This window comes from Pelobates fuscus, chromosome 10 (assembly GCF_036172605.1).
Source record: "Pelobates fuscus isolate aPelFus1 chromosome 10, aPelFus1.pri, whole genome shotgun sequence".
Taxonomy (NCBI): Eukaryota; Metazoa; Chordata; class Amphibia; order Anura; family Pelobatidae; genus Pelobates; species Pelobates fuscus.
In genome coordinates, this window is record NC_086326.1 from 72090021 (window position 1) to 72234199 (window position 144179).

At 41.7% G+C, this 144179-nt stretch overlaps 2 protein-coding genes across 8 annotated transcripts in view; one reads left to right on the forward strand and one right to left on the reverse strand.

The window, feature by feature from the left end:
- Positions 1 to 1128, forward strand: part of DNAJC12 (DnaJ heat shock protein family (Hsp40) member C12) — a 10905-nt gene extending 9777 nt beyond the window's left edge. The window contains exon 5 of the mRNA XM_063435381.1: positions 429 to 1128. Within this exon, the coding sequence (XP_063291451.1) occupies positions 429 to 523 (95 nt within the window). The 3' untranslated portion in view covers positions 524 to 1128. The remainder of the gene's footprint in view (positions 1 to 428) is intronic.
- Positions 1129 to 10773: 9645 nt separating this feature from the next.
- On the reverse strand, positions 10774 to 110143 carry HERC4 (HECT and RLD domain containing E3 ubiquitin protein ligase 4). Of its 7 annotated transcripts, none has more exons than XM_063435071.1 (26): positions 109977 to 110140; positions 106901 to 106984; positions 102864 to 103151; positions 66501 to 66660; positions 62997 to 63073; positions 58792 to 59013; positions 56733 to 56824; positions 55362 to 55492; positions 53194 to 53354; positions 52252 to 52328; positions 50894 to 51018; positions 47466 to 47525; positions 45697 to 45808; positions 44376 to 44565; positions 41879 to 42051; positions 40959 to 41078; positions 38426 to 38449; positions 29370 to 29468; positions 28757 to 28924; positions 28516 to 28659; positions 26253 to 26419; positions 25218 to 25284; positions 24306 to 24388; positions 17478 to 17661; positions 16613 to 16715; positions 10774 to 11332 (listed from the first exon to the last, which is right to left on the reverse strand). In XM_063435071.1, exons 3-26 carry the CDS (start codon positions 103087 to 103089, stop codon positions 11124 to 11126), a joined length of 3174 nt encoding a protein of 1057 aa, XP_063291141.1. In that variant the 5' UTR covers positions 103090 to 103151; positions 106901 to 106984; positions 109977 to 110140; the 3' UTR covers positions 10774 to 11123. The 7 variants fall into 7 exon arrangements, with proteins under 7 accessions (XP_063291141.1, XP_063291142.1, XP_063291138.1 ...); XM_063435072.1 differs by having other exon boundaries at positions 102864 to 103148; positions 106901 to 107014; XM_063435068.1 differs by having other exon boundaries at positions 106901 to 107014.
- Between the last annotated feature and the right edge of the window lie 34036 nt (positions 110144 to 144179).

Genomic DNA, 144179 nt, shown 5'->3' on the forward strand with positions numbered 1-144179 from the left:
AATAGAGGCGTGGCAAGTGGTGTCTGAAGCTGGATTCCAGATGAGTAATAACGTTATCTATTCAATATGGCAGCTTTCAAGGTTGAAGAGGGAGTAGGGTTAAGTGGACTGTAGGCAAACTCAACTAGTCTATCAATATGATGATATTGATGATTGTAATCAAACAAGTCTCTTGTGACTTTTCTAACTTGGCTTCCAGTAGTTCTCAAATCATTCCCTGATGCACACCAATGATTCACTTTTTGTCAGTATCCTCACTGGGAATGCCTAAGCCCTTGGTTTTTGATGCCTTGAGAACTTGGGTTAGAAACCACTCAAGTAGACGTCACTGTAGAAGTCCAGCAGGGGTACTACTGAAATCATAAATTCTATACCGGTCTTATTGCGTGCCTATTCAATAAAAGGTTGATATTTTTCATTATTTACAGGAAGTAAAGACATGGCTAATGGCCTCTTGCGTTTCCGTTGGTCTGCTGAAGCCCCTTCCGATCTTCTTCGTAAATTCCGAAATTATGAAATCTAAGTACTATACATTTCGACTGTGTTCTCTTCTCTATTCTTCCTTTTTTTATTTAAATCAATGATCTTGTGAATAGCACATGGTTTGTGTAAAATAATACTATCCTATGTATTTTATTGTTTGTGTATATGTGTGTGCAACTATAGGATAATATAAGCTAATTTGCTGGGCATATAAATATAACTTCACTCTGATACAGTGAAAAGATATGTTCATTTCATTTACTTCTGTGTGTAATCATGATATACCTCTAAAATGTGTATTGATCAATTAATATGTAGTAGAGCATATTGTGCTTTAAGAGAAAATGTATTCTTTATAGATTTACATGTTCAATTTAAATGTAGTGCAATGATCTGTGTAAGAATTAAATTTCATATCTTGCAAATGATGTTTATTAGCTCTAACTGGAGAAGACGATGAAGATGAAATGCGGTTTACCAAGACCCATAATGGTAGAAATTTCAAAAAACAGATGCCTATGCGACGTTGTCTAGTGAAAGTGCCAAAGAGCTGCTTAACATTTGGAAATTGCAAAAAAAAAAAAATTTCACTCTATTTAATATTTAATAATACAATTGTTTGCTTTATAAATAGCTGTTTTGAATAAATGTTTATGCCAAACATGGAAAACCAAAGATTGTCATGCAGTTTTTATACATAATGTGGGGTTGCATAGGACATGCAAAAATGAGACTTTTCTATCTCACAAAACCAAATGGAAAAGGAAAAACCTGAAAAAACCATGTGGTGGCGAGGAGAGGTTATATGAAATCCTAAAGGAACACTACAGTCACCAGAACCACTACAGCTTAATGTAGTGGTTCTGGTGTCTATAGTCAGCCCCTGCAGGCAGAGTACTTAAAATGTTTACATTGGTGCCTTGTAACTGCTCGTGACAGTCAGTCAGATGGCCACTAGAGGTGTTTCCTATCTCAAGCTGCACAGTTAAGTTAAACTCCATTTATTCACATATACGATTCCAGCACCAATGTCCTTCTGCACTGGGTCACAGTCCCCCCTTCTCTGACGTGATCAGTTGGGGGGACTTAATGCGCATGCACCGTGAGTGCTTTAGGTCTTCCTCATTGGAAAGAAGTGAGTCATGCTTTCCCATGGGGTTTTCACTGACATTGGTTGTCCTTATGCAGAGCGTTAGGATGTCCAGTGTCGTTTAATGTAGTCAAACTCCATTACAATCTAGGAAGCGCGCTACATGTAGTCAGGGGCGTACCTAGAGCATATGGCACCCGGGGCGGGTCCTAGTTTTGGCACCCCCCCCCCCCCCCCCCCCCCGCACTTTAAAATGTACAAAACACCCACAATTTTTTTAATGTATGTAGCATTGAGCAGTGCTTCCATGTTTCAATGTAAGCATGCTTTTGTATGGAGTAAGTGTGAGTGAATGGATGGGTCTGTTTGTATGTAGTGTTGGCATTTTAATGCAGGCATGCTTTTGTGTGTAGTGTTGGCGAGATGCAGTGGTGTGGTTATATATAATGGTGATGTTTTAATACAGAGGTGTGTTTGTATGTAGTGTTTGCACTGGAATGCAGGGATGTGTTTGTGTGTAGTGTCGGCAAGATGCTGAGATGTGGGATTGCCATATTTAAGGACACCAAATAAGGGAGCTATCTGCTAAACAGCACCCTAATTTGGTATCTTTACATATGGAATCTCACATAAGGGCACCAATTTAGGGAATTCTCTACTAAATAGCTAAAAGATCAAAATTTTAAAAGCCTTTTTCTTAATTTTAATATTTAGGTTGTTTAGTAGATAACTCACTTATTTGTTATCCTTATGTGGGATTGCCATATTTAAGGACACCAAATTAGGGAGCTATCTGCTAAACAGCACCCTAATTTGGTATCTTTACATATGGAATCTCACATAAGGGCACCAATTTAGGGAATTCTCTACTAAATAGCTAAAAGATCAAAATTTTAAAAGCCTTTTTCTTAATTTTAATATTTAGGTTGTTTAGTAGATAACTCACTTATTTGTTATCCTTATGTGGGATTGACATATTTAAGGACACCAAATTAGGGAGCTATCTACTAAACATATACACAACCACAGATATACAAACGCATTTAGTTGTTAAGAGGTCCAACCAACCTCCCTACCTTACTCTGGGAGTGACAAGCGGTTGCTGCTGGGCTGGGATCTCTGTGCTCTTCCTTCACAGCTCACTTGCACAACCAGTAGTGATGCCGATGCCAGGATGACGTCATACCCCGGCTGCCGGCTTACTGCAGGGCGTACACAAACTCCTATATGGTCCATAAAAATGTTTAATCTCACTGCCTTCCAGTATATATCTGTCCTATCTGTCTGGGGGAATGTGACAACGTGGATGTATATGTAAGTGGGTGAGTATTACTATCAGGAGAAAGGTATATGGCAGGGTGGGACAGTGTGGTGGATACTATGACAGTGTGTGCCATTGCACACATTGGATTGAAGGAGGTGACTGCAGGTGAGGTGGTGAGTATATGGTGTTTTATGTCACGGGTGGGAACAATGGGATTGGGTGTTATATGGAAGAGAGGATATTATGTCAAGGCAGGGCCAGGGTGTATGGCAGGCTGTGTATTATGATACGGTGGAGGTATATAGCAGGGAGGGGATTATGGCAGTGTGGGTATTATATGACATGTTAAAGGGGTATATGCCAGGGTGGGAATTATGACCAGGTAGTGGGTTTATAGCAGGGAGGATATTATGACAAGGCAGGGGTGTATATGGCGGTGGTGTATATGGCAGAGAGGGCAGGGGTGTTGAAAGAGGGTGTGACAGGGTGACTGAGGGAGGGGGTGACTGGTGACAGGGGGGGTGACTGGGGGGGTGACTGGTGACAGAGTGACGGGGTGACAGGGTGACTGAGGGAGGGGGTGACTGGTGACAGGGTGACTGGGGAGGGGGGGACTGGTGACAGGGTGACTGAGTGGCTGAGGGGGGATGACAGGGTGACTGAGGGAGGGGGTGACAGGGTGACTGGTGACAGAGTGACTGGGGGGGTGACAGAGTGACTGAGGGGTGCTGACAGGGTGACTGAGGAGGGGTGACAGGGTGACTGGTGACAGGGTGACTGAGGGGGGTGACTGGTGACAGGATGACTGAGGGGGGTGACAGGGTGACTGGGGGGGTGACAGGGTGACTGAGGGGGTGACAGGGTGACTGAGGGGGGTGACAGGGTGACTGAGGGAGGGGGTGAGAGGGTGACTGAGGGAGGGGGTGACAGGGTGACTGAGGGGGGGGGGTGACAGGGTGACTGAGGGAGGGGGTGAGTTTATAAATGAAAAAGTAACACTTATTTTACTTTATTAATTTTAGGACCTCCCTTAACTTGGCAAAAATACAAGGCCATAACTAAAGGGTGTACACGTCATGGAAATTTTCCTGGCTTAGTTCAAGATGGCATCTTAAAGTCTGAACATCTTTATCTACTTAGGGTTACCACAGTATATTATGTACTGAAAGAGTCATAGCATAGCCTTGAAGCTTTTTTATGCATTATTGTTGTATTTCGTCTGGGACAAAATGGCATAAACATAATATGCACTGAAGGTAAGAGCTTCAAGAGACATGTATGAAAAACAATATGTTCCATTTCTAACACCATGTCAGTTTGCAATATCTCTTAAAGACAAAGTACACAGTTTAAGAAATACAACATTTAATTCTAAAACGTGTAATATTTGCATTTGCCCATAACACATTGAACCCAGATCACTTCATTGAGATGACGTGGTCTTGGTGCCAATAGTGTCCCTTTAAGGACAGAGGCAATTGTTCAAATTCGGAATTTAAAAACACAAATAAAAAAAAACCTTATAGTTGAGCTACAGTTTTTTTTCCACTGTCATTTTGTGTGTGTTTTTTTAGGACACAAAGGGCTTTCATTTAACGTCCTAGATATATACCTAACGCAACATTACATGTGGATGAAATGTTTAAAAATGGGAAAAACATTTAAGAAGACAAAGAAAAAAGAAATCTTTCCACATTTTTGCTCATAATTTAAACATCCAATGCAACTAATTAAAAAGAACTCAAAATAGATTAATGTATCAGTCCTTACTGTTAACCCCTTAAGGACACATGACGTGAGTGGCACGTCATGATTCCCTTTTATTCCAGAAGTTTGGTCCTTAAGGGGTTAAAGGATCACTATAGAGTCAGGAACACAAACATGTATTCCTGACCCCATAGTGCTAAACCCACCATTTAGGTGGCTTCCCCCCCTTAGCTCCCCTATAAAAGTTTAAAACTCACCTTATTTCCAACGCCGCTCTGGTCCACCGGCGCTGGCTCCGCCCACTTTGTCACATCATCAAAATGGCAGAAAATCGGCACGGGGCAGGGACAATGCAGTTTTGGCCAATAAGGACCTCCTCATATAGTTGCATTGAATCAATGCATGTCTATGAGGAAAATTCTGCGTCTCCATGCAGAGCGTGGGGACGGTGAACGGCAGGGCTGCTTACTGTGCCCTGAGCCAGGAAGCCCCTCCAGTGGCCATCTGAGGAGTGGCCACTTGGAGGTGTCCCTAGGGGCAATGTAAAAGTCAGTGTTTATATGAAAATGCCTAAAGGGAGCTATTATACTCACCAGAACAATTACATTAAGCTGTAGTTGTTCTGGTGACTATAGTGTGACTATAGTGTGCCTAGTTTAATTTGACTATATGTCTGTTTAACCGTAATTCACCTCTTTCATATTAAGTGCACACACACTTATTATATATCATTTTATTCGGGAGAAATAGGGCTTTCATTTAACATCAAATATTTAGCTATGAAACATAATATAACGTAAATAAAATATAAAACAATGTGAGAAATTAAGACCTTTTATTTTTCATTTGTGTTTTTTGTTTTTTAGTACTGCATGACATTTTAACTGTCAATGTCATAATACTGCTTGATTTTACTGCAATAAAATACACATATTTGTATTCAGCGATGTCTCACATGTAAAACAATACCCCCTTTGTACAGGTTTTATGTTGTTTTGGGAGAAGTTACAGGGTCAAATATAGCATGTTACATTTTTTTCACATTGAAATTCGCCAGATTGGTTACTTTGCCTTTGAGACTGTATAGTAGCCCAGGAATGAGAATTACCTCCATGATAGCATACCATTTGCAATAGTAGACAACCCAAGGTATTGCAAATGGGGTCTGTCTTTTTTAGTAGCCACTTGGTCACAAACACTGGCCAAAGTTTGTGTTAATATTTGTTTGTGTGTGAAAAAAACTAAAAACTAATTTGAACACTAATTTTGGCTAGTGTTTGTAACTAAGTGGCTACTAAAAAAAGACTGAACATACCCCATTGGCAATACCTTGGGTGGTCTACTTTTGCAAATGGTATGCTGTACAAGGTAACCAGGTTAATTTATAAACGTGTCAAGTTCTATTAAAATCTGCACTGTCTTAAAAGGACAAAAAGAACACACCCTTTTAAAAAAAAAAAAAGCATTTCCGCAAGTTAAAGTGCAGTAGGGGGGTGGAGTGTCACTTTAATCTACAGTACTTTTTATATTGATTTAAAAAAAATAAAAATAAATTTAAACCTAGCCCAGCATACCGTGAGAAATCCAAGAGTATGAACATTTTGAGGACTTTCTGGTTATCCAGCCAGAGTCTGATATGATATGAATAATATTCATATTATCTAGTATGATAATTAAAAAATATTCAAGAATGTTCTGAAATTATTCTCTACCCATAGACCCAATTGGTCCGGATGACTACTAAACATGACGTGTTTAATCTGAAGTACGTTATTATCGAATTTTTATAAAAGAGAGATATGGAACGTTATAGTTCAAAGACTAGATATGGTGATCTGGTCTTGACCTTTCTGAGGTATTGGGGAGAAGAATCTCTGAACAGCACATTTTGTACAACCGCAACAGTATAGTGACAGCTCTGCCAAACACCATTTATATACTGCATTTCATTTCCGAAGTGATACAGATTCTACAGGCTGATAAATTTAAGGCCGGAAAAACAAAATGAGAAAATGTACAAAAAATAACCATTAAAGCCTATTTCAGAAAGAAAAAAAAAAAAAAAAAAGATCTATATCTACTTATGATACAATCTTCTCAATTTTGCCTTTAGTTCAATCTAACTGCTTTCTACAGCATGTGGGAAAAATATATTACATTTGAAGAAAATAAGTGCTGTGGCCTTGAGTCAGAAATGTTATGTCAGTATTAGATTTTCAGTGTTTTGACCTTCAAAAATAATTTCATGATATATATTTACTTTAACCTTAGAAGATGGCGTTTGAGAGGTGTAAATAATAAAATCACCTGTATTTTGCAACTGTACAGCCATGTATTAGCTTCCCGTCAATCATTGTAATAAGCTTTGCACCCAACATTCAGCACAGAGAGAGCATACAGAGAAAAAGGAAAAATGAAACAAGGTTTCGATTTTTCTGCTTCTTTACAATGTATTCCCCAACCATGCCTACTGAACTGACTTGTGATGTAATTTGCTACATTTAAAAAAATAAATCGGAGGACAAAAGAACAAAACCATTGATAACATAGTCACACCGGGCCATGCTCTATCACTTTTTTCCCTGTATGCCACTTTTAATACAATTGGATTTTTCCCTCCACATATTCTACCACAGACATCTTTAAAACTTATCTTGAAGTGAGTGGTTAGAACTACAGAGAATTAAATTCCCAACATGTCCCTGGAGCCCGTCTAAGCTGGTAATGAGGGGGGCAAATAATGTAATTTCTGGCCCAGAAGAATGTGAAGTTACTACTTAAAGGACCACTCTAGGCACCCAGACCACTTCAGCTTAATGAAGTGGTCTGGGTGCCAGGTCCAGCTAGCTTTTACCCTTTTTTTTTTATAAACATAGCAGTTTCAGAGAAACTGCTATGTTTATACTGAGGGTTAAGCCAGCCTCCAGAGCCTCTAGTGGCTGTCTCATTGACAGCCGCTAGAGGTGCTTGCGTGCTTCTCACTGTGAAAATCACAGTGAGAGCACGCAAGCGTCCATAGGAAAGCATTATGAATGCTTTCCTATGCGACCGGCTGAATGCGAGCGCGGCTCCTGCCGCACATGCGCATTCAGCCGATGACGTCGCAAGGAAGAAGAGGAGGAAAGCTCCCCGCCCGGCGCTGGAGAAAGAGGTAAGTTTAACCCCTTCCTCCCCCCAGAGCCCGGCGGGAGTGGGTCCCTGAGGGTGGGGGCACCCTCAGGGCACTCTAGTGCCAGGAAAACGAGTATGTTTTCCTGGCACTAGAGTGGTCCTTTAAGTTACTGACCAACAACAAAAGCAACTTGCTTCAGCATATAGAGCGCACACACACACGTACCTCTTGTGCAGCAATGGCAACTGCAAGCAGTAACCTTGATAGCTTGATTACAGAGAAGGCCAAGCTGGCACATGCTATGTAACGGAATGGTTTCTTTATATTCAGAAACCAACTTGGTTAAATGTTACCACAGACCTACAATACATACTTTACTTTAGGAGAACCTCTAGAAAGTGGGTCTCAGGCCAATGCATTTGGTCAGGGAAATTGAAACTTGCTATACAAACATTTTTAAGAACCTGACAAATAGGATCACATGTCCTTTTCACTTAGACTAACATTCCTAAACTTATACCTAATGAGAGTAAGGGGCTCTTGTCCAACCAGGAAGAAAGAAGTCCTGCCATTTTGGTGCTACCTAAGGCAAAGACACTGGGTCCGGATGGAGTTCAGAGAATTACAGGTTGTTATACTCCGGACCTTAAAGTACTGTATGATAACTTACTAAATGGGGAACTCTCTCTACCCCTTCCCCACATGCAAGAATTTAATACTGCCTAGAATAATCTTGCTTTAAAAACCTGGAAGAGATCCAAAACTTACTTTTTCTAGAGCAATTTCTCTCCTGAATACAGACATTAAAAATCATTTAAAATACTGGCTAATCATTTAGCACAAGTGATAGGGCCAGCACAGACTCTCAAGGCAGGTACTCCAGGGTTACACCAGTCACTTTCTATGAGAAGTGATCCTATGATCACAAAACGCGTAAGGCAGCATCCTACACAGATTCCCGAGTGATAGCAGACTGGAATGCATCCAGAGCCGCAGTGGAATGCACGCGGCTGACAGCCAGTGTTGATTCAGCACGAGGAGGTCCACACTCACTTTTATCCGGCCGGTGAGATAGAGTTACAAACAGTATTGGACCCTCAGTCTACATACCTGGTACTTTTTGCTTTTTTCACTTGGGACGTTTTGATGAGTCTTTTATATATATATATATATATATATATATATATATATATATATATATAAATAAATAAATGTGTGTGTATTGTACTGACAGTATTAATGTGCCAATAAAAACGTTTATAATAAGCACTCAGTCTGCTACACTATATAATTGACAATATTTTATGGACTTTTAACTCCTTGTGGGAGTAAGAGTCATTTATCCATTTTCTGATTTATTTTTGTAATTTGTATAGGTTCTCTCACATTGGTGTTTTAGAACCAATACTATATTATTTTTCAGCGATTTTCGGTTTCCCCTAATCTTGTATATGGGAGGCATTGATCCGATTAGCGGATACATTTATATTTTATAATTCATTAAGATATCTTTATCCTCAAAGTTCCATTTCCACTAAGTCCTGTTAATACTATTGATTTACTCAATAGACACATACACCTTACTTTCTACGAGAAGCCTGTGATGACGTAGAAAGATCATCAGCGGCAAGACCTTGGCTCCGCTCTGGGTTAGTTGGTTAACCTTTTCCCCCCCACTGTGTAGAGGGTGGCTAGATATGGCCAATATGACATTAGGTTAATAAAAATTAAAAATAATAATAAGAGTTTGAGTAACCCTTAAATGTACATAAGCTCTTGTCAGTTGTTGCAATAGCTCACTATAGCAAAACAAAATATACAATCACTACTAGCTGTGATGTGATGCCGCAAAGGACTTGATTTTGTGGGAATATGGCTTTTATCAAATATAAATAAAAACGTCTTTGGGAGGGAGGTTTTTTTTTTGCGGTTATATTCTTACCCATTGGGTGACCGTGAATGACCTTAATTCCTCCACCTTCTCACTAGAGTGGGGAACTACACAAGGAAGTCCCCTTGTTTTCTAGTATGGCTTTAAAACATTTGATACAGCTCTTTGAGACATAGAAGACATTGGCTTAGATTGGATCTTCGTGTGGCTCCTTTTGTGAATGACTTATTATTCCATTCAAGCAATCAACACCACATTTGATTAGCCTTTTTAAAGGCCTCTGGTTTTAAGATTATTCTTGGTATAACAGTGTTGCCAATATTTGCAACATTAAAAGAGAACCGGGCGCTTCTTCTCTATTTTCACGCCATATGGTAAATATTTAGGGATATTTATCCCATCCTCTCTCCGTGACTTATATGCACTAACTATAACTACTCTCTTTCGTGCAACCCAGAATACATTAGAAACCTGGGAGAAAGTGCCTCCGTTGTTTTGGGTTGATGTGAGCCTATTAAAACGACATTATTTACACATAATTTTTACCCTATTCAGATGCTATACCTATTTTCAGATGATAGGGTTTGATGTTTAAGAGGTTACTTCAGCAGCTGGTGACCGAAAAGCTATTTTTGCCTGCTGGAATAAGGAGGATCCATCCCCTATTTTCTTTCAGTCTTATATCCTATATTAACTCTTTTCATAATGACTGTGTAAATGAGCAACATTAAGGAGAGGAAGGTCAAACAAATTTGCCAAGTAGTCTCCTTTCAACCCACATGTCCATGAGGGGGTCCGGGAAGTATCACTCGTGTTTTAGATTTACCCATAGGTATCTGGAGGCTCAAATTACGGGCATAGGCCCTATATTGAGGGGTGTGTTCTTTTCTACTTTAAGGAATTTACTAGTTCGTATTAGACTCTGATTTAGATTTGTAGTCTTTTTTTTTGTTTGTATTTTAATGATGGTCTGAGTATTTTATGCCTCTGTTTTGCAGTTATATGTTATAGGTAATTTTTTTCCCCATTGTGAAATTTCCTTGGTCAATTGTTGTCTACAGGAGAAGTTAATATGTCACAGGCCCATTTCTTTGCTTGGTCAACCAGAACTGAATCATGACACGTTGCTTACCCATTAACAAGTGAATTCCAAAATAAAAAACAAAACCATATAATATATTTATTAACTATATGCCTATTAAACCAATAACAATATGAAATTAAAATAATGTAAAAACACTTTATTGTAGCACTGCAGGAGAAAGATGACAAGGTGTGGGTGGAGAAAAGAATACAGAGTGATAGAACCCATTAATGAGAGTATTTAAATATGTGTAAGCAGAGTACAACTAATTTATTTAAAGATGGAAACAAGACAGAGTTATGTACAATAAATGTGTGCCGTGCCTGAAAAGCACAGCCTGTACAATTTATTTTTAATCACAAAGATGGCTTTATAAACCTGATTTATAAACCTGAAAAAAAAAAAATCTTGTGTTAGACTTCCCCAGTTGTTACAAATAATAAATCAAGAGACACACAACTAGTTACATAGAGATTCCAGAGTCATTTAATTTTATACGAGACTGAAACCTTCGTAATGATCTATGGCTTGAATTAATTTAGATTTAAGAGTTTCTTTATCTGTGTATTTGGGAAGATCCAGCAGATTAAAGCATGTGTGAGCAACAGGCAGAAAATCATCTCCTCCTCCTGTTGGCTGGATGACAAGTTTTAAACTTTTCATTCCAAGAATAGGGATTCGATCGCTGCCAGTTAGGAATACTGCAAAATAATAAATTAAAATAAATAAATAAACCATTGAATTAAAACTGTTAATGCAGAGAAGTCACATACAAGTTTAGGAAGGGTCACTGGCTACCCAGCTAAACATCTTCATTCTGGATGAGTAATTAGGCCGACTATTGGGCAATACAATTCATGAACCGCCACAGTGACAACTTTAGACATCTGGTTGTAACCAAATCATGCTTAACAAAAAACAAACAAAAACAAAAAAACATGCAACCACCAATATAATAAATCACTACTATTCTGGCAAGACAGACTCCACGTTAGAAACTGCATAGGAAAATTAACTAGGATGTGTTTTGTAGTTTACTTTCTACACAGTCAGCGATGTATTTAGAACTCTCAGAAACCCCTGCAGTGTCTGGAAACACTACTGCACAGATATGTATGGGATAGATTCAGCACTACCTCAGAATGTAAATACAAGTACCGTATATACTCGAGTATAAGCCGACCCGAATATAAGCCGAGGCCCCTAATTTTATCCCAAAAAACTGGGAAAACTTATTGACTCGAGTATAAGACTAGGGTGGGAAATGCAGCAGCTACTGGTAAATTTCTAAATAAAATTAGATCCTAAAAAAATATATTAATTGAATATTTATTTACAGTGTGTGTATAATGAATGCAGTGTGTGCGTATGTGTGTGTGTATGAGTGCAGCGTGTGTGTATGAGTGCAGTGTGTGTGTGCATGAATGCAGTGTGTGTGTGCATGAATGCAGTGTGTGTGTGTATGCAGTGTGTGAATGCAGTGTGTGCAGGGCCGGTGCAAGGATATTTGCCGCCGTAGGCAAAAAACATTTTGCCGCCCCCTCCCCCCCATATGTCCTGACTTCCCCTCCTCCTCCCTCAGTGGTCCTTACCTCCCCACCCCCGTGTTCCTTCACCCCCCCCCCCCCCAGTGGTCCTGACTCACCACTCCCCTAGTGGTCCTTACCCTCCCCTCCCCTCCCCTAGTGGTCCTTATCCCACCCCCTCCCTCTCATAGTGGTCCTTATCCCCCTTCTCCCTCCCATAGTGTTCCTTATCCCCCCCCATCCCTCCCATAGTGGTCCATATACCCCCCCCCCCTCCCTCCCATAGTGGTCCTTATACCCCCCTCCCTCCCATAGTGGTCCTTATCCCACCCCCTCCCATAGTGGTCCTTATACCCCCCTCCCTCCCATAGTGGTCCTTATACCCCCTCCCATAGTGGTCCTTATCCCCCCCCTCCCTCCCATAGTGGTCCTTATACCCCCCCATCCCTCCCATAGTGGTCCATATACCCCCCCCCCTCCCTCCCATAGTGGTCCTTATACCCCCCTCCCTCCCATAGTGGTCCTTATCCCACCCCCTCCCATAGTGGTCCTTATCCCCCCCCTCCCTCCCATAGTGGTCCTTATACCCCCCTCCCTCCCATAGTGGTCCTTATACCCCCCCTCCCATAGTGGTCCTTATCCCCCCCCTCCCTCCCATAGTGTTCCTTATCCCCCCCATCCCTCCCATAGTGGTCCATATACCCCCCCCCTCCCTCCCATAGTGGTCCTTATACCCCCCTCCCTCCCATAGTGGTCCTTATCCCACCCCCTCCCATAGTGGTCCTTATCCCCCCCCTCCCTCCCATAGTGGTCCTTATACCCCCCTCCCTCCCATAGTGGTCCTTATCCCACCCCCTCCCATAGTGGTCCTTATCCCCCCCCTCCCTCCCATAGTGGTCCTTATACCCCCCCCCCCTCCCATAGTGGTCCTTATACCACACCCCCCCTCCCATAGTGGTCCTTATACCCCCCTCCCTCCCATAGTGGTCCTTAACCCACCCCCCCTCCCATAGTGGTCCTTAACCCACCCCCCCCCTCCCATAGTGGTCCTTATACCCCCCTCCCTCCCATAGTGGTCCTTAACCCACCCCCCCCCCCTCCCATAGTGGTCCTTATACCCCTTTTTTTTTGTTGTTATTAATTTTTATTTTATTATTATTCTTTTTTGATTATTATTTCTTATTTTATTTATATTTTTAGTCCCCCCTCCCTGCTTGATACATGGCAGGGAGGGGGGCTCTCCTTCCCTGGTGGTCCAGTGGCAGTTCAGTGGGGGGGAGAGGGGGGCTGGCAGAGCTGTACTTACCTCTCCTGCAGCTCCTGTCAGCTCTCTCCTCCTCCGCGCCGTCCGTGCAGCTCCTTCTATCAGCTCACACTGTAAGTCTCGCGAGAGCCGCGGCTCTCGCGAGACTTACACTGGGAGCTGACCGAGGTGCTGACCGGACGGCGCGGAGGAGGAGAGAGCTGACAGGAGCTGCAGGAGAGGTAAGTACAGCTCTGCCAGCCCCCCTCTCCCCCGGTCTGTATTATGGCAATGCAAATTGCCATAATACAGACAGTGACTCGAGTATAAGCCGAGTTGGGGTTTTTCAGCCCAAAAAATGGGCTGAAAAACTCGGCTTATACTCGAGTATATACGGTAATATGTTAATATGTTCTTGTTTATAGCTCTAAAGTTGACAAATGAAAATGTAGGTCACTTTATATACACTGATCAGCCACATGGGGCATGCACTCCACATGACCTCTGAATGTGTCATGTGATATCTGGCACCAAGACATTAGCAGCAGATCCTTTAAGTCCTGCAAGATCCTTTAAGTTGCGAAGTGGGGTCTCCATGGATCAAATTTGTTGTTTCGGTACATTCCACAGATGCTCAATTGGATTAAGATCTGGGAAATTTGTAGGCCAAGGCAACATCTTGAACTATTTTTCATGTTCCTCCAACCATTCCTGAACAATGTTTGCAGTGTGGCATGGTGCATTATCCTGATAAAAGAAGTCACTGCCATCAGGGAACACCATTGCCATAAATGGGTATACATGCAACAATCTATAGGTAGGTAGTACGTGTCAAAGTAACACCCACATGAATACAAAGACTCAATGTTTCCCAGAAGAACAGTGCCAAAAGCAGAACACTGCCTCCGCCTTCCTTCTTCCCATTGTACATCCATCTCTTCTCCAGGTAAACAACGCACACGCACTCAGATCCACCTGATCTAAATGAAAACATGATTCATCAAACCAGGCAACTGTCTTCCATTGCTTCATGTTCCAGCTCTGACGCTCACATCCACATTAAAGGCACTATTAGCAGAAGAGATTAGTCACCACAAGCACTCTGGCTGGTCTTCAAATCCCCTTAAGCAGCAAACTGCAGTGCACTATGTGACCTTAAGTTTTTCAGCAATTTGCCTTCACTCCCCACGTGAGCCTCAATGAGCCTCGGGCACCCATGACCCTGTCGGTTCACTGGTTGTCCTTCCTAGCATCATTTTTGGAAGGTACCAACCACTGCATACCGGAAACAGCCCCCAAGACTTGCCGTTTTGGAAATGCTCTGACCAAGTCATCCAGCCATCACTATTTGGCCCTTGTCAAACTCACTTTTTACCTGCTTTAAACACATGACATTCATGAAACAATGAAACGGTTCCCTTATTCCCTGATATATCCCACCTCTTGACGGTTGCCATTGTAATGATATAATCTGTGTTATTCACTTCACTTGTCTGTGGTTTTACTGTGATGGCTGATTAGTGTGTATGTACACTGTGTGCAGAATTATTAGGCAAATGAGTATTTTGACCACATCATCCTCTTTATGCATGTTGTCTTACTCCAAGTTGTATAGGCTGGAAAGCCTACTACCAATTAAGCATATTAGGTGATGTGCATCTCTGTAATGAGAAGGGGTGTGGTCTAATGACATCAACACCCTATATCAGGTGTGCATAATTATTAGGCAACTTCCTTTCCTTTGGCAAAATGGGTCAAAAGAAGAACTTGACAGGCTAAGAAAAGTCAAAAATAGTGAGATATCTTGCAGAGGGATGCAGCACTCTTAAAATTGCAAAGCTTCTGAAGCTTGATCATCGAACAATCAAGCGTTTCATTCAAAATAGTCAACAGGGTCGCAAGAAGCGTGTGGAGAAACCAAGGCGCAAAATAACTGCCCATGAACTGAGACAAGTCAAGCGTGCAGCTGCCAAGATGCCACTTGCCACCAGTTTGGCCATATTTCAGAGCTGCAACATCACTGGAGTGCCTGAAAGCACAAGGTGTGCAATACTCAGAGACATGGCCAAGGTAAGAAAGGCTGAAAGACGACCACCACTGAACAAGACACACAAGCTGAAACGTCAAGACTGGGCCAAGAAATATCTCAAGACTGATTTTTCTAAGGTTTTATAGACTGATGAAATGAGAGTGAGTCTTGATGGGCCAGATGGATGGATTGGTAAAGGGCAGAGAGCTCCAGTCCGACTCAGACGCCAGCAAGGTGGAGGTGGAGTACTGGTTTGGGCTGGTATCATCAAAGATGAGCTTGTGGGGCCTTTTCGGGTTGAGGATGGAGTCAAGCTCAACTCCCAGTTTCTGGAAGACACCTTCTTCAAGCAGTGGTACAGGAAGAAGTCTGCATCCTTCAAGAAAAACATGATTTTCATGCAGGACAATGCTCCATCACACGCGTCCAAGTACTCCACAGCGTGGCTGGCAAGAAAGGGTATAAAAGAAGAAAATCTAATGACATGGCCTCCTTGTTCACCTGATCTGAACCCCATTGAGAACCTGTGGTCCATCATCAAATGTGAGATTTACAAGGAGGGAAAACAGTACACCTCTCTGAACAGTGTCTGGGAGGCTGTGGTTGCTGCTGCACGCAATGTTGATGGTGAACAGATCAAAACACTGACAGAATCCATGGATGGCAGGCTTTTGAGTGTCCTTGCAAAGAAAGGTGGCTATATCGGTCACTGATTTGTTTTTGTTATGTTTTTGAATGTCAGAAATGTATATTTGTGAATGTTGAGATGTTATATTGGTTTCACTGGTAAAAATAAATAATTGAAATGGGTATATATTTGTTTTTTGTTAAGTTGCCTAATAATTATGCACAGTAATAGTCACCTGCACACACAGATATCCCCCTAAAATAGCTATAACTAAAAACAAACTAAAAACTACTTCCAAAAATATTCAGCTTTGATATTAATGAGTTTTTTGGGTTCATTGAGAACATGGTTGTTGTTCAATAATAAAATTAATCCTCCAAAATACAACTTGCCTAATAATTCTGCACTCCCTGTATGTGTGTATAAACATATGTATATATTTTTTATTTAACTTTAAGAGATATATATCCATAAAACCAACTAACAAAACAACTAATGTATGCACCTATAAGGGTAAAGGAAGCACCCTATTCTCACTAGGAGTAGGATACTTACACAAGAACTGCTTTTTCTTTTCGAGAGGCAATTCATGAAATACATTCCAGAAAATCTTAATTGTAGGATGATCTGCCCAGTATTCTCCTTTGTACTCTGTATTCTAATTGGAATGAAAGAGTAGAGTCGCTTGTCACATAATTACAATATACACATTTCTCAACGTGTGCAGTGAGTTTCAATATAAAAACCTTGCACTACTTGTGATTCATAAACTAAATATCAGAATGTTCTACTGCATGAACAAAGACAATTTTGATTGTAGCCCTTCTAAATGAGGCATTTTACATGTCTATAAGAACTCACAAGATCTATGAATGGTATACTGTTTTTTTCTTTAGTATTCTTTCTTTCTATTGTATATAGTGCACAAACCAGATTTAACACTATACTCCAAACTGTAGCAAATTACAATCCAATTGGCAAAGCTGAGGCAAAAATGATTAACCCCTTAAGGACACATGACATGTGTGACATGTCATGATTCCCTTTTATTCCAGAAGTTTGGTCCTTAAGGGGTTAATCAGGAAACAATTTTCGACTCGGCAATAAAAAAAGCTTGGCTATTTGTGAATACATTTTTCCACTGAGAGTATAATTTGCGACAATCAAGCGTTTGGTGAATAACTCTGAAAACAGTTTTCGTTATTTTCTTTTATATATCTGCCACCTACAAGCAAAAATGCAAAATACCTTAAACATTCTACAAGGTCATTCGACTTTATACAAATGTTTGTTGGAGTTTTAGACTTTCAGCCAGCTTAGTATCTATACAATTTACATGTTCTATATGCCTTCATGCATTTTACTGTTCATTTATTTTTATGTCTCGATTGCAGTTTTATTTTAAAATAGTAATACCTACTTTTTCTAGATCTTTCCAGTCATAGTTTGTGTTGCCAATCACCATTGCCTGCAACTCATTCGGTTGGAAGAGCTCAAGAACTTTACCTCCGCACACTTTATGGAAGCCTAGAGAAAAGGCATTAAATAAGGAGGCCACTGAGTGATTGAAGATGTAGTCCACGTAGGCATCTACAAACTCTTGTCTGTGAATTCAAACAAAAATAGAGGGCTTCGTTATGATGAATAAGGGAGAACAGATGTTCCTTCAAGGTCAATAACCAGTGTTTGGTGAAGTACAAAAATCAAAGATTACAACATGCGCAGCTCGTTTTATTGCTCCATCACTACTTTAACAGAACTATAGTGAGGTTCTATTTTGTGGCTAACTTAAAATTGTACATTAAATATAAAAAATAAATATTATACAGCAAATTACAGTTTAGGAGGGCTAAATCTATAAAATTAAATGATTACTATAGAAATTAAAGACATTAAGACATACATAATAACCAAATCAAGCAAATTGTTTCCAAACACATTAATATGGCAGGTTTACAAAAAAAAAAAACAACAAAATTTCCTTTGCCCGGAGCATTATAAGAATACAGGCAAAACAGTTCTGATACAAAAAATAATCAAGAGATGAGAGAATGTGATATTTGCAATTTCTCAGAGACAAAAGAATATAATTTTGACCTTCTGAAATACATACTGCCTTTAACAAACACTTGCCAAAGCACACCAAGGTATTCAGTATTATGATAACGCCAACTTGAGCACAAAGGATATGCCACAGAATTAAACAAGAGCTTCCATTTAATAGTATCCCCATCTGCAGCATTAATAAAAACAATATTTTACTGTATCTGACAGATTCATGGCTTTATCTTTATAGCATCCAACAGTTCAGTTTAATTACAGGACACAACTGTAATACTAGCGCCAGCTCATAGATGCGTCAGATCTAGATCATTTTCCTAATAACTATTCAGAACACATACGCAATAGTCCAATACCATAAATTTTAAATCAGCCTGTTTTCAATTAGCAAGGGCAACTGTATAACAAATGATTCCATATTTAAAGAGAACCCTCATACTTTCTGTACAAGCTTGCCACCATTTTTAAAACAATCGGTAATGTAAAAGTCAGAGTAATTGTCCGTCTGCTTTAAAGGGCATTACTTGAATCATTTTGTAATTGTACATTTACCATCACAACTGTTTAATGATCAATAATAAGACTGTTTAAAGAGTAAAATAGAAATATCCCATCGCTATGTTAAACATCAGATATGGCAGAGCTTATAAAACCGATGGACAGGGAATCAATGTGGTGGCACTCAGTTTAAGGATAGACTTAATTACATGTATTTTTACTTTCCATATTTAAAATTTCAGAACTCGCATACAAATGTTATTAAATATAGGTAAGCAAATATTAGGGAAATGTGACCATTCTTTAATAACCTGCACTACATGTAGTTCCCACACAGGTCACAAACAGGTTTTAATTCACTTGAACAATGCAAAGCAGTCTATATATATTATGTCATGTCCAGGTGGCAGCCTATATATTATGTCATGTCCAGGTGGCAGCCTATATATTATGTCATGTCCAGGTAGCAGCCTATATATTATGTCATGTCCAGGTGATACCACAGGGCAGACCTAAAGCAAAATGCCTGGCAGGCCCCTTCTATATCAATATGTCAACCCGTTTTTAAGTGTCTAATGGCGTAAGCAATCTTCTACCTATTTTCAAACAGTATTGTATGTATAAAAACACTTAGATGGCTTTTTAACATGTCGTAATATCTACACATTGGATTCTCCCCAACATGCAATCCAATATAGAGCAGAAATGTAGTGTGCCAATCAGAAAAACAAATAAAGTCTTATTCTATGCGTTGTGCCCATACGTCTGCATCATTTGTGAGTGTATTTTTATCCATTTTTTTTTTTTTACAAATAAATTAAAGAGAGCACTAAGTCTCTGTCATTTCTATTTTAGACCCATCTGACTTTGGATATATCCTCCACACAGCCTGTATTTTTCTGATGATTATTCAAGAACTCATGCTTCATATGTATATTTACTAACCGTAATTCTTCGTGGGATATAATTATATACTATATTACTTCAGCTAACCCATTAATCTCCTGGCTTACATCATAGCAGGAGTGTCCTTGTAACTTAGTACAGAGCTGATACATTATGGACTTCTTTGAACTATCATATTTTACAATTTGACATTTGATACATAGAAATATGAACTTTATGATACCACTGTTGCTGCTGAGTTTTTAGTTACTGTATCTATTTTATTCAACCAACTGTTTAGTGGATGAACCACTATATATCTACTCCTGGCTTTAGGTTTTAGAATTGATTTTCTTTTTCCTTTATATTTTATGCAATCCAACATGTCTTGCCGGACTGAATGTTTAAGTTATTTTCCGCAAGCCAGTGATTAATACAACACCTCTTTTAAAAGCTATTCATCCATTAATGAGTCATCAGATGGGGTCATCTGAAAACTGAAAATGCAAGTGAAATGAAAAGTGAGATGCAATCGAAATGTGTTGAGTGATGGTCAATTTTACACTTAATCACAAGATGAACTTAATTAAGAATAATATGACCGTGAGAACACTGGAATTTATATAAAATGATTGAAAAAAAAAAAAAAAAAAACAACAATCCAGCAACATGTACTTTAATGATGCAAAACCACTGTATTATAAAACTACTTAAAGCTTTGTGATTTTTTTTTGTGACTACTAGACTTTCTGAACAAACCAATCTTCTCCATCAGATTAAAAAATGTTAAGTCCTGCCTTCTGCTCCACAATTTGCGCAACTACAGTGTTCCATTGCCTTTTCTTTGGTGATCAGTCTTGCCACCGTTCTTCTACAAACACAGCCTTCATTAACTGGGGGGGGGGGGGGAGGGGGGGAAGCAGTTAGAAGGATTGGATGCTCTAATGACCAATTCAGCGATTGAAGTCAGCATGCTGCTTGTAGTCTGCATGTGAAGATTTTTACTATGAAACACGGCACATACAGAGTTTAACCCTTCTGAATCCACTTCCAGCAGAGTAACTGTAGTGTCATTATTAGCTAATGTCAGTTGGGTGCATTTGGAAATCTCTCAGCATGCACAACATGGTTGGCGGCAGGTGCCCAATAGTGTCACCCCCCCCCCCCCCTCCTCAAAGACGGTTTTCTCTCTACATACATTCCGCAGCAGAGAAGGGATTAGCGTCGGTGGAGGAGGATCAGGCTGCAGTACAGGAAGTACAGATTTGCACCCCAGAACTTCATTGTTCCCTCTCTCTATATTCTCAGATTGCCTGTCCAAAACTGCTGCAATAAATTATTCTGTCTGTTTCTCTCCTCTCTTTCCTGTGCTAATAATACACAGAGCCCGCCCCTTCTCCCTCTTTCCCCTTGCAGACATTGCTTTCCCTTAGCCCCGAAAGGATTCTAGTGCCTGGTGGTGTTAAGACTGTTCTATTCTACTGATGTGGACTTACAAGAATACCACTGCACCAGGGCCGGATTAACATAGGGGCTGATGGAGCTACAGCTCCAGGCCCAGGCCCATTTTTTTTTTTTAGACTACTCTTCGGTTTAACACCTGACTGGTATTTTAAGGCACAGCTGGTATTGGAGGCTGCCTAGCCATGACGGTACTGCAGTAATACCAGCAATACAAATGCAAATATTTTTCTCCGTATAAACGGAGATTACTCTGCAATACCAGCACCGGCCAGTAGGGGTCACTGTGTGTGGAGAGAGGCAGCGATAGGAAGTTACAGCATCTCCCTGCCTCTCTCTACTCACTGATCCGCGGGGGAGCAGCTACACAGCACAGAGAGTCCAGACAGCAGCTCCCAGCCTGCAGAGACAAGACTACAGCTCAGGTATGTGTAGGATGGGGGGAAAGGCAGCAGGGAGACATGGGGACACGTCTCTCAGTGTCCCCATGTCTCCCAGCCAGTGTCTCAGTGTCCCCATGTCTCCCAGTGTCCCTATGTCTCCCAGCCAGTGTCTGTGTCCCCATGCCTCCCAGCCAGTGTCCCTAGTGTCTGTGTCCCTATGTCTTTCAGTGTCCCTAGTGTCTTAGTTTCCCCAAATGTCTGTCACCATGGCTCCCAGTGTCCCCTAGTCTCCCAATATCTGTGTCCCCATGTCTCTGTGTCCCTATGTCTCCCAGCCAGTGCCCCTAGTGTCTCAGTGTCCCCATGTATCTATGTCCTTAGTGTCCCCATGTCTCCCAGTGTCCCCAAATGTCTGTGTCCCCATGTCTCTCTGTGTCTCTATGTTTCCCAGCCAGTGTCCCTAGTGTCTGTGTCATTAGTGTCCCCATGTCTCTGTGTCCCCAAATGTCTCAGTGTCCCCATGACTCGCAGTGTCCCCATGTCTATGTCCACAAGTGCCCCATGTCTCCCAGTGTCCCCAAGTGTGTGTCCCCATGCCTCCCAGCCAGTGTCCCTAGTGTCTCAGTGTCCCCATGTATCTATGTCCTTAGTGTCCCCATGTCTCCCAGTGTCCCCAAATGTCTGTGTCCCCATGTCTCTGTGTCTCTATGTTTCCCAGCCAGTGTCCCTAGTGTCTGTGTCATTAGTGTCCCCATGTCTCTGTGTCCCCAAATGTCTCAGTGTCCCCATGACTCGCAGTGTCCCCATGTCTATGTCCACAAGTGCCCCATGTCTCCCAGTGTCCCCAAGTGTGTGTCCCCATGCCTCCCAGCCAGTGTCCCTAGTGTCTGTGTCCCTAGTGTCTGTCTCCTCATGTCTCCCAGTGTCCCCAAATGTCTGTGTCCTCATGTCTCCCAGTGTCCCCATGTCTGTATTCACAAGTGCCCCCATGTCTCTGTGTCCCCGGGTCTCTCAGTGTCCCCTAGTGACACGGGACACACTGAGACATGGGGACACTGGGAGAAATGGGGACACAGACACTGGGAGACTAGGGGACTGGGCGACATGGGGACATTGACACTGTGATACATAGGGACACTGATGCCAGGCTGGCCTTCCAATTCTTTGGACAGACATGCCCCCTTTTTGGGCATGTTCGCCCCTTTAGGCAGTTTTGGTCACGTGATTCGTGTCAGTGGTGCACCCTTTTACCCCGCCCATGGACACTGCTGTTTACTTGAAAGATGAAAGCATTAATTAGATAAAGAGATTAGCATAGAGTGTGTGTTTTCTTATAGCTGCATCCTTTGAGTTTCCCTCCAACACCAACTCCATCAAATACATGACTCTTGAGAGGTATGACTGTTTTAGTGTTTTTGGTCGATAAGTTTCTGTAATTAGGCCCCATCATAATTGTCAGCACCAGGCACACTGGGCTCTTAATCTGGCCCTGCACTGCACTACTGCTATACCTGGGGAATCAGCCTATTTGAGGCAACAGCGCTTATGCACATATTGAATGTTTTCAATTGTGCCACTAACTTTTGTGAGTGTTCTATTTTATTTGTTTTAATACTTGAAATTAAGGTTTGCACTATGATGTTTTCTTCTTCTTTTTCTTAATTTCCATGTGAGTGCTCAATGCTAATCTACATTACGGTAATTATACCTACCACTAAGCTTGTGATAGTGGCGCCCTATTTTGTATTTTAACTTTGTTATTATACAGTTTTTTCTTGTACGTTGCTTTCCCTAAGACTGAATCGAAGCAGGAGAGATACCCAAAGGAGGCTTTCCCTGACAACTAAAACGCAGAGCACAGCCTTCTTATCTCTGTGCTCATTGGCACAGGTACTGCACAGACTGAAAGGAAGGGGAAAGGGCTGTTTTTTTAATCTCTTAGTTTTAGAGACATATAGACATTTGCTAGCAATTCTGCTAGCACAATGTAGAGATGAAATTGGATTCTCTATCATTTAGGATTAAACTGTATTTGTCATGACAGGTACCTTTATGATAGATGCATTTGTTATTGTATTCTAAAACCTCATTATACCTTTTGTTCAGTATACTTGTGGAATATATTATTTGATAAAGTTAAGGATCTTCTCTGCTCAATTCTAAACCTTAAAATACTGATGACGGATCTCCCTTCAACCACTGTGAGCATCAAAGCCATTTTGGCTCTCAGACTTGTTAATTAACAAACAAAAGGTTACTTGCTCACACTGGCATTTACAAATCTGTCACCAGCCATTCCTATCACAAACCTCAAACATTCGCCTTAGTGTCTGTGTCTATATTTATCGAGCAGTCATAAGCTTTCAGCATGGCTGACATTTCTGCCAACTATGACCTCTTTACAGATGACAAGTACCTTTCATATTGTAAATGTAACATCACATTTCAACTGGAGCCCTGACTCCAACCTGACACTCCGAGAAACCAGCATTCCTGGAGTTCATTAATCACACAGAGTTCCAATAAAGATTAACGAGACGCAACAGTGAAATGGGCTATCAGATCAGACCATTAGTTTGTGGTTACTTAGAATATTTAAGCAATAAAATAATACTACTCTGCGTTTAACCAAGTGTTCTATGTTTATATTTGTTGGTATATGACAAAGGGTAGCATAATAATATTAACTGACAAAGTGAAATGATTAAAACCATACAGATCCTACGGAAACATTTACAATACACTACATTATGTGTTTAGACATAAAATTTTAACATGAGTGTAGAAAAGCCCATACAGAGAATATGTTAACATGGAAAGTTAAAGTGCTTATGACTATAAAAAGGACACACAAGCTCTAAAAACCTATGGATTTGAATATCTCTCTCAGAGTAGCAGGAAGCAACAATATACTGTTTTACAATTTGTTGTTCACCATCTGGTGTCAGGTAGACACATACTTATTTTTATTGTTCACTGGGGTTTCTGCACCATTCGGAATTAGTTCTTTAACTTCTGTTGATCCATAGTTTTCAACTGTAATCTGTTAAGTAAAAATGACATAAAAATATGTTTTGATGGAAACTGCAACAAATCCATAAGTACACCTCAACCTACATAGCTGCAGAGTATATACACTGAACAAAATTATAAAACGCAACACTTTCGTTTTTCCCCCCATTCTTCATGAACTCAAAGATCTAAGACTTTTTCTATGTACACAAAAGGCCTATTTCTCTCAAATATTGTTCACAAATCTGTCTAAATCTGTGTTAGTGAGCACTTCTCCTTTGCCGAGATAATCCATCCACCTCACAGGTGTGGCATATCAAGATGCTGATTAGACACCATGATTATTGCACAAGTGTGTCTTAGGCTGGCCACAATAAAATTATAATTTTGTTCAGTGTATCTCACCAACATAAATAGGTAGTTTATTGAGGGGTGGGTCCAGGGCAAGTGCTCACAGTCCCATCCCTATCCCATGGCTCTCAGACAGGGACAAATGTATTAATTGGTATTTGTGTTAATAATCTAAAGATTGGTAGCTCTGACTAAAAATGGTGTGATGTGCATTTCGCTTGACCATGGGTTTTTGCACAATGTCCCTTTTATGCAGGTAAATAAGAAAAAAAATTAAAATTGAAAGGATTAATATTCTTGCTCTGTACTTGCTTTGGATTGAAAGGAAAAGTCACTCTTACTAGTAGACTTTAGTGATCTAGTCACATAATAGATTTGTCACTGGTAAAACCTGAAGCTCAAAACAGAGAAGTGAACAAGAGGATCCTTTGTGACGGGAATCCCTGGCTCCGTTAGTTCTTGGAAGCAGCTAAATTGCACATCAATGACATTTCAAGGAGAAGACGTACTGTAAAGTTCAGACACAATGTATCTTCAATGTCATCTTCTGAATAATCCAACAACTGCTGCATGCTCCTGTGCAAATAATGTTATATAAATGAAAGATCCTACAGTACACAGAGTAAACATTTTAGTCCACGCACAGTTTTCTACAAGGATGTACTGCCTGTTTATACGTTTTGTGTTTATGAAAATTAGAACTGCATCAAATTCCTCTACTGTCAAAGTGATTATTTTATTAATCCTATATAGATAATTGTGTGTTGTAGGGTAAAATTCTTAAGAGGAGCTCTGTCAGTTGATCGCTCTCAGCCAGTAAGCTAAATCCTGCAATGCATGGACTCTCTCAGTAGAGCTATTGGAAATTCCTGCTTAGCAACTTACAGCTGTCTGGTGTTAGTAGCACATTTGGGGAATAGCGGCCCTGACGAACCCGGTGAGAATTCCAAAGAATTCAAAAACAGTTTGGCGATTTACATTGGGGCTCCAGGGCACTCCTGGCACCACAACCACTACAGAGAATTGATGTGGTTATAGTGCTTGGGGTGTCCCAATGATAACACTAATAAAATACTTGTATACCACACAATGGCAGTGGTTTTGACACAGTCTAATGTCAAATATGTGGCTGACAATGTTCACAAGTGTACACAAAAATAGCAAATATTTAGAATACAGGATTTCTGAGGCTTCAATACGATTCTGTGCTAGTGTTGCACATATATCTGCACAACACCATTGCCATATTTACATTTATGCCACAGCATAAGCACAAAATAAATAAATGTATATATATATATATATATATATATATATATAAATATATATAATGTGTATTACCAAATTTGTATTCTCTATTAACAGTTGCATAAACATACATGTAAGTACCTACTTGTAAAAAGAGTTATTTATTGTGTTATTTTTAAGGGTCTTTGAGGGATTCCCTTATAGAGTTGCTGCCTACCATGTTATCTCGCGCTTACTCACTGTTCTATAAGTACCTACTTGTGTAGGAGCATGCACGGTCTTTCATTTCTACCTACCTTCCAACATCAGGCATCAGTTCTTTTAAATCATCCAAGCTCGGTTTCTTTTTCAGAAGCTTTTTGTATAAAGCCAACGGAAAGTGGAGGTCAACTATTGTAAAATTATAAATAGCTAAACCACAAATGACACCAATTAGATGGAATAAGTCGCTGTCTTCAAAAGTCTAAAAAGAAAAAAGAAAACAAAATAGAACAAAAACAAATGTTGTTAATCAGTTACTGCAGGCATATTACAAGTCAGTTTGTTTACAGAAGGAATATATGGTTTGCATTCATAATAGCATGAAACCGGATTTGATTAAATTCAAAGCAAAATGATTGAAATCCCTAGACTATGAGTCATGACTTTCTACATAAAGATTTGTTCTTGTGGTTTGTTATGATCTTAATAACTACAACCACACAAAGGTTTCATTTTTAGAATTATAACTGTTAACAGGCCTTGTGTTTCTTTGGATTGGATAATGTGAATGTATCCAATGGACATATTAGCTGGAATTAAGAATACAGGAAGAAGGTGCTGCATCACATTGTCTGTCTATTTTTCATATTGGCCAGGACAATAAATAAAGCACTGTCCAGCTGTTAACCTTGATTGTGTCACAAGTAGCGTTCTAAAAAGAATGGCAATATGCTTGCAAAGTCCTTATGTTTAAACATTATTAAAAAATAAATAAATTAATACAAAACAAAAAATTTGTATTTTAGTATTAGAGAAAACAATGAAGAAAGAAAACCCATGGTAAGTATTTTAAAGCAAATGTGTCACTTGAGGCTTATGCTTTAAAGGATCACTGTAGGATCAGGAATACAAACATAGTGAACCACCCCCCCCCCCCCCATAGCACTCTCAGAATGGGTTAAAACTCACCTTATTTCCAGCTCTCCACGGGTCCGCCGGCGCTGGCTCTGCCCACTTGGTGACATAAAATTTGCAGATTTTTAGCCATTCCAATGCTTTCCCATGGGGAAAACATTGGGTTGGCTAAAATTGGCTAAGGGGGCAGGGCCAATCAGCACCTCCTCATAGAGATGCATTGAATCAATGCATCTCTATGAAGAAAATTCAGCGTCCCCACGCTCTGAACGGCAGGGCTGCTTACTGCCAGCCCTGAGCCAGGAAGCCCCTCAGTGGGGCAATGTGTGTGCAAGAGTGGCCACTTGGAGGTGTCCCTAAGGGCAATGTAAACACTGCCTTTTCTCTGAAGTGTTTGCATAAAAATGCCTGAAGGGAGCTATTATACTCACCAGAACAAATACATTAAGCTGTAGTTGTTCTGGTGACTATAGTGTCCCTTTAATTAAGAGCACACAAATAAATTAAAAAAATAGAAAAATGAAATGAACAAATGTCTACCCTTGTCCCTTTTGTTTTAAACATACATGATTCAAATAAGAATTGGCAATACAAGTAACTTTGCAAGTCGAAAACATTTTATATGCGAAGATCTAAATAAGTATCACTACTAACAAAGAAAATAAAATGCTGGTGCTAAAAGCTACAGTAATGGCTGTGCTTTTGGGTTAATAACTGTACACGGTTATTTACTTATCTCAGGTGCAGTTAAAGGGACACTATAGTACACAACTTAATGTAGTGGTTCTGGAAGAAAAAAGTCTATCGCTGTGGCTTAGCAGTGTAAGTGCTGCCTTTCCTGAAAAAAAAAAAAGACAGTGTTTACATTGCTCCTTAATGCCATCTCTAGTGGCCGCCAATTGGACAGTCACTAGAGGGACGTCCTGGATTTAGTCATGCAAAGTTTGCAGGAACAATGTTTTTTTTATTCATCTGGGGAGGGCTTGAATAAGTGGAACACTTAAGCTTTAGGTATACAACTTTCCTAATGTTATAGTATTTATGTAACCCACAATAATTTAGTGCACCTGTAGTATGCAGTCACAGTATATTGTACAATAGGCATGTGCAATCGAATCAAATGCTATTTACTCTATGACCAAACTATCTGATCCATTAAAGATTTGCCTGTGGAGTCGAAGGGACCCGTTCATTCAGGGGTAGCTTAAAAAGAATTTGTTCGTACCAGTCTATTATAGTACTAACTTCTTAATGGAAAAAAGTGCTTCTCATCTTGGAAAAACATATTTTTAACAACCTAGTTTCATGCATGTCTTCTCGAAAGTATGTTTTAATTAAACTACAGGAAATAATAAAAAAATTAATAATTCCCTGACATGCAACACCAATTTTGGACAAATTCTCAACTGGCTTATTGTTTTGCAATTGTGTTATACACTTTACCTGATCAGAGAACCAGATGAGTCTGGATTCCTCGTAAAACCGAAACATGCCATATTTTGGATCCAGCAGTTCTCTCATTATGAGCAAGAAAAACTCTTTCCGAACCCCGCCTGCATCAACAGCCTCTTCTCCCACAAATATGACCTGCAAAAATCAAGCATGTCAGCATTTTTTTTTTTAAACAAACACACTAGAAGCAGAACATTTAAGACAAACGAAGGAAGAAAGAATACTATTTTACCTTCAGTGGCTTCTTATAATCAATGTTTTTGGTTTTTCTCAGAACCTCCATTGCATCACCTACAATATTGTCTCTGCGTACAATCAAAATAAGGCAAGGATCCACTGACTCCATCACTGGGAGAAACAGGGAGGAAAAGTTCTGCCTGTGGGCTTGGTCCACTGCCATCTGAGGAAACACAAAGGCTGAAATTTTGTTTGGTTTTAGGTGTGTCCTACCACAATCCCCTCTTTCAGTGGTGCTGGGAAGGTGCAGACAGATAATACTGCTCAGGCACACACTTGTGCATACAGTGTTCTAGTACATTGGGTACCAGCGTGACAGCATTACATATACGGACACTGCAGTTAATTTGCACATTAGTATTTTAGAATGAAGGTTAGAAAAGGGCATGGGAGTCAATATAATTATAAATAAATACAGAGCATAGCGGATGTTGCAAAAAATTACCCATTTTCTATTTAGGTATCACAATGTATACAAACAACACAATACTGTTCAGGAAACATTATCCCTTCAAAACGGGTTTTCAAAATAATTATATTCATCCTTTAAATTTGGTTTAGTTTTGACATGAAAAAAATGGCGTTTTCAAATACCCTCAAAAATATACCTGCATCTGTATAACAGCATCTGTCTGCAAAAGAGTTGTCTTAGCTTGTGCGTCAAAAACGAAGGGATATGTGCAAATTGTCACTGGAACGTCCGACCCCTGTAGATATATAAGAAATAAAAAAGTTTCACAAAAAGGGAAGAAGTTTTGAAACATATCCCAGAGTAATACATAAGGGACAAACAAACAGGGAAACATGTATAAGAACATAAAACCATTAAAAATGCTACTCAACTTAAAAATAAAATAAAATAAAATAAAAAAAGCGTATTTTCTAGAAGAAAATAGTTTTTTTTACAATGCAACTATAAGTTTGAAAAAAAGTGACAAAAAGAGGACCAATACCAGTGAATCCAATGAAACAGTACCACGGGGTGCTACAGAAAGCTATAGGCGGTTTGGGGAGATTACAAGATAAGGACTTCCTCTGGTCTAGGGAGATATAAACCACGCTCATAATCTCAGTTATGCCAGTGCGTGTCTTTATGCTGGCCAATGAGGTGACTATTCAGCTGAGTCAGGCTGCAAGTGAGTAGGCAATAAAGGCAGAAGGCACTGACAGATCCTTAAAATCAATCTGAAGGGATGAAGAAAAACAGACAGTGCAGAAAGAGGTTAAAAGAACAAAAATGCAATACTGGGTAGGAAAAACCATTGAAGAGATTGAACAATCAATTTAAATGCAATGCATAAAAAGTGTGCGGTGAGATACTTGGCAAGAGAAAGGATGAAAAGATAGAGGGAAGGGATATAATAAGGAAAAAAAAAGACATGGATAGCAAAACAAGAACAATAAAACACTAGTTGTGGTGGCGGCAAGAATACAGAAATGTGTATATGTTGTAAGATAGGTGGATAAAGCTGGGGAGAGTCAACGATAGTTATTCCCCACATAAATGAATAAACAGAGAGAGAGGGAGAAAGAGTGTGCAGGGCAAGGATCAGAAAACAGAAGGTGGGGAATGAGAAGGAATAGGACAATGGGATAAAGAAAAATGACAAATGAACCTATTGTGAAGAGAATTGGTAAAAACTAGAAGCTGATAAACTGAGGGGGTAAATATTTGTGTAGAGAATAATGTGGAAAGGTTTAGCAAAGAGAGAGAACAGAAATGAATGAATGAGACGAGAAATACATGAAAGAGCAGTAAAACCCGTAATTCCCTAAGGCATTAGAGGATCCTGAAGTGATCCTACATAGAATTTCCATTCCTGACTGCACTCCATCTGCTTCAAGCTGAAAGTCGGGCAGGAGATGTGGTATTGCTGTCAGTCACTGGATGCTCCTAGACTGGGAGAAAACCTGCCATACTAATATTCTGTAACAGAGATCTTAAGAATAAGGTAATATAATCAATTTTAATTTAATAATAATAAAAACTCCTAAACCGTGACAGCTTAACTGAAGTTCAAAATTGACTTGTTTCTATAAATTAAGCAAAGTTTTTGGGTACTACAGATTTAGATTTACAAAAAATATGAGTTAACAGCAGTGAATGATAAAAAAAAAAAGAAAAAAAAGAAAAGAAAAGAAAATACATGGCTTAACCCCTTAAGGACACATGACATGTGTGACATGTCATGATTCCCTTTGATTGCAGAAGTTTGGTCCTTAAGGGGTTTTAAATAAGGTCTGAGCATTTATGGTACACATGAAAAAAAGAGATGGTGGTTTCACTTTGAATAAAGAGAACAGGATGATAAAATAGAGCAATGCTATTAAACCGAATGTTCTTGTCAAGATACGCTACAAGAAAAAAAATATGAGTGCAGAATGTGTATTGGTAGGAGACGTGTATGTGAGTCATTTTCAAGGTTGTGGAAATTAATTTCTGGGTTCTGCGAATTATGCAAAAACAAAACAAAAAACAAACAAATCAAAGCAGGTATAAGAGAAAATAATATTTTTAGTGCAAGGGTAAAAATGGAAATGAAAGGTAATCATGTTTTATCAGAGGGTTCCAATCAAAAGGCTGTGTGGGGTGTATAACATTGAGAATGCAGCAGTTTCCATGCAGTGGTTAGAATAAATGAGATTGTGAAATCAAATAGAAGACTGACTACTTATAGCAAATATCACTATTCTGGGTCGGGTGCAAGTATTAACACGTAATACATATTATATGAGGTAGAAAATATATATATTTTTTTAAATTAAACAAAAAAACTAAATGTCATCAGAGTTAAAACCAGACACCCATAAATACTACTAAAATATACCAAAATAATAATTAAACTTGAATCATGAAAAATGACTCTGTAAGTCAGACTCTAAAAGTCACTTAAATATAATTTGAGATCTAAAGAAGCATCTCACTGCAGGAGATAGTTGGGAAGCCACTTGAAACAAATGTACATTGCAAGAAAGCACAGATGGGAAGTCACCTCACAAGATGGCTTCTGAGTGGAAGCACAGCTGACTCAGGTTAAGCACAATGTGAAGTCTGCTAGTATAATGGCTCGTCACTGGCAGCACAGTTGGGAGGTCACAAAAAACAAAACAAAAAAACACCTCACTGAACAGTCTGCTTCACCAGACATACAGCTAGGGCACCCCCTAAAACTCTCACCTCAATGAAACTTTGTTGGAAAATCACCTAACATGACAGCAGCACAATGGAGTACACACCAAGGATGCCAAAAAACACAACACAAACATTCTAGAGCAGTGGTTCCCAAACCAGTCCTCATGGACCACCAACAATGCAGGATTTATGTACTTCCCTTTTTTATTTCAATAGAGATCCTGCCAAAACCTGCACTGTTCGTCAGTCTAGAGCAGCGGTTCCCAACTGGGGGTACGCGTAAAAAACCCCGGTAATGGCGGCGGTGCAACCGCCCGGCATGGGCTGGGGACACAATCAGGGCCACACGATGGACATGTATGCGCAAAGAGGGGCCCTGGTTGTGTGCTGCAGCACTTTAATAGCGCAAACGGGCCCCTTCTAACCTGACAGGAGAGCTGGAACGCTGTAACAAAACCTTGCGGAAGGAAGCCGCGAAGGGGACTAGACCAAGACCTCAACTCACAACAGCCTCAGTCACAGAAACCATCCAAAAGGTATGTCTCGTGTATGTGTGTGTCTGTGTCTGTGTATCTGTATGTCTGAGTATCTGTGTGTGTGTCACTGTATCTATATGTCTGTGTGTCAGTTTATTTGTATGTAACTGACATCTGTGTGTGTGTCAGTGTATTTGTATGTAACTGACCATCTGTGTGTGTGTCAGTGTATTTGTATGTCTGAGCATCTGTGTGTGTGTCAGTGTATTTGTATGTCTGAGCATCTGTGTGTGTGTCAGTGTATTTGTATGTCTGAGCATCTGTGTGTGTGTCAGTGTATTTGTATGTCTGAGCATCTGTGTGTGTGTGTGTGTCAGTGTATTTGTATGTCTGAGCATCTGTGTGTGTGTGTGTCAGTGTATTTGTATGTCTGAGCATCTGTGTGTGTGTGTGTCAGTGTATTTGTATGTCTGAGCATCTGTGTGTGTTTGTGTGTCAGTGTATTTGTATGTCTGAGCATCTGTGTGTGCGTGTCAGTGTATTTGTATGTCTGAGCATCTGTGTGTGTGTGTGTGTCAGTGTATTTGTATGTCTGAGCATCTGTGTGTGTGTGTCAGTGTATTTGTATGTCTGAGCATCTGTGTGTGTGTGTCAGTGTATTTGTATGTCTGAGCATCTGTGTGTGTGTGTGTCAGTGTATTTGTATGTCTGAGCATCTGTGTGTGTGTGTGTGTCAGTGTATTTGTATGTCTGAGCATCTGTGTGTGTGTCAGTGTATTTGTATGTCTGAGCATCTGTGTGTGTGTCAGTGTATTTGTATGTCTGAGCATCTGTGTGTGTGTCAGTGTATTTGTATGTCTGAGCATCTGTGTGTGTGTCAGTGTATTTGTATGTCTGAACATCTGTGTGTGTGTCAGTGTATTTGTATGTCTGAGCATCTGTGTGTGTGTCAGTGTATTTGTATGTCTGAGCATCCATGTGTGTGTCAGTGTATTTGTATGTCTGAGCATCTGTGTGTGTGTCAGTGTATATGTATGTCTGAGTATCTGTGTGTGTGTCAGTGTATCAGCATATCTGTGTATGTCGGAGTACCTGTGTGTGTGTGTGTGTGTGTGTATCTGTATGTCTGAGTATCTGTGTGTGTGTCAATGTATCTATATGTCTGTGTGTGTGTCAGTGTATCAGTATATCTGTGTGTGTGTCAGTGTATCATTATGTCGGAGTACCTCTGTGTGTGTTAGTGTATCTGTATGTCTGTGTATCTGGGTGTGCAGGGCCGTCTTTAACGCGGGGCAAACGGGGCAGCTGCCCCGGCCCAGTTACTCTTGGGGGGCCCCCTGCTCCCCTCATATTTGTTCCCCCCAAACAGGCGGCCCGCACAGTAGGGAGGTCCACACTAAGGGCCACCCAGTGGGAATTTGTAAGCAAGGCCCGGTCGCACGCTGTGGCCCTTTAATAGTGCGACCGGGCCACCTTGCTTTTCAGCAGCACTGGGAGGAAGTGACTGCCGTGAGTCACTTTCTCCCACTAAAGTGAGGAGCTGCACAGGAGAAACGGAGGAGGCAGGGAGGAGGGCGGCTGGGCCGGGATAGGCAGACCCCAAGGTCAGTACATTTTACAGGAGAATAATCAAGAAAAGAGGGACAGAGAAGGGAATTCTGAGAAATGGAATGATGACTGAAGTATATGTGTGTACTAATAGCAATAATGTCTATATACAAAGGAGAGGAAAATGAGGCATATTGAAATAAGTACAATGGAAGGAGATGAGTGAGGAGATATGGAATGGGAAGGGTGGGGGAGATGACAAGGATTTCCCTGGCGCCCTCCAGTCTGGACACCAGAGACACCATGGTTCAAGGTAGAAAACTGGAGGGTGGGTTTACAAGTGTAAATTTGTTTCAGTATGCGTCTGTGTCAGCATGTCTGACCGTATATGTATCTGTGTGTATTTGTATGTTGTCAGAATGTGTATCTGCGTATATGTATGTTGTCAGTATGTGTATCAGTTTGTCTGTATGTGTACTGGTGTGTCTGTATCTGCGTCAGTCTGTATGTCTGTATCTCTGCATGCGTGTCAGCGTGTATATCACAGTGTGTGTGGCAGTGTATGTGTGCATACATCGCAACATTCAAACACCAACACTACACACAAACAGACCCCTGCATTCAAACATCAACACGACATATAAACACACTCCTGCATTCAAACGTCAACACTACATACAAACACACTTCTGTGTTTTACACCAAAATTAGTATCAATACAACCCTGCATTTGAAAATCAACACTACACATAAATGCATACATATTACATTCAAACACCACATGAAACACACCCCTACATTCACACAAACATACTCCATACAAAAACATGCTTACATTCAAACACACAAACACTACTCAGTGCTAAACATAAGCCTGCAAGCATGGGGAAAACGGTATAGCCCCAGATGTCAAAGCATTGTTGGAGTTGCACGACAGATAAGGATCTACCTTTAGGCCACCCTTGTGGTAGGAGGGCCCAAAAACAAATTGCACCGTGGCCGTTTCTACTTTAGTTCTTTCACAGTGTTGGGATGGATGGCGTGATTCCATGCCAGGGAGTGGGAGGGGGCAGGGTCCAGGGGGACAAAACAAAAGGTTACTTAGTGTCCGGTTAATAGTAAAGATGACCCTGTGTGTGTGTGTGTGTGTGTGTGTGTGTGTGTGTCAGCATATCTGTATGTCTGTGAATGTGTGTGTGTGTGTGTGTGTATCTGTATGTGCGCGTCTGTCAGTGTGCGCGTCTGTGGGTCAGTGTGTGTATGTGTCGTCTATGTATCTGTAGGTCAGTATCGTTGTGTGTATCTGTATGTCTGTGTATCAGTATGTCTGTATCTATGTTTGTCTGTGGTGTGTATCTGTGTTTGTGTCAATCAGTGTGTATATCTGTATGTCTGTATCTGTGTGTCAGTTTGCATATCTGTATGTTTGTGTATCTGTGTTTGTTAGTGTGCTTATTTGTATGTTGGTATCTGTGTGTGGGTCAGTGTGCGTATCTGTTTGTCAGTCAGCATCTGTGCGTGAGTGTATCTATTTGTGTATTTCTATGTCTGTATCTGTGGTGTGTGTCAGTGTAACTGTATGTCAGTGTGTGGGTCAATGTGTGCATGTGTCAGTCTATGTATCTAGATGTCTGCATCTGTATGTCTGTATCTGTGTGTCAGTCTGCATCTGTATGTCTGTATCTGTGTGTGAGTATCTATGTGTTTCAGTGTGTGCATCTGTAGGTCTGTGTATATGTGCCTGTGTTCAGTGTGTGCATCTGTATGTCTGTGTATCTGTGTGTGTGTATCTGTCAGGGCTGGCCCGTCCTTAAGTCCCAGTGGGGCCATGGCTCCAGGCGGCAATTTGACAGGGGCAGCATTATGCCTGGAAAGCCCAGTCTTCACCGATCAGCTCGACTCCCGGAGAGGGCTGGGAGGCCACTCAAAACTAAAAATCATAGGAGTCTGGAGATGGAGGCTGGCCGGGTCCTCAGGGTTATGACATGTTTTCCACTGAAATTCTAGCACTCAGATTACTAGCTGTGCGTGCTGGAACTTCAATGGGAACTTAACTTACAGCAATTTGCTGCAGGCAGGGCTGTTGCTCTGGGCTGGCCCCCAGGAGTGTCAGAATTCCCCTGTCAGTCTGGCTATGTGTGATGTAACGGCCACATAGCTAGCATAGGTGGCGGGACATGCAGGAGTTGGACTGAGCCAGCAACGGTGTAGACAAGAGGAACAGAGCTGCAAGGAGTCAATTCAGACTCCACTTCAGCTAGGATCCACCGCACCATGGATACAAAAAGGGTAAATAATTATTAGCTTTAATGTACACAGTGTGCTGGACATAGGAATTCGAACAGACAGTTACATCTCCAGCAAACACCACATTCCCAGCACACATGCACACACACTACATCCCCAGTACACACACACAGACAACCTACATCCCCTGCACACACACGGACACACTACATCCCCTGCACACACACACAAACACACTACACCCCCAGTACACACACAGACACACTATATCCCCAACACAAACACACTACATCCTCTGCACAGACACATATACACACTACATCCCTAGCGCACACATAGACAAACTACATCCCTAGTGCACACAAACACTACATCCCCAGCACACACACAGAGACAGACTACATTCCCAGCACACAAACAGAAACACTACATCCTCAGGACACACACATGTCGACACATTACATCTTCAGCACACACACTACTACATCTCCAGACTAATGGCATACATCCCACATGACAAATTAACTTACTCCTTTTTAGTTTGATACTGTTAGTGATTGACATATGTGACGGACCGCCTTGCACCCCGACCGAGTACCTCCGTCAATCGCTGCTTCATAGTACTTGCGAGTACCATAAGCACTGCACTGGGACACCATAACCACCGCAGAACCAACGAACCGCCACAGCTTGGTTGGGGTCTCGCCGTCCTCCGCCCACCATGGACCAAAGACCAGGATCCTTTTAACGTGCATTAGGCAAGGTATATTGCAGGGCCCATAGTCCTGAGGCAATAGGCTGGCCAGCAGGCCCCTCCAAGAACCCTTGACAAGGTTCAGTTTGTCACAGGGCCATAATCACAGGGTAGGAGGCTGACAAACAGGCCCCTCCAAAAGCCAGTGACGAGGTTACCTTCGTCACAACATATATTTACTTAGCTAATATTTTATAACCACTGCAGAAGCATATGTTGTGATGTTTAATTTAGTGTGCATTTATCTAAATATGTTACTGGAATGTATTTATCTAATCATGATATATTTCATTTTGGTTTTAATTATCATAATACAACATAATGAATGTGGGCGTGTTTTGGGGGACCCAGGCAGAAAAATGTCTTGGGCCGGCCCTGGTATCGGTGTGTATCATTGTATCTGTATGCATGTGAGTGTGTGTATCTATGTGTCTGTATCTGTATGTGTGTGTGTGTGTGTGTGTCTGTATATTTGTGTGTGTGTCCATTTATATGCATGTGTGTCAGTAAGGGTGTCTGTGTATCTGTGTCAATGATTGTATCTGTGTGCCTATATATCTGCATGTGTGGCAGTGTGTTTATCAGCATGTCTGTTCAACTGTATGTATATCAGTGTTACAATCTGTTTATCTGCATGTGTGGCAATGTTTGTACCTGTGTGTCTGTACATTTGTATATGTGTGTATAAATATGTCCCTGCAACTATATGTATGTCGGTGTGTGTATCTGCATGTATGCAAGTATGTGTATCAATGTGTCTGTGCAACTGTATGTGGGTCAGTGTTTGCACCTGTGTGTCTGTGCAACTGTATGTGTGGAAGTGTTTGTGCCTGTCTGTACATCTGTGTGTGTCAGTCTGTGTGTATCTGTATGTGTCAGTGTTTTCTCTGTGTGTCTCTTAATTTGCATGTGTATTTCAGTGCTTGTATCTGTGTCTATGTATCTGTATGAGTGTGTCATTGTTTGTATCTGTGTATTTGTAGGATTGTGTCATTGTTTGTATCTGTATGTATGTCGGTGTTTTATCTGTATCAGAATTTGTGTCTGTGCATGTGTGTCTGCACTGTGGGGAGCCTGGAACAGAAAAGGGGAGGAGATGGGACAGAGAAAAGCAAACATTTGAAATAACAGCAATTATAATAATTACAAATATTTTGCCAATATAAGGGGTACAATTTATGGAAATGGGCTGCCAAGAGGTACTCAAGAGAAAAAAAGGTTCGTAACCACTGGTCTAGAGTATGATGGGAAAGCAGGTTTAACAGTATTCTACGGCAAAGCAGTGACAACTTCCATGCCTATGAGACCTTCTGGACGCAAAATGAGTTGTATAATTAAGTGTATGGATGAAGTTCACATATTATTTTCACAAATTACCAATCATAATGGATTTTAAATTAATTAAATGAGAAAAATTCTATTTTGTCAATGAGAATAACCAAAGCACAACATTTACAAAAAGGCAATGACATGTTAAGCTGAATTATAATGTAAACCAAGTCTTACCTCTGCTAATCCGTGATTTACATCCTGAGACAATGCAATAGGAAGAAAGCAAAAACAACACTTTTACTCCCAAGAGCATTCCTCTGTCATATCACTTTACGAACATTGAGGCTTTACTAATTTACAGATTTAAAATGCAACAAAGAAAATAGACAATCACTCATATACATTGTAATTCTATTATTTAGCAGTTGTGATCTGTTTTCAAGAAAATGCATGCCAAATATGCCTTCAAATCTGTACTTTCATGCAAATCAAATAAGTACCATATTTTGCACTTAAAACTAAACTAAAAACGTTATTCCCTCATCCCTTTAGATTGCAAGTTAATTTGGGCAGTGCCCTCTACACCTACTGTTCCGTATGGCAAACATTTTTGTTAGAAATAAATATTTATTAGGGATCGACCGATATTGATTTTTTAGAGCCGATACCGATAATCTGTGAACTTTCAGGCAGATAGCCGATAACTTGCCGATATTCTGTACATTTACCATTTTGAAAAAAATAAACTAATTCTAAAGGTAAATGCACAAAATATACATGCCACATGAATTTAGACAGGGGAGCTGTGTGTTTGTGTAGTGTGTATATAACACAGTGTGTGTAGTGTGTATATAACACAGTGTGTGTAGTGTGTATATAACACAGTGTGTGTAGTGTGTATATAACACAGTGTGTGTAGTGTGTATATAACACAGTGTGTGTAGTGTGTATATAACAGTGTGTGTAGTGTGTATATAACAGTGTGTGTAGTGTGTATATAACAGTGTGTGTAGTGTGTATATAACACAGTGTGTGTAGTGTGTATATAACACAGTGTGTGTAGTGTGTATATAACACAGTGTGTGTAGTGTGTATATAACAGTGTGTGTAGTGTGTATATAACAGTGTGTGTAGTGTGTATATAACAGTGTGTGTAGTGTGTATATAACACAGTGTGTGTAGTGTGTATATAACACAGTGTGTGTAGTGTGTATATAACACAGTGTGTGTAGTGTGTATATAACACAGTGTGTGTAGTGTGTATATAACACAGTGTGTATATAACACAGTGTGTATATCATGCAGTGTGTGTGTAGTGTGTATATCATGCAGTGTGTGTGTAGTGTGTATATATTAAGCAGTGTGTGTAGTGTGTATATAATGCAGTGTGTGTAGTGTGTATATAATGCAGTGTGTGTAGTGTGTATATAATGCAGTGTGTGTAGTGTGTATATAATGCAGTGTGTGTAGTGTGTATATAATGCAGTGTGTGTAGTGTGTATATAATGCAGTGTGTGTAGTGTGTATATAATGCAGTGTGTGTAGTGTGTATATAATGTAGTGTATGTAGTGTGTGTATATAATGCAGTATGTGTGCAGTGTGTATATAATGCAGTATGTGTGCAGTGTGTATATAATGCAGTATGTGTGCAGTGTGTATATAATGCAGTATGTGTGTAGTGTGTATATAATGCAGTGTGTGTGTGTAGTGTGTGTGTATATAATGCAGTGTGTGTGTTGTGTAGTGTGTGTGTGTATGTAATGCAGTGTGTGGGTAGTGTGTGTGTGTTTGTGTAGTGTGTGTATATATATAATGCAGTGTGTGTGTAGTGTGTGTAGTGTGTGTGTATGTCATGCAGTGTGTGTATGTGTGTGTTTGTGTAGTGATGTAGTTTATGTAAAATGGGGGGGGCATTTTTATTTATATCTAAATGTTTTTTTTGTTTGTTTCTTTAGTCCCCCTTCCCTGCTTCTTTCCAGGGAGGGGGGAATATAGTAATCTCTGGTGGTCCGGTGGCTTGTTAAGTACTAGGGGGCCGGCAGCAAGCTGTTTCTTACCTTTCTTGCAGCTTCTCCAGCTCCTCAGTGTAAATCTCAGTGCTGCGCGGAGCGTTGCCATGGTAACCCGTGGCAACGCTCTGCGGCCGCACGTCTCGCGAGATTTGCACTGGGGAGCTAGAGGAACTGCAAGAAAGGTAAGAAACAGCTTGCTGCCGGCCCCCCAAGGACTGCCGGGCTTGTAATTAGCCTGGCGGTCCTAGGAGGTATTATTGGCATCTATATTGGCCGATACCGATATTGCTGAAAATACTTAATATCGGCCGATTATATCGGTAAAACCGATTATCGGTCGATCCCCAATACCGATTGTACAGTCTTGTTACCGATTGTACAGTGCTGTTAATGTTAGCCCTATATAAATAATCGGAATTTAATTAAAACTTGAAGACTCAATAGTTTCTTAATGGCATAGGTGTCATGAATGGTTATGAATACAATGAGGAAATGAGGAGGCGTTGGTCATACATGGGGGGGGGGAAATAGAAGGGATATATCTCATTACATACTAAAATTATTTGGAAGCCTACTGTAAAAGTCACTTTAGGCATCCACTTTACTTCCTGTATGTAGAAATTCCTTTTTTTTTGTATCAAGTTGTTGTTTAATAGAAACAGAATATAAATCCCAGCATTAAAAGAAAGTTTCTCCAAAAATATTACAATAACGAAGAATGAGAGCAAACAAAAGTCAAATGCATGAAACGTACCATTCTGAATGCCTGATGCTGAATCCAATTGATGTAGTCATTTCGAATATCTATGAAGTCTTGGATTTCATGAATGTAGAACTTGTCATAAGGAATAATCTGCCCTGCCTTCTCGTTAACCTGTGTCAAACAGTGTAATGTTTAGCTATCATACAATATCATAATTTCCCATATTTTGCATCTCCATCTTGAAATAATAAACTAGTTTATATTGAGAAACTATGAAATATGACTTAAAGGACCACTATAGAGCCAGGAAAACAAACTCTTTTTCCTGGCACTATGTAGTCCTTAGGTCCCCCTACCCTCATGGTTCCCCTCCAGCCACTTACCTTAATCCAGTGCCGGTGACCACTCCTTCCTCTCCGATGTTGGCTCCCGAGTGGAGCCGAACGCGCATGTGCGGCCAGAGCCGTGCGCATTAACAACGCCCATAGGAAACCATTACTCAATGCTTTCCTATGGACGTCAGCGTCTTCTCACTGTGATTTTCACAGTGAGAATTGTGGAAGCGGCCTCTAGTGGCTGTCAGTGAGACAGCCACTAGAGGCTGGATTAACGCTGCAGTGTAAACATAGCAGTTTCTCTGCTATGTTTTCAGATGCAGGGTTAAAACTAGTGGGACCTGGCACCCAGACCACTTAATTGAGCCAAAGTCTCCTTTACCGTGTTCAATTGATCTAGTAGTTAAGAATTCAAGGTTACATTTCTGTTACACATGTTAAGGTCAATATGACAAAAACAGTGCAAATGTAACAATTATTGAGAAGCTGACATGACAAGGTATTTGAACAACTAAGAAAACAGCAAGCAGAAGACACTGATTTTTTTCTTTTAACAGCAATGACGTTTTTGTAGGTTATGTTACAATGTGTTCATCACCACATACACAGATGATCATGTAGAATATAAAGTCATACCCTGTGCAGTATCTCCAGGACCTTCAGAGCCACATTAATAAAGGCGTTGAATATCCTCCTTTCTGTGATAGGAATTCCAATTTTTGTGAGTTTCAGTAGATGTAAAACAACATCTTTGAAAAGCTGGACTATTCTCATGAACAATGGGTTTTCAAGTGTCGACCACCAATTTTCTGTCGATAAAATACACAGTGGTATCAATAGAACTATTTATAGTGAACAAGTTTCCTTATTAGCATTAGTAGTGGAGTTAGGAATAACAACCAGCAGACCCCAAGTAAGAAGTCAAACTGTTCAAAAACGGTTTGGCTATTTAGCAAGGGGTGAGGGCACAACAGGATACATCTGGCACCATATGTACTACAGCATGCTGTAGTAGTTATGGTACTTGGAGTGTTCTTTAATATCCACCCCCCACCCTACATAATGTCTTACTTATAAAAGCTGAAGAGTCTTACTTTCTGAAATCACCTGCTCTTTGTAATATATAACAATAAATATATTGTATATTGCATATATAACAATGAACCTTAATTTTACCTAGTTTGGGCAAGTGACTTATAGTGCTGGTATTAGAGATATTATTTGGAAAAGAGGCTCCTGAATAAGGAGGCATACTGGATTCACAAATTAAACACGAGATTATTGAATGAGACTTTATCCTTTCACTCTTTCTTGTAATAGTATAGTTCCTTATAGCTTGCATTTGTTTTTAATTTTCTTGAAATAGCCTCTATAACTGTAGACTATATAACATATATATTGATATATTTCAGGGCTATTAAGAATAATGCATCTGGGTTCATTGGCCCACTCTTATAATATTGAGAAATTTATGTATACAGTGGGACCTCAGTTTACAAACGCCTCGGTTAACATAATTTTCGGTTTACAAATGAAAATCCATTGAAAATAATGCCTCGGTTTACAATTTTTTTTCGCAATACAAAGCAGGTTTCCTCAGGATGCATTGCACCTGGGAGGTTTATAGCACCGCCCCCTGCATGCTGGAGCCTGTGGGTAGCACGTGGCGTCAAGTGTGGAATTGTGTTAGAGGTGGTGGAGCAGCTTTTGCATTGCATTTTGGAGCCATTCTGGAAATAAATATTTTTCACTTGTTTTGGGACTTTTTGGTGCATTTCTCAAGTTGTGGAAAGGTAGGGAGCTGAGTTTTGTCGTTTGCATGCCTTTTATTGTGTGTTCTGCATTGTGGGTTGGTTTTCATGCCAGCTCATTTTGACTTTTTCTGACCTCCAGAACGGATTAATTGGTTTTCAATGCATTCCTATGGGAAACCGCGTTTCGGTTTACAAATTTTTCGCAATAAGAAACGTCCCGGAGAAAGCATTAAATTCGTAAACCGAGGTCCCACTGTATATGTTAATATGTTCATGGATCTGTACATGTGCATATTGACTACCATTTAAATATGGGGATAATGCAATTTATATACATGATGCTTTTTAATATTTTTTTGAAATATCGTTGTCAAGATTTAGCATAATTGGTGCATCACCTCTTTGTTAGCTTGTTCTTATAGAAGCACTGCACTTTAACTTCAACTATGTCCAAAGTGGCACTGACACTTTATTGGCACTTATATCCACTTCAAAACATAATCTACATCACCACTGATCAGGGCCGGTGCAAGGATTTCTGCCGTCCTAGGCAAAAAAAATCAATTTTGCCGCCCCCTCATGTCACTCTCTCACTGACATACATACACTCACTGACAGACACACACACACACAAACACGGACACAGATTCAGACATCCAGCCTCCTTACCTCCCTGGAGTCCAATGTGGGACAGCTCCTCACTCCTCCAGCGCGCTGTTTAGTATGCCGGGGCCGGAAGGACGTCATATTCCGGGTCCCGGCATCACAGAGGGAGCATGAGGGAGGAGGTTGTATACACGTCTCCATAGCAATTTCTCACAAGCCGCGCTGCCATAGCAACGACGGCAGCGTCATCACGCCATTACATCACAATTGGGGGTGGAGCTAGCTCACGCATGCGCACGGGATCCGGCAAGACGCCGGTCTCAACACTCTGCACCTGGGGTAAGCTAAAAATCTTATCTATTTCTCTTATATATATATACCCGCAATGTATGTTGCTTGTATAACTATGATCCTGAAGAAAGTCCCTAATTGGAAATGAAACGTTGATCTTGCTTTTAACAATTATGGAATAAAAGTTACATTTTATTTAAGACCGTGAGTGCAGCAGTCTTCATACAGCATTTGGATACAGGAGCCCTGATATTGCACCCAGCCACTTAACCTACTTACAAGCCTGAGTACAAGGATCTACAGATAGATATATATATATATATATATATATATATATATATATATATATATGTGTGTGTGTGTGTGTGTGTGATTTTAGCTACCAAAAGTGCAAATAGACACAAAACCAAAGAATCTCTATTTGATACAGTAATGCAACTGACAGATTGAAAATTCCTATAAAAAAAAACAAAAAAACTCACCAAGGACCTTTAAGGGTGCTTTGTCTAATTTAACAATTGCAGTCCCAAATGGAATTGCCAATGATGAAAAGTTGTTTGCGTCAGTCATTAGTGGGCACTCTGGGAGAGTGAGATAGAGTCGCAAGCACTCAATATCAGGGGGTGAACTTGTTAGCTTTGGTATGAGTTTTTTTTCCAAACTGGCAGCCACCTGAAAATAAACCAGTTGGTGGGTAAATATGCAACTCAAATATTTGTATGAAAACAGGTTCAAACTAAAATGTTGCATTGATACAGAACGCACGTTTAGAATATTATCTCAAAAAGAATCAACCTTCTCACAGAACACATTCTTATGCAGTGCACAGAACCATTTTTTTTTTTTTGTGAAAAATGTACTCAGTAATTACATAACACTAGTTGGTTGAAAACCGAACTGTGAAATGTAGGCAAATATAGCGGATTTGTTATCAATACAATTTGGCTAGATACAGCATCATTTTATTTTATTTATATTATTTTAATGCAATATCTATAGGATGCATTAAAGGGATACTAAGCACCAAAACATCTTTATTTTAATAAAGCAGTGTTGGTGTATAGATTATACCCCTGCGGTCTCACTGCTCAGTTCTCTGATATTTAGGAGCTGAATCACTTTTATTTTCTGTTTATGCAGCCCATGACCACACCTCCCCTGGCTGTGACTTACACAGCCTGCATGGAAAAAAAGTTTCATTTTCAATCAGATGTGAAAGCACAGTGTGTTTACTTTAGAAGTTGTTCTTTCCTGCTCTGTTAATTGATCTTTAATCAAACACAAAATGTTGTTACAGGCTCTAGCAGGATTTTAACAGAGCAAATGATAAGAAACACTACACTTATAGCACTGTGCAATTAGTGAAGCTAAAAAAAAAAAAGAAGATTATTTTTCAGAAGTGTTGGGAGGCTGTGGAGTTTCATACAGGGACTGTGTGGCTAGGGACAAGTGATTTAGCTCCTAAATGGCAGAGAATTCAGTAGTGCGACTGCAGGGGCCTGATGAGCACATCACTCCACAAAGCTAAAGTTGTTTTGATGCTTAGAGTGTTACTTTAAAAACATGGGTCAGCCCGATCTTGGAGTGCCCCTTTATGTAATAAAATAAATAAACTCCATGCAACATGTAAGAAAACAAGAATAAGGGGGCACTGAAGAGATACCAACCTAAAGAATGGGTGAATGATAAATTCTAATAAAAAAGGTATTACAAGATACTGTATTTTTTTTTATCTACGCACACGTACACACACCGTTGTTGGTGTCTGAAGCACCTTGATCTTTTTCTTTTATAAAAACTAACCTGCTGGGCAATCTGTGGGTGTGCTGGGTTTATTAATTTGTGGAAAAGTAGTCTTGCAACATTCATATCTATCCCTGAGAATTTGCTGCTGGTTCTATGGTGATCGACATTACTGTAAAAAAAAAAGAATTAAAATATTACTAATACACCAAGTTTTAAATATACATACACACATACACACATATAAGCACAGTCATGTTCTGCAATGCTATAAAATATCTTAATGGAAACAAAGAGACAAGAAGTGACGGCAACATTTAGTCTAGCGTTAAAGAACAGGTAATTCGGTGTTATATTAGGTCATATCAACAGAAGGCATAATTAGATTTATATGAAAACCTAAATATAGAGGGGATTGGAGCGATTAAAAGTAACTCTTATTTTACATTTTAAATGTAAAAGATGTGAGTCAGACTTAGAATTATGCAGAGCCCCAGGCACAAACATCTAGCTTTGACAATATGATTATCTTTGACTGTCTTAGATGCTCATCAGTTTATTCCAGTTGTATCATGATTCACAGCCCAGTGAAAGAAAGAAATCAGAAAATGCTAACAAAATAACAAGATCATACAACTTTGGCCTTTTACCTCAACACTGGGTAAGTAAAGAAGGCCAAGCAAGTAAAGAAGAGTCAAGCAAATGATTGAATGTTAGTTATAGTAATCTATGTTAACTTATTTTTAAAAGTCAAGTTAACTCCTTTTAATATTAAAGAGAACCTGCCATGGTACACAGCTTTATGAAAAGACATTTGCTTACAATTTCATCTATACATGATGTAAGCAAAATTGCTTTCAATATGCTTTAGATATGGTCCTTTCCTCCCCGTCTACACAAAGTCAGCAAAGACCTCTATGCCAAATACTGAGCGACAGGGGGGAGCTGGAGAATTCTCCTAGAGGCAGTTTGCCTGCTGTGCCTATCCTTGCAAACATGTTTTATTCACATGGAGGCTTTATTTATCTGTAGTATGTATATACTCTATACATGACTATACAGTATACAGTACACTGCTTACTCTATTTTTCATTTTGATGTTATTCCATTGCCAGTATGTACATGCTTTTATAAACACAGTGTTTAAAATAAGTTAAGAAGTCAATCTAAGCACCAAAACCACTTTAGCTTAATTAAGTAGTTTTAATGCATAGTTTATGTCACTGCAGTCTCACTGGTCAACTGTCACTTCGTTTAGGAGTTAAAGATTGAGAGTTGATAAAGACCAAATGGCATGGTCGAAACTTCATTTTCATGTACTCTGATTTCTATTAAAGACTGCAATTTCCCTCTTGGATCCATACGATTCACATTGATCACAAGAGGGACTTGGCCACCCTGGTTCCCTGACTGCACTATCTGGAGTCTTGTTTAATATGAAGTGTGCTGTCGTTATTATAAAAAGCTCTTCATTTAGGAGTAAACCACTGTATTTCTCTATCTGTAGCCACATTTCCCTCTCTGTGATTTACGCAATCTCCCTACGCACATTATGAAGGATGCTAGTGCTGGGGGGAAAAGAGAGTCGCCTTAGCAGCACAAATTGCAGTAGAGGTAGGATTTTATTTTTGACTCATAATATTCTACAATTAATAAAAGCATTTTTTATGTGAACTGACTTGTACATTAAACATGGGTCTTTTGTAACCTAGAGATTCACTTAAGGGTTAATACTGTTCCCAATTGTGATTTGCACATTTGCAGACCACTGGATGTTACAAAGTGGCACGAGAGAGAAAAATGTGTATTATATAAATATAGATGTTTACCTGGTTGCAAGAAAGCTTCCATTCAGACAGGCAGCTGTTGAAAAGACCTTGTCTATTTCACTAAAATTTAAGAAATGTAGAGTGTCATAAATACCATTTGTATGCAGTATATTTTTGACATGGATCAATATATCTCATTGTGTTACCACACTAGCACATTTGAAATGATCCTGACATCAAGAGCAGAATAACCTTAGAACACTTTTATGCCTCTGGATAAATATCCACTGATGGCATTGGTTTATATGTTTTTTTTAAATGGGAATAAATCTACAATATTTGTGTATGAATAGACAAAAAGCATTTGCTGCAAACACCGCATTGTGTTTTACCATTGATTTAGTTTTAGGTGCTGAATTTAAACACGTTTTCTAGTGGAGATGTGCATGACTAGGATAAAATAAACAAATTAAAAGAAGCACACTCCAAGATTCTCTATATTTTGCATGAAGATACCCAGAGGTTCTTTTTAGCTAAAGTGAGATTTCAAACTGGATTTCAAATTTAAGCCCAAATAAAGGAAACAAAGCATAGCTGACTTAGACAATGCTTCAAGTTTGGCCTTAAAGTTGAAATTCACTTTGACTTTACTAAATAACTCTTACAAAGTCCATGAAACATCCCGATACGAATAATTACCATCATTTTGAAAACTATATTTCAGTAATAGAATGCAGACACCAGTTGGGATAACTCTGCAGTTACAACCAGGCCTTGGGACCAGAGGCCCAACAATAGTGCGGTTCATGCAAACCCATCTTTGGTCTAGGGGTATGATCACGAGATGCCTGCCCCAGTGGCACCTATATTTGTTTTCCTCTCCCTTTATTCCATCTTGTACAGAAAGGAAGAACACAGACAATAAAAATAAAAAAAATTATATTATATCTATCTGCTGCTCACTGAGCAGAGTTTAGTGGGTGCAGGTAGTGGATTGGGAGGAGATGAGACAGATGGAGAACAGCTGGGTAACAAGTGGGGCGAGGAAGCAGAGGGGGAGGGAAGAGGAAAGGTTTAGCTAGTCCTGATCTAGTGCAGCCTAACAGATTTGCCCGTTTGAGTGAAGATGTTGGGTGCATCAGCTCAGGAGTAGCTGTACTGCAGGAAGCTGTTCCTTCTAACAGCCGTGGGAACAGCCCCTCTAGTACGGGTGGGGTTGAGAGGGTAAGGAAGTCTAGACAGGTTGTGGTGGTAGGGGACTCTATTATTAAGAGAGTAGATAGGGTAATCTGCCACTCTGATCGACTCAACCGGACAGTTTGCTGTCTCCCAGGTGCTTGGGTCCGGCATGTTGCCGACAGAGTGGAGGGATTATTGGGAGGGGCTGGGGATGACCCAGCTGTCATGGTCCATATTGGTACCAATGACAAAGTCAGAGGAAAATGGAAGGTCCTAAAGAGTGAGTTCGGGGATCTAGGAAGTAAGCTAAAGAAAAGGACCTCCAAGGTAATATTTTCAGAAATATTACCTGTGCCGCGCGCCACAGCAGAAAGGCAGCGGGAGATTAGAGAGGTCAATGCATGGCTGAAGTCTTGGTGCAGGAAAGAGGGTTTGGGGTTTTTAGAGCACTTGGGATGATTTTGCGCTTGGGTACAACCTGTATAGTCGTGATGGATTGCACCTAAACGGAAGAGGGTCTGCTGTGCTGGGGGATAGGATGGCTAGAAGGTTGGAGGAGATTTTAAACTAGTCGTAGGGGGGGAGGCTCAAAGCAATCTATAAAATGGAGATGGCATAGAAATGAGATGGGACTTAGCTCAGAACAATGGGGGGAGGGGGAAGCTCAGAACAGAGGAGGTATGTAATATAGATTCACAAAAAGTACAAATGACTCATGGTAATATTAAATGTATGCTTACTAATGCAAGGAGCCTATATAACATAATGGGGGAACTAGAGGCAATAGCATACACTAAACAATACGATATAATAGGCATAACAGAAACATGGTGGGATGAGACACATGACTGGGCAGTTAACTTAAATGGGTACACATTATTTAGGAGGGATAGGAAAAACAAGAAGGGTGGTGGGGTATGTTTGTATGTCAGCCATGAGTTCAAGTCAAATTACATGAAAGCCATGTATCAGTGTTTGCAGATGACACAAAACTTTGTAAAGTAATAAAATGTGAGCAGGATATTGCCTTGCTGCAGAGGGATTTGGATAGATTGGGGGACTGGGCACTAAAATGGCAGATGAAATTTAACGTAGAAAAATGCAAAGTTATGCACTTCGGGGTTAAGAATGCACAAGCAATTTACACCCTAAATGGTAGTGAACTAGGGATAACCACACACGAGAAGGATTTGGGAATTGTTATAGACAACAAATTAGGTAGCAATATGCAATGTAAATCTGCCGTTGCTAAGGCCAGTAAGGTTTTGTCATGTATAAATAGGGGCATAAATTCTCGAGATGAAAATATAATTTTGCCTCTTTATAAATCGCTGGTAAGACCGTTGGCAGGCGGGCATTCCCTCCAATGGCCATTGGAGCAACTAAATTACCTCCATTTGTCTAAATATACATAGGGATTAAGGAGAAAGCGCAAGTAACATTTTCTTTTCTTTGGCTTTTACTATATATTGGGGCTGATGTGTATTGTAGTCGTTGCTGCTGGCCCAGTAGTAATGGGACTAAGCGCAGGACTTCTCTTTTTGTATTTGTACACACCTTGAATATGCTGTGCAATTTTGGGCACCTGTTCTAAAGAAGGATATAATGGCACTAGAAAAAGTGCAGAGACGAGCTACAAAATTGATAAAAGGAATGGAGCATTTTAGTTATGAAGAAAGGTTAAACAATTTAAATCTCTTCAGTTTGGAAAAACGGCGCCTTAGAGGGGATATGATAACATTATACAAATATATTCGGGGCCAGTACAAACCATTATCTGGAAATCTATTCATAAACAGGGCTATACATAGGACACGAGGTCACACATTTAGGCTTGAAGAAAGGAGATTTCATCTAAGGCAAAGAAAAGGTTTTTTACAGTAAGAGCAATAAGGATATGGAATTCATTGCCGGAAGAGGTGGTTTTGTCAGTCTATACAGATGTTTAAATTGCAATTGGATAAATACCTGCAAAAACATAACATACAGGGATACAATTTCTAATCAGTGGGCTAATAGCTGCTTGATCCAAGGAGACATCTGACTGCTATTTTGGGGTCAAGAAGGAATTTTTTCCTAGTTTGTTGCAAAATTGGAAGCGCTTCAGACTGGGTTTTTTGCCTTCTTTTGGATCAACAGCAAAAGCATATATGTGGAAGGCTGAACTTGGACGCAAGTCTCTTTTCAGCTATGTAACTATGTAACTATATATATATATATATATATATATATATATATATATATCATCACATAAAGGAAAGATTCATTAACATTAATGTGATAAGGAGATCAAACTTTAGCAATCTTACTTAATTATGTCTAACGGAAGTCTGGTAGATGAGAACTGTAGCCATCTTTTAATCATCTCTTCATTTATTGTCCATATTTGTCTAGAGCAAGTACATTTTCTGAAGTCATCTGGAGGCAAACAATTCTAGAAAATATATATATACATTTCATTACAAAAGTTACGTGTGTATATCATTGAGGTTAAGCAACTTTATCAAGCAAAATACATCAATGTTAATCAAACGTTTATTATGACAATATAAGAGATAACCATTTATCAGCAGCTTAGTACAAAGAACTGGATTCAGGCAGATACCATTACATTTAAAACAGAAGAAGAGCTACACATAACCCATGTTTAGTGCTACCGTATATTTTCTTTTCCCTAGGGACAGCAGGTAATGCATATTGCAGAGCAGCAGTAAAACCAGTTAAGTTAATTGAACTTTAATCACCCACACACAATAGGCCCTAAGAGGAACTTAATAGAGCAGGAGATAAGAACTTTTAAATTAAACACACTGTGCAGGGAATGTGTGTAAGGGAAGCAAAAAAAACAAAAAAAAATAGTAAACTTTCTAGGGAGGCTGTGTGGGAGTCATAGCCAGGGTAAGTGTGGCTATAGCTGCATAAACCAAGTGATTGAACTCTAAAATGGCAAAGAAAAAAAGCAGTAAGACTGCAGAGGCCCGACCGTTACACCAAAGGACTTCATTATGCTAAAGTTGTTTTGGTGCTTAGCATGTCTTTAAATAACATAACCACTACTGGCCTAGCAGACCGCAAATGTCATCCTCCGGTACTGTGTCAAACTGGATGAAAGGTTTAATATTAGCAATGCCCACTGCCCAGCCCCTCATAGTGTAGCTACTGTAGGATTTACATTAAGGCATTAGCAATGTAAATTTCACCCATATAGATTGGCCCCAGTAGTCTATTAGCATCACAACCAGTATAAATGGTGCATGATGCAGTGGTTATACTGCTTGAAGTGCAAGCACAATTTATACCCAAAGAGGCCAGAATAAAAAAAGGTTTAGGTTGTGGCAGTGATTTGTAAGGAGGTAAATGTGATGCTGCCTTTTGTATTGTTAAGCAATTAAGATAATGTAATCAGAGCCATGACGCTATTTAATGGACATCCAATCACTATAATCACTACAGCACACTATAGTGGTTATGGTGCCAGAGGTGAGACCCTAATGTAAGTAGTGAAATTGTTTGTGGATGGTCTGACAGTTTGACTGGGAGGTTTCCAGACGCCTGCTAACTCCTCCATGAAGCAGTGAAGTGTTTAGCTCACTGGCTGAGAACAAAATGCTAGCACCAAGCAGACCACAGGCAAGTTGTTAAACCGTTAATAAATATTACATGTTACCTGTGTGTGGAAGTAATGTGCAAAACTTTGGTCCCCACCAGAGAAAATTTCCTTCACACAGTAATACCCATCAGCATCTAAAATAATAAATAAAGAACAGAGTTATGCAAAGTGATACATACTACTCTTGGGAAAGCATTTAGAATATATTATTTATTTGAGAACTTTGCAAAATACACACATGTATTTTTAACATTGTAAAATATTTATATATTATAGATCAAATCCAAGTGTTTTAATCTGGCAAAGCTCATCAATAATACATTTTACATGAGCAAACAGTAATTTAATGAGCAAAAATAATGCACTTTAAAAATAGCCTGTGTGGACATATTAGCTGTCAGTTTGGCACCTAATTTCTTACTCTCTCGTATGTGTTTCCCAGATGTGCATTAGGGTAAAGGGTCTATCACTAAAAAGCCAACATTCTACCTCCATGGAATGTCAAGAGTGATAACTGACTCCATAGATTACTGCGAATTATGACACAAAGGCTAGGTGTGGGTCCTAGTAACAACGGTCATTGTGTTCCCAACATTTTTAACCAGTGAAACTTTAGTGTCGATTTAAATAAAAATTCCCTTTGAAATCCTGCATTGTGTATTCATGGAACTTCACAAACGGGTTTCCAAAAGGAACAAGCCAATGTAGTGTATGACAAGCAATGCTGTTTCCTTTTTTACTGTCTAAGTTATTACCTCCAAGTCAAATACTACAGTTATACTCCATTTCCACAAGGGTGTTTTACAAACCCTGCTTTAAAGAAAAGTTGTAGGGAAGATTTTATTACACACAGGATTTCCTTAACTGGCTGCCTGCCGCAAAATATATTGTTGAGGGTCTTTCAGATAAAGGCCAACCTAATTTTGAAGGATTTTCTGCCCTTGTTTTAGGTTCCTACTACAGCTCAAACAAGTTATATATATTTAAATGAACACTTACTGTTTGCACGTTGGGTGTAGTCACTGTAAGATACCCAGTTTCCTTTTACGGTAAATGGGCTTTTTCTATTGCATGTTGACCCAGTTCCCAGTTGCCCATTACCACCAAGACCAAATGAATAGATCCTTCCTGATGAAGGAACAAACGCCAATGTATGTTGCCTGGAATAATAAATACAACATAGTAAAGAACAAATAAAACAAGAAACATATATATCTCAAATTAAGTTCACATAATCACAATATTCCTGCATTAATAAAACCCAGGAGATACCATACAGTCAGACAGAATCTAAACATGTGAAATTCTAACTGTTGCCCAAGCATGCAAATGGAGCCAAATTAAACTTAAAAAAGTTATAATATTCTGATTCACTTTTTATTTTTTTGTAAAGTATTATTATTGGCTAACAAACCACTAAAGAAACCGCAACAAAAGCAAAGGTTACAAGGATGATCTGGTAATAAAGGGCCAGAGAGCACACAGTAGCATCCTACTGGGAGTAATGACTATATATGAAAATGTATACATTTTTAATTCATCCCAGTCTAGTATTTCAGCAAGGCATACCCTGTTAATCTAGCAGTTTGCACCTCTGTCCAGATAAAGTCAAAGGAGTTGGTCATTACATTTTAGAATTGGATCCTTAAAGAAGAGATTGTTATGGCAGCATAAACCATTGCTGGTTCTTAAAGGGTTAATAGAAAACGTTACATTATTTCATTTATACAGGGTTAGGGAAATATATTTTCAGTAGAGTCTTTCACATAGAACAGCAGTAATGATTTGGCCTGTGTCAAGTAATATTCAGTATTACGTGGAATGTGAATTAATTTTAGCTACATGTAGGCAACAATAAGTAACCCTGTGGATGCACTTTTCATTTAATGCGGCACACGGTCAACCTGCCCCCAAAAATGAGTATTTCAAAATCTTTATGAATTAATCATTTTGATATAGTGTTCAATTGGAGTGAAATTCCAAACCAGTTAAAGGGACACTCCAGGCACCCAGACTACTTCTGCCCATTGGAGTGGTCTGGGTGCCAACTCCCACTACTCTTAACCCTGCAAGTGTAATTATTGCAGTTTTTTATAAACTGCAATAATTACCTTGCAAGGTTAACTCCACCTCTAGTGGCTGTCTACTAGACAGCCACTAGAGGGCACTTACTGGTTCCTAGCACAGGAAACCTGTGCTAGAGCGTCGCTGGACGTCCTCACGCTGTGTGAGGACCTCCAGCGTCGCTATTTCCCCATAGGAAAGCATTGAAATGCATTGGGAGCACTAAAGCGCATGTGCGGCATTGCCGCGCATGCACATTAGGTCTCCTCGGCCGGTGGGTGGGATCAGTCGCGCCCACCGGCCGACAGAGTACGAAGGAGGAATGGCGCAGGGGAGGAAGCAGCGACGAGGGACATCGTCGCTGCCTCAGGTAAGTTACTGAAGGGGTTTTCACAACTTCAGCAACTGGGGATTGGGGGTGGGAGGGAGTGGGGTCCTGCAGTGCATGGAAAACGGATTTTTTTCCTGGCACTGGAGTTTCCCTTTAAGAGATATAGAAAGACAAACTAGGGACTACTTTGTCTCTATATTTCTCCTTCGCCTGACTTTAATAGACTCAGGGCGCAGTCTAAGAGTTAATTTTGACAGCCATCATCAGTGACGGCTGAAGGGAATTTGCTCTGTCTACGGAGGATCGTGCAGTGCTCCTTTGACACACAATTTATACCCAAAGAGGCCAGAATAAAAAGTTTATGTTGTGGCAGTGAGTTGTAATCACTGCAGGAGGAAGAACATTTGGTGCTGCCTTTGTATTGTTAAGGAATAAGGATAATGTAATCAGAGTTCTGACACTGTTTGGCAGTCTCACGGGATCCTCAGCAGACTTAAATGCTGCGCTAGAGTACAGCAGTGACGTTGGCTCTGAAAGAGGGCTTGCCGGATAAAGTTGGCTACGCCCCTGAGGGGCAGGTTCAGGTAAGTAAATTCCTACCTTTACCTGCACCACCGGACCACCAGTGGCGATGTCACCGTCGGGAGACTTTGCAAATTCAGCAAATTCCCCAAAAGGTGACCGTACCGTTTTAACATGGATGCACTTACATTTGATAAACAAGCTATAGCAAATCATGTAGTTTTTATCATTGTTTCTTTAAATTACTTACCTCCCACATGCAATCTGTGTGACAACACTGCCCATGAGCTCAAAGACTTTTCTGGGGTTGATTTCATGGTTGGTAGAGTTGTGTCCAAGCTGTCCATAACCTCCAGCTCCAAATGTAAACACTCCACCCTCCTAAACAGGTAGCATGATTCAAAGTGTTTGTTAAACAGTAACTCCATGATGTCAAAACTTTTTTGATTTCTTCCCCCTTAAAGTTCCTTATTGAAATTAATAGGTTTAAACACCAAGTCCTGGACTATTGGGAGCTTCCCAAGGACTGGGTAGGAAACTAGTGACATACAGATAAAAATGCGAACAGGCCACTCGGTTTAGTAAAGTTAAGAGAGTTGGAGTCCAAAGGCACCCTCTTACAGTACATTATTTACAGTTACTTATTATAAACACATGGAACCTGCTACTGCATTGCTCAGCCATCTTGCTACTAGCAGGCATTTTATGTAACTTAACCCATGGAATGCAAACATTTTTTTTGTTTTTTTTCTGCTAAGACAAAGTGTGTAAGCTGATGCTCTAAGCCAAACCATGGATACCCAGATAATGGTTCCCTTTTCTCACAGCTGCTGAGGACAGGAGAGAGAAGGCAGTGTGACTGGCACCCAGGGAACAACTTTGTTGTTAAACCGCTTGCAAACTGTTAAACATCGTATTGTACTATGGGGAAGCCGAGGACACCAGCCCCCTTAACTTCATTGAAATCAGGTTGCTACAGGGAGAAACTGAGTTGGAAGGTGATTTTAAGAAATAGAAATAAATAAGGAAATTAGATATTCTATTATATTATGTTAGGACCCTTATCGTATCTCAAAATCAAGCATGCAACTTAACTTTAGGCAATACAACATGGTAAAAGTTGCGAGCAACACTTGTTAAAAGACTTGGAGGCCCTGAGGCCATGCAGAGCTCACCGAAACCTGTCACAAACTTAACCCATCCAAGCCCAATTGAAGGACAAATAAACTGATGCAGTTCAAGAGTTTAAGTACAATTCATTATACTAATTTAAGTTCATTATAGTGGTTATGATGCAGATATTCATTGGATGCAGTCTTCCAGTTTGTGTTACACCAGGTTCTAAAATGCATCACTGAGAGTGCTCGGTGCATGCGAGCCAAGCACTCTCAGCCTATCACTGCTCTCCAAAGCTGAATAGCTAATACTGCAGTTATTTCTAAATCAGCAAAACCTAAGAGGTCCTCGGAATTCAGTGCCAAGAATGTCTCAGAGCATCAAAATGTGACACTCACTGTGAAAATGGTGCCTGAAGGAATTTTTGAGCTATAACAACTATAATGAACAGACTTGTTTTTGCATGCCCACTTATTTAACATAAAATGTAGGCTATGGTATGTACCTTTGTTAAAGCAGCAGTATGATCTTCCCCACCACATATATGAACAATTTTCTGAGAGCGAAGGGACTTGAGAAGTGCTGGAACATACCTATCTATAGTTATCAAAAAAAGCCGTGAGAGAGAAGGAAGATAGAAAAAGGAGGGTTTCATTACAAGTTTCCGCACTATTTCATTAAGAAAATAATACAAATGACTATAGTGATAGCGGGCAGTGTTTCTAATTGATAGGAAATGAAGGAGGGTATTTAACCAGTTTCACTGAGACATGCCACCAGACTTTGCGAAAGCAGACAGAGGCGAAATCCGCAGGTCACGTGGTGTGCGTGGTTGGGGGAGATCGAAGGTGGACAATCAGAGCTCCAGTGAATGGCTAGCTTTTATTGTGACACCTTCTAATAGTAAGCTAGCATTTTTTAACATTTGTTTTAAATAAAGAATTGATGCAGCAGCTGATATAGAGCAATGTATTCACTACAATACTGTTATACTGTGGGCCAAGTTGGAAGCCCCTAACCCTGGTTAAAGTTGTGCACTCAGGGTGGGGGCTTTGGCCACAGTTGAATCAATATAGTGCACAATCGGAGCTTGTTTGGATCAGAGTACAGGAATACTGGACAAAACTATCAGTATGGGGAGGGGGGGCATCCATATGTGCCCCAAAAGAAGGTGAGAGCACATTTATGTGGGTGCTATTTGGTGCAAGCTGAAGTGCAGACTATATTACACTATTGGAAGCACTATCTCTGTAGATTTCAACTTGAGAGTGTTAACCCCATCATTGCTGGAAAGATCTTCAAAAAATAATAGACTTGCACCATATGGAATACAAGACTGTGGTAAAGAAGTAGATTCACTAAATAGTGAATCTTTTAAAATCTTTTTTTTCCCCCTTCAACTATACAACTCCTTGTAATAATGTTATGTTTATAGTATACTTGTTTGGTGTGCCAACTCATTTCGGTTATTTAGGTTTGGAATTTAAGTGTGTGAGAGAACTAGAGGATAGTGGCATTTATTTGAATTAATAAATTAAGGGGATGTTTTTTTTTTTTCTTTTTAAGCAGTGACAAATTATTTTTAAAAATTCTTAAAAGGAGAGCGTCTCGCATTGATATACAATATATATATATATCCTAAATGTTAAGTGCAGAAGGTGGAGCGCACACAAGGAATTTACAGCGGCAAACATGGTATTTAAATCCCCCACTCATCTGGAATATACAAAGAATCAAGATTTTAAGTTGTATTAGTGCTGATCCTATATACTGGATTTTAGCCTAATACTAAAATAATTCAGCGTATTTAGTAAGTTCCTGGACTTTTTTTTTTTTTTTACCATAGTAGGGGTTACTTCACTACACTTTCATTAAGCTGATACATTGTTAAATACCAGGACGATAACAAATTGACTACCTCACGAAAAACTGCTTAGTGGGGGACTTTGGACTGAGAAAACTGCTAAATATTATACCCTTTTCCTTTATTCTTTTATCATCTAGTCTTGTTTAATATTTGATACAACATGTTTGCATATTAAATATTCAATTGTTTAGTAAATATACCCCTTTTTCTTTTTGTTTAGCCTTTACTAAATGGATGTATTCCTTTAATACCATGTATCTCCAATTCCTGGTTCAAGCAGTGAAACAACCTCTTGCTATTTATCATATTTTGTCTTGTTTCTATGTTACCGAGTGCTTTCCATGCCAACAATAGACTAGATGAGAGGCTCAGATTCCAGAGGTTAATTATCGCTACTCCTGCACAAAGTCATTTCCGGGGTATACAATGTGACACAAAGTTTTTAATTTTAATTTTATGTTCTGAATGGAGTTATGTACCCTGTAAGTGTAAAGATAAGTTGTATTATTATAGCGCAACAATATAAGTTGTATATTATATATCAACAATAAAAGTATGTTTTGGATAGCAAGCTAAGCAGTGTTTAGGATAGAAGAAAAAAAAAAGAAAAAAGAAAGTTAAAATCAGTACCCTGTTTATAATTAAAAAGAAATGTGAACAAAAAGTAAAGATACAATTTGCAATAGATATGTCTTACCAGATTCGTCATTAAGCCCAAGTTGCCCAAATTTATTTCGTCCCCAACCGAATATTGCCCCTGATAGTGTAAGTGCAAAACTGTGAGCGCCTCCAGTGGCAATCTGTAAAAATGGGATTCCTAATAAGGATTTAATTAGTCTTGGTGCCGTTTCATTCTTCTGTTCATAGCCCAGGCCAAGCTGTCCATAACGGTTTTGCCCCCAAGAATAAATTTCACTTTCTGGGTAATAAAATAAAAAGGAATGTTAAGTTATAAAGGCACATCCCTAACAATGCTTTTATGATATATCTGAAAAATGTTGATACTCGTGTTTTTTTTTTTTTTTTTTAATAGATCAAATTCCCTCTCAAGCTGACTATTGCATGTTTTAACATTACAAACTCCACAGTTATACTTAAACCAGTGATTCCTTTACTTACATTTACAATTTAAGTAACATAACAAACAGCTAACTGTAGTGGTTTTGATAAGCCAAAATTTGAATGGGTAAGGAGGAAATTAATTTACTCATTATCATGGCGGCTATGTTAGTGGCCCCTGCCACTACAAAAAAACAAAAACAAACCTAAAAGAACTATACCCAACATACTACTTGGAATATAACCTCTATAAGAAGCACTAGTCACAAGCATTTTATATAAAAGGTTACAAACACAGTTCATGAGTATAATTTTGCAACACGCTCATATAAAGAACTGTTTATTGGGCATATTCTGGCTTAATCTTATCCTGTAGTTTTGAACATATTTAAGTCTGTTTTGGTCAAAGCAGATAACAAGAAGGATGATGAATTCTGAGGTTATATGAAAGTTTCAAAAATACGCTTTGAGCACTTTTCAAAATTTTAAACTGCACATTACCCTTGGTTTGTTATGTAGTACCTCTGACTGTACAGAACTTATAGGAGAACTGTAAGTTCTCTGAAAATTATACTACAGTCTAAAGCATGGGTGTCCAACCTTTTGGCTTCCCTGGGCCATATTGAGCACAGAGGAATTGTCTTGGGTCACACATAAAACCTATAATATAATTGATTTATATAATAAAATGTAAAAACCCCTTTTATTAATTTAGTTTAGTAGATAACTCCCTTGTTTGTTATCCTTATGTGGAATTGACACATGTAAGGATACCAAATTAGGGAGCTATCTACTAAATACAGACATGTATTTGCATATGCACACACAATCACATACACACAATCACAAACCTATACACACATAATCACAGACACACACATACAATCACAGACCTTAACACAGTCACATACGCACACAATCACAGATGTACACAGTCACATACGCACACAATCACAGATGTACACACACACACACACACACAATTACAGACCCACACTCACACAAATACAAATATACACACACAATCAAGGACCTGTAAACACAGTCACATGGACATGACAGCAAGTAGAGGTACTTTTGCTGCACTGACCACGTCAAATTCACATGACACTGCAGCTCATAGAAAAGCATTAGATTCAACACTTTCCTATGAGAAGCACTAAATGCATGCACATACATCTATCTTGTCTTAAACCGGAAAGGGACAGGTAAACAAACCTTTATTTTGAATATTTTTATGCCAAGGGGAAGGGGACACCAACAATACAGTTATGTATTTCTAATGCTATAACAATTGATAGGACAATCCACCTCAGCCCTGGCATATATTGCATTGAAGAAAGAGAAGCAGAAACATTGTGTTCTGTTTTTGCTCCTGCCTTTATGATGTTTGATAAAAGTTGTGGGGCGGTTTCTAAGCAGACAAGTAGTTCTATTTAATGAGCGAAAAGGGCAGAGCTTATAACAATGGCTGAAATGGACACAAGTTTAAGGCATGCAGTTCAAGGATTGAGCTGAATACAGTAGCTTAAATTTCTATATTGAATTTTATTTTATTTTATAATCATATACTAAATCAAGGGGATATGTAAACATAATTTTAAAAATCCTGGGAAGCGACAATTTCTCTCTAGAGATGGTGAACGCTACAGAGTAAGGGGAAAATAAATGCACTCAAAATAGGTATTAACTTTTAATAACTAAGAGCTGTATTAAAATGTAATCCTTCCCTTTCAGTAATAACAAAAAAAGTATAGTTCTCCTATAACATATGTACAACCAACATTTTTTTCTATAGTTGATAGCATACATTTTCTCATTTTGCTTGCAACCAAAATCGCAGTAGAAGATTAGTAAATCAACAGCAGAAAAAAAAAAAAAAGCTTTAAAAAAAAATAAAAATAAAATTGGAACATGCATTCCATTTGTGAAATGATACCTCCAATATGTACCCAAATAAGTGGTCTACATTGTCCATCAATAACCCTAGCCTGTTCCCTCTTCAACTCATTCAGTGACATGATTTCCATATCAGGATGGTTTATTTTGTTTCTTTTATATTTTTTTATCCTTATAACACACATGGAGTATCTAGTGGTTATATTTTATTACTTGGAAAAGTGCTTATTGCCATTTTTTCCTAATGTTTACTGTCTATTTCTGCAATAAAATAAAACTGTCATGAAAAAAATACAAAAAAAAATGTTTTTATAAAGAGGTAATTGAACCATTTTCTTCGCAAACAGTCTGGCATTATATTTTGATATGTCACAAGAAAAACGGGGACAACATATTTTTCTGACTAACTGTAAACACTGTAATATTTAACAAAAGGCATGTGATATTCATGCAGGATCTTGCACAAAAAACAAACAGACCCAGGGACAAATATATATGAGATCTATTATCTAAAACGACCAATTTTATAATTTTAGGAACACCTTTAAATTGCTATAAAAAAAAAAATACTGTGGCAAAATATCTATTTTTGGTGGGTCCTAACCTTTAAGGGGAACAAAAATGGAAATCTTAGCTATATACTGTTAAACTGAGTCATATTCATGTATTGCTACATAAATTCTCTCATATACATATACCGTATATTGAATTTTGACAAAAAGCATTAGCCATTTGCCCCCTCCCTTTTTTTCTTTATGTATTCTTGCCTGAATTTTTCATGTATCACATTTGATTTTACTACTGTCGTTTGATTGGAGCACCTTGTGTGGCTTAGGACCTAGCGACCCTTTCTCTCTGTTTTCTGCATCCTTCTTTGGTTGAGAAGCCTAAGCCACTATTCTTTAAATCCTTTTCTTTAAATCCATCTCCAAGTGATACATTGTCAAGTGATTTTGAGTAGCAGACTGGGTGCTGTCAAGCCCAAATCTGAGCAGTACTTTAAATACAAAAAACAACTTCTCTGAAGCACACCATGGACATGTATGAGGCATTTAACACAGTTTCTCAAAATTGATAGCTTGTAAGGGTAGGACGTTCAGGTGTCCCTGGGCCTGTTTATTAAGTTTAGTCTCTTGGGTCCCTAACACAGATTTTACGGTCACAGAATATGAAATAATTTAAATGGCAAAACTACCAAATGCACACCAATTCAGAAGAATCAAATTCACTTAATGATCTTGCATTGAGCATTGAAATTAGCATGCCAGAGTTTGCAGGTGACACAAAAGTTGATAAGGTAATAAAGCTCAAGCAGGATATTGCTGCAAAAGCATTTGGGTAAATTAAGTGGCAGATGAGACTCAACATGGAATGAGCAAGGTTATGCAATTTTAGGACACATAATAAACATGCAACTTAGAATATAAATGTACTTGAGTTAGGGATATTAAACAAGAAGGATTTATGCATAGTAATTAAAAAACAAACATGGCAACAATGCAAAGTCAGGCAGTGAGGATCAGTATGGAATTGCGGTTTAGAATATGGGATATTTGATCGCCTGTTGAAAAAAAACACACATTGTGTTGTTTATGCTTTGCAGTTTTGGCTACCAAAAAAAGATAATATGAATTAAAAAGTACAGAAGCAGGCAGCAACATTAACAAGGTGAACATAAAATTTTAGTTAAAAAAAAAAAGGCTAGAAAAATCTGCACTGGGGACATTTTGCATTGGTGATATAAGAGAATGAACTGGACAAAGTTTTTTCTTACAATCCATATGACAAAAATACAGACACTGGATATTCTTGGGTGTTATGTTATTTAATTAATGTGGAAACAAACACATATGTGTACGAATTTAATCTACACAGTGTACTACACATATTGGCTAATTTATAGGGCTGGAATATACCATAAAAAATAGAAAAAGTAGTCCTTACGTTTAGAGAGCGCCAATGAATGATGATGTCCACAGGCCACTTGTACAATCTGTACCTCGGAAAGGCTCTTAATATTTCTAGGTAGAACACATAGAATATATATTAACTTGTACCAAACACTAATACAATATCAAAAATTCATGCAGAATTTGCAACAAGGATAAAGAAAAATAATCCTGAAACTTCAAATTTGATAAATTCTATTACCTGCATGTATCATTCAATTATAGAATACAAAAATACAACAGATCAATTATTCTAAACGCAATGTTTTAGCATCTTTAATGTTCTAGAACAGATAAAGGTCTAGCTGACTGCCTCAATGCATATTTTTGTTCGGTATTTACAGATGAAAATGAAGGAGAGGGACCTCAGTTAAGAAAAAGGATAAATGAGTTATTTATTACATGTGAGTTTACAGAGGAAGAGGTTCTATTTCAACTGCCAAAAGTAAAGACAAATAAGTCAATGGGACCTGATGGAATACACCCAAAGCTATTAAAAGAGCTTAGTGGTGTACTAGCAAAACCATTAACAGATTTATTTAACCAATCATTGATAACAGGAGTAGTCCCAGAAGATTGGAAGTTGGCGAATGTTGTGCCCATTCACAAGAAAGGTAATAGGGAGGAGTCGGGCAACTATAGGCCAGTAAGCCTTACTTCAGTAGTGGGGAAAGTGATGGAAACCATGTTAAAGGATAGGATTGTTGAACATCTAAAAACACATGGATTTCAAGATCAGAGACAACATGGGTTTACTTCAGGGAGATCATGCCAAACTAATCTTATTGATTTTTTGGATTGGGTAACTAAAATTATAGATCAGGGTGGTGCAGTAGACATTGCTTACCTAGATTCCAGTAAGGCTTTTGACACTGTTGCACATAGAAGGCTTATCAATAAACTGCAATCTTTAAGTTTGGATTCCAATATTGTTGAATGAGTGAGGCAGTGGCTGAGTGACAGGCAACAGAGGGTTGTAGTCAATGGAGTATATTCAAAGTGTGGGCTTGTCACCAGTGGGGTACCTCAGGAATCTGTACTTGGACCCATTCTCTTTAATATTTTTATTAGTGATATTGCAGAAGGTCTTGATGGTAAGGTATGTCTTTTTGCTGATGATACTAATATATGTAACAGGGTTGATGTTCCAGGAGGGATAAGCCAAATGGCTAATGATTTAGGTAAACTAGAAAAATGGTCAGAGTTGTGGCAACTGACATTTAATGTGGATAAGTGCAAGATAATGCATCTTGGACGTAAAAACCCAAAGGCAGAGTACAGAGTACAGAATATTTGAGTCCTAATCTCAACATCTGAGGAAAGGGATTTAGGGGTGATTATTTCTGATGACTTAAAGGTAGGCAGATAATGTAATAGAGCAGCAGGAAATGCTAGCAGAATGCTTGGTTGTATAGGTATTAGCAGTAGAAAGAGGGAAGTGCTCATGCCATTGTACACAACACTGGTGAGACCTCACTTGGAGTATTGTACGCAGTACTGGAGACCGTATCTTCAGAAGGATATTGATACTTTAGAGAGGGTTCAGAGAAGGGCTACTAAACTGGTTCATGGATTGCAGGATAAAACTTACCAGGAAAGGTTAAAGGATCTTAACATGTATAGCTTGGAGGAAAGACGAGACAGGGGGGATATGATAGAAACATTTAAATACATAAAGGGAATCAACACAGTAAAGGAGGAGACTATATTTAAAAGAAGAAAAACTACCACAACAATTCTATGTCTTAAATTAGAGGGACAAAGGTTTAAAAATATTATCAGGAAGTATAACTTTACTGAGAGGGTAGTGGATGCATGGAATAGCCTTCCAGCTGAAGTGGTAGAGGTTAACACAGTAAAGGAGTTTAAGCATGCATGGGATAGGCATAAGGCTATCCTAACTATAAGATAAGGCCAGGGACTAATGAAAGTATTTAGAAAATTGAGCAGACTAGATGGGCCGAATGGTTCTTATCTGCCGTCACATTCTATGTTTCTATGACTTATTATAGTCGGGCTGTTATCTGCGTGCCTACCTGCAATGGCATATTTTCTAAGGTTCCTCAAATCGCAAAAAGCAAAACAGGCAAATTACTTATACAAGCAAAGGTGGACTTTAGGGTGTTACTAATATAACAAAGTTTAAGTCACAAAGGCACAAATTATCAAAAAAATAAAAGCACCCGTGTTTTAATTAAATCATAACTTTTCCTACACTATTGTATTTAATCAGCATTTCCAATTTTGCTGACCAAAACAGATTAGAATACATTACACGGACCAATAAGAAAAATCTAATATTTGAGTGGATGTAGAATGTGAAATGGATATGACTGAATGTTATCACAATCAAAATAATCCTCAGCAATATAGTTTCATGGTGGTTTATTGTGCCATCAAACGTGAACAAGGCAACGTTTCCTCATTAACATGTCTTTCTCAAGCCTAGGTCGAAAAAGACGCATTAGTGTCAAAACATTGCCCCTTGAATTTTCTCCTCAATGTAAGTAGTCAGACTGTTTACTAAAAGTTTGACTTTTTATCTGGGGTCCATTTGACACCAAGTCCTGCCTCTCCTCTTCTGCTATGGAGAGCTCAAGGCTCCTGCCAGGAGCTTCTGTTAGCACTACTGATTTAAGCCATGCTCATTGGCTGAGAGCATGAGCTGAACACTCAGTCAAGGAGCTAAGCCCTGCACAGCCAGGGTTAGCTTTGGAAGTGCCAGAGATATAGGTTTTTGTTTGTTTTATAGCACAACAAGAGCATATGATGTAAATTACTTTAACGCTAATAATGCAATATTATTATAATAATAATAATAATAAACATGGAAGTGCTGTGTAGGTAATTGTATTATATAACATTTTTATATTTCCAACCTTATCAAGTGCTTTATGTGCACTTACTATTGTGAGGCAATGAAGATTTGAAGTGTTTAAGCACAACAATGTAATTGAGTGCTCCAATATCACTGGATCATAATCTATGCAGCTTAAATATTTATTTCCCTTGTTGAAAAATAGAGTAGGAACCACCAACATTGGGGTACTTTGACAATAGAACCACTAATAAAGCAACACCCAAGCACCATACTCACTATTGTAATTAGTCAAACTGTTTGCTAATAGTAGGACTTCAGGGGTCAGCCAATGGTAGCTCAATAGACAAAAACATACGTCACGTAATTCACACCCAAATTAATAAGTCTGTCTGGGATTTACCTGTAAAGTCTACCTTATGGAGTTAACTGCTCACTTCCCCCACTGGCTGAGAGTGCACTGCATAGCTAAGGTCAATGTAGGGAGCTGCCAACTCTCATAGAGGAGGTGACCTGTGCCCAGATTTGAAGTTGTGAAACCGTTACAAAAAGGTTTAAAACTGGGAGAGGCACCAGGGCACTTTTGGCATAATAATCACTGCAGCACGCGGTCATTCTTTCTTTTTTTAATTAGAGTCCAGATCACACTTCTTAGTTTCATTGGGTATGTAGAATCTTTACCTTGGAACTCGGACATAGTCTTCTACTACAGGAATTCCAATTTGTCCGTCTGTAGCCAGACCCCAAGAAAACACTTGGCCTTTGTCATTAAGTGCCAATGTGTGAGCTTCTCCACATGAAACGGCAACAATGATCTGGGCATCCAGGGCTCCAACCTGTTCTAGAAAACCAAAAAATAAAAGTAGAAGAGTAAACTTGGAAAACTAGTAAGAACCACCAGAGTGAGCAACTGGTGCATTTATGTAATATAAAACATTGCTGCCATCTGTTGTTATCAGTTGCATTGTCATTGACTTCAGTGATGAAAAGGTGGCACACAAATCCTAGTCCCTCACTCAACTCTTCCCCCAGTTTCTGTGTTTTTTTTTTGTTTTTTTATTGGAGGTTTTGGTTTAGAAGACTGCCCCCCTATCCTTTAAAACAAACACCACATTAACAGCCATCACAACGTTAGAACGTTCCATGCCGTCCTCCAAAGAGTGGGCTTTAGGATGGCATGGAATGTTCTAAAATGTTGTGGTGAGCAGGTTTATATCCCTGCACAAACAACAACAAAAAAAATCAATCAATACCTGGGGCTCCCCTCTGTCAGCTGGGTCATTTATAATGACCTCAGACTGACAGATGAGCTGTATTAGGCACTCAAAGTGACCACTGGATGCAGCCCTTTAAATGGGTATTTAACGTCCCATTGGCTGCAATGTGGTGTGACCAGGGTTAAATCCCTCCTTACACCAGGAGATGACTCAATGAATACCTGGGGATCCTCTCTGTCAGCTGAGGCCTTTTTTAGTGCTGACAGATGGGCTGTGTGTTGCGCTCCAAGTGTGACCGGCTTACAACCTTTTCAATAGGCATTTAAATGCTATTACAACAAAATGGTGTGAGCACAGTTAATGCTAAAAAAAGATGCTAGATCCTGAGAATGCATAACAAGACAGATAAAATTATAAAATGGAACAAGATAATTCCCCTAGGGGTCTCCCAGTCGGTAAATCGAGGCAATTAGAGATACCGTGTTAGCCTAGACAAGTAGGAATATATGCCCCCAAATTAAGGAATACCATATGTTGGCATGCTCGGAGCCCAGTACAGCTCAATCCCAAAGCCCTCAATGGGAAGAGCACAGTCTATTATCATGGGAGGAAACATTTTAAATGTGTATATATAATAATTATACAACCCTGCATTTTTAACAATGTAAACCGCTGTTCGTACAGTATAACTATTTTATGGGAGGTAAAAATAAGAAAATAAGAGTTGATCCAGGGGCCCCGAAAAAAGCTGATATGGGGCTGGTGTATTGGCTCCAAAAAATGCCCACTGTCACTCTCACTGAGGATGGGGGATAACCTACAGGTAGTATGAAAGGAATAATAGCAGACCAGAGGTCCTAAAGGAAGAATAACAATGAAAAAGGAAAGGATGCCCTACCTTTAATAATTCTAAGGATGAAAGAATAACTGGTAAATAAAATTAGTGTAAAGGGAGAAATACATTTATACAGCTGGTGTGATATGTATACAAGCGAACTAAGGTCCAACTAGACAGGTGCTCAACGTGTCTAAAAATCCAAATAATGTCGCAACCCCTAGCTCCACACAATCCTCCATGTGGACTTATCGGTAAACCGAGACACCCTCTGATACTCACGGATTGGACAGTGAGTTCCGCCGAGTAAGAATAGGCACACCGACTGTCACTCACATCATCATGTGTCTATATTTATATTTTTATTTAATAAAATATCTAAAAGACAAAATGTTATTGCTTCCAAGACAATTCTTATTTTATATTGTATTCTCAATTATTTATAGTTTTTAAAATAGAGGACCTCTTACTAACTATATAAAATTATGGCCAAGATATCTGTATGGTTAGCCCTGCTAGTATTTAGAAAATTGGGCAGACTAGATGGGCCGAATGGTTCTTATCTGCCGTCACATTCTATGTTTTGTCACATTCTATGTTTCTATGCGAAGTTCTATGCTTTAAGACGTTATAGTGGTAAATACGGGAACCAGCTACGGTTACAACTGGCACACAACGTGGGGATGGTAGGAAGCTTTAACTGTCAAATAATAAATACCTAGGTAACCTCTTATACATAAGAGAACACACAATACTTTGTCATGGAACAAGTCTTGAAATATCAAGAATCTAATGAGCTTTTTGTAGCCCAGACTCAAAGAGAGATCATCATTAAAAAAGATGATTTTAATGTGAACTTGTACAAAGCACTTAGAGTCCAGGTGCCAGGTACAATGAAATTAGCATACAATGCAGAAATTGTGGATCTTAATTAATATCATAAGAGAACAAATATACATATTTGGTAAACCTAATATGCCTAATACACCAGCACAGCATGGTTATTAGTTCCAGGACAGTGGGTTGTAGGCAGGGGGCCATGTTCTCTCTGTAGCTGCATAAGTTTGCATGCACAGAAGAAAAAAGATTAATGCAAGATGCGACACTTGCTATTATATTACTAATAGATTTCAAAGTCTAATTCCAAGAATGCAAAAAAAATTGCATTATGGCTTAATGAAAACATTCATGCCACAGACGCAACAGACAGACGGGATTTTTAATTATTGCATTACTGGATTGTATTATCCACTATATATGAAAAGTTTTACAAAGCAGTGATAATTTCCATACTGTCAGTTACACTTGCTGTTGATTAAAAATCAGGAAATTATAACAGTGTACTATGTCTGGGATTTCCAGCCAAGGTCGCAGAGTTACAGACACAGATAAACAATTCCAAGGAATTGAGAAGTCTTTTTTGTTTATTCCAAATGATTAAAAACGTTATTACATACAGCCATATAGAGAAAGACATGGCTTTTAAAAACATTAATTGCAGTACACTGCAGCATATAACTAATGGCTTGAAATTCATCCAGAGTGCTCTGTGTCATTTTACAGAGGGTGGGAAAATTCCAAAGAACTTTCCCACGCTGTGTAAAATGATTAGCACTCTGATTGGTTGAATTCCAAGTCAACCTATCAGAGTGTTCTGAGCCTAATTGCAGGGCGGGGCAAGGCTGTATACGCCTTTCTCCGCCCTGCGGAGCTCAGTCTGCGCCGTGCCCTCGCCGGGTGAAGATGGATAAATTTTTAGCATCTGTTTTTTTCTTTTTCGTCAGATTTTTTTGCGCTCTGTTTTTTTTTTTTTTTTTACTAGTTCGACGGGTATTATGGTTTTTATTTGGCCTTTTTTGGGGCTGAAAAATTAAGATTTTAGAAAACAAGAAGACATCAAATGGTAAGTATTATTTTTTACAGGTAGTTAGTTTTTATTTTATTCCTCCCTCACTATTTTTAGGGTGAGGGGGTTAGGTAGGGGATTCTTTTTTATTTGGGTGGGGGGGTGACTAGGGGCTTGGGGACCCCTAGTCACCTTGGAAGGGGGGGCATTTTAATTTGGGCCCCCATCCGCCACTCAGGGGTGGGGGACGGGGGACAATAGGTTCCCCCCCTCACTATCATTTATGGCCCCCACCCACCACTCAGGGGTGGGGGCCACGGGGGAGGACATTAGGTCCCCCCATTGTCTTTGATGGCCCCCATCCGCCGCTCAGGGGTGGGGCCGGGGACGACGACAATAGGTCCCCCCACTCATTATCCTTTAGGGCCCCCACCCGCTGCTCAGGGGTGGGGGCTGGGGTACTAAGGTTTGTTTTTTTGTTTTTTTAACAGTGAGCAGCCACTGTTTACTAGACATGCCCCTACTCACGGTATAGCGAGTAGGGGCAGAATTTACAAATACGGAGTAATTTTTTTTTAGTATTAGTAAATTTGGCTGAAAGACCAATTTAGGTCTTGCAGCCTTTTGGTAGATAACTCCCTAATTTTATTAAAGGACACGGAGGCTCATATTATGCTCATCTCTTTCTTTATTATACCTCAGCAGCAAAGAGAAGGTATAAGATATTCATAGAAAAAAAAAAAAAAACCTCAATAAGAACAGGTTCTCAAAGGGTTAACATAACATTCTACCCTTAACCAATAGGAACAGTCCTCTTGTCCATAACCTCCCATGTGACCTTTCCTCTCTCTCTTTCTTTGCAGCTGCCTCAGCTAAGTACCACCTAATTTTCTTCTCTCTAGTCAGAGGAATTTATTGCTTAATTTGCTTGACTTTATGTACTGTTTATGTATTTTTCCACACAGTTTTTCTTCCTTAGGTATACCCCTTTAAGCCAGCGTGTCAACACGCTTCGGGGTTTTTCTCCACTCAGCGGTTTACCGCCTCAGGCGGTAAACCCACCCCCTCCCTCACCGCTCCGGGTAGTTTATTACCCGTTCCATATCCCATCCTTCCCCCCTGAGCGCTCACCGCGACCGTTTTCTTCGGCGCGAGCGTTTCGCGGCTGGTAAACGCTCGCGCATGCGCATTGGCAGCCGCACAGAGCGGCAGCCATTACCATTAACGGCTGACCGGATTTTTCCCGCCTTTTTCCCGACGCCCTCCTGTGATCTGAGGGGCGGGCGGGAGTGCGCGGATTGGCTGCTGGCTGGGGCTTGCAGCTTACCAGTGCTCCCTTGCGGCCATTCCGGAGGGAACACTCGGTAAGCTGACAGTCTTTTGCTTGTGCCTTGTCCTATCACTCCTAGCCAGCCACATTAATCGGAATTTCTTGTACCAGGAAACTCTGTAAATAATTCTGTGTATATATACAGTTTAAGTGTACAGTCATATAGTTACACATACACTCTGTGGTTATTCAGTTGCTTGTGCAAACGGAATATTACACAATTTCTCTCACTCCCTTCAGCCTATATATCTAGCATGCTGAACCCCAGAGCCCAGGAGACTGACACTCCTACTACTGCCAGCAAGAACACCAAGCTCCAGGTGTCTCCTGCCACGCGCCCACTCTCACCACAGAGAGAGGACGCGGCTTCCATGGAGCAGCTGAACTCAGAGGAGTTCCATACGCTCCTGGACGCGACCATGGCCAAATCGGTCACACAGGCCATATACACGGCTATGGGGGCAATGTCAGACAACCTGACACAGTCCATTAGTAACGCCATCCTGGCGTCTAATCACAACCCTAGCGGCCTCCACCCCAAGGCCCAAGATGACAAGCCTGCTTCCCTCACCGGTCGCAAGGCCACTGAAAAGACCCACCACGTGGGCAGACGAACCTCCAAAACACATATGACGGACAGGTTGCGCCCTGTCACTAATGAGGACGTGGGGCCCCCACGTAAACGAGCCTCCCACCGGGCAAAAACGGTGAGGAAATGGAAACGGGCGAAAGCCCAAACTGAGACATCCGACTCTGATTCGGAACTGGAGGAGGTACTGAACGAGTCTGAAGAAATAGACTCTTTTGAATCGGAGAACTCCTCTCCGGAGCGCAGCCTGGCAGCAAACCCTACCAACACGGGTAAGGCGGCTAAGGATGACTCCATCATCCTGGACCCTCAGGGCGAGCCCCTCTTTAACCCGGACAACCTACAACATCCTAGGTCTACCGAATGGTTTCCGGCTGACCATGTGGCCCAGTATATTGCGGCCAGGATTAGGAAACCCCTGGATAAAAATACCAGGAACAAGCTAAGGGCGGAATGTCCACGCCCGACGGTCCCTGATATGGCCTGTGCCACACCAGAAGTGGACCCAAAAATTGCCCAATTCCTGGGCAAAGCTGGCTGGAAGGCCAAAAAGGGTTTGGACTATTCGCTGCGCCACTGCCAGGACAAGGTGCTTGACTCCTTGGGCCCCAGCGCAAAAATCTTCGATATGGTCGAAGCGGCACTTTCAGGTGACACACCTGTAGACCTCCTGGCTATTCGAGAATGGGCACAGCGCTCTATTTGCCTCATCGGCAATTCCAACGCTGCGCTAAGCACAGAGAGGCGAAAGGCGATCCTCATGAAGATCGACCCGAAACTGGTCAACATGGCCATATCTGAGCCTGGTACACAGGCAAAAGGCCTCCTTTTTGGAGACAATTTTGTGAAAGAGTTGGGTACCTATGTGAGCACATTTACAGCCCTGGACAAGGCGCAAACAAATCTCAAACGAGTGTTCTCACCAAAGGTTTTTGGGGGGGCTGGCAGACATCGGGGCCATCTGTCCAGCCGCTCATCACGGGGCTCCTATCGGGGCTACCGAGGCCCCACTACATCCAGGTTCCCACAGACAGAAGCCAGGAATCCTACACCCTTCTTTCCTGTCAGGGGCAGATCATGGCAGTCCAGAGGACACAGAGGTGCCACATACGGCCGACGGCCTTATGGTAAGTTCTCTTCCCCTACCTTATTCTGGTATAACACATGTGGGAGGCAGACTATCCCAATTTTTCGGGGCATGGCAGAGACTCACGTCCGATGCCTGGATCCTCAACACAGTGCTAGGGTACCACATAGAGTTTGTGCAAAACCCGATACAATACACTATACCAAGGCGGATGGTGTTTGCCCCCCAAGACAGGGAACTAGTGTCGAGGGAAATTGGAACACTGATGGAGAAAGGCGCGATCTACCAGGTCGCGCCTCACTCCCCAGGCTTCCTGAGCAACCTGTTCTTGGTTCCCAAAAAGGGCGGCGGCGTGAGGCCGGTGATCAACCTACGCCCTCTCAATACATTCGTACGATATCACCACTTCAAAATGGAAGGGATCCATTGCCTACGAGACCTTCTCCGGCTGGGGGATTGGATGGTCAAACTGGACCTCCAAGATGCCTATCTCACCATCCCCATCGCAGAGGAGTGTCACAACCTCCACGAGTTTCAATGGAACCAACAGACATGGAGGTTCCGGTGCCTACCATTTGGCCTCTCATCAGCACCATGGTGCTTTACAAAACTGCTAAAACCGGTAGTGGCACTGCTGCGCAGCAGAGGGGTGCGCATGATCATATATTTGGACGATATGCTGATCATGGCACAGGATGCCCTTCTACTTCAACAACATCTATCCTGGGCACTATCCCTCCTTCACAATCTGGGATTCCTAATCAACTGGGAGAAAATCGGTTCTAATCCCCTCCCAGTCCATGGAATTCCTAGGATTCACTATAGAGGCAGTCCAAGGGACCCTAAGCCTACCACCTTCAAAGATCAAGACTATCAAGAAGGAGATTCGCAGAACGCTGGCTCGTCCAACGCTCACCGTGAGACAACTAGCCAGAATAATCGGACTCCTCTCAGCCTCCATACAGGCAATCTTCCCGGGCCCCCTACATTACAGAGCCCTGCAGAGACTGAAAACAGCACAACTACAATCGGGTCACTCCTATTCAGACTCCGTGCCACTCGATCACACAGCCAAAGAGGAGCTCAGGTGGTGGCTCCAGCACATGGAAGCATGGAATGGCAGAGCAATCTTCGGCACCGCCCCAGATTGCATAATAGAATCCGATGCCAGCACGCGGGGCTGGGGAGCGCGTTGTGGTCCTATCTCCACGGGAGGAAGATGGTCCCAACCGGAAAAGGCACTACACATCAACAGCCTGGAACTTATGGCAGGCTCTTTCGCGCTGAAGAGCCTCTTGGGTCACAAAACGCACTGCTCCATCATTTTGCGGATGGACAACATATCAGCAGTCCAATACATCAACCGCCTCGGCGGCACCAGATCCAAAATCCTGGCAGACTTAGCCACGGACTTCTGGCAGTTTTGCTTGGAACGCAACATATCAGTTCAAGCCGAATACATTCCGGGACTCTCGAACACCGTAGCAGACTGGAATTCCAGATACCTACGGGATGCCAGCGATTGGCACCTGAACCGCGCAACGTTCTTAAAACTTCAGACATTATGGGGCCCGATGTACATGGACCTGTTTGCGTCGAGATTGAATACTCAACTTCCGAAATTCTTCAGTTGGAGACCGGACCCAGAAGCAGTAGCTACGGATGCATTCCTCCATCCATGGCCGGTCAGAAGACTATACGCTTTCCCTCCATTCGCTCTACTGGCACGAACATTGGTACACCTCGACCGCTCGCGGTCGTCCATGGTCCTCATAACACCATTCTGGACAACACAGCCTTGGTTCCCTTCACTCATGGAGATGTCCATAGATGTTCCCAGATTGCTACCAGAGCACCCACACCTCCTTTCGGATCCCGAAGGGAATCCACATCCACTGGTGATGCAGGGTCAACTCAAATTGCTAGCGTGGCTCCTCTCAGGGGACCCTGGGTCATACCAGATGTTCCACAGACAACTCTCGAACTATTGGCGGGAGCCTGGGCTCCAGGAACACGGAGATCCTACAGTAGGGCCTGGAACGCCTGGAGTGGTTGGTGCATGGAACAACAAGTGGATCCCGTATGTGCCTCTGTGAATTATATGTTACGTTTCCTCACACTCCTATACGACCAAGGCCTGGCGTATCGGACGATCAACGTTTACAGATCAGCGATCTCCGCTGGACACAAAGGCTGGGAAGGATCCCCAGCGGGCAAACACCTACTGGTGTGCAGACTCCTACGTGGGGTTCGATTTGCCAGACCCCCACAACCCCGATACACATCAGTGTGGGACGTGAATCTAGTCTTAAACTTATTAGAAAGATGGCCACAGAATTCTTCTCTCACACTGAAGCAACTATCAGCGAAACTGGCCATGCTCTTCTGTCTGATCTCATGCAAACGAGTTTCGGACGTTCGGGCACTAGACGTTGATGCACGCTCGTTCACCCCAACGGGAGTAACATTCAACATCTCCAGACGTACCAAAACAACGATTTCATCAATATCATACCCATCATTCCCCCATAACGTAAACCTATGTCCAATAGCCTGCCTGAAGGAATATGAAAAACGGACACAGGCATTTAGAAACCCGAGACACCACGAACTGTTTTTGGCCATCAACACGCCACACCAACCAGTATCCTCGGTAACAATAGCCCGATGGGTGAAGTGGATAATGACCACCGCTAATATAGACACGTCCATATATGGCGCACACTCCACCAGGGGAGCTATGGCGTCCAAAGCGTTCACTTTGGGATGCAGGTTGGAAGACCTATTGCGGACGGCGGATTGGTCCAGTGAGTCCACCTTTAAGGATTACTATTTTCACCCTACAGATCACATATCATCGACAGTCATTGCACAGCTTTGAACTAGCATAATATGAGCCTCCGTGTCCTTTAATAAAATTACCAGATTTTACTAATTACATGACGTAAAGTCATGATTTTATAAAGGACACGGAGGCTAATATTCGCCCACCCGGTAAGTATGTCATTTCAAAACAGTTGTAAGACAGAATTGTATGCCCACCCGATATAGCCTGACATGCAGGTAAGGTTGAGTTGGTCTAGATACGAGTCGATTATGTACCATAAGTTATACTACATACCATAGCACATACAACAGGCATGTTAATCTGTACAGATAACGAATACATAGAGTTAAACAACACCAATGTGGCAAACAGTTGCGAGACCATATTTTACCACTTCTTTTCTCTATCCCATTTCAGCTTGAAGAGCAAATATCGAAACCTTCAAATGACCAGTTGTCAGCACAGTTCATACGGATAACTTCTACAGTTCAGTTGCATAGAAGAGTTTGTTACAAGGGATAAAGTCTCCAAATTGTTCTTCTCAAGTTATGATGATCCAGCTTCGGCATGACCAAAGAAAGAGGGAGAGGAAAGGTCACATGGGAGGTTATGGACAAGAGGACTGTTCCTATTGGTTAAGGGTAGAATGTTATGTTAACCCTTTGAGAACCTGTTCTTATTGAGTTTTTTTTTTTTTCTATGAATATCTTATACCTTCTCTTTGCTGCTGAGGTATAATAAAGAAAGAGATAAGCATAATATGAGCCTCCGTGTCCTTTATAAAATCATGACTTTACGTCATGTAATTAGTAAAATCTGGTAATTCCCACGGTATTAGGAAGCTATCTACTGAGTGGCTGCAAGATGCAGCGGCATGAATCAGATCGAAGTTTCATTCATTCGAATGAAATTCCGATCTGTATAAAGTCCCGAATTGCGTTCTACCACGAATGGAGAAACTGTTCTCACTATGTTAGGACGCAATTCGGCAGTTTTGCCGGTGTTCTGTCTAAATGACAGGACATTCGGGAATACTGAAAGGATGCATCGCGAGAACAGGGAGGAAAGCTAAGAATTGTGGGGAAAGTTCTCTGACCACCAGAAATGAAGCACACTTTGCTCCTCCGCTGGTCAGAGATGGTCAGGCATAGGAAACCTCCATAAGACAAGTAGTCCCTACTTAGTCTTATGTTTTAAAGAAAACTAGAGCAGACAGGAAGAAATTAAGAACAGATCCTGACAAAGGGAGAGAAGAGGAATCGATTAAAGAAAGGCAAGTTCAGAATGACAGTGCCGCTTTAAGACAGCAGATTGCAATAGACACCATTACAGTGTTGCTTTGCCGATTGAGGTCAGAACTTTAAAGAATATATATACTATAGCTCACTTGACATCTGCCTTTTAATGAACAGTTGGCACAACACTTATAACATTGTTTGTTATACTGCACATTATAGCTGTGACAAAATGTTATACAGGGTAAAATGCTATTTCACAGTTTAACCCCTTAAGGACACATGACGGAGACATTCCGTCATGATTACCCTTTAATTTCTGAAGTTGTGTCCTTAGGGGGTTAATAGACTTACTCAGTATTTAAGGACGAAGTATTTCTTGCAAAGTTATTGGGACTTTGAAGGAAGTTCAATTAATTTACTAAAGAAAAAAAAAAGAAAGATTTATTCTCTTTTTTGCAAGTGAATTTTTTTTGTGCAAGGTCATTTTGTGTAAACACTCTGTGCAGTTTTAAAAAGCTGTTTTATTTTCTCACATTATGAATGGCCGTGTGATTAATATGCACACTAAAAAGATTGGCTTTTAGATGCACTTTGTTTTACTCTAAAATTCAATTTTAATACTGGAAATAAAGTCATTTAAAGAAAGTATATTAATTGTGAAAGATTTAATTTATCTATATTCGTCCACTGTTCACTGATCTCTCTAGTCTCAGTCTGGTGTTCAAACGTTTTTTCTTACAATACGTCTTGAGTTTATATCCACAACTGCATATTGCTTTGTGGAAACAAATTGAAAGCCTGGCATTGTAATATGTGTATGGACATGCTTATAACAAAGTTTGGTCCCTCTCCTCACATAGTTGGTCATTAACAGGCACTTTGATGCAATGTGTCTACCAACGCTATTCTGTTAAAGTGGTCATTGGATCACAAAAACATACTCTATCTTAGTCATGATGCAGAGTTTTTTCTTGTAAGGATAACCAGACCTAATCCACCTGGTTAGAGGGGTTAATTATATGGTAACCATTGAAGGTAATACGATGGTTGTTCTTCCTGTAAAAAGCCTATTCATGGCTAGGACAAGCTCATATAGATAGAGGTAATGTACTTCTAACTCCTGAAAGGGAATATTGGTGGCCCAATATGGAAAATACTGTAGTTCATTAATACCCAACGTACTTTTTAAATTACTTTATATTGGACATTTGCCAACATCTCATGGTTATAATTATGTTTTTGTATGTGTTGATGCATGTACCAGGTTTAGTTGGATATATCCTGTGCGAAGCACATCTGATACCACGATTGCTTGCCTCACTTCCTTAGTATGCATTTGGTAATACCAGGACCATCCACACAGATGGTGGTCCTGCAGGTACTGCAAAGGAAACCCAAAACTGGGCAACCACATTTGGGTGACTTTGGGAAATCCGTGCACCCAACCACCCCAAAGTAGTGGGGTTGTGGAACGGAAAAATGCTGAGGTGAAATGACTTTTAACCAAGTTACTAGTTGCTTGCCCCCACACAGTGGGATCTACTTATTCCTATGGTACAGATGAGCATTAACATCATACCTCATGATACCAATGGTGAGACACCATATGAAATGTTACACATTTTTCACAGAAAATCATATTTCTGCACCAGGGAGAGCTTAGAACCATTGATTCTATTAGAGAAATTTAGGGAATTTTTTTTCCAGCCAACCACACCATGCACCACCACCTACTTCCTACTGTTGGCCAGTTTGCCCTGGAAAGGGTGACCCCAAGAACTTTTACTACAGAGAACAACCAGAGCCAACAGAGAAAAGTTTTGATATTTTAAAACCTGCTTAATACTTCCAAGATGTTCACAGAACCACTGACTGACACAATGGATGCTATTAAAGAAGGCAAGATAAACAGAGGACGACAGAAATGCCACCAGAATCATGACCACATAACCGAATGAATCATGATCTGACATCTGAACCTGCAAATGTGAAGGAGAAGGATGAACAGACAGACGTGATACATTCACAGTTAACATGGAATATATGAAAAATGAATCATCAACATCATTATCAGAAAGACTCTGGAGAAAACAGACTGTACCTGAATTATCCTATTCAGCAAGAAAGAAATGCAAAGATGCAAGCAAAAGGATGCTAGAAAATAGATTATGGCGTCTCCTTCTTACAATCTGCAGCATTATCATAACATCAACCCTAGCTGTCGTTTTAAAACTGCATTGGGATTATGTTAACAAGCAAGAAGCACCTGAACTGAAATGGACTGCACATAATACAAGTTCTATGATCGTGAGGACAACCTCCAAGAACCATCTCAAAAAGAGAGAGACAGCTCACAGTGAAATTATTGCTAATGTGACCTACAATGGTGTGGCAAACCTAGCCACTTACAGAATGCCTTTATATATACCTGACTATTACTACCCTTGCTAATTACGAATGTCTTCATATATATCTGACTATTATTACCCTTGCTATGTTTATCAGTGGGGAAAAACCCACCACTGTTCATCTGGTTTATCTTCTGCATTCATGTGCTTACAGTTACATTGCCAGTTTCACGAACAGTGGATTCCTACACTGTTCGTGAAACGAACTAAGGACCGAACGGGAGACCACCCCAGTAGGTCGTGTGCCGCTCATTAGTGAGGTTGCAACATTGTGTCCAGCCATTAATGGGCTTTCTGTGTGGGGCCGCCGTTCGTGTACCGAACACGTGGTGGTGGCCCTCTTTGCTTTGTTAGAGTTCAGCGGTGTTTGGTCGTCAAATGTCGTTTGACCCATCCCTAGTGACAAGCTGCAGGCCTCCTGGCAGGGCCCATTCAAGGTAGTAGAGCAAATCTGCGATACCACCATATAATTGGCCTGTGTGCTGGAGCAGGGGGCAGACGCATGCTCCATGTGAACATGCTGAAGCCCTACCACGAGCGCACAGAGGAGGTGACCGCGATCTGTGCCTCTGCCGCAGAGGATTTTGATAACCTACCGCTACCAGACCTCCAAGCGAGAGAAGGCCAAAACGAGGATCTGGAAGCAGTACACACTGCATTCACTATACACACACACTGCATTCACTATACACACACACACACACACTGCATTCACTATATATACACACACACTGCATTCACTATATATACACACACACTGCATTCACTATATATACACACACACTGCATTCACTATATATACACACACACTGCATTCACTATATATACACACACACTGCATTCACTATATATACACACTAGACAAACACTCACTGCATTCACTATACACACTACACAAATACACACTGCATCCACTACACACACAGCTCCCCTGTCTAAATACACTTCATCCACTACATGTGGCATGTATATTTTGTGCATTTACCGTTAGAAATAGTTAATTTTTTCAAAATGGTAAATGTACAGAATATCGGCAAGTTATCGGCCTGAAAGTTCACAGATTATCGGTATCGGCTCTAAAAAATCAATATCGGTCGATCCCTATCAATGACATTTACAGAGTTGGCCCTAAGTCACTCTTGCATTGTCTTGGTTGTGTGTCTAGGGGTCATTGTGCTGCTGGAAGGTGAACCTTTGTCCCAGGGCAAGGTCTGGAGTGATCTGGACCAGGTTTCCATTAAGGATATCTCAACATTTTATTTCGTTTAGTTTTCCCATCAGCCCTGACCAGTCTTCGGCAATGAAATACAAACCCAAAGCAAGATGTTACTACCACCATGCTTCACTGTTGGCATGGTATAGTACAAGTTATGAACGGAACACCGTTTCCTCCAGATATGACACGTACAATTGAGGTCAAACATTTCATCAGACCAAATCTTGACTCTCGGCTTTAATTTGTCTTAAAGCAAAGAGAGTCTCCGTCTAGTCAGTCTGCCAGATCGGTGGAGTGTCGCAGTGCTTGTGGTCCTTCTGCAAGTTTCTGCTAACACATGATTTCTGGAGCTTATCCAGAGTGACCATCAGGTTATTGACACCTCTAATACCAAGGCCCTTTTCCCTGATTGCTCAGTTTGTATTCTATGCAAGCAACAATATTCACCCCTCTCTGCATGCAGACTCTTGTTTGAGATTAAAGGATCACAATAGGGTCAGGAACACAAACATGTATTCCTGACCAATGAAGCAAAGAAACAAAGTATATACACTAAAAAAATACACGTATACTGTGATAGCTCCAGGTGAACTTCACAACCACCTGTGGAAATATACAGCAAATAGACAAAAGTGGAAACCACCCAGAATACGTATAATAGATAGAGTACTTACGTTTGCAAGACAAAATATAAAAATGTATATATATTGATATGTATAGATATATCCATGGTTTATACTTTAATAGCATAGGCAATTTTGCCACTATATAGGATTTTTATTAGCAGAATGTGCACGGTTTTGGTCTCAGGCGTATTTTTCGCCTTTCTGTGCTTTTTGTTCCCTACAGGCAGCGGTCTTTCCAGTTGACGCATGCGCGTTCATTACGCGCATGCGCACTATTACCCGGAACTGTTTGAGAAGCTCCATGTATTTCGCGCCGGATTTCTGCGGTTCACAGTGAAACGCATGTTTGATTACATGTGTACCGGATTAAGAAGATGATGTTCAATGGTATAAAAACTTCCAGAAGTGGATCCATAACTATCCCTGAAGAAGTCCGACACCCAATAGGACAAAACGCGTTGGATATTACAGAACTTCTTATGTACTTATATTGTTTTTATTTATTTTTATTTATTTGAATGCTGTATCTTCTTCCTGACTCTGGATTGTGGATACTCGATTGTCATCACCAGGAGTTCCATATGTTTATGGAGAGATGCCTTTTTATGCTGCTATTTTGTAAGTGCAATGAATAAATGTGAATTTATATATTTCTAGACATACTTCACTATATTGCATTTTTTTACATTTACATATATCGTGTCGGAGGATATCTTTACTCATCACATTACCCCTGAGAGGGTGAAAGGCCTGAATGATCGTTTGTTTGTGAGTGCATTTCTAATCTCACTTTAACCCCTTAAGGACCAAACTTCTGGAATAAAAGGGAATCATGACATGTCACACACGTCATGTGTCCTTAAGGGGTTAAACACTACTTATATTTACTTTTTTACGCTATGAAAGTTTTTTCAATTTTCACACAGATTCCAATCAAGGAAATTTGACCTATATCAGGTTGTCCTTTTGTATTCTATCTATTATACGTATTCTGGGTGGTTTCCACTTTTGTCTATTTGATGTATTCCTGACCCTATGGTGTTAAACCCACCATATAGGTGGCTTGCCCCCCCATAGCCACCCTATAAAAGTTTAAAACTCACCTTTGTGACATCATCAACATGGCCGATTTTTAGCCAATCCAATGCTTTCCTATAGGGAAAACATTGGATTGGCTAAAATCGGAACAGGGCGGGGTCAAATGACGTTTTGGCCAATCAGGAGCTCCTCATAGAGATGCATTGAATCAATGCATCTTTATGAGGAAAATTCAGCGTCTCCACGAAGAGCGCGGGGACGCTGAACGTCAGGGCCACTTACTGTGCAGCCCTGAGCCAGGAAGCCCCTCCAGTGGCCATCTAAGGAGTGGCCACTTGGAGGTATCCATAGGGGCAATGTAAGCACTGCCTTTCCTCTGAAAAGGCAGTGTTTACATAAAAATGCCTGAAGGGAGCTATTATACTCACCTGAACAACTACATTAAGCTGCTGCAGTTGTTTTGGTGACTATAGTGTCCCTTTACTATCTCACATGAATGGCTGTAAACTCAGAAATATGATACTTTAACAGCATTTATTGTGTTGATCATACATACATACATGTCCCTTTTATAACCTGTAAATACATCTATCTGGATTTATTATTTTTACATTTTCTTTTGTTACTGTATAATGTGCATTTCTTTTTGGAGTTTGTTGGGGTGGGGTTACACTCTTACTTAGAATGCACAAAAGATTGGAATTATTGAAGAACACATTTATGCAAGAAAACAATGCCCATATCAATACCAACAGATGGTCCCCTTTTAATAGAGAAGCTTAGAAAGATATTCCCAGCTTATTTAAAATACAATTTGGACCCAGGTAAATTACTTTCAGCTTTCATATAAGGCATATGTCTGGAGTGACCTTTTCATTTAAATCCACCCTACTAATAATGGTTTTTATTTGCTTTCTTTTTAGTAATTACTATTTTTCTGTTATTATTCTAAAAAACAAAATCCCTACAAATATTACAGACTGTGTATTTTGTGAGTATACACACATACACACTCTCTTGGTTTGTACAAGCCTTATAATCTTTAAGCCTCTTTGGTCAGAATAGCAGCTTATCTGACAACAAAACGTGCTAGTAATCAAGAGCTAGTGTGCATTGGTAAATCCTAGTATCATAAGCAAGCCCAGGCCATATTAAAGTTTACTCTGGGACTGTTGGAGACCTTCAAATTGTGCATTTCTCGGACAGAAGGCGGCTAAAAATGGCCGCCACCCACAAAATCAGGTCAAGAGATGAGCAACAAAGCTAAAAAGAGTTATTGACGGAACACAACAAGCAACATAACCAGTAGAGCAACAAAACCAGTAGTGCCAGTAATTTACTCCAGGCCACTTGCCTCGTAGGGAGTTAAATAGTTTCAGAACCTTAGCTAGAGTCTCCTAGGAACCAGGAAGCTGCTCCCCTCCTCCACCACTTCCTTTAGAGAACCGGAAACTCCTAAGCAGGGGCTTCCGGTAGCTAATTAAGCCAATAAATGAAGTTCTGAACTGCAGGGTCTAGCTCAAACAGAAAGCTTCTGGCTGTATTGTCAGCACTGGAGGCAGAAAGCGGTGCCCGGGAGACCCAAGGTATTTAGTTAAACAGGTTTAAAATAGTTATGCTTACGATGGTGGGGCACCAGGACACTCTTGAAACGATTGCTAAAGCAAACTGAGGGGACTACTTTGGTGGCACTGGAGGGGCATACCACCATTGGTTGCCAATTGCCAGCTTGCTATACGTGCTAATGTCAGGACCCCCGTAACACATAGAATTCCCATTGTTACCATGGTCGCTTCTGATGGGAGCCAGGCAATTATGAAGGCCTGGCTCATTGGCTGACAACATCAGCTGAGTGCGCTAAGCCAATGCACACAGCCCTGCACCACCTGGCTTGGCTTGGATTAATGCAGGAGCAGCTTTAAATAAGGCGGCTGCAAGCACCAGGTACACTGTCAACTTTTTCTAAATTGTAAAACTCCTTTCTGTGGGAGAGCTTCAGGGCACTTCAGTGGGTAGTAGTGGTGATGGTGCTTGGGAGTGTTCCTTTAAACATGAGATTTTAATTTAAAAATGTCAAGGCACTTGGGTGAACAGATCTGCTACAGGCAGATATACTCATAAGCTATACCTGTGGTTACCGACTTAGTCCTTAAAAGGAGCACCTCCCTCCAATAACAACTGCCCCAGGGCACCTAATTGATTTATAGTATTAGACTGTTTTCAAATGGGTTAACACATAGTTGTGTCACCAGATGCCTAGCACATCGCTTACTCACAAATTTGTGGTAAACGGTTTAAAAACTATTTAATACTATACTATGTTGCTATGGGGCATTGAAGGAATCCAGCTTTCACAACAACTTTGAGATGAGGTTGTTAGGAGGGTAGAGCGGCCCTTTGATGCACACAAATGGTCTACGTTTTGTAGCCATCTCCATAGCAACAGAACTAGGAAATACCTAAATCCTAAATTGTTGGTACATCTTGAGAAGTGGGTTGTGAACCACTTATATAAAACTTTGTTTGGCAAAATTTCTACAAAATACTAACCATTAATTAGATCTTTAATTAAAATATATAATTAAACAATCGGCATTTAATAAGCTGGTCACTAGATATTTATGCGAAAATACATACAGAGTCCCACAATGTATGGAATTGGTTTTATTTGGAGTATGAGCAGCTGCATGCTTAGCTGTGCCCAACAAAAGAGAACATCTGAAGTTTGGCAAACAGTGTACCAGAAGGTCCATTAGGAAAAATAGCTTATCCATTTGCTATCTATTTGTTCAGCACACTATAAATAAAATTAGAAGTATGTTTTGTAATGAGTAATATAATAGATCAAAATATTGAAAGGGAAAAAAAAAATGAGCTTAATAAAAGCCAAAAGGTCACAGCAGTTTATGACACTATTTCGGCAATAAGAGATGTGGCAGAAGAAACTTTATCAGAAGTAGACACCCATGGTCATTTTTAGAGAGATAAATGTAAAAGGTTTTCTCCAAGCATCAGAACCACTACAGAATGCTCTATGTGCAGCGTTTCAGACACCAAGACCACTTGAAATCGCTCAGAGAAACCTTTTAAAAGTTAGAAACACATGGAGACCTTTACTTTTAAAAAAAACTTCAAATTTCAACACGTTATTATCCTCCTTACAACAAGGGCAGTTTTTACATTTGTTTTGTGCATCTGTAATTTTCTTTTTACTTATTTAGCGTACCAACACATATTATGCACTGTTTAGTAAAGGGATATTCCTGTTTCAAATATTTAAAACTTTGATATGTTGGTTATTGACATTTCAAGCAACATATTTTGCGTATCTAACTGCAGCAAGAAATAGACACAGAAATCACTTTGTTTTTTCTAACATATATTCAAGTATAAGCCGACCCGAATATAAACCGAGGCACCTAATTTTACCACAAAAAAAAAATGGTAAAAGGGTGGGAAATGCAGTAGCTACTGGTAAATTTCTAAATAAAATTAGATCCCAATAAAATTACATGAATTGAATATTTACAGTGTGTTTATAGAATGAATGCAGAGTGTGTTTGTGTAGTGTGTATATAATGAATGCAGAGTGTGTGTTTGTGTAGTGTGTATATAATGAATGCAGAGTGTGTTTGTGTAGTGTGTATATAATGAATGCAGAGTGTGTGTTTGTGTAGTGTGTATATAATGAATGCAGAGTGTGTGTTTGTGTAGTGTGTATATAATGAGTGCATAGTGTGTGTGTATTTGTGTAGTGGGTATATAATGCAGAGTGTGTGTGTGTGTTTTATTATTTTTAATATTCCTATTTTAATATTTAATTGTTTAATTTTTTTTTTCCTCCCTGCTTGATACCTGGCCAGGGAGGGGGGCTAGGTCATTCCCTGGTGGTCCAGTGGTATGGGCTGTGCAGTGGGGGGTGGGGAGGGGGCGGCAGCAAGCTGTTACTTACCTCCCGGCAGCTCCGTTCATCTCCCAGTGTAAATCTCACGGTATGCGTGCCGTGCGGAGCTCTGACGGCCGCGGGTCTAGCAACATTTACACTGGGAGATGAACGGAGCTGCTGGGAGGTAAGTCACAGCTTGCTGCCACCCCCCCCCACCCCCCCACCCCCCCTTGTAATGAGCCCGGCGGTCCTGGTCTGTATTATGGCAATGTAAGTTGCCATAATACAGACCCTGGCTTAAGTATAAGTCGAAAAACTCTGCTTATACTTGAGTATCTACGGTATATAACTTGTTGTAATAGTTATGGTGCTAGGAGTACCTTTGTGCCCTCCCATGTGAGTTGCTATTTTCTATGGGGTTTTTTAACGATGAATGTGTTAATACATGAATGAAAATTACATATCGTGCCCTTTCAAATGGCTGTGAGTGAAAAGAAAAGCAGACACAGATAGCATTAATAATTTCTCCTGGAAGTGTACAAACCAATTTTATTTTAAATGGCAAAACAAATCCAACAATCCGATTTTTGTGCTTCTGCATGGAGATGCTGAAGGCTCAACATAGAGATGCATTGAGAATGCATCTCTACGAGGAGTGGCTGATTGGTCACAGAATGGCAATGTGGCTCAAACACATTGAAAATGCTTTTGCATTTGGATGCACCTAATTTGGGCAACAGTGAATGGCTCAGAATTCTATTTCAACTTAGATGGGAGGGAGACCGGCCACTAGGAAAAACTGTAGTGCCCCATTAAAATGTTTGGTCAAAATTACCTGGTCAAGTAGAATATAATGTATTATTTTCCGAAAGAAAACAGTTAGGTAAAAGCTACCTACCTAATATCGTGCAGGTCTCCCTCATGCTGCCAAAAAAGCTGAGGTGCGTCAAGGCATGGACTCAACCAGACCTCTGAACGTGTTCTGTGGAATCAGGCAAGTTTTTACTCACTTGGAATGCAGCACCAGACAAGCTCCCGGCACTCTACTGCACCCTCTCAGACATCACAGTGGCCGTGTGTGGACCAATCATAGGACTCCGTACTGGCAAGGGGAGGCAGGGTTTAAATTAAATTATATATGTATTAAGGCAATTTGCCTGGATTTGTGGGAGGGGCTGGTTTGCTACCTCTAGCCTACTTAAGGCACTCCCCTTACCTTGCTCCTTACCATTCGAGGTCAGAGTTGAATGAGGATCCACTTCCGGGTTCTCTCAGACGCCATCTTGGTTTTCTTACCCACAAGTTTTTCTGCAGCAAGCTGTGTCCAGGAATCCTCTTGCAGGCCTTTTCCGTCCGTCCAGCTTCTTACCCGGGTCTTCGTCGTAGATCGCGTCCCAGGGATTCCTAAACCGTAAGTCAGACCTACCTGTCACGCCAGGATCGGTTCCTACGGCACAGCACAGGTCCTCGCTTTACGGTTTTCTCTGCACAGTCGCATTTCAAAGCCTTTTTCGCGGCTTCATTTCTTACAAATTGTTCGGCTAAATTATGCGTATTAGAGAAGCGATCAATTCGCACAAACTGTTTTTCCCTTGCTTCATTTAAACGATTCTCATTTCGGTTTGTGTTTTCTGGTCGGCACTTATTCATAGTATATTCTATGCACGATTGCTGTTCGCATTAAAATGCATACGGTTAAGCTATTCATGCCAACTTCTGTTTCCCTTCATACTAAGATTCGGTTATTCTGCTATGTATTCACATAGATCTTTTTAGTGAGTTACATTTCATCATTTCATGTATTTACATTTGGTTAAAAAGTTGCTTGGTTAAATAGACAGACCATTTTCATGCTATTTTTAAGGTATCACTTATAATATCAAGGGTATGAAACCAGCTAACATTTCTGTATAGACCATTGGACTCCCACGCTTACCGTTTTTTTTTTTTTTTTATAAATTATCCATTTCATTACAATTAAATTAGCCTACGTTACAGGCCTCATTTCTTTGTTGTTAACCATGACACATAAGGATTTAATTCCTTTTCATGCATACTCGGGTTGAATCACACGTACTAATCCAACCAATCATACGTTTCCTGCACAGTAATCTACATATATAACTTACATTTTATGTTCCCCTTACTCACCATTATTTTACAACACATATGTTGTTGGTACATAGGCCACGGCCTCCCTCAGATATCTTATTAAAGCCATGCCAACATTTCTGAGTAACATATCTATTGCATATCAACATTTTATTTGCAATCATACGCAAGCAAACCTTCAAACATTGCTGCTACAGGCTATACGTCTTTTCTTTCCAACAATCCACACTCATCATACTACTTTCTTTTACCCATTTCAGGCTGTCAAGCCTATATATATTTGCTCCACACGGGTTTTTCCTGTGAATGTGTCATACTACCAGGTACGTACACCTGCTCATATGGTATTTCTACCAAACATTTAATTTCATCCCCCTAGGTTAGAGTGCTGGCAATAGGGTCACAGGCATCCCAATAGGTATTTACCCCTTCTTGGCAAATCGGCATCAGTCAGTGGTCCCGCGAGGCCAACACCCGGCCTCAAACGTTTCAGAGGCAAACACCTATCGGACCACACGTAAGCTAGCCGCCTCGCATGTTGCATAGAGAGGGCCTCACCTATCACTCCCTTCCCCTGTTTTCTGTCTTACAGTCACCGAGAGGCCTAAAACTCCTGCCACTACGACGAGTGGCCTCAATAACACCTCGCGCCAACGCATAGATAGAGCCTCTCAAGCCGCTTGGCAATTATCAGGGCCTCATCTGTCACCAAACAAGTATAATGTTTTCGCCATCCGGCCTAGCTAGCCTGCCAGTACAATTTGGTGGTTTCCTATACTAATTAATTGTTTTGTTTATAGTATGTCTCAGGAAGGGGTAGAGGATTTCTCCCTGCCTAGCACCCCGGCTAGAGCTGTCACTCCCACACAAGGAGGAGAGCTAGCCAGTCCAGCATCGATCAGATCCTGGACGATCCCACGTATAACCACGGAATTGAGGAGACGACAAATCCCCTACCCCGCTACAGCAAGGAAAGCAGAACTTTTCAAACTGCTACGTACATCTACAAATAACATGGATGCCGGGAAAGGACCTAGCCAGTCCAACCCAGGAGATATACATGCCATGTTATCCTCACTCATGGCGTCCATGAGCAAGGTCAACTCCAGGCTGGAGAAACTTGAGTCGGTCACCACGGCCCTTACTCTAGCAGGGCCACCCGCTGCTGCTTCAAAAGCACCAGCCGACTTGCCATTAGTTGCTCCAGCCATCACCCTGGATGACCAGGAAGTTAGCCCTGCTCATATGATACCTGAGCATATAAAAAGGGATATCCTGGATGGTAAAGAAGTCAACCTGGCTTCCCTGTTGATTACCTCACAGGATATTGTTGAGAATAAAACGTATGCTTATGATGATGTATCTGTTGTTGTCAGGTGTAGGGATGCCCGCCTAAACAGGAAACTGACTATCCCTGAATTTGTACTAGCTTTTGGTATTTACAGGGATGTCATCTGTGTGGTCTATCCCAACAGAAGAGAGGAGTTTGATCTCTATATGCACAAGCTGGTAGACCTGGGCAACAAATATGGTGGTTCAGCCTTCTATGACTACCATAGGTCTTTTTCTGCAAAAGTGTCTGGAGCCTTCTCCCAGTACGGAACACGATCCAACTGGGGAAGGATTGATACCGTCATTTTTGCAGACACTTTGCAGGTCTAAGAACACCGGCTTGTGCATACTGCTCCTCCACAGCCCATACTACAAACTTTTCTCCCAAAACGGCAGATGAACATGCCTTCACGCAAGGAGCTAGTTCCTCTGGGGTTCCAGAGAAGTTGTCACGAGACAAACTGGGACGCCCAATCAAGTTTCTGGGCAAGTCCCAGATATGTAATAAATTTTAATGTTGGGTCTTGTAATTACAGTGGATGTAGACTATTGCATGTCTGTTCAAAATGTTTTAGGGCACATGCAAAGACCATGTGTCCAAATAAAATGTATTCCAAGCCTTACCTAACGTCCATTAATATGCCAGTATTCACTGCATTTATGTCTCAGCAACCATCTAGACACCTAATAGACTTTCTTATCTCTGGTTTAACAGAAGGCTTCCATACAGGTATCCTACACATACCAGCCGGAACTCTGGAATGCCCTAATCTACAATCCGCCCAACACAACCCCACAGCGGTTGACACCCTCATAGCTCAAGAAGTGGCTGAAGGCTTCGTATTGGGGTCTTTCAAAACTCCCCCATTCACAGAATGGCGCACTAACCCATTGGTATTGTCACAGGGAAATCTTCCCAAAAACAGAGACTCATCATTGATTTATCGGCACCCCACTCATCGGCCAACCCCAGTCTTAATTCCCTCATCCCCTCTGAGGAATTCTCCCTGCAATACACCACCATAGATCACGCCATTACCGCTATCATACAAGCAGGGGTTGGAGCCTGGCTCAGTAAGACCGACATTACCAACGCCTTTAAATTACTACCAATCCACCCCACACTGTGGCACCTGCATGGCATCAAGTGGTCCGGGAACTACTATTTTTTCTCCTGGTTAACCTTTGGGTCCAAAAGTAGCCCAGCTATTTTTGACACATTTGCCGAAGCATTATGCTGGTTATTATTGAACATAGCCAGATGCCCTACGGTATTACATTACCTGGACGATTTCCTACTGGTCGAGGAGAACACTTCCCCTCCTACTAGTCTCAAAGCTACCACTAAGCTATTTGAGCAACTAGGTGTACCTATCTCCCCTAAGAAAACAGAGGGGCCAGACATGGTTATCACTTTTCTGGGTATCCAATTAGACTCCGCCACAATGCAAGCGAGCCTACCACACGATAAGATAGAGAATATTCTCACTTACATAAACAGCTACCTTCAGCTCGGTACTTGCAACCGCAAAGAGCTACAGTCTCTGCTGGGATCACTAAGTTTTGCTATGCGCATCATATCTCAAGGCCGCTCCTTTATTTCACGACTATTGCATCTTTTTCAACTTTTCCTACATGACACGCACAGGTTGTCCTTAGATACCCAAGCTACGGCAGATCTAAACATGTGGAAGAGATTTTTATCCACTTGGAATGGTAAAAATATGTTCCTCCCTCAGTTGACTGACTCATCTCCCACCATTTGGTCAGATGCGGCATCTACCACTGGTTTTCTAGCAATTTTTGGGAACGAATGGCTTTGGGGCAGCTGGCCTTCAGCAGTTCAGGATTTGGAAGATTTTTTCCACTGCCTCAGCTCTTTTTGAGATCTATCCCATCGTGGCGGCTGCCGAAGCATGGGGTCATTTATGGGCAAACATGCCAGTTCGTTGCTACTCCGATAACCAGGCAACCTGTCACATCATCAACAAAGGTCGTTCCAAATCCCTTACGATCATGAGATTTCTGAGGAAACTCACTTGGTTGGCAGCTTGTCATAATTTTTTCCTATGTTTTTTCCATGTTCCAGGTGTATGTAACACAGCTGCTGACAATTTGTCTCGCTTTAAATTTCAGGCGTTTCATCAAGCACTCCCGTCAGCGGCGCCCACAGCCACCATCACTCCAACATTTCAACAACTCATACTGGACTAGAAACCATCATGCAGCATGGCAGGACATTGTCCCAATTGGCACTTTAAAACAATACACACAAAACATACAACAGAGCTTTCACACTATTCAAAAGATTCCTTCTGGAACATAACATCATGCAACCATTTGTTATGACATCTTTTTGGGGATTTGCTTCTTTTTGCCACCTTAAACTTAAAATGTCATATAACACCATCAAACTCTCTCTCACTGGCATTCAACACCACATACTAATCCTACACCCAAATAACAACAGTTTCATGACCTCTCAACAGATTAAGACCATACTCAGAGGTATTCAGAAATCAGAACCCACACATACAGCCCAGAGGCTACCCATAGATAACCATATCTTCAAAGCATTGTCTAACCTGCTTGACTTAAAACCGTTTGACACCAATACAAATTCTATCATCAAAACAGCAATATACATAGCTTTCTATGGATTTCTAAGACCGAGTTAATTCACTACAACCACCACGACCCAAACTACTCCTTTCCTTCTCTATTCCCACTTGACAAAACTTATGGATCATTACATCCTGACTTTAACTCACTCCAAAACCAGTCAGCACATACCCGTAAACATTCCGTACTATCCCACGCACAACAGATAGTGTCCAGTCAGGGTTCTTGATGCCTACATACAGCATCATAACTTACTACCCTCACAACCATTACTACAGCTGCAAGATTCAGTACTCACCACTACAACCTTCATGACCTACGTCAGGTCTTTGCTCACACGACTGGGCCTCAACACAGCCAACTACTCAGGGCACTCCTTTCGTATAGGAGCCGCGTCCACAGCCTCCAGTGTAAACATCCCAACTCATGTTATCAAAACACTGGGGCGCTGGAAGTCATCCGCTTACTCACGGTACATACCTAACCCAGTACAAGAATTAAGGGATGCTTTCAAAAACATGTCAGGTTGATAAAATGTATATGTATTGGTTGTCTGTAATAAATTTGATTACTTAATTTTTGCCCTCTTCTTTCTCAGGCCTACCTCATCGTCGGTTCCGGCACACCACAACCGACTTGCTCTTTTTATTATCCTACATTTATCTATGGTATTTCACACTGTACTATCATAAGCACCTAACACAAGTATTAAAGGCAATTTGCCTGGATTTGTGGGAGGGGCTGGTTTGCTACCTCTAGCCTACTTAAGGCACTCCCCCCTTACCTTGCTATTCGAGGTCAGAGTTGAATGACCCTCCCACCACACCACATTTTAACATTTATTTCCTTTCTATTTCTTTTCCTAGGTAGGCCCTCTTCTTTCTCAGGCCAACCTCATCGTCGGTTCCGGCACACCACAACCGACTTGCTCTTTTTATTATCCTACATTTATCTATGGTATTTCACACTATACTATCATAAGCACCTAACACATATATAATAGCTGCCTGCAATGGAGGTAGGAAGCGCCCATGGGAGGGGAGAGCTAGATTCCTTTGCAGGAAGAAGATATCTACATCTGTTGTTAGAATGCAGTGCGTGCTGACAGATGTAAAACATGCACAGAATTAACACTGCCAGCATGGAACAGAGTTCCCTAGCACACAAGTCCAAATATCTCTGTATGTGCAGTGTTTCAAGCTGAAACACTGCACATACATACTCCTCCCACAATGACCAATTCAAATCACTGAAATGATCATGGTGGCTGGAGTAACCCTTTAACAGTAAATAATGTGGCCACATAAAGGAAGAAGGGTTACTGCAGTAACCAAAAATCAAAACTATGTGCTGCTAAACTTTCAGCATGTTGTTCAAGGCAAGGTCAAATACAAGTACAAACTATGAAAACACCAAGGCATTGCTACATACAAATTTATGTGAAGGACCAGAAAGAAACAAACGTTTCAAGTTTCCCTATATCAACGGAGGTGGGTCTGGGTCATTATGTTTCACTGGTTTTCTATGGGTAAGTGTGCTTTCTTTGTACGAGGACAATATTGGCATTGACAAAAGAGAAACCAGTTTATTTCTTGTCCTTTAAATAACTTATAAGTAGCACTAGCTGTGCACACAATTGGCATCTAGTTGCGCTGCCTTCATTTCTTTCATTGTTTGTACTCAGACATTAACAGCAGATCAGATTTGTTGTTCCAGCAATTCCCACCGATGAGATTGAGATCTGGAGAATTTGGAGACCAAAGCAATACCTTGAACTTTGTCATGTTCCTCAAACCATTCTGAACAATTTTTGCAGTGTGGAGTGGTGCATTGTCCTGCTGATAAAGGCCACTGCCACCAGGGAACACCATTGCAATAAAGGGGTGCACGTGGTCTGCAACAATCTATAGGTAGGTGATACATATCAAAATAACATCTACATGAATGTCAGGACCTAAGGTTTCCCAAAGCATAACTCTGCCTCTGTCAGCCTGCCCTCTGTGCGCATAGCACATTCTGCTGCCATCTCTTCCCAGGTAAACAATACACACGCAGCCAGCCAACCACCTGACCAAAAAGAAAATGTGATTCCATTTGCTCCATGGTCCAGTTCTAATGCTCATGTTCCCATTGAAGCCACTTTCGGTGGTGGACAGGGATCATCATGGGCACTCTGACTGGTCTGAGGCTTTGCGGCCCGATATGCAGCAAACTGCAATGCACAGTGTGTCTGACACCTTTCTATCATTGCTTCTGGCACCTATTATAGCCAGCATTAGGTTTTTCAGCAATTTGAGATACAGTAGCTCTTCTGTGTAATCGGACCAGATGGGCAAGCCATTGTTCCCTACGTGCACCTATTGCCCTGATGATGGTTCACTGCTTGTCTTTCCTTGCAACACTATTGGTAGGTACTAACCACTGCATACCAGTAACACCCCACAAGACTTGTTTTGGAGATGCTCTGACACAGTCACTCATGTCTTTTCGCTTGCCCATTTTTCATGCTTCCAACACATAAAATGTAAGAACTGATATGCTATATGGACAAAATTATTGGGACACACCTATTAATTATTGAATTCAGGTGTTTCAGACCCATTGCCACAGGTGTAATCAAATCAAACACCTAGCCACACACTCTGCATTTACAAAACGTTTGTAAAGGATGTCCCCTTTGCAATATGTCAGTTCATGACTAGATATTCCAAGGTCAACTGTAAGGATATTATTGGAAAATTTAAGCATTTACAAACAGCAGCAACTCAGCCAAAAAACAGAAGACCATGAAAGGTCACAGACCGGGATGACAGAGTGTTGAGGCGCATCAAGTATAAAAGCTGCCAACATTCTGCTGATTCCATAGCTGAAGAATTCAAAATTTTCACTGGCATTAATATCTGCATAAAACTGTGCAGAGGGAGCTTCATGGAATGGGTTTCCATGGTCGAACAGCTGAATACAAGCCTCACATCACCAAGTACAATGAGTCGGATCGAGTGGTGTAAAACACACCGCCACTGGACTCTGGAGCAGTGGAAACATGTTCTATGGAGTGATGAATCACACTTCTCTGTTTGGCAGTCTGATGGGCAAGTTTGGGTTTGGCGGCTGCCTGGAGAATGTTACCTGCCTGCACTGTGCCAACTGTAAGGTTTGGTGAAGGGATAAAAGGTATGGGGCTGTTTTTCAAGTGTTGAGAAAGGCCCCTTAAATCCAGTGAAGATAAATGTCAATGCATCAACTTTGTGGGAACAGTTTGGGGAAGCCCTTTTCTATTTCAACAGGTCTGTGCTTCATTTCACAAAGCAAGGTCCATAAAGACATTGTTGGATGAGTTAGGTGTGCAAGAAGTTGACAGGCCCACACCACACAGAGCCCAGACCTCAACCCCATAGAATTCTTTTGGTTCGAATTGGAACGGAGATTGCGAGCCAGGCCTCCAAGTCAAACATCAGTGTCGGACCTTACACATTTTTTTTTACTAGATGAATTGGCAAAAATGTCCATAGACAGTCCAAAATATTGTCGAAAGTCTTTCCAGAAGAGTATTATAGCTGCATAACATATCTTCCAGGGTTAAAATGTTCCAGAAATTGAGCTTTAGTATATAAAAAAAATAAAAAACAGTAATTTTACTTACCGTAAATTCCTTTTTTCTTAGTATAGTGGCAGTACTTACAAGTGGGATGTTCCTTAGGATTCTGGACAAGAAGCTCCCCCTTCTTTAGAATTTAAATGCTGTGCTCCGCCTGCTGCCTCCATATAAGCTGTAACTCAGAGACACTCACCAGTAATACAAAAGAACCAAAACGGAGACCGAATGATGCATAGAATTTAATCTATTTGAAAGCGGAGGGAAAGCCAGTACTGCCACTATACTAAGAAAAAAGGAATTTACGGTAAGTAAAATTACTGTTTTTCCCTTCGTATAGTGGCAGTACTTACAAGTGGGATATAGCAAGACCCCTGCAAACAACAAAGGGTGGGAACTCAGCAGGCCACAGCTTGTAGCACCTTACGCCCAAAGCAGCTTCAGATGATGAGAATACGTCCAGCCTACAATGCTTGATAAAAGTATGTAAGGAAGACCAAGCAGCAGCTTTGCAGATGTCTGCAGGTGAGGCGGCTGCTCTTTCAGCCCAGGAGGTCGTCATAGCTCTAGAGGCACGAGCCTTTAAAGGGAAACTAAGGGGAATCCCTTTGGATTGATAAGCCAACCTGATTGTATACGTTAGCCATCAGGCCAAAGAGGGCCCTGAGACAGCACAACCCCTGTTAGCGCCATGAAAGAATACACATAGATCTAAGGATCTAATCCCTGAGTCATCTGAAGACAGATTTTCAGGGATCTTCTAACATCTAGGAGATGTCACATTCTTTCCAGATCCGACGTAGGAAAATGATAAAACCCCGGAAGGACAATAGGTTGGTAATCGCAGCACCAGAAAAAACCTTAGGCAAAAAAGAAGGCTTGGTGTGCAGGACCACCCAGTCGCGATGAAAAAGGTGAATTCCGGAGAGAAAGAGAGAGCTCGGATCACACCTACTCAACTAGCAGAGGCGATAGGCACCCGGAAAACCATCTTGAAAGTAAGAAACTTGATAGGAACCTCCAGTAAATGTTCAAATGGTGGTTCACAAAGGGCTCGAAGCACCAGACAGATCCCAAGTAGGGAAAGGTACTACTTAGGAGGCCTCTTAAGCCTTATGGACTTAAGAAATCTTAGAAAAAGCAGGTTTGAGGCAAAGCCCCGAACCAGGAAGTGATTTAGAGCTGAAATCTGGCCTCTGAGCGTAAAACTCCCAGGCCGGCTTCAAACCCATCTTGCAAAAAAGAAAGACTTTCCGGGATAGAGGCTTTGGCCGGATCCAACCTCGAAGTGAACACCAGGTTCTGAACTTCATCCAAACTCTGAAATAGATTTACGAAGTGGACCAGCGGACAGAAGACAGCAACACATCACATAAAGGTCAGAGAGACCATGGCCTTGAAGGATCACCCTTGCAGCAACCATGCAGTCAGGTGAAAAATATCCAGAGTTTCCACGGGGAGAGTCACATTCTCCAATATTTGAGAAGAGACTGGAGATGCCAACGTGAGATTGTCAAGTTTTCCACTTCCGAAAATCAACTCCTGTTCGGCCAGAAGGGCAGGACTGCCAATTACTTGCCTTCTTCATCTTACTTATGAACAATCCGTGGTATAAGAGCGACAGGAGGGAAAACAGAAGCCATGTCGAAGGTCCAAGGTATCGATAGACCGTCTAGGCCAACTGGGTACTCTCCTGAATGGAGAGAAGCAAAACATTGAACTTTCCTGTATCTCCTTGTGGCAAACAGGTCTATCTCCGGCCTGCCGAAGCGTGAACCCAGCGCCAAAAAATTTAGCTTGACAGTGCCCAGTCTGCCTGGGACCAAAGTCTACGGCTGAGGCCGTCTGAACTAATTTTAGAGACCCTCTGACCTGGGTAGCTGATATAGCGAGAAGATTCGCTTGAGCCCAAGACATATGAGGTAGCAGAGCTTTTGAAGAGCTTTTACCTTCGTGCCACCCTGGCGAAAAAAACCACTGTAGTGGCGTCGTCCGACTGAATCCTCATTGCCTGATTTGTGATGGCTGAACGGAAGGAAACCAGTGCCTTCCAAACCGCATTAATCCCTGAAACTTCAGGAAGCGCCTGACTCCACTCTGTTCCAAGACCCTGACGGAACTGAGAAGCTAGATGGGCGCCCCAACCCCTCTGGGAGGCATATGTGGATATCATAAACCATTGTTTCTGAGCAAACGATAGGTCCTTTGGGATTTTGCTTCTGTTTTTCCACCAGTTCAGGAGTCCTTTCACCCTTTTGGATAGGTGGAAGGGAGAGTCTAGATCTCCCTGTTTTCGTGTCCATTGGGAAAGGATGTCCCATTGCAATGGTATTGCTTCTGCCTTTGCCCAAGCCACTGCTGGGATTGCAGAAGCGAGGAGGCCTAGAACCTCATAGCATCTCTGATTGAACTTAGGTTTTTATGCAGCTTTGATACGGCTTTTAAAATCCTCAATTGTTTCACTAATGGTAGAAAAAGAGAGAGGGACTGTGAATTTCCTCTAAGACCCAAGAACTCTAGACTTCGTGACGCCGTCAGCTTGGATTTTTCCAGGTTCAGGATCCAACCGTGATCTCTTAAAACCTTCATTGTAATCGTGAGATGAAGATTTAGCAGTTGTCTTTATTGGGCCTTCAGGAACCAAACGTCCAGGTATGGAACAATCGAGATACCTTTCAGACGTAAAACCACTGCTATGGATGCCAGGATTTCCGTAAAAGCTCGAAGAGCTGAGGACAGGCCAAAGGGAAGAGTTTAAATGTAAATGGAGAATCCTTCGCTTTCTTGAAACAAGAATGCTTGGGCACTTCCGGATTTGAACCCGGGACCTCTCGCACCTGAAGCGAGAATCATACCACTAGACCAATAAGCCAGTGTTGCTAGAACCGCAAACCTGAGAAACTTCCGGGAAGATTCTAAAACCGGTACATGGAGATAAGCATATTTAAACCAACTCTGCCATGTAATCTCCCTTTGTAAAATGTGTGTCAAAAGACAAAAAACGTTCCATACGGAACTTCTGTCATGGTAAGCAGGTGTTTACCAGTTTCCATCTGGTTTTTGAACCAGAAAAAAAGGCGTGAGTAAACTCCCTGAAATACCCAACGTTTGGGTACCTCTCTACCACATTTCTTAAAGAAAAAGAGAATTTGTTTACTCTTGATGGATAGCTTGACAGTAGGAAGGATGGACGTGGTTTCGATGAAACTTTATTCTGTAACCTTCTGAAATGGTTCTTGTAATCCACCTATGAAGCACTCTTTCCTAGTCTTGGGTGAAGAACCGAAGGCGTCCTCCCATTCTTATGGCGTCAAAACTTCCTCTTTTGTCATGCCTGTTGGATTCCTGTCAAGACCACTGGCTGTTTATTTGAGGTACATAGTTGGTCTCCCATACAAGTACTAACCAGGCCCGAGTCTGGATGGCTTCTGAGATCTGACGAGATCAGGGATTTTCAGGCTGGTATGGCCAAAGGCCATCATGCTTTTGAAACCTGCAAAACCGCCCTGGTAACGAAAGGACCTCTGACCCTTGTACTGAAAACTTTAATATCCCTGGGTTCTTGAATCCAGAGGCAGGGCTTTCTTCGTATCAGACATCTGTCTAACAATGTCTTCCAAAGGAGTGCCAAAAAAAAATAAAAAAAAAAATTTTTGTTCCTTTCAAAGGGTAATTCACATAAGGATGCCTTAGACGCAGAGTCAGCTGTCCATGTTCGTAGCCAAAGAGCTCTTCTGGCTACTGACGACAAACCCATAATCCTCGCTGATAAACAAAGAAAACTCATCTTTCAGTAGGAACAAGAGATGGGAAGGATCTGTATCAGATTTCCCATAATGGAATCTTCCAGGGCTAGTAGCCAAACGCTCTGAGCTCTGAGGACCGCTGAACCTGCAAATTCAGCTCTGCACTGATATCCTGCGGCCTGGAATATTCTACTACACGAAGTTTCGGCCCGTTCGTCCATTGGGTCTTTAAGCCCTGAGACTTCGCCAATGGGTATAGTGGTTTTCTTTGATAGCTGGTCAATCTGAACATCCACTTAGGAAGATCTTCCCATTTTTCTCCAGACTGTAGCTTGACTTGAACGTACGTCTTTCAAGATTCTTTAATTCTCTATGATGGAGATCCAAGATTTAAGGAGACATTGGGAAACCTTTAACCTTACCCTTGGTAGGTTCAGTTTCTTGTACCGCCGTCGTCACTTCTTAATACATTTCTTCAGCTCTTCTGGTGGAAACCCCTCCTCCACACTTGAAGCCAGGCTGGAAATATCCGAAGGCGAAGAGACGTCAGACACAGAAGGAGATCTATTCCTCCTACGCTGTGTGGGCAGTTTCTCCCGAATAGCTTCAAATGTCTGGGACAAATTTTCCTGAAACCAGCCCAGGAAGGATGCCATATCAGTCTGCTCGGCTTTTACTAGCCGATCCGTTGCGCACTGATTGCATGTATTTTTGCGACATCCGTCAGGTAGAGGTAACGCACATTCCAGACAACATAAGTGCTTAGATTTACTTGTGGTGTTTGGAACAGAAGTTGACATCTTGTCTATATCTGTCTTATCTGGAGACATAGGACTTATTCTAGAAGCATGCATAAAAACAAAAGGTGAAAAAAAAAGGAGAGTTCAATAGTTAAACCTCACCTTAAATCACCTAAGATCCGTGTAGGAGGGCAGGTGACACGGAGAACCAGAACTGTACACCCACCCTTGGGGTCAGGAAGGTCCTGCACAGCCATGTATCCAAATTTTAAATTTGGCGCCAAACACCGTTTCGCGCATGCTCAGTAGCGTGATTCTGTGTTTGGTGGAACGCAAAGCCTCCCGGGCGTGCGTTCCACCGCTGTGCGCATGCGTAATGAGCAATGAAGGAGAACCGCCTGGGAACTCAGTCAGAAAAAACCACAAAAGACAGTACCCGGTCACGTTCCGTAACGCGAACCCGGAAGTACTGTTGCCGCTCAGTTCCCGCCCGGGAAACTATCGGGCACTCACCTCCCGGTCAGCAACCTGTGCTGAACGCACCAAATCTCCACCTGCACTGTGGGGGAACCTGTCCGTCCCGTTGCCGGGACAAGAAGAACTGGTGAGTGTCTCTGAGTTACAGCTTATATGGAGGCAGCAGGCGGAGCACAGCATTTAAATTCTAAAGAAGGGGGAGCTTCTTGTCCAGAATCCTAAGGAACATCCCACTTGTAAGTACTGCCACTATACGAAGGGAAAAGTTACATTTTATTTATTTTTTACAAAAAAAGTGTTGTATTAGCAGGTAGAGCTTTCGAGGCATATTTTGGAGAGATGTCTACATAATTTAAAAGGCAATTCAGAACAAAAGCAAAATATTTTTATTTACAAATGCTTACATCTAAAATACAAATAGTAAACATGGCTCGGAATCTCCACTCGCCACCAGCCAAGCAGATTTTCACTCCTGGTAGTCACACCAGGCTTACTACTCTGGCTAGCAACATATGACTGGAAGTTTTAAGCCCTGGTTTAAATACTTCAATAAGTATAATTGATATAGAGCAGAAATACACTCGTCCACATCTAAAATTCTGAGAACCTATAAAAGAAGGCAGTTGGGTACAAAACAAGGGACAGTTGGAGTATGTGTATAAATAATTTTCCATCAAATCTATGTAAGTGTGTAGTTGATGACCTCCCAACTGTGTTTTAATTAGTGTCTGGTTTCTCTGAAGAGAAAATTAATGAAAAATTACTAAATAATATAAATATGCACAAATACATATTTAAAAGGACTACTCCACACCCATAAAGCACTTCACTCATAAACAGCCAAGGAGGTTTCTTCCTGCTTCCGTTAGAACCCGAGCTAATGGAAGTAAGAGGCGCACTCTACTTGAGTGTGTCTCTCTCCCCCCCACATACCCTTCTCAGACCAGCGTTCTTTCTTAACACTATGTAGTGTGCGTTCACAGGACATAGCTTTAGAGGCTTTTCAGCGAGAAGACTGGTATGCTATTTTCCCCATGAAGAGACTAATAGTATTGTCAGGAGAAAAGCTTGCAAAGGCAACAGACAAGAGATCTGCAGTTTTTGCAACCTCTTTAAAGATATGCCCCAAATGAATACATGTATGAAAAATCTATGTTTTTTCATTAGGGAAGATGTAAAAAATAGAGATTTATTTAAGGCAACAACACTCACAAGGTCAATGCTGAAACACACCATTCTTAAAATTACTGTTTTGGATTTGGGGTTTCCTTTATTGAAAGTCATATACAATAAGTGTCATTGTGTTTACACAACTGCAAAACTAAGAGATGGTAAATTGAAATTTGGAAGTAGCATAAGAATACATGGTGGCACAGCCCAACAGGGCATTGTAATTAGATTGGCTAATTCCACATGTAACATAAGATGAGTCCAACCACATCGACCTCAAATAATAGGACTATAAAAACAGATGTACATTATTCTAATGCAAATTACAAGCAGGAAGACAGGGCTGAGTCAGCTCAGTTTCAAGGATTAATAAAAATATATTTATATATATATAAAAAAAAACAAAAAACTTTAGAGCTTAGAAAATATTTCTTGTTTCTTTTAATGTGATGTGTGTCCTTATTCTTCATTTTAAATAATAGTCATGGCATGTTTCTGACCCATACAATGTGTAGGTTCTGCTCCACTAGCTTCTTTTCAAAAACACACCATTAAACGTCAAGGGATCAGTGAACCAGGTGGGTTGGAGAGGGCAATTCTTATGAATATTATTTGGCATCACTAGTGCAATAAAATGTGAAATTTGTTTAACCTACACATCACATTTAAAAAGGAACTTTTGTAATGATGAATTAGATTTCTTGAAAATGCATTAAATAATTCTGCAATGTTGATTAGAGTGAAATACCTAGCAGAGCTAATTTAAAACCTACTTTCACTTCACATGTCAGGATGTGGGCACTGCCATCTTGATGGATTAGGCATCGACAGCTCCTCACGTCCACTTCCCTTTGCCAGTATTGTACTGTGCATCAATAATCACGCAAAGAAATTATAATACAGGAGATTTGCTAACAATGTATTTTTATACCTTTGAAACATGCCATTTGATACCGACCCCAATTAATTAGTAGGTGCAGTACAGTACCTGTTATTTAGGTAGGTTTGTACTTAACACTACTATACATTTTATTTAAGGGAAATCATTAAACTGTTCCAAGAAATGTAAATAACTACCACATATTCTAAAGATGATAATTGTCTTACCAGGCTTTTTTCTTCCTCTGTCATGTCCCAATTGTCCTAGGTCATTACAACCACAAGTATAAACTGTCCCATCATCCAAGACAAAAACGCTGTGTCTGCTTCCACAGCCCACATCGCGAACATTTTTATGTTGAAAAAAGTCACATTTTCTTGGTTCTATCACAATTTCCTCGTCAATCCCTCCTAAACCCAACTGTCCAAAAGATGCATTTCCCCAGCACAACATGATCAGTGGAGTCTAGATTCACAGCTTGAAAAAGGTCCTTTTAAACATCCAGGCTTTTTCTGCTATAGTAAAAAATGAAAAAAAAATAAAAAAAAAAAAAGCAGATTTGTAGACATAAGTAATCACTTTGAATAAAATATATAACTAACACAAGGTTTCACAATATTCAAACTCTGCCTACCCAACATCCTATTATATATGATTTGTAGAATTTGAAGCCATTTAAGATAAAAAAACACACACACACACACAACCTTCAAAATAAAAAAATCATAAAAAAATGAATGGCATAGAACAAAGATTATCCAGACAAAACAGACAATAAAAACAATCTGAATTTACTTTAAATTGTATTTATTTATAAAAGCAAGAAGAAAAAAAAAAAAAAGTTAACAAAAACACCAGCATTAACCCTTTTTTGACATTAGGGTAAGCTATGCGGTCCTACAAAAGGAGGGCTTTAACACTGTTAGGTGGAATAGCAAATCAGGCCCTCCATCCCGCCCAAATTCTTACCTTCCTCACTGGATCTGATCAGGGAGATTGCCTACCAACCTGGGCAGTCTCCCTGCCAATCACACTGATCCAAATTATGTGGCAGTGATCACTTAGCTCGGACAGGCTTGATTGACAGATTGCCTGTACGGAGACTGCCTATGTTGGCAGGCAGATCCCCCAATATATACCGGTAAATAATAATAAAATAAATAAATAATACTTAATTATGTTAAGCGTTTTTTTACACACACACACACACACACACACACACACACACACACACACACACTTTATTTAATTCTACGTGTATATGTATGATTCTTACATAACTATGTAAATTGTATTATTCATATATTGGGGGACCTGCCTAAAAATATAGAGAATTTAATTTACAAGCACTATATTTGACCCTGTAACTGGTAGTGTTGTTCTCGTGAGTCATCCCTGAACACAAAAAAGCATTTTCATTCAAAGCTAACAGTATTAAGACATTCACAGTTAAAATGCCATGCAGAACCTTTCTCACACTTTTTAAAAATTATTTGTATAGATTGTAGTCATTTTAAATGATGTTACATATATAACATATATATCACTCTATTTCTCCTGAACAAAATGATATACAATAGGTGTGGGTGCTCTTAATATGAAATAGGTAAATTATGGTTGAACAGACATATAATCAAAGTCCAGTTTTTGTTTTGGTTCACAACTTGTACACTTGCACTTAAGGGGTTAAAGACAAAGGCTATTTTAAGAGGCAACATGTTTGTGAACAAGGCCTTTTTGGCACTTTTTTTTTTTTAATGTTTATAGTATTAGTATAGTAGTATTTTTTAGAAAGTACATCCCCCAGGATATGTAACCAAGAGCACTTTTCACACTTCATTTTAAGTGGCACTATAGGCACCCAGACTACTCCAATGGGCAGAAGTGGCCCCTCTCCCCTTAGCCCTGTTAGTCAAAACCCCCCCCATTGTCATTTAGGGGCCCCCACCCGTCGCCCATGGGTGGGGGCCGGGGGGGGAGGACAATAGGCCACACCCACCTATTTGTTATTTACCCGCCCGCGCAGAAGGGGGGGGGGGGAAGAGGGCGGTTATTAGTTTTTTTGTTTGTTTTTTTTAACAGTGCTCACTGCTTACTAGACATGACACAGAGCTCTCTGTGCACCAACACAGAGCACTCTGATTGGTGGGCTTGAAATCCATCCAATCACAGTGCTCTGTGTCACGCTGTGTAAAATGACAAAGAGCACTCTGATTGGCTTAAACCAACCAATGAGAGTGTTCTTAGTCTAATTGCAGGGCGGGGCAAGGCTTTATAAGCCTTCCCCCGCCCTGCAGAGCTCAGTCTGCGCGGAGCCCTCCATGGGTGAAGATGGATTAATTTTTTTAGCGGCGTTTTTTTCTTTTTCATCGGGATTTTTTTTCTGCGCTCTGGTTTTTTTTTTATTTTATTTTAAGTTCGACGGGTATGATGGCTTTGTATTTGGCCTTTTTTGGGGCTGAAAAATGAAGATTTTAGAAAAAAGAAGACGCCAAATGGTAAGTTTAATTTTTGTTTGCAGGTTAGTTATTTTATTCCCCCCTTACTATTTTTAGGGTGAGGGGGGTAGGTAGGGGATAGTTTTATTTGGGTGGGTGGGGGGTGGTTACTAGGGGCTTGGGACCTCTAGTCACCTTGATTGGGGGGGGGATTTTTATTTAGGGCCCCCACCTGCCGCTCAGGGGTGGGGGCCGGGGGGGACAGTAGGTCTCCCCCCTTATTGTTTTTTTAGGGCCCCCACCCACCGCTCAGTGGTAGGGGGCCGGGGGGGGGGGGGGGGAGGACAGTAGGTCCCCCCCTTATTGTTTTTTAGGGCCCCCACCCACCACTCAGGGGTGGGGGCCGGGGGGAGGACAGTAGGTCCCCCCCTTATTGTTTTTTAGGGCCCCCACCCACCAATTAGGGGTGGGGGCCGGGGGGGAGGACAGTAGTTTCCCCCCCCCCATTCTTAAATATGGCCCCCACCCACTTTTCAGGTGCGGGGGCTGGGGGGGGCGGAGGACAGTAGTCTGCCCCCCCCCCCCCCACCCCACCATTCTTATATAGGGCTGGGGGGAGGACAGTAGGTGTCCCCCTCCTTATTGTAATTTATGTATTTTTTTTTTCTACAGTAAGCAGCCTGAGCCTGTGGCTGCTCACTCGCGGTATAGCGAGTAGGGGCATTGGGGAGATTTTAATCTCCTTTATACTATTATGGGGGTCATATTGACCCCCATAGAGTGAAGGGGGACCTGGGGGGGCTTATGAAGTGGTGGGGAGCACTGTTCCCTGCCGCTTCTATTTTTACATATTACAAGGAGGGAGCTGCATGCCGGTTGCTCCCTCCTTGTAATAAACTGAACTAACAAACGAACACTGATACTCAGTGTTAGTTTGTTCGGCTGATTTTTCTATTCATTCATTCGTCTGTCTGATGAATGAATGGATGGATGAAATTCCCGTTCGCGTGTCCAGGTGTTTCACTGGGCATGTGCGGGAATCTCACAGTCTGTCTAGTGTGGGCAGATGACGTGTCCCACAGGGACTTCACCTACCCACACAAAGATGGCGGCTCCCTGAATATAGATCGGGGCAGAAAATACAGATTAATAAGTAGGTAATCTGGGGGGGCTTAGGGGCATTTGGGGGTGACTAAGGGGTCAATTGGATGTAGGGAGGCGGGTTAAAAGAAAAAACGGGATTCAGAGAAATTGGCACTTGTAGAAATTAACTTTGTTACACCACATAACTGTCAGATAGTCGATATGTTCCTTCCTGGTTGCCTAGCTTAGTAGAGCTAAACTAAAAAGGCAGGCAATTGCTCAGAGCAGCTTCTCAATTGAGAAGTTTGTGATTGGATAGCCAAAGAATGTCTGGGCTGGGTTGGAAGGAGTGGACTTGCAAAGTCTTCAGATAAGAGATGTTCAGCTTTTGAAAGCCATTTATAGATATAATATTGTAAAGCGCTACGGAATCTGTTGGCGCTATATAAATGGCAATAATAATAATAATAATATAACCTCAATGACAAAACACATAAATATGCATGCTTGTGTTCATTGGGGGTATGTCTACTAAAGACTTTTTTTTTTAAATGGAACAGTGGAGTGTCCCGTTAAACTTAAAGGGTTAAAATAAGGTTTTTTTTTTTTTTTTTTTTTTAAAGAGGGCCCGTCACTACCAGAAACATGACAGTTGCTTGTTCCCTCACCCTAATAAATTCTCCATTTACTGGGATGAATAAATCGGTGGAGGTAATAAATAAAAATAAAAAATAATAACTTACCTCTGCTGCACTTTTGTGTTGTGGGTAAAAACTCAAAAGTCATCCTATGATTCCTTGGGAGTACTCGGGCATCTAAAAGAAATTCTGCACAGAAGATTTGATTCTATTATTCCTCTGTTTTAAAAAAAATACTATAATGCTCCAGAGAGTAATAATGCAGAAGTTACAGGAAGAAAAAACAAACCGAGGATTTAAATACAAATCACAATAACAGTTAACAAGTGAATTTACTACAATGAATTGCCGTTACATTTAACATAGCACTAGGTACTACGGTGCTTATGGTCTTAGATTAACTCTTTAAACCAAACTAAAACATCTTGATCAAAATGGAGGATTTGTTAACATTATCCAAAATCTGTCTCTTCTAAACTTTACTACTTTGGCCCAAAAAATAACTTTTTTATAGAGGATTTTTTTTTTAAAAAAAGTAGATCTACAAATTAGAGCAAACAGAAAGAAACCCTGGTTGAGACAATATATGTGACTAACGTTGTTTGTAATTGAGGAGGACTGTCCTTGGAACAGGCAGGAAACATTTATCCACACATTTTTAGTTTTACTGATGTAAATATATCAGTGGAAAGATGTTGTTTGGTGTATGGTACATTACGAGACATGTACAATTTAAAGGGAAAAAAGTAACTTTCTATTCCACATCTTTAACAAATCACTATGGTTTTTCAATACATTCCAAGTCTCAGCAATTGAGAGTATAGGGAACAAACCCCTTTGAATTGCAAGCAATTAACCTGAATAATCAGATTTGGTAAACAGGACACCTTACAAACATAAGAAGAAGCTTTAGAGCAGGCTTCCCCAAACTCTGGCCCTCCAGATGTTGCTTAACTACAACTCCCATAGATCTATGAATGAAATAGATAGATTCATGGGAGTTGTAGTTCTGCAACATCTAGAGGGATGGATTTGGGGAAGCCTGCTTTAGAGGAACACTCCAAACACCACAGCCAGGAAGGAAAGCCCTGTCAGCCCCTACTATAAGAAGTCAAATCGTTGTCCACCAGACACAAATCCCTACCTACAATTCTGCTAGCACTGCCGTATAGGGTTAGTGCAGAGGTCAGCAACCTATGGCACTTGAGGTGTCTTTGCATGGCACTCAAGGCTGCCAGAGACAAATAGGCTCTAGCCTATCAAGAATCCCAGTGAAACTTCAAATATTTGATAGTCCAACCCAAGTCATGATTGCAGGTGGTGAGGGACAATCCTCTACGCATTGCAGCACTTGGAGGAAGTGACCTTAGATCACGTCCTTCCAGCACTTGTGAATAGGAATCAGCACTGGCCTGTACCTAGATAGCCTGGACCCCAGGGAAACCAGTCACACTGCTAGATACACACATAACTGCATCACTGAAAATCCACACAACCCCACAAGCAGCCATAAACAAACCACCAAACATACAAGGTGATACACAGTCCACATTTACAGGTATACACAATACCACAAACTACTTATGAAAATATACAATGTAACAGCCCACATACGCACAAATACAAAACTACAAAACAACTGCAGCACCCATAAATAACACAAGCAGAATACGGCAATATGCACACCTACGTTTAAAAAAAAAAAAAATTACTGGCACGCAAAGGGACTTTAAGATCTTGTTTCGGCACAGTACTACTTAACCCCTTAAGGACCAAACTTCTGGAATAAAAGGGAATCATGACGTGTCAGGCACGTCATGTGTCCTTAAGGGGTTAAAGGTTGCCTACCCCTGAGCTAGTGCATTGACAGAGAGCTCCATCATTAGTAGAAGAGGCCAGAAGCAGGGCTGAGAAGATCCCAGGAAAATAAAACCATCATAAGAGATTGACACCTAATAATGGGGAGGGGGCAGGGCACTTCTAGCACCATAATGACTACAACTCACTATTGTGTTTATGGGGCTTGCAGGGTTCCTTTAAAAGATGCACTGATCCCCAGCAGTATGTATGGCAAACGTGTATATTAGATGAAAGTTGAAATGTTGAGCAGGGGGTTCTGTCATGTAACATGCTGAGCAGGGGGTTCTGTCATGTAACATGCTGAGCAGGGGGTTCTGTCATGTAACATGCTGAGCAGGGGGTTCTGTCATGTAACATGCTGAGCAGGGGGTTCTGTCATGTAACATGCTGAGCAGGGGGTTCTGTCATGTAACATGCTGAGCAGGGGGTTCTGTCATGTAACATGCTGAGCAGGGGGTTCTGTCATGTAACATGCTGAGCAGGGGGTTCTGTCATGTAACATGCTGAGCAGGGGGTTCTGTCATGTAACATGCTGAGCAGGGGGTTCTGTCATGTAACATGCTGAGCAGGGGGTTCTGTCATGCAACATGCTGAGCAGGGGGTTCTGTCATGTAACATGCTGAGCAGGGGGTTCTGTCATGTAACATGCTGAGCAGGGGGTTCTGTCATGTAACATGCTGAGCAGGGGGTTCTGTCATGTAACATGCTGAGCAGGGGGTTCTGTCATGTAACATGCTGAGCAGGGGGTTCTGTCATGCAACATGCTGAGCAGGGGGTTCTGTCATGTAACATGCTGAGCAGGGGGTTCTGTCATGTAACATGCTGAGCAGGGGGTTCTGTCATGTAACATGCTGAGCAGGGGGTTCTGTCATGTAACATGCTGAGCAGGGGGTTCTGTCATGTAACATGCTGAGCAGGGGGTTCTGTCATGTAACATGCTGAGCAGGGGGTTCTGTCATGTAACATGCTGAGCAGGGGGTTCTGTCATGTAACATGCTGAGCAGGGGGTTCTGTCATGCAACATGCTGAGCAGGGGGTTCTGTCATGTAACATGCTGAGCAGGGGGTTCTGTCATGTAACATGCTGAGCAGGGGGTTCTGTCATGTAACATGCTGAGCAGGGGGTTCTGTCATGTAACATGCTGAGCAGGGGGTTCTGTCATGTAACATGTTGAGCAGGGGGTTCTGTCATGTAACATGTTGACATGGGGTACCCCTCACACCAACAGTGCCCCGGCTCTGTCAGTCTCCCAGGGAGGAGCGGTGCAGTAAATAACCCGGCGCAGTCAGCACACAATAACACACACAGACAGCACACTCACCGGACCGCTTCCACCCTCTCACCACAGCGGCGCTCTGACGTCTAATCTGCGCGCAGGGAGCGGACATAGGCTACGGGGGCGTGGGTGGAACATTCCAGCGCGTTCTGTCTCACCGAGCAGGGGACAACGGTGTTCGGCGTGTTTGCAGTGACGTACCAGGGCTGACACCACGTGACGTGCTCAGGCAGACTGTGCTAGAAAGTACCCGAATCTCCCAGACATGTTATTACTGACATGCTATCACTGACATGTTATAACATGCTGTGCCCTGCAGGGTGACATGGCTGACAGTATGCAGCTACAAACTGATATGTACAAACTTTTATGGATAAAAAAAAATATATCTGACTATATATAAAGTAGGTATTTATTTGTTTTTATTGAATTAGTACCATGTAGATAGTTTCTGAAATGTTTTAATCTTAAAAACAGGATTTTAATTTTCACTTTCATCTACTCTGGGTTAAATAGAGATCATGTTGATGCAGGATATTATAGGTCTCCTTTTCAACTATTTTGTTGTAACAAATAATATTTATGTAGGGCCAACATATTCTGCAGCACTGTACAACGGGTATTTAAACAACAAGGGAATTGATACAACTATCTGTAGTTAAAATGAACATAAATGAGATTTCAGTCTAGAGGAATGGTGTAATTTAGTAGAATATACACTTATTTAGCGTTGGTAATTCCATGAACTTTGCCTAAAAAGTTCTGATAATTTTTATATATTGTGTAACGGAGCTCCAGTACTCCAACCGAGTACCTCCGTTGATGGATGCTCCTAGTGCTTCCCGAGGGCTCCAAGCACTTCTCCAGACACCATAAGCACTGCAGACCGAACCTCTCTTCCTGCAGAGAGCGAAGCTGGAACAAGCTCTTAAAAGAGCTTAGTGATTATAGCTAGGGGAGTATAGCAATCCCCCAGGGTAGATGCAGCCGTTTCCCCCAATTAATGAGACGTGGCTCTATGTTGAGGGTCAAAACAGGAACTCAGCAGTCTGAGGGTTTATTGTCTTATATGCAAGTTGTTACAAAATGTTACCACCCACATGGTCTTGTGGCACAGCCAATCAAATGCATTATAATACGGTTAAACACTCCCAGTGAGGACACACAAACCCTCCCCTCTGCCTGTGATATAATTACTGTACACAATGGGTTAATGTAAATACAGTTTTTATACAATTCTTATAACTTTAAAAGTATACATGCAATATTAATAAAAGTTACATATTAATCAGCATACTTCAAATATACGCATATCCCAAAATCAGACAATTCCCTCCAGAGGTTAAAAAGTTAGCAGGAATTCCTGTTTGACCGACCACAAGCATGCTTTCCTGCCCAAAACAGTTCCATAGATTTGGGCTGTGTGGTCGGTCAATTTCACTCAGAAAAATGACTAAGTCCCATTCGAATGCACGAACGGGGCACCATTCGTGCAACTGGCTTAGTATACAGTGCGTTTGGATTGTCGAACGGGACTTCATTTTCAGTCGAAGTGGGGGAGAAGGTAAGGGTCAGCGGTGTTCTTGCAAATGTGTAGTCGATATTTGTTCCATGGATTTGCAGGCACACACCGCTGACCGCGTTCGACTAACAAAGATGGCCGCCGCCACGTGTTCAACTGCACGGTTGAACACTGTTAACCGCCAGACTGGGAGGTAAATTAGCGGCACACTTCCACTTCTGTGTGGTCCGCCTGTGCAGTGCTTGGTTCGGTAAGCCCTATTTACCGAACCAAATAGGAAAATGACATGCACAAAGTATTTTAACAGTCAGGGGACACAGTTTTAAAGGGGCATTGTCACAAAAAGTCTTAACTTGCCCATATACTATTTTTAAAGAGCCATACACCCCAGGGCCATAATCACAGGGCAAGAGGCTGGTAAGCAGGCCTCTCCAGGACCAAGTGGTAAAGGGCACTTCGTCACAGATTGTAATGTGGAAATTAATGTAGATGAATGTGTATTTTAGTTCCATCTAACTCACACTAAGTTATTCACTAAAGTGAAGTGTTGCAAGAGCGCTTTAACAGTTACAAAGCCAGGAGGGGACTGTTGGCCTTGTGGTGGCAATTGCAAACAAAAAGGCCAATGTGAGGCCAAACTGGCACAGTGCTGCATCACACTACACTCCCTTTCATACATTTATATGAAATATTTTATACTAATACTGCAATAATTGGAATGCAATATTAATAAGAAAGGAATAGTTACATCATACATTAGGTACTGTGCTGTGAAGCAGCAGTCCACGAACCTCTCAATACACTGTGCTGTGAAGCAGCAGTCCATGACCCTCTCCTACAGGAAAGCATTGGATTGGCTGAAATCGTCAATTCTGTTGATCTCAGCCAAGGAGGCGGGTACGGAGCCAAACGCCACACTGGCTAAGCAGCATCTCCTCATAAAGATGCATTGAATCAAACGTGTTAAGCCTCATGCAAGGAAAGTAAATATAATTTATGTGACTGAGTCCCGTTCCCCTTCTGGTATGAAGGGAGTGATTCTCGTGACATCCCAGGTGTGTTTCGAGGTTGATCATATTGGTGCCAGGTTCAGGTCCGCCAGACCCAGGGCCTGAAGGAGGATAGATCCCTCTTCCAGTCCTGAAGCTTTGAACATTTTCCCGTCCTTGCTGACCATGAGGGATTCGAGATATGACCATTGGTAGGAAAGTTCCGCACTTTGAAGAATCTTAGTAATAGGTAGCATGGATTTTTGCCTCATAAGCGCAGATGTATGTTGAGTTCATTCTAAACAACTCAAATGCATAACGTGTTTTTCCTGATTAAGAGAATTTGAGACCTTGTCTCAAGTCTAGTATGTCTTAATGACAACCTTGCATATGTGTCGTTACAGCCTGTACCTCCACCTATACCACAGCCAAATCTGTCGCAAATAATTTCTGTATGTCTGACAGCAGGTTTTGTATGTCTGGTTTAGTGGTTGGGGCATCTCACGCTAGTGCTGATTGTGCATTCGCTGTTACAGACGCGGACCCGATGCCCTGGATAGATGAACTGCTAGATCACATTGCCAGGGGACGATATCTGACCACAATAAACTTGTGCAAAGGCTATTGGCAGATCCCTCTGGCTGAGGAGGCTACCCCCAAGTCGCTATCCCCAAGTCGGCCTTCGTCACCCCGTTTGGCTTGTACCAGTTTAGGGTCATGCCATTCAGGATGAAGAATCCCCCGGCCACCTTCCAGCGCATGGTAAATAGACTCCTCAATTGGCTTCCAGGATTTCACCTGTGCGTACCTGGATGACATTGCGATCTACAATGAGTCCTGGGAACAACACTTAGTTCACGTAGGGACAGTGCTGGACCAGATTCGGGCAGCTGACCTTACTCTGAAGCCAGACAAGTGCCATCTTGGTATGGCAGAAGTTCAGTATTTGGGACACCGGGTGGGGTGTAGAAGCAGCGACCAGAACCTGCCAAAATTGAAGCAATCGCTAACTGGCCCACACCTCGCACTAAGACCCAAGTGTTGGCCTTTTTGGGAACCGCAGGATATTACAGACTTTTCGTACCCGACTATAGCACTATTGCCAAACTGCTGACTGACCTGACAAAGAAAAGCTTACCCAGGCAGGTCCTGTGGTTTCCAACATGTGAAGCTGCGTTTCTGTCTCTAAAACAAGCCCTAATCAATGCTCCTGTCTTGGCTGTCCTAACAAGCATTTTATTGTACACACAGATGCTTCCATGTTTGGACTGGGGGCAGTCCTAAGCCAAGTTGGAGAAGATGGAGGAGAGCACCCTGTCGCATACCTAAGTAGAAAGTTGTTGCCCCGGGAGGTGAGCTACGCGGCAGTGGAAAAAGAATGTTTAGCCTTAGTGTGGGTGTCACGAACGCTCCCTACTCCAAGAGTGTGTGTGACGTAGTTGTTGTGGTGAAAGGGTTAAACTTCACTATTTGTCTGCACTAGACCGTAAATAATGACAAAATCCCCCTTATTAACACCACCCACCTTTAAACATAATAATATAACTATTACTATTTTAACGCTGCCACCACCAAGACAATTTATAAATGGGGTGCCTTGGTCCCCCAGGTAAAATCAACAATAAAACCCACCAAATATTACTTAATACAATATTTAAGGAATTGCAAAAATACTAACTAGTCTCTTCAGGTAACGTGATTCTTAACCAAACAAAGGCAGAACTTAATAAATTAATGTTTATTATGAGCAAAAAATAGTCACAGTGCATATAACAATATATGATAAATTATTTACACCAACAACAGATAAAAACAAAAAGGATAAAATACAGAAGCCCTAATTACTCACTTAGGTTTTCAAAGTACAACTTTCTGTCCAGGGGGTCTCTGGCAAGGAAAGATGATGACTCACTTAGAATTAGATTCTGATCCCCAAGCAAGTACACAAGCACCTTTCAGGATCATTAGAGATATACCGTGTGGATTTCCACGCCTCACCCAGAGGTGGAGTTAAGGCGTATCTCTGGAGATACTAGGTGACCACCCCGTTGTGTCCAGACCCACATCAATCCAAATTGAAACATTTGGTTCTATCTTCTCTTATGTACTCGCCACAGAAATAATAATTCCATCTACAAATTTGTTATTATTTTCCCATCCCATAGACATGTTACACGCCCCACCCGCGATCCAATAGGACAGACATCACAATTCCTTCACCTATGGTCAAGTTAGGCCACTCATGTTTGGACTTGGTTAGAAGATGGCGCTTGTCACATTCCAAATATAACAAAAATGGGGCTTTATTATTATTCTAAGGGGTAAATATGAATGTTTTTGTCTTTCCTTTGGATATGATACTAGAACAAGGCTAATGACATTGACATATCAAAGAGATTGACTCATCCCTTATAAGGTACATGCCAAATGGAGGAAGAGACATTCAGACTTTTTCTAAGTGTAGAACCTCAGAGCCTTGCAGAGCCTTGATTACTTCACATCCATATGGTAAAATCCTTTTCACATTGCTATGCCATTCATACTACCCCTTCTGTCACCTGACCTCTGTGGGGGTCCCAGCTTCAAAAGATGTAACCCATTTTGACCTCCACAATACAATCTCTGCAATTTACTACACAACTTACATTACAGGATAATATTCCATAGTGTAATAATAAATTATGCACCCTTGCCGTGACAGTGCGCATTGAAAAAACTGACCCTTTACTTGTATGGACAGGAATTCGCATTGGTCACCGATCACAACCTGTTGGTGTGGCTTAACCGGGTTGCGGGAGACAATGGCCGACTGCTACGGTGGAGCTTGGCACTACAGCCCTACAACTTTACCATCCACTACCGGCCCGCAGAATGGCAATGCCGACGGGTTGTCCTGTCAGACGGAACTAAGCACCTAGCCAAGCCTGGACATCCCCAAGGTAATCTGAAAAGGGTCAAGCCGGGTCTGCCGGAGTGTTCCACAAGGGGGGAGTACTGTGACAGATCACCCTGTCCCTGGATTATTATTACTTTGTTTCACTCTCCTATGTGTTCGGGACGTTGCATTCCCCTTCGTTTTATTATTATTTTGTTCACCTACCGAACAAACTCCCGAACAACTAGACCACCCGTATACAGAGTGTGCCACTCATTAACCTCTGTCACGTCATTAACACTCCTAAACCGCAAACATTCTAAGTGGTCGGCTGGGTGGTCACCGTTCGGTATACGGTGTGACACACTATGGCCCTCATGGCCTTTTTTAATGTTACTGAGCATGGTGTGTTGCTGCCCTAAGTGCAAAAAGGTTCATTTTACAGAGCCAATATCATATAGGCTCCGGACCATGTGAGTGGTTCTAATTATTTATTTACCACCTACACTATATATTTTATTTTGTTTTGTTTTTTTATATGTACCGTGAAGCTTGTTGTTACACTATATTGATAGGGTAAATCAACCCCTGCACAAGTTCTATTTGTATACCGTATATAGTTTTTTTGTGTTTAACCCCTTAAGACCGCAGCCAAATGTACAAGTTGTGATCCAAAAAAAATTTAAACAAACCACAGAATTTTACTATATGTCTGTTCAACAATAATTTACCTCTTTCATACTAAGTGCACCCACACTTATTATATATCATTTTGTTCAGGGGAAACAGGGCTTTCATTTAATATCAAACATTCATGTATGGAACTCCATTTTATATGAATAAAATCAAAAAAACTTGAAAAAATTATGAAATCTTGTTATTTTTCAATTTCAGCATGGCAATTTAACTGTCAATGTCAGAATACTATTCGGTTTTCCTGCAATAAAACATACATATTTGTATTCAGAAATGTCTCACGAGTAAAACAGTACCCCCCATGTATAGGTTTTATGGGGTTTTGGAAAGTTACAGGGTCAAATATACGACTTGTCCATTATTTTATTTTCTGCATAGAAATTTGACAGATTGGTTTGAGTGACCTAGGTTGCCTTTTAGACCGTATGGCAGCCCAGAAATGAAAATTACCCCCATCATGGCATACCATTTGAAAAAGTAGACATCCCAGGGTATTCAAAATGGGGTATGGCCAGTCTTTTGTAGTAGCCACTTGGGCACAAACCCTAGCCAAAGTTAGCGTTTTTTTTTTGTGTTTTCTTTTTTTTACATAAAATCTGTACTTTCACTGATAATATTATTGTTAGTATATAGTTTACTGCCCTGAAACACTCCTAGTTCTGCTCAGTGATGTCTCACGAGCGCCATGGTACCCCCCATGTATAGGTTTTATGGGGTTTTGGAAAGTTTCAGGGTCATATATACGGCTTATCCATTTATGCTTTTTCACCTTGAAATTTGTCAGATTAGTTTGCAGTGTCCAGGCTGCCTTTGAGACCGTATTGTGGTGGAATCTCGGTAAAAATAAATTTAGTAGGCCGAGATTACCACGTGGCATGTGTACGTGCATATGCTGACGTATCGATCAGTTGGTTGCACGAGGCAAGATACGATCAGTAGTGTACGGAGCATGTGCAAGAATACAGGATATAGTATTCCCCTCCTCCATTGTGCTGGACAAGCCATGCGGTCAAGCAGGAAGTTAATTCTTATTTATATTGATTGGTCAAGAGAATGTGCGGGTGGAGCTTAATATGGGAGGAGTTATATGCCTATATAAGGAGCCTGCACTATTGTCCGGGGCTCAGAACTTGCTATATTTTGGTGACATTAGTCCCTCTGAGTCCCGATCGGTGATCCAATAAAGAATCTCTTCCTTCCTGAAGAAACCTGTGTCCATCTCTCTGTGCTTGGCTTCCGACAGTTTCTCCGGTATCATTTGGTGCATTGGCCGGGAAGCTCATCGTTCAACGGTAGCTGAGAGGCAGAGGCGTGAGACGGTCTATCTTTGCCCACGTTCTCTACGGCTGCACCCCTGAACTTCTGCGTGGACCTCCCTTCGTCTCGGCGCCACTGGTCTGTTGTCCAGGAGATCATCGGCCTCTACGTAAGAAGTGCTGGGGTGTCCCCGTCGATGAGTGTGAACTCAGGTTTAGGAACGAGGAGGTAAGACAACTGCTGTTTTAGACGGCAGACCCACTAGGGGTATACCGATTGTGCGGTAGGCCCATAAGGGGTTATTTGTGTATGGAATCTGCCCCCTCTGTCGGAGGGAAGGAGCGAAGGCGCACCGCTCAATCGAACGCTCTTTAGTCAGACCGTTTGATTTGGTTAGTCAGGCGGGGTTCTGGTGTAAATAGCCCTAGCCGGACACCGGTGTCTTGTCTAGACTAGCGTTCTAGGGTGTATATTTTGTTCGCTAGGTCGGAGGGACCGGGAGACTAAGCGGCGTCTGTCTGTGTAAATTCGGTTCGCTAGCTCTCAACCTATCTTGGCTAAGTGGGAAGGCGTGTAAATTTGGAACCCACTAGATTTTTGATATTAATCGACTAAGAGGCGTCTGTGTAAATTCGGTCCTCTAGCTCGCTATATGTGGTGCTTGGGCAGTGTGGCTAACCAAAACGGATGTAGATAGTTTTAGGTAGTCCATCAAGGTACTGGCCAATAGTTTAGTTGGGAATTGTAAATGTGTTAAAGATTGTTAGTAAAGTGTATATCTTGTTAGATAGCGCGAGCTCAGCCGTCTAGCGAGAGTGTTAATAGTGTGTTGCTGTATCATAGTGCACGGTACCATAACCCTGTATATTTACTGACACTGTATATAAGTACTAATCACTGTCGTCCATTGCATGTTTAACACCATAACCACTAATAATTGTATTGTGACTTTAAATTGTGCTTTGATCTATGCTAACCGTACTGTAACCGCTATTTGTAAAAGACGATGTTACTGGGGTGTGTTATAGACGGGTAATTCATATATAGAGAATTATAGCGTGGGTGACTGTATAGTTTCGCCAAAGGGCATAATATTGATTATCTAGTGACTGGTGTAACAGCTGTGTGTGTACGGGAATTCCCTGAGTGTTTATTGTGTTATTGTGTACGTTTCACTTGGTAACCGTACCACGTGGTGCTGTTGCCAGAGGAAACGGGTGTGACTGTTGAATAGTACGCGTGCATAGTATTCGCTGTCAACGACGTTCCATTGATAAGTATGGGCGCGTCGGAGTCAACGATTCCGGATCCCTTAGGTTGTATGGTAAAGAATTTTAAAAAGGGATTCAAAACATGTGATTTTGGGGTTAAAATGTCTCCTGTACGTTTGGTTACTTTGTGCACTAGGGAGTGGCCTACTTTGGTTGCGGCATGGCCGCCACGTGGTAGTTTGGATCCAACCCTGATACAGCGTGTACACGTGGCTGTGTCAGGTAGGCCTGAACTTTACGGGCAGTTTCCATATATTGATTGTTGGAGACAGGCCGTAAATGACTCGCCAAAATGGATTCAGATATGCCACGAGGAGCAATGTCACCTCATGGTGGCCAGGACTTGTTTGTCCACTAGGACTGTGGTTAGGCCCATTTTGGACACGCCCCCTGAGTCCGAGATCCCTTTGCCACCCCCTTACTTCCCTACAGGAAGAGGTAACGCGAATACAGGAAGTTCTATACCCCTCCCCTCATTGCCCTCATCCACTTCCGCTTCCTCCTCCAGTACAGAATCCACCCCCTCTCGTACTAAACCTCCCCTTCCGGAACCAGAACCAACCCCCATTAGATCTGAATATCCTGATTTGGCGCCACTTCAGACTTCCGGTCAAGCTTCTTCTAGCTCGGCTCGAAGTGTTCTATTTACTAACTTTTCCCAAAACCAAGCTCCCACATCCTCATGCCCTATTTCTCCCCGACTGGAACCCATAACTGACGCCCCTTCACGTAGCCCCATACTAACCCGACAACTGACCGGTACCCAACAATTAAAACATTATCAGATGCCTCTTCGTCTGAATCCCGGGTCAGCCTATATCGATGCCGCAGGTCAAATGGCACATGCTGACCCAGTCTTCGTATATGTCCCGTTCACGACTACCGATCTCTTGAATTGGAAGACCCACAATTCCTCGTACACTGAGAAACCACAAGCTATGACCGATCTGTTCACCTCGATAGTTCAGACACATAATCCGACATGGGCTGATTGCCAGCAGTTATTAATGACTTTGTTTAATAATGAGGAAAGGACAAGGATTAATCAAGCGGCCATTAAAGCGCTAGAGGATAGAGCCCGTGCTTTGAATCAAGCCAATCCAGCAGCATGGGCCGCAACACATTACCCTAATACCGATCCCGACTGGAATGTAAATGGCGCAGATATGGTTCAACTCAGAGCCTATAGAGACGCTATAATTGCTGGCATGAAAGCCGGAGGGAAGAAAGCCATTAATATGTCGAAGACAGTTGAGGTGATTCAGAAAAGTGATGAAGCGCCCAGTGTCTTTTATGACCGATTATTGGAGGCATACCGCTTGTATACCCCCTTTAATCCGGAAGACGCAGATAATTCCCGAATGGTGAACTCCGCCTTTGTCAGCCAAGCTTACGGAGATATTAAGCGCAAGCTACAGAAGTTAGAAGGGTTTGCAGGTATGTCTATCACCCAACTAATGGAGGTAGCGAATAAAGTGTATATGAATAGGGAAACAGAAAGTAAGAAAGAGGAAGAGCGCAAGATGCGTAGAAAGGCAGATATGCTAGCGGTAGCGATCGCAGGCGTAGATAGACGGGGCCCAGATAGAGGCGATAGTAAATGGAATGAGGAACCTCTGAGTAGAAATCAGTGCGCATACTGTAGAGAAGAAGGGCATTGGAGAAATGAGTGTCCGCGAAGAGAACAGTATGAGAGAGACAGACCTAGGACAGGTTATGGAAACTTTAGAGGCAGAGCGAGAGGTAGAGGAGGCCCCGGAGGGAGCAATGGTAATAGAGGGAGTAATGGGAACAGAGGAAGTGTAAGGGAAGATAGGTACTATCCAGCAGCGCAAAGGTCCCGCGATAGAGAAGGTAGGGACTTTGTAGGATTGGCTGACACGGTTATGGAGGACTATTGATACCGACCGGGCTCCATCCCCCTTGGTCGAGCGGAGCCTATGGTCGATGTATCAATAGGGGGAAAAAGGAGTGCGTTCATGATCGACACTGGTGCTGAACATTCGGTGGTGACTGACCTAGTTGCTCCTCCATCTGGAAGAACTATTACTGTAATAGGAGCAACTGGAAGAAGTGCTGCAAAACCGGTTCTTAAAAGTCGACTCTGTACATTGGGAGGCCACGTAGTAAAACATCAATTCCTTTATATGCCTGAATGTCCAGTCCAATTGCTGGGACGTGATATGCTATCTAAGTTACAAGCGCAGATTACGTTCCTACCAAATGGAACAACATCCTTAAAGTTTAATGGACCTTCAGGTATTATGACATTATCCGTACCAAAGGAAGAAGAGTGGCGACTTTATACAGCGTTGACTAGCCAAAACCCTAGGAGTGATGAATCCTTATTCAACATACCAGGAGTTTGGGCAGAGAACAACCCACCAGGACTGGCCCGCAATATTCCACCTATTAAAATCGAACTAAAACTTGGGGTTTATCCAGTGAGCCTAAGACAATCGCATTCCGCAGAAGGCTAAGAAGAACATCCAATCTTATCTGGATAAGTTCATACGGTATGGTATCCTAAAATTCTGTACTTCCCCCTGGAACACCCCATTGCTGCCTGTTCAAAAGCCCGGTACAGATGAGAATCGACCTGTGCAGGATTTGAGAGCAGTCAATGATGCGGTTGTTAGTATACATCCAGTTGTGCCCAATCCATATAACCTGCTTGCTTTAATTCCAGGCGGGGCTACTTACTTTACAGTCCTAGACCTCAAAGATGCCTTCTTTTGCCTCCGAATTGCCGCAGAAAGTCAATGTATCTTCGCTTTCCAATGGGAAAACGCTGTAACGGGCTCAAAACGCCAAATGACCTGGACAAGACTGCCCCAAGGGTTTAAAAATTCACCTACCCTATTTGGTTCAGCTCTAAGTCAAGATCTACTGGATTTCGAGTCCATCCCAGGAGAGTGTGTATTGTTACAGTATGTAGATGACTTGTTGATAGCAACAGTTACAAAGGAAATATGTCAGCAAGCAACACACGATCTACTACACATTCTCTGGAAGGCAGGATACAAGGTGTCTAGAAAGAAGGCTCAGTTGTGTTTGCCAACTGTCAAATATCTGGGATTCCATATCTCTGAAGGTCAAAGAATTATGGGGCCAGAGAGAAAAGAAGCTGTGTGCCAAATACCGATACCCAAGAATAGAAGACAAGTGCGAGAATTCTTGGGGGCAGCAGGCTTCTGTAGGATATGGTTTCCAAGCTACGCGATACTGGCAAAACCTCTGTATGAAGCTATCAAAGGTACAGAGCACGACCCCTTCTTATGGACTCAAGAACAGCAAACGGCATTTGAAGATGTGAAGAAGGCTTTGATGAGTGCCCCAGCTTTAGGTTTACCTGATCACACACGACCATTCTACCTGTATGTACATGAGCAAAGAAGAATGGCTGTGGGAGTATTGACACAGTACTTGGGATCATGGCAAAGACCTGTTGCCTACATGTCTAAGCAACTGGACGCAGTGGCCAGCGGACTTCCACCTTGTCTAAGAGCCGTAGCTGCAGCCGCCCTGCTAGTAGCTGAAGCCGATAAACTCACTCTGGGTCAAGAACTTTATGTACGAGTCCCACATGCAGTACAGACGTTGTTGGATTACAAAGGAAATCATTGGTTTAGTAACAGCCGTATGACCAAGTATCAAGCAATGTTGTGTGAAAACCCAAGAGTGCATTTAGAGACTGTAAATTCCTTAAATCCAACTACCCTTTTGCCACAACCTACTGAAAGTCAACATGATTGTTTGGAAGTAATGGATGAAGTATTTTCAAGTAGACCAGATCTTCGTGATTTTCCCATCCAGAACCCCGATGTTCAATATTACACCGACGGCAGTAGTTATGTGAAAGAAGGGATCCGCTATGCAGGATATGCAGTAACAACAATAGACAAGGTGATAGAAGCTCGGCCACTGGCAAAAGGAACATCAGCACAAAAGGCAGAATTGATAGCACTGACACGAGCGTTACAATTGGCTGAAGGTTTAAGAGTGAACATCTATACGGACTCCAAGTATGCGTTTTTAACCACTCATGCCCACGGAGCTTTGTATAAAGAAAGAGGACTATTGAATTCAGAAGGCAAAGAAATCAAGTATGCAGCTGAAATCCTACAACTATTGGAAGCAGTGTGGGAGCCGAGAGAAGTCGGTATTATACATTGTCGAGCGCATCTGAGAGGAGATGGTGATGTAACCAAAGGAAATCGGATGGCAGATAGTGCAGCTAAGCGTGCCGCTGAATCGGGAAGACAGGAGTATGTGGGGCATATAGCTGCTCTTATACTAACTCCACTGTCTCAATGGACTCCAGTTTATACAGCTCAAGAAGAGGAGTGGTTAAAGACTGAACCTGGAAAGTATTTGGAGAACAAATGGTATCAGTTAGAAGACGGAAGAATAGTCATTCCAGCATCACTAGCGGTAGAAATTGTCCAAAACTATCACAACGGGACACATTCTGGGAGAGACAGCACAGAAGAATCTCTCAGAAAACATTTCTACATACCAAGATTGTCCAACTTGACTCAGGCCATTGTACGAAGATGTGTAACGTGTGCTAAGAATAATGCAAGGCAAGGACCAGTAAAGCCACCAGGAGTCCAGTTTATGGGGGGACTCCCCATGTCCGATTTACAAATTGACTATACAGTGATGCCTAAATCGGGTGGACATCGTTACCTGCTGGTAATTGTGTGCACCTATTCAGGCTGGGTAGAAGCATGTCCTACTCGTACAGAGAAAGCAGGAGAAGTTGTGAGATTCCTGCTACGAGAAATAATACCCCGATATGGACTACCCTGCTCTATAGGATCGGACAATGGTCCAGCTTTTGTTCATCAGTGCCTACAACAACTGACTCATATGCTTGGTATAAAGTGGAGGCTTCATACGGCATATAGACCCCAGAGTTCTGGTAAGGTAGAGAGAATGAATAGAACTATTAAGAATCAGTTGGCTAAAATGTGTCAGGAAACCCAACTTAAGTGGAACGTTCTCTTACCCATAGCTTTATTGCGAATCCGCAGTACACCTACCAGAAGGATGGGCCTCTCTCCTTTTGAAATCATGTATGGGCGACCACCTCCCGTACTTGGTAACTTAAGGGGGGATTTGAGTCAGTTGGGAGAAGGAATTACCCGGCAGCAGGTTGTAGAGTTGGGTAAGACTATGGAGGAGGTACAGAAATGGGTACAAGATAGATTACCTGTGAATATTTATCCCCCAGTTCATAGTTACCACCCAGGAGACCAAGTGTGGATTAAAGAGTGGAATAATGTACCGTTAGGGCCCAAGTGGAGAGGTCCTTATGTTGTTCTTTTGTCTACCCCTACAGCGATAAAAGTAGCCGAAGTGACTCCGTGGATACATCACTCCAGGGTTAAACCAGCAGCAGTCGATTCTTGGCAAGTTACAGCAGATCCAGAGAATCCCTGCAAGATCCGGTTAAAGCGCACGACTCAGTCGGAGTGACGAGGAACTTTGTGGATTACAAAATTTTATTGTTTCAGAGATTTGGTAAGTGAGTGAGAGGGCCATAATAAAGCCTGTCCGCTCACCGACGTATAGTATATAAGCCAGGAAAAGTCTCGAAGGGACTCCTGTGAAGACGAGCAGAACTCCATTCCCTGCAGCCCTTACATCCTGGAAGCTGAGGTGCCTTCGCACGGACGAAGACTGAGGATGACGACGAAAGATGTGTTCTTGATAATGTTTATTTATGTGTATTTTTATATTCAGGAAGGTAGAGGTACCGACACTCCTAGCTGTGAGGTATGCATTAAGACTACAAGAACAGGTAACCATATTTCCCAAACCCTAATTTGGCATTCACAATACGAGTGTAAAGGAGATGTATCGAGATGTAGATACCTAAATATAGAATATAGTGTGTGCCATTTAGGAGTAGGAGAACCTAAGTGCTTCAGTCCAGAGTATCAACCCCGTACAATTTGGTTGACTCTCAGGAATGGAGATCCTCAGGGGACCCTAATTAATAAGACGGTATTAGAATCCGTACATTCTTCGGGTGTTCTGCTATTTGATGTGTGTAAGGCGATATCAAGTGGTAGAAAGCCGTGGAATGTATGTGGGGATCTTAGATGGGAGAGGACGTATGGGTCTAACGATAAATATATTTGTCCCAGTAGTAAAAATAAATATGTGAGTCCTAGATGCCCAAATAGAGATTATAACTTTTGCCCATATTGGTCTTGTGTGGGGTGGGCAACTTGGGGACAGACAGTAGACAAGGACATGATTGTGACTAAGTTGCCTACCAGCCCATATTGTAAGTCTATGGAATGCAATCCAGTCCATATACTTATAAATAACCCCGACAAGTTTTTAGATAAATATGGTAATTTATTTGGGTTTCAAATATATGGGACGGGTTTAGATCCTGGGACAATATTGTTTATAGAGATAGAGACTGATACGGTATCCTCCCAGACTCATCAAGTATACCATTCCTTTTATGAAGAGATGAGCATAGATAATAAGATCCCCCATAATGCTAAAAACCTGTTTATTGATTTAGCTGAAAGTATTGCCGGTAGTCTTAATGTTACCAACTGCTATGTGTGTGGAGGTACTAACATGGGAGACCAATGGCCTTGGGAAGCAAAGGAGGTAATGTCCGGTTCTGAGGCAGTTGACCAATTAATATCTACACAAGCCGATTATCATATGAGTGTTAGAGGTAAATCTGAGTGGAGATTAAAGACCTCCATCATAGGTTATGTTTGCATAGCGAGGAAAGGAATGATGTATAATACTTCTGTAGGAGAATTAACTTGTCTAGGGCAAAAAGCTTATGATGATGATACAAGGAATACAACTTGGTGGTCGGCTTCAAATGTCTCAGAACCATCTAACCCGTTTGCTAGATACGCCAATTTAAAGGATGCGTGGTTTGACCTATCCATCACATCTACCTGGAGAGCCCCAGCAAATTTGTACTGGATCTGTGGTAAGAAAGCCTATTCGGAGTTGCCACAGGACTGGGAAGGGGCATGTGTGTTGGGTATGCTCAAACCATCCTTCTTCTTGTTACCTATTGAAACAGGTGAGACTTTAGGTGTTAAAGTGTATGATGTGAATCATAGGAAGAAAAGGGGACCCATAGAGATAGGCGCCTGGGAAGATAATGAATGGCCTCCCCAGCGTATTATAGATTATTATGGGCCAGCCACGTGGGCAGAGGATGGTACTTTTGGTTATAGAACCCCTATTTATATGCTCAACCGTATTATAAGATTACAGGCGGTGGTTGAGATTATTACTAACGAGACATCACAAGCGCTCAATCTTCTAGCGAAGCATAATACCAGGATGAGGACAGCAGTATACCAAAATAGATTAGCCTTGGATTACCTTTTGGCAGTAGAGGGAGGTGTATGTGGGAAGTTTAACCTGAGCAATTGCTGTCTTCAAATAGATGACGAAGGGCAAGCAATAGCTGAGCTTACTAGCCATATGGTTAAACTAGCGCATGTGCCTACTCAGGTATGGAAAGGGTATAATCCAAGCAGTTGGTTTGGTAGCTGGTATGAGTGGTTTGGAGGGCTTAAGGCAGTGGTAGGTGGAGTCCTACTGATTTTAATGTTGTGTCTACTCCTGCCGTGTCTTATACCCTTAGTAGTTAGGTCTGTGCAAAGCCTGATAGAAAATATAGCAGAGAGGAAGGCTGCTGCACAGATAATGGCAATTTATAAATATAAGGCTCTAGATCAGGGAGAACCAATGCAGGAAGATGAGTGTTGAAGATTCACATCATAAGATAAGTTTGGTCCCGTTCAAGGTAACTTGCGGTGTATGCAAACTAAGGTTAAGTGATGCCTCAAGTAATTGTGAAATATCAAGAGGCATCAAAGGGGGGAATGTGGTGGAATCTCGGTAAAAATAAATTTAGTAGGCCGAGATTACCACGTGGCATGTGTACGTGCATATGCTGACGTATCGATCAGTTGGTTGCACGAGGCAAGATACGATCAGTAGTGTACGGAGCATGTGCAAGAATACAGGATATAGTATTCCCCTCCTCCATTGTGCTGGACAAGCCATGCGGTCAAGCAGGAAGTTAATTCTTATTTATATTGATTGGTCAAGAGAATGTGCGGGTGGAGCTTAATATGGGAGGAGTTATATGCCTATATAAGGAGCCTGCACTATTGTCCGGGGCTCAGAACTTGCTATATTTTGGTGACATTAGTCCCTCTGAGTCCCGATCGGTGATCCAATAAAGAATCTCTTCCTTCCTGAAGAAACCTGTGTCCATCTCTCTGTGCTTGGCTTCCGTCAGTTTCTCCGGTATCAGTATGGCAGCCAAGAAATGAAAATTACCCCCATCATGGCATACCATTTGAAAAAGTAGACATCCCAGGGTATTCAAAATGGGGTATGCCCAGTCTTTTGTAGTAGCCACTTGGGCACAAACCCTAGCCAAATTTAGTGTTTGTTTGTTTTTTTTGCATTTTTCACATAAAATCTGTACTTTCACTGATAATATTATTGTTAGTATATAGTTTACTGCCCTGAAACACTCCTAGTTCTGCTCAGTGAGGTCTCACAAGCGCCATGGTACCCCCCATGTATAGGTTTTATGGGGTTTTGGAAAGTTTCAGGGTCATATATACGGCTTATCCATTTATGCTTTTTCACCTTGAAATTTGTCAGATTAGTTTGCAGTGTCCAGGCTGCCTTTGAGACCGTATGGCAGCCAAGAAATGAAAATTACCCCCATCATGGCATACCATTTGAAAAAGTAGACATCCCAGGGTATTCAAAATGGGGTATGCCCAGTCTTTTGTAGTAGCCACTTGGGCACAAACCCTAGCCAAATGTAGTGTTTGTTTGTTTTTTTTGCATTTTTCACATAAAATCTGTACTTTCACTGATAATATTATTGTTAGTATATAGTTTACTGCCCTGAAACACTCCTAGTTCTGCTCAGTGAGGTCTCACGAGCGCCATGGTACCCCCCATGTATAGGTTTTATGGGGTTTTGGAAAGTTTCAGGGTCATATATACGGCTTATCCATTTATGCTTTTTCACCTTGAAATTTGTCAGATTAGTTTGCAGTGTCCAGGCTGCCTTTGAGACCGTATGGCAGCCAAGAAATGAAAATTACCCCCATCATGGCATACCATTTGAAAAAGTAGACATCCCAGGGTATTCAAAATGGGGTATGCCCAGTCTTTTGTAGTAGCCACTTGGGCACAAACCCTAGCCAAATTTAGTGTTTGTTTTTTTTTTTTGCATTTTTCACATAAAATCTGTACTTTCACTGATAATATTATTGTTAGTATATAGTTTACTGCCCTGAAACACTCATAGTTCTGCTCAGTGAGGTCTCACGAGCGCCATGGTACCCCCCATGTATAGGTTTTATGGGGTTTTGGAACGTTTCAGGGTCATATATACGGCTTATCCATTTATGCTTTTTCACCTTGAAATTTGTCAGATTAGTTTGCAGTGTCCAGGCTGCCTTTGAGACCGTATGGCAGCCAAGAAATGAAAATTACCCCCATCATGGCATACCATTTGAAAAAGTAGACATCCCAGGGTATTCAAAATGGGGTATGCCCAGTCTTTTGTAGTAGCCACTTGGGCACAAACCCTAGCCAAATTTAGTGTTTGTTTGGTTTTTTTGCATTTTTCACATAAAATCTGTACTTTCACTGATAATATTATTGTTAGTATATAGTTTACTGCCCTGAAACACTCCTAGTTCTGCTCAGTGAGGTCTCACGAGCGCCATGGTACCCCCCATGTATAGGTTTTATGGGGTTTTGGAAAGTTTCAGGGTCATATATACGGCTTATCCATTTATGCTTTTTCACCTTGAAATTTGTCAGATTAGTTTGCAGTGTCCAGGCTGCCTTTGAGACCGTATGGCAGCCAAGAAATGAAAATTACCCCATCATGGCATACCATTTGAAAAAGTAGACATCCCAGGGTATTCAAAATGGGGTATGCCCAGTCTTTTGTAGTAGCCACTTGGGCACAAACCCTAGCCAAATTTAGTGTTTGTTTTTTTTTTTTGCATTTTTCACATAAAATCTGTACTTTCACTGATAATATTATTGTTAGTATATAGTTTACTGCCCTGAAACACTCCTAGTTCTGCTCAGTGAGGTCTCATGAGCGCCATGGTACCCCCCATGTATAGGTTTTATGGGGTTTTGGAAAGTTTCAGGGTCATATATACGGCTTATCCATTTATGCTTTTTCACCTTGAAATTTGTCAGATTAGTTTGCAGTGTCCAGGCTGCCTTTGAGACCGTATGGCAGCCAAGAAATGAAAATTACCCCCATCATGGCATACCATTTGAAAAAGTAGACATCCCAGGGTATTCAAAATGGGGTATGCCCAGTCTTTTGTAGTAGCCACTTGGGCACAAACCCTAACCAAATTTAGTGTTTGTTTTTTTTTTTTGCATTTTTCACATAAAATCTGTACTTTCACTGATAATATTATTGTTAGTATATAGTTTACTGCCCTGAAACACTCCTAGTTCTGCTCAGTGAGGTCTCACGAGCGCCATGGTACCCCCCATGTATAGGTTTTATGGGGTTTTGGAAAGTTTCAGGGTCATATATACGGCTTATCCATTTATGCTTTTTCACCTTGAAATTTGTCAGATTAGTTTGCAGTGTCCAGGCTGCCTTTGAGACCGTATGGCAGCCAAGAAATGAAAATTACCCCCATCATGGCATACCATTTGAAAAAGTAGACATCCCAGGGTATTCAAAATGGGGTATGCCCAGTCTTTTGTAGTAGCCACTTGGGCACAAACCCTAGCCAAATTTAGTGTTTGTTTTTTTTTTTTTTGCATTTTTCACATAAAATCTGTACTTTCACTGATAATATTATTGTTAGTATATAGTTTACTGCCCTGAAACACTCCTAGTTCTGCTCAGTGAGGTCTCACGAGCGCCATGGTACCCCCCATGTATAGGTTTTATGGGGTTTTGGAAAGTTTCAGGGTCATATATACGGCTTATCCATTTATGCTTTTTCACCTTGAAATTTGTCAGATTTGTTTGCAGTGTCCAGGCTGCCTTTGAGACCGTATGGCAGCCAAGAAATGAAAATTACCCCCATCATGGCATACCATTTGAAAAAGTAGACATCCCAGGGTATTCAAAATGGGGTATGCCCAGTCTTTTGTAGTAGCCACTTGGGCACAAACCCTAGCCAAATTTAGTGTTTGTTTGGTTTTTTTGCATTTTTCACATAAAATCTGTACTTTCACTGATAATATTATTGTTAGTATATAGTTTACTGCCCTGAAACACTCCTAGTTCTGCTCAGTGAGGTCTCACGAGCGCCATGGTACCCCCCATGTATAGGTTTTATGGTGTTTTGGAAAGTTTCAGGGTCATATATACGGCTTATCCATTTATGCTTTTTCACCTTGAAATTTGTCAGATTAGTTTGCAGTGTCCAGGCTGCCTTTGAGACCGTATGGCAGCCAAGAAATGAAAATTACCCCCATCATGGCATACCATTTGAAAAAGTAGACATCCCAGGGTATTCAAAATGGGGTATGCCCAGTCTTTTGTAGTAGCCACTTGGGCACAAACCCTAGCCAAATTTAGTGTTTGTTTGGTTTTTTTGCATTTTTCACATAAAATCTGTACTTTCACTGATAATATTATTGTTAGTATATAGTTTACTGCCCTGAAACACTCCTAGTTCTGCTCAGTGAGGTCTCACGAGCGCCATGGTACCCCCCATGTATAGGTTTTATGGTGTTTTGGAAAGTTACACGGTCATATATACGGCTTATCCATTTAGGCTTTATTACATTGAAATTTGGCAAAGTGATTTTCTGGGCCTATATCGCATTTGAGAGAGCATGGCAGCCTGGGTAATAACATTTCCACTATTATGGCATACCATTTTCAAAAGTAGGCAACCCAGAGTATAAGAAATGGTGCATTGCAAGATGTTTGGTCTAACCACTTTATCAGAAATGAAGGGCCCACATAGGGGTTATAGCTTTATTTGTGCTTTTTCACGCACATGAACTCCATTTTCACAGGACATTTCATATTCCTGATATGAGTTATTGCAACAAAGCCTCACTATTTGTATTTAACATTGTCTCCTGAATGTAACAGTACCCCCATGTACTAGATTCTCTGTTTTGGTGGGGAAGTCATGGGGACAAAAATATTAGATGTCCTTTTCAAAGTTGGCAATTTAACAAAGTGATTTTCTGGGTCTATCTCGCCTTTGAGAGAGCATGGCAGCCTGGGTAATAACATTTCCACTATTATGGCATACCATTTTCAAAAGAAGGCACCCCAGAGTATAACAAATGGCATAATTTGAGATGTTAGGTCTAGCCATTTTAACAGAAATGCTGGGCCCATGTAGCGATTTCTACTTTGATTTTTGTCTTTTTAATCAGATAAATAGCATTTTCACTGGAAATGTCATAATACAGATATTAGTTAGTGCACTAGAGACTTGGTATTTTGATTTAACACTGTCTTCTGAATATAACGGTACCCCCACGTACTATTATTTCAGATTTTACTGATAAGTCACAGGGCGAAATATATTAGATGCCCTTTCAGCTTGTAAGTTTGCCAATATTATTTTCTGGGCCTATGTAGCTTTTCAGAGAGTATGGCAGCCTGGGTAATAACATTCCCACTGTTATGGCAAACCATTTTCAAAAGTAGGCACCCCAGAGTATAACAAATGGCATAATTTGAGATGGTCTAGCCATTTTAACAGAAATGCTGGGCCCATGTAGCGATTTCTACTTTGATTTTTGTCTTTTTAATCAGATAAATAGCATTTTCACTGGAAATATCATAGCTTTTTTACTAGGGGTGGATGGGATTCGGGAAGGGAAGTGTTTGCCACAAAGTCTTTGGAGATCTCCTGATTCCAAAGTGGGATTGGGGGGCTGGGTAAATAACATATGGGACAAAATGCTTAATGTGAATTCGAGGAAAGGGCAGGGCCTACCTATGACCTCTTTTGTATAGAGGACATAGGCATTGAAAATTGCAATCTGGCTCATGTAGATTGCAATTTTCTTGTACCAGGTCCTTGTTTTTCGGTTCACCAGATAGGGCTGTATGCATTGGTCAGCCAAGTCTACTCCCCCCATAAACTTGCTGTAGTCTACAATGCACTTCGGCTTTTCCAGATGCTCAGTGCTACCTCTCACAGACACTGGCACTGTACTTTCGTCATGCATCGTAGACAGCATGTATACATCTTTCCTATCTCTGAAGCGAAGAGCAAGCAACTCATCCTGGCGGAGAGCTGAAGAGGAACCTCTACTGCTTCTGCCACTTGCCAGGGCTTGGGGGAAACCCCTGCGATTCTTCCTCACTGTGCCACAGGCTAGGGTTTCAAAACAATATAAATTTTTAAATAATTCTATACTGGTATAATAATTGTCAACCCATAGCCTATATCCCTTATTCAACAAGGGAAGGATTAGATCCCAAACAATCTTGCCACTTGTACCCACAGAATCAGGGCATCCTGGTGGGTCAAGATGGCTATCCTTCCCCTGGTAAATGCGAAACGCCCATGTGTAACCAGTACAGGATTCACATAATTTATAAAATTTAACGCCATATCGGGACCACTTCGATGGAATATATTACTTGAATAGCAGTCGACCTTTAAATTTCATAAGGGACTCGTCAATTGAAATATCTTTATCGGGGACATCATTTTCAGAAAATTTGTCTGACAGGAGTTGAATAAAGGGCCGAATTTTATATAGCCTGTCAAACAGTGGGTCGTTTCTAGGGGGACACAGCGAGTTATCATTAAAATGAAGGAATCGCAGCAGTTGCAGGTAGCGATCCCTCAACATAACCTCAGGGAAAAGAGGTGTAGCCAGGATACGTTGCTTGCTCCAGTAGGACCTGATACTGGGCTTTTTTACAATACCCATCATTAGGGTTAAAGCCCAAAACCGCTTCATCTCTGCGACATCCGTGGGTCTCCACATATTCCTGCGACCATGATGGGACCCCGGATGTGCAGAGAGATACTGCATAGCAAACAAATTCGTTTGCTGAGCCATGAGCTCAAATATATCGTCTGACATAAAGAGCTCAAAAAAACGAATTGGCTCGCAGTCGTCCACTGTTACAGTGATGCCAGGTGTAACAGTGAACGGCGGTATTTCTGGGGCCATCATATTTGGAGGCACCCAGTCTCTGCCTGGCATTGGGCTTGCTGAGCGTCCTCTTGTGAGTGGTGGTGGGGCACCATCACTTGAGGTCTCACTCAGAGGCTCAATGTCAGAGGCAGTGATAGTGTCACTGTCTTGCAGAGTGTCACTATCACTGCCTGCCAGAATGGCATACGCCTCCTCGGCTGAGTAGCGACGTGCCATTCTAGGGGGACAAATTAATTAATTTATATACTAAAGTGGGTAATTAATTATCTACCTGCCTAACACCTACTACCCGCCCTCAAAAAATAATATAAATGTACTGATCACAGTATAGGCAGCTGCAATCAGTACACTGAAAGGGTTATTTTCAGATCTATAAAAATAACCCCAAAAAAGGTCAGCCTGATCAGAGAGCCCTCTGATCACAGTGATCGCTGATACAGTACTGTACAGCAGATATACTGTACAGTATAGTGATCACGGCAGCGGGGAAAGGGTAATGGAGATTTGGGTTGCTGCGACTGACACAAAGGATCCAAAAAAAAATAAAAAATAAATACCCTAATCAGGTTGATCACAGTAATATGCTGTGATCAGCACTGAAAGTGTTAAATAAAATATACATTTTAAAACTTTAAAAAAAAAATTTAAACTTTCTTTTTCCACAGGAGCTGCAAAAACCACGATCTCTCTGCCTCTCTCTCTCAGATCGAAGTGAGGTGAGGAGAGGGGCAGAGACAATGTGTCAGCCAGTGATCTGAGATCATTGGCTGACACATACTAACAGTGATCACAGTGACTGGCTGTCACTGTGATCACCTCCTACAGATCGCGGTAATTGGCCACAGGGGGATGCCTGGGAGGTACAGGCATGCCCCCCACCGCGATCTGTAGGGGGCTAATGGCTGCAGTTACATGTGTCAGCCAATGGGCTGACACATAGTAACACTGATCGCACTGACAGGCTATGGCAGCCTGTCAGTGTGATCAGACTGCAGCCTGACAGTTCAGATCGCGTTCACTGACCCAAGGGGGGCTGCCTGGGGGGCCAGGCATGTCCCCCGACCACGATCTGCTGCAGAAGAATGCGGCCGGCTCCATGTGTCAGCCGATTTCAAATCGGCTGACACATGGTAAATACCGATCGCAGTGACAGCCTGTCACTGCGATCGGAAGCTGCAGACCGCGGTCCCCAGGCACAGGGGGGCTGCCTGGGGGGCCAGGCATGCCCCCCGACCGCGATCTGCAGCGGCCATGTTCCGCCGGCCACGTGGGGCTGAAGACCGCCCAGGACGTACTATGCCGTCCTGCGGCGTTTAGAGCCGCCCAAATAAGGACGGCATAGTACGTCCTGCGGTCTTAAGGGGTTAAACATATTTTGTTGTGTTGTTATTATCATTATTACAAATATGTTATCGGGGTGTAAAAGAATGTTCATTTAGGGGGTGGAGCTATAGTTTTTTTGCGTTTAAATTTGATTGTGGATATAAGGGTATTCCACTTTATGTGTTGAGCTGCTTATTATTTAGGCACTATATTGTATCACACACTACCTCCTAGTAGAGGTAGATTCTAGTTTTACTTTCAACAAAATATGTTTGTCGAAAAATAAGTTGCAGTTTATTTATCAATGACATCCATACTATGTCCTGTAATATTATTCATCCCTTTTCCGTACCAAAAATCACAACAGCAATGCTTATCTCCAATAAGAAGCTTCTTAGCAATCTAGGCTTTCAGCAGGATACCTATAAAAAAGTAGAAGTTCTTTTTTCCATTCTCAATAATCACCAGGCAGAGTTAGGGCAGTTGGACCACACACTGGTTTAGTGGACTTGTCACAGTTAGAGATGTCCCGAACGGTTCGCTCGCAAATAGTTCCTGGCGAACATCGCGTGTTCGCGTCCGCCGCGGACGGCGAACATATGTGATGTTCGGTCCGCCCCCTATTTGTCATCATTGAGTAAACTTTGACCCTGTACCTCACAGTCAGCAGACATTCCAGCCAATCAGCAGCAGACCCTCCCTCCCAGACCCTCCCACCTCCTGGACAGCATCCATTTTAGATTCATTTGGAAGCTGCATACATTTATTTTTTTTATTATTATTATTTTTTTTTTTTTAATTCTTTATTTTTGTAGTGCATGGAGGTATAACAAATGAGCATGTGGTACCCCAACGGCATTCCTCATGCTTTTCAAGTAACAATTGTAACAATAGGGTATATGTTAACACCCTAGTCTGCGCGGAGCCATCCATGGGTGAAGATGTTTTAATTTTTTTTTTGCGCTCGGGTTTTTTATTTTATTTTTAAGTTCGACGGGTATGATGGCTTTTTATTTGGCCTTTTTTGGGGCTGAAAAATGAAGATTTTAGAAAAAAGAAGACGTCGAATAGTAGGTTCAATTTTACTTTACAGGGTAGTAATTTTATTCCCCCCTCACTATTTTTTAGGGTGAGGGGGGTAGGTAGGGGCTTTTTTATTTGGGTGGGGGGGTGGGTGACTAGGGGCTTGGGGACCCCTAGTCACCTTTGATGGGGGGGGGGATTTTCATTTAGGGCCCCCACCCGCCGCTCAGTGGTGGGGACCGGGGGGGACAGTAGGTCCCCCCCCTTATTGTTTTTTTGGGGCCCCCACCCACCGCGCAGGGGTGAGGGCCGGGGGGGACAGTAGGTCCCCCCCTTATTGTTTTTTAGGGCCCCCACCCACCGCGCAGGGGTAGGACCGGGGGGGAGGACAGTAGGTCCCCCCCACTTATTGTAACTTAGGGCCCCCACCCGCCGCGCAGGGGTGGGGGCCGGGGGGAGGACAGTAGGTCCCCCCCCCATTATTCTTTGATAGGGCCCCCTCCCTCCGTTCAGTAGGTCCCCCCCCTTATTGTTTTTTAGGGCCCCCACCCACCGCGCAGGGGTGGGGGCCGGGGGGGAAGGACAGTAGGTCCCCCCCACTTATTGTAACTTAGGGCCCCCACCCGCCGTGCAGGGGTGGGGGCCGGGGGGAGGACAGTAGGTCCCCCCCCATTATTCTTTTATAGGGCCCCCTCCCTCCGTTCAGTAGGTCTCCCCCCCTTATTGTTTTTTAGAGCCCCCACCCACCGTGCAGGGGTGGGGGCCGGGGGGAGGACAGTAGGTCCCCCCCCTTATTGTAACTTAGGGCCCCCACCCGCCGTGCAGGGGTGGGGGCCGGGGGGAGGACAGTAGGTCCCCCCCCATTATTCTTTTATAGGGCCCCCACCCGCAGCTCAGGAGTCATGTTACTCTGTATATAGAGGGAGCCATGTTTACACTGTATATAGAGGGGAGCCATGTTACACTGTATATAGAGGGGAGCCATGTTACACTGTATATAGAGGGGAGCCATGTTACACTGTATATAGAGGGGAGCCATGTTACACTGTATATAGAGGGGAGCCATGTTACACTGTATATAGAGGGGAGCCATGTTACTCTGTATATAGAGGGAGCCATGTTACTCTGTACATAGAGGGAGCCATGGTTACACGGTCTATAGAGGGGAGCCATGTTACACTGTATATAGAGGGGAGCCATGTTACTCTGTATATAGAGGGGAGCCATGTTACTCTGTATATAGAGGGGAGCCATGTTACTCTGTATATAGAGGGGAGCCATGTTACTCTGTATATAGAGGGAGCCATGTTTACACGGTATATAGAGGGGAGACATGTTACTCTGTATATAGAGAGGAGCCATGTTTACACGGTATATAGAGGGGAGCCATGTTACTCTGTATACAGAGGGGAGCCATGTTTACACTGTATATAGAGGGGAGCCATGTTACTCTGTATATAGAGGGGAGCCATGTTTACACGGTATATAGAGGGGAGCCATGTTACTCTGTATATAGAGAGGAGCCATGTTTACACTGTATATAGAGGGGAGCCATGTTACTCTGTATATAGAGGGGAGCCATGTTACTCTGTATATAGAGGGGAGCCATGTTTACACGGTATATAGAGGGGAGCCATGTTACTCTGTATATAGAGGGGAGACATGTTACACTGTATATAGAGGGATCCATTTTACTCTGTATATAGAGGGAGCCATGTTACTATCTGAGGTGGTTAAAGGAAATCTCCAGTGCCAGGAAAACAATCCGTTTTCCTGGCACTGCAGGACTCCTCTCCCTCCCACCCCCCCCAATCCCCAGTTGCTGAAGGGGTGAAAACCCCTTCAGTGACTTACCTGAGGCAGCGACATGTCCCACGTTGCTGCCTGCTCCTCCCCCGCCGCTCCACCTTCTGCCTACGTGGCCGGTGGGCGAGACTGATCCCGCCCACCAGCCGAGGAGACCTAATGCGCATGCCTGTGCTATAGAGGGAAGTTCCCTCTAGTGGCTGTCTAATAGACAGCCACTAGGGGAGGACTTAACCCTGCAAGGTAATTATTGCAGTTTATAAAAAACTGCAATAATTACACTTGCAGGGTTAAGGGTAGTGGGAGTTGGCACCCAGACCACTCCAATGGGCAGAAGTGGTCTGGGTGCCTACAGTGTCCCTTTAACTATGATTGGCCCTGGCATGTTTTTTAGTCTGGCCTGCATGGTTGTCATGGTTCATGAATAAAAGTAGCATGTTTCAACTATATTAGTAGTTAGACTAGTTTTCACTAAAACATGGAAGACATCCTAGTATGAATCGTGATCAACCGCTCTCAGAGACTATGCATTGCGACATGTATATGATGTGGAAAGGTTAACTGTTATGACTGTCTATAGATGAAGTGGCTTTAGCTGCACCTTAAGGATCACCAGTCTGTGGGTGCGGTATCTCTGCGACTGCTATTCAGGAGCCATAGATTGCCGGGTATTGTTGCCAATGCTATTCAGGAGCCATAGATTGCCAGGTATTGTTGCCAATGCTATTCAGGAGCCATAGATTGCCGGGTATTGTTGCCAATGCTATTCGGTGGGTGAGTCCTGTAGCCTCCTGGACTGTTTACGGTTGTTTGCGGTGCGTTAAACGGGGAGTTTGGTCTGTCACTGTGAAGCGGGCGTAACCCTTACACTACCTGATCGATACAACATCATACCTGATGTTTTAAAGCACGTTATTCCAAACAATTTAGGAATGTTAGGTGATTTATGCCCTTTATGGATTAAAACCAGACTCTGCATCAACTATGTAATTTTCCATGGGAGTTTTGCCATGGATCCCCCTCCGGCATGCCACAGTCAAGGTGTTAGTCACCTTGAAACAACCTTTCCATCACTTTTGTGGCCAGAAAGAGTCCCTGTGGGTTTTAAAATTCGCCTGCCTATTATAGTCTATGGCGGTTCGCCCGTTCGCGAACATTTGCGGAAGTTCGCGTTCGCTATTTGCGAACGGAAAATTTTGTGTTCGCGACATCTCTAGTCACAGTGTTTAAATAGAGTGCAAAGCTATTATCCTGCAGCTGGGTACCTGCATCTTAAAGGATACCTATAGTGAAATCTTAATTTACTCTTTTGAGAGCTTTTTGTTTGAATGGGAAGCTACTGATTGACTTAGAGCATTAGCTGATCACTAAAGTCAAATATGTATTCTTAATGTTGTACTGCCCTAGGATACGCTTAGGTGACCTGGCCAGTGCTAGGGTTAAAAAAAGTAGTTCACTTACCATTTCACCCTTGCAGCACCAGTCTCCTCAATGAAGCTACACCTTTTTTGCTGAGTTCGTCAGGATCGATGAGTAACAATGAGTAAAATACTGGAATTTTATTTTCCAAAATGGCACGTCCATTATTTAGACGCAAAGAGCTTACCACTGCCACTTCAATCTATAAAATAGACCTTTCAGCTCCCAATTACTTCCTGTAGGTATATCTGAAGGACCAAGTGTCTGTGAACAAACCGCGTACACTTGAATAGTTCAAGAAGAATATCTGTGCAGAAATTCGAGTGCTAGAGTGTCATACATTAAAGGAACACTATAGTCACCTAAATTACTTTAGCTAAAAAAAGCAGTTTTAGTGTATAGATCATTCCCCTGCAATTTCACTGCTCAATTCACTGTCATTTAGGAGTTAAATCACTTTGTTTCTGTTTATGCAGCCCTAGCCACATCTCCCCTGGCTATGATTGACAGAGTCTGCATGGAAAAAAAAACTGGTTTCTCTTTCAAACAGATGTAATTTACCTTAAATAATTGTATCTCAATCTCTAAATTGAACTTTAATCACATACAGGAGGCTATTGCAGGGTCTAGCAAGCTATTAACATATCAGGGGATAAGAAAATCTTAATTAAACAGAACTTGCAATAAGGAAAGCCTAAATAGGGCTCTCTTTACAGGAAGTGTTTATGGAAGGCTGTGCAAGTCACATGCAGGGAGGTGTGACTAGGGTTAATAAACAAAGGGATTTAACACCTAAATGGCAGAGGATTGAGCAGTGAGGCTGCAGGGGCATGTTCTATACACCAAAACTGCTTCATTAAGCTAAAGTTATTCAGGTGACTATAGTGTCCCTTTAACCAATGTTATGAACAATGCAATGGTAAGAGCTCGAAATAAATTGAGTTTATTTAAAAGATATCATCTTCCGTACCTAAGCAAATTAATCTTCGTACGTTTAGCATTCATTGTATGTAATATCAATTAAATTGGTTAATTAATAAAAAAGTTAACTCCTCAAACTCTACTCTGGCTCTATTTTGGCTAACCTTGTATAATCTACATCTTGTATTTTGATCTACAGATTCTTCAGGATCCATGTATCAGTGTCTCTGACCGTCCTGAATGTTTTTGTTTGTCTGCAAAGCCTGTCCATCCTGTTTAATAAGGGTTAGTTATAACACCATATTAGTGAATGTCTTTTTATTTGGCTTGCTCAAATAAACTATTGAACTATTAGTATTTTTACCTTAGCCTATCCTCTTGAAAGGTAATGGTCCTCTTTTCAGTCACGCTTATCTCACGTCACTGTTAATCATTTTGCTCCTTATTCAGCCCTGTCGCCAGTACACGTCTTTTGGCTATGGTACCTGCCTGATGTAATCAACCTTTTACTATGTGGAATTATATAGCATGAACTCTCCACTGCCATAGCCGTAGAGGGTTCCTCCTCCTGCTCTCATCCTAGCTCATGGTTGATTATAATATCTCCAAATCCCCTTGTAATGAACGCTGGTATTGCAGATACCCATTCGTCTGTTCCCTCCCAAGCTGCTAGGGGCTGAGTCATTATAGCTTGCAGTTTGGGTGTTGATTCGAACGTTCTAGAGACGAAGTACAGCATGCAAGTATATTCCCCAAGCAAATCAGCCTAAACTAGATGAAGGGTACAACAGGAATGGTTTATTCAGGCCAACCGCCTGGTTTATATGCAGTTACAAATGTACAGGATTTACATTGACATATTCCAGGGGCATTTCCAACTGGACCTGAGAGGGGAGAGTGACACAATACATTCTGCAGTTACATTGGCTCTCAGGTCCAGGACACTTTACATACAATAATATAATCCTTCCCCTGTGCCACTGTACAAACTCAATTATCTCCAAAGACAAAAAACACACATTTCCACAAAACCCAGAAAGTACCCCAAACTCAATGGAAACCCCACGAAAGTCACATCCCCTGATAGCCCTGATCTGACGTTGGCGGGGGAGGAGTGGCCACCAGCGCCGAGAGAACCCGGCGCTGGATAAAGGTAAGTGGCTGAAGGGGTTTTAACCCCTTCAGCACAACAGGAGGGGGGACCTTGCGGGTGAGGGTCCCCCAAGGATGACATAGTGTCAGGAAAACAAGTTTGTTTTCCTGACACTATAGTGATCCTTTAACGTAAAGGTATGGCTGCAATTTCTTCAATGCCCACACGAGAGTTAGGCATTCCTTCTCTACGGTGGCATTGCTGACCTCTCTGGGTGATAGTTTCCGGCGTTCCCTACTTGGCTCAACAGCCCAAACATGGAGGCATCTGCGTGGACAAGAAACATTTTAATATGCCTGGGATTGCCAACACAGGTGCCTCGCTAAGCTCCATTTTGAGTTCCTGGAAAGCGTTTGCGCACTCTAGGGACCAGGCTACCTATCTGGGAAGGGACTTTTTGGTCAGGTCGGTGAGAGGTTTGGCCAGGGCACTGTACTCGGGGACGAATTTGCGGTAGTAGCCCGCTGTCCAGGGCCAGATTAAGAGCCCAGTGGGCCTGGTGCTGACAATTATGATGGGGCCTAATTACAGAATCTTATCGACCAAAAACACGAAAACAGTCATACCTCTCAATCGTCATGTATCTGATGGAGTTGGTGTTGGAGGGAAACTCAAAGAATGCAGCTATAAGAAAACACATACTCTATGCTAATCTCTTTATCTAATTTATGCTTTCATCTTTCAAGTAAATCCATACCCCCTAACAGAAGTGTCCAGTGAAGCAGGAAGTCAATGGGCGGGGTAAAAGGGTGGGCCACTGACTCAAATCACGTGACCAGAACTGCCAAAAGGGGTGAACATGCCCAAAAAGGGGCCATGTCTGTCTAAAGAATTGAAAGGCCAGCCTGGCATCAGTGTCCCTATGTATCACAGTGTCAGTGTCCCCATGTCGCCCAGTCCCCTAGTCTCCCAGTGTCTGTGTCTCCATTTCTCCCAGTGTCCCCATGTCTCAGTGTGTCCCATGTCACTAGGATACTAGGGGACACTGAGAGACCCGGGGACACTGAGAGACATGGGGACACTGGGAGACATGGGGACACTGGGAGACTGGGAGACATGGGGCACTAGTGGATACAGACATGGGAACACTGGGAGACATGGCGGCACAGACATTTGGGGACATTGGGAGAAATGGGGTCACAGACACTAGGGACATAGAGACATGGGGACACAGACACTGGGAGACATGGGGTCACAGACATTTGGGGAAACTAAGACACTAGGGACACAGAGACATGGGGAAACTAAGACACTGGGAGACTAGGGGACACTGGGAGACATGGGTACACTGAGACACTAGGTACACTGGCTGGGAGGCTTGTAGACACTGGAAGACATGGGGTCACTGATGAACATGGGAACACAGACATTTGGGGACACTGGGAGACATGGGAACACTAGGGGCACAGAGACATGGGGACAGAGACACTGGTAGACAAGGGGTCACATACACTAGGGACAAAGAGACATGGGGACACAGACACTGGGAGACATGGGGACACAGACATTTGGGGAAACTAAGACACTAGGGACACAGAGACATGGGAACTCAGACACTGGGAGACTAGGGGACACTGGGAGACATGGGTACACTGAGACACTAGGGACACTGGCTGGGAGGCTTGGGGACACTGGAAGACATGGGGCACTTGTGGACATAGACATGGGGACACTGATGAACATGGGAACACAGACATTTGGGGACACTGGGAGACATGGGGACACTAGGGGCACCGAGACATGGGGACACAGACACTGGTAGACATGGGGTCACATACACTAGGGACAAAGAGACATGGGGACACAGACACTGGGAGACATGGGGACACAGACATTTGGGGAAACTAAGACACTAGGAACACAGAGACATAGGAACACAGATACTGGGAGACTAGGGGACACAGACATGGGTACACTGACACACTGGCTAGGAGGCATGGGTACACAAACACTTGGGGACACTGGAAGACATGGGGACACTTGTGAGCATAGACATGGGGACACTGGGAAACATGGGGACACTGGGAGACATGGGGACACAGAAATTTGGAGACATGGGGACACAGAGACATGGACATATACACTGTGATACATGGGGACACTGAGACACTAGGGACACTGGCTTGGAGACACTGGGAGACATGGGGACACAGACACTGGGAGACTAGGGGACACTGAGACACTGACTGGGATACATAGAGACACTGTGTCCCTAGTGTCTCCGTGTCCCAATGTGTCTACCAATGTCTCACAGCGTCCCCATGTCTCACAGCGTGTGTTACAGCGTCCCCATGTCTCACAGTGTCCCCTAGTGTCTCAGTGTCCCCTAGTGTCTCAGTGTCCCCATGTCTCCCTGCTGCCTTTCCCCCATGCTTCACATACCTGAGCTGTATTTATCAATGACATCTCTGCAGGCTGGGAGCTGCTGTCTGGACTCTCTGTGCTGTGTAGCTGCTCCCCCGCGGATCAGTGAGTAGAGAGAGGCAGGGAGATGCTGTAACTTCCTATCCCTGCCTCTCTCCATACACAGTGAGCCCTACTGGTCGGTGCTGGTATTGCAGAGTAATCTCCGTTTATACAGAGAAAAATATTTGCATTTGTAATGCCGGTATTACTGCAATGCCATCACAGCCAGACAACCTCAAATACCGGCTGTGCCTTAAAATACCAGTGAGGTGGCAAACCTAAGAGTAGTGTGTAAAAAAAAAAGTAAAATAAATGTTTTTTTTTGCCTATTCCATGGGCCTGGGCCTGGGCCTGGGGCTCCATCAGTCCCTATGTTAATCCGGCCCTGCCGCTGTCCCTAGGAACGCTAGTACCTGGGTCTTGGCACAGGGTTGTGGCCAGTTAGCAATAACTTCTGCCTTGGCAGGTTCAGGTCGTTGTTTGCCTGAACCTACCTTATTGCCGAGATACTGTACTTCAGCCATACCAACATGGCACTTATCAGGCTTCAGAGTGAGCCCCGCTGCCTGAATTTGCTTCAATGTCCTAGATAGGTGTCCAGATGGTCTTCCCATGTGCAGCTGTAGATGGCAATATCATCCAAATACGTGCATGCAAAGTCCTGAAATCCATCCAGGAGCTTATCGCCATCCTCTGAAAGCTAGCCAGGGGCATTCTTCATCCCAAAGGGCATAACCTTAAACTGGTATAGCCCGAATGGGTTAAAGAATGCTGACTTAGGAATGGCCGCTGGCTCCAGGGGGATTTGCCAATATCCTTTGCATAAGGTAGTCAAGTAATTCCCCTCAGCCATACGATCTAGTAACTCGTCTATCCTGGGCCTGAGGTAGGCGTTGATTACTGTCCTGTCGGTAAATTTCCGGTAGTCAATACAGAAGTTAGTCATGCCATCTCGCTTGGGTACCAGCACAACCGGCAAAGCCCAAGGACTCTGAGACGGTTCAATAGCTCCCAGCTTTAACATTTCCTGCTAACACATTCACTCTAACTGCCTCAGAGATACGGTATGGTTGTTGCCGTAGAGGTTTTTTTTCCCTGGGTCTCAACTCGGTGAACCGCACCCAGGTACGGCGGAGAACATCTCTCTGTATCCCTGGAGCATCTGAGAGGCCTCGGTCTTCTTTAAAGGGTTTCGATTATCGCCTAGTCTGACTTGTTCTATCGTACTAGAGGATGATGCGAGCAAGTCAGATAGGGGTAGGCCCTCACTATCTTCAAATGAGAGGGCACATACTGCTGCTACGTCTTCCACCCACTCAAAGTAGGACTGGAGCATGTTCACCTGAACATTTTCCTATTATGTCGCTTATACGCTCCACTACCTGAAAAGGTTCCTGCCAGGC

What these genes read in the sequence shown, in the direction of transcription:
- HERC4 (XM_063435069.1), bottom strand. Translation starts at nt 103,089, where the DNA reads ATGTTGTGCTGGGGAAATGCATCTTTTGGACAGTTGGGTTTAGGAGGG. An exon ending in GACTATGTCCGAGTTCCAAG is followed by an intron (nt 63,074 to 66,500) that starts GTAAAGATTCTA and finishes TGTTCTACCTAG; the next exon opens with AAATATTAAGAGCCTTTCCG. An exon ending in AGCACCCTTAAAGGTCCTTG is followed by an intron (nt 42,052 to 44,375) that starts GTGAGTTTTTTT and finishes TTTTATCGACAG; the next exon opens with AAAATTGGTGGTCGACACTT.